This window comes from Canis lupus, chromosome 32 (assembly GCF_011100685.1).
Source record: "Canis lupus familiaris isolate Mischka breed German Shepherd chromosome 32, alternate assembly UU_Cfam_GSD_1.0, whole genome shotgun sequence".
Taxonomy (NCBI): domain Eukaryota; kingdom Metazoa; phylum Chordata; class Mammalia; order Carnivora; family Canidae; genus Canis; species Canis lupus.
The window spans coordinates 1610838-1755016 of record NC_049253.1 but is presented as its reverse complement, the minus strand read 5'-3'; the positions used below and the strand labels follow the sequence as shown (position 1 = coordinate 1755016).

Here is a 144179-nt window from a genome sequence, read left to right as displayed (position 1 = left end):
AGCTGATTAATGAGGTAATTTACATAAAACACCTAGAACAGTATGTGATACACCATAAGGGGTATAGAAATGATAGTTGTTATAAATGGTTATGGTGGTGGTGATGGTGGTGGTAGCAATGCTTCCCTCTATAAATGCATCACCTGGGAACTTCTAGTTATTCCCCCAGTAGTCTCAGAGTCCTAGTATCCTAGCCAATTCAAGTAAGTTTTAATGTTCAATTTGGAAATTATAAGAATGAGTTGAGATTTTTTTTATTAAAAAAAATCCTCATCCAATTAATCCAATGATAATCTCTTAACAGGTAAGATAGAAAAGGGTCTTTCTGGTCCTTGTTTGGACCAGTTCATCAATCAGTTAATAAGTCCTTGCATAAAAACTGATTCAGCTTCTTAGAGGGATATTTGCAACTAAGTCATTTGGGTGCTCTTACAAAGAAAAAATAGCCTTAAACTGAAATATTCTAGAGGAAGGAAAGGAAAATTCCTCTGCTTGACCCATAAATATCTAAAACTTTTCTTTATCCACTTGGTTCCTCCAATTCTTATGGAAGCAGTTCCAAAATCTTTCTTTTTCATTCCTCTCCAGGCACTCTGTTGCTAAAATCTCAGCACATATAAGTATGCTTGATCATATTCCATCCATCTTACTATCACCATCTAATTCTTTCACTTCCAATATGGCCTTTCTTCTGCAGAAGAAAAATTTTCTTGAAATACTCCTCTTCCTTTGTCTTGTAAATCAGTCAAGTTTCAAATTTGCTGCTCCCTGCTGCCTTAGCTCAAAAAATTATTTAGGAAATGCCACCCAAAGGGAAAGTTGTGAATATTTACATTAAAACTTTCTTCTTGGGATCCCTGGGTGGCGCAGCAGTTTGGCGCCTGCCTTTGGCCCAGGGCGCAATCCTGGAGATCCGGGATCGAATCCCACGTCGGGCTCCCTGCATGGAGCCTGCTTCTCCCTCTGCCTGTGTCTCTGCCTCTCTCTCTGTGTGTGACTATCATGAATAAATAAATAAAATCTTAAAAAAAAAAATTTCTTCTTATGCAAGTCACACAGTATACAACTTTCTCCCCAAAGGGACTATGACATCCTCAAAAGACAAAAACCACATATTACTCATTTTTATAAATGCCTGAAATAGGCATAACCTAATGAAGCCACAGTATGATTCTTGAGCCCTAACCACATATACTTTCTACTGTACCATCTATGGGTGTTTCAGCATTTCACTTAGGAGGAGGCTAAGTGAGGGAATTTTGAGGGAAAAGGGTATGGGAAATCAGTTTGAAACAACATTTGCATAGCAAGCAGGCTTTTTGCTTAGATTGTATGCTTATTGCATTCATTCATCCCATCCATCCATTTATTAAAATATATTAAGTGCCAACAATGTGTCAGATACTATTCTGGGTGTTAGAAATACAGCAGAGAACAAACAGATAATAGTTTGTGCCTTTGTGGCATTTACATAAATATGGTAGATAGTGAATAGTATTATGGAGAAAATTAACTCAGGGAGGTTGGGGAATTCTAGAGGGAGGAAGTGTATTCTATAACAGTGTAGACAAAGAATGCTTTACTGAGAAGGTGACTTGGGAGAGCCACACAGAAAGCCAAAAGAAAGTGGTCCTGACAGAAGGAACAGTGTGGAATGTTTGAGCAAAGCAAAGAAGCCTGGAGGTCTAGAACAGTAAGAGCAGAAGAGAACAGAAGATGTGGTCATAGAATTATCAGATGGTAAGAACATGGAGGATATTTTTAGGCTATTCTTAGGACTGGATTTACTCTAGGATACGAAGCCATTAGAGCATGTTTGAGCAGAGGAGTGAAATTTGGTTTTAATTTTAATTTATTTTATTTTATTTTTTAAAAGATTTTATTTATTCATTCATTCATGAAAAACATACAGAGAGAGAGAGAGAGAGAGGCAAAGACACAGGCAGAGGGAGAAGCAGTCTCCATGCAGGGAGCCCGACACGGGACTTGATCCCTGGTCTCCAGGATCATACCCCCGGCTGCAGGCAGTGCTAAACTGCTGAGCCACCCGGGCTGCCCTGGTTTTAATTTTTAGAAGGTTCTAGCTACCTTTTGAGAAGACACGTAAGTAAGATACATGGAGAAATAGAAGACCGATCTACCTCTGATCAATCTCCTGACTTCTTTCTCCCTTACTCTTCACTTTTCTCAAATATGCCAGACATGTTAACACCTTGAGGTACTTGCTCCTTCTTCCTGGAATGTTCTTCTCTTTATATATCTACATAGCTTCTTCTTGTCCTTCCTTTGGGTCTTTATTCGTATGTCACCTTTTTAATGAGGCCTTCTTTGGTCATCCTAAAATCACAATCCCTCCTGCCAACAATGCTGCCTGCTTTCTCTACTTTATTGTTTTTCTTAGTAATTATCATTACCTAGCATATGGTATATTTTACTTGTTTATCTTGCCCTATGCCTTTCCACCCTTTCCACTGGAATGTAAGCTCCATGAAGATGGGAATTTTAAAAATTTTATTTACTACTCAGTGCCTAGAATAGTACCTAATACATGCCAGTTGCTCAATCCATATTTGTTGAATGAATAAACTAAGAAGAAACAGAGGAGGAAAACCAGGAGTATATGGTTTCCTGGAATTGAGACAAAGCTTCTTGTATTATAATAGTATCATACAGTGATAGGTGGTAGTACACTTATGAGCACAGTATAATGTATAGAGTTGTCAAATCACTGTACTGAACACCTGAAACTACTGTAACATTATGTGTCAACTATACTTCAATAAAAAAGAATAAAATCTTTCTAATACTCAAGATGCATTTTTAAAAAAGATTTTATTTATTTATTCATGAGAGATGGGGGGGGAGAGAGAGAGAGAGAGAGAGGCAGAGGGAGAAGCAGGCTCCATGCAAGGAGCCCAATGTGGGAGTCAATCCCGGGACCCTGGGATCATGCCTTGAGCTGAAGGCAGACGCTTAACCACTGAGCCACCCAGGTGTCCTTCAAGATGCATTTTTGACTGATGATATATGCATACATTTGAGATGGATTGAGGTTGTGTTTGCAGGCATGCACACAATTTCAGCTTCATGAGTTTTGATACAAAATAAGGGAGCTAAAGTTCTCCTAACCAGCATCACCACTGCATATCATGGAATCAGGAGATAAGAATGCAGAGTGAACAACAGTGGTGAAAGGAACTAAAATCCATAACATTCCTGCTTTGTGTCATGCATTGTACTATGTTATCCAATCAATATTTGCCACATGACTACCATATGCCATCATGATCTTAAGCACTCGGATTGCAAAGTGACTTAAATCTATTAGGGAATAAAACATTAGAGTCTTGTTAGAACAAAGAAATTGAACACATAATAGATGTATTGGACATTTAAACATAATACAACATAACCGAGCAGATCAAGTGATCCAAGAGCAAGCACAAACTACTTGAGAAGGTCAGAAAATGTTACAAGGAGGTGAAACTATTTTAGATGGAGGCAATCAAAAAATCAGTGGAAACTCACCAAAGGAGCTCATTAAGTAGATGGAAAAACCTATTGTTAGCAGACCTTCAAGTTCCAAAATAAGGAACATGAGTAGAGACCTAAGAGCCTAACAACACAAGCCCAAACATAATATTTATATAATTTTGTCAATCATATGAAATGAAAAATAGGAGAGAAGAGCAAGAAGGCTGGGACTGCAGTTACCTTGCAACTGTTGCTGCATGCTTGGAATAGAGAGCAAGTAATGGAACAATGCCTTGTTGTTTGTCATATCAACACACTGTGACTATAGTCACCACCTAACCAGGCCAGATTTGTGTCTTGGGAGACAATACTCAGGTTATTATCACCTCTCTTCCTTTGGGTGAGAGGGATGGGGTAGAGGTAGACTTTTCCCCAGTCTAAAAGTGATTAAAGTGCTTGACTAGATTGTAGGGGGAAAGGGAAAAAAGAGGATTCTATGATGATTCCTGAGTCATTCTGTGGTGTAGGTAGTGATGTCTACCTTCTCTATATGTCTATTGGAGATTCAGGAAAAGGGACTCATTTGAGAGGAAAGGCAATGAGTTCAGTTTGAGATATGTTAATGTTATGCTATTTGCAGGACACAAAACGGGGGCTATAATTACAGTTTGGAAATACAGGTGAGAAGACTGGGAGATAGGTCAGGGTTGGCCCACTTAGTAAATTATGTAAACATAATTTCATGAACTGATGGGGCACAGCCTTACTAAGACTAATGAAATTCATAAGTTGGCATGTCTAGACCTGCTCAGAACATGGTCCCTTGCAAATTTGTCTTGGTGATGGCATGCTGGAAACCCTCCTGATGGCATCACTCAGCCCTAATACCAAACCTCACAGCACATTTCCTTTTAAACATTGCATGTCATATACTTCTTTCCTCCTACTGGGATTTCTCTCCAATGATCAACCACCATAGACCTACATCTACCATGATGTGTACCACTCCAAATCTCAAATTATTAAAACTCTTATTGCTTCACAAATGAATATTTGTTTCCCTTTTATCTCCAAACATGTTCACGTTTTCTCTTCCAAAACATGCATGCACATACGTACATGTGCAACTTGCTTTCCTTTTAGCGACTGAACGCTCTTTCCCCTTGAGCTATGGCCAGTCCTTTCAAATAAATAGTTTCTATTGGCAGCTTACACTTCCTATCCACTTATTATTGCCTTAAATCCTTTCTATTTGGGTTCTGTGACTACCACATTAAAAAGATGTCTCTATTCTGCCAAAGACTGAATTCTTGCCAAATCCAATGACCTTTTCTCATATGTCCTTCTCTGTGATTTCTCTGTAGAAATTGTCAGTGCCTGGAAATTCTCTTTTCTTTTGAACTTTGCTCTCCTGGTTCTTATCTAATTTCTTTTAACTTTTTCTTATTCGTTTTTTCTTTTTTTTTTTTTTTTTTACTCTCTTGTTCATTCAACATCTATTAGGTACTGAATTTTTTTACTCTTAAAATGTGTCATAGTTTAATGAGAAAAAGTAGTAAATGGGTTGGATTTAGGCAAACTAACATGGGAAACCAGCAAATTAGTGGACGCTTGGATGGTTAGCAGATTCAGAATATGGAGAGTTATTCCCATTCATTCATTAATGCCATTAAGTTGTGATATATTGATAAATTGCTCTCACATAGGATATGTACCTATCAAGTACACCATGACCTTCACTGTTCATTTCTGGATGCTTTATTTCTTATCAACCCCTCTTCTGATCTCCACATGCTTCAATTACTTACATTAATACCACAGCTCAAGTCATATCCATCTTTCCCAGTTGAGGAGTCATTCTGTTTTTTCTATCTGTGTGACCATCAGTATGTGATTTAACCTTTCTGTGTTTCACTGGCAAATGGGAATTAAGCTATTGTTATTTAAGGTGACTTCACATATTTTGCTTGTCATCTTTTTTTTTTTGCTTGTCATCTTTTCACGTGTTTATGCTACAGTTAAATATTTGATGATAATAATAATAATAATGATTAACATTTATTACACAATATGAGCCAGGCGTTGTGTAAGCATCATGCCCTAGAACTGCTTTATGACATCGATTCTATGGTTGTCCTTATCTTATAGTCAATGCTGCTGATACTCTAGCATGTGATACAGAGCTGTGAAATCCAGATTCTGTCACAAAACTTTGTTGACCATACATTCTTTAAAAAACTTCATATTTTCTTTAATGAACTTTAACTAGGTCATGCTAGATTTGTATATAAAAGCAAGGGTACATTTTCTTGAAGGTAAGAAAATTGTCAAAGAAAATGCTTCCATAGACTGTAGGAAAAATACAGGCTGGCTAGAATCATGAAAGGAAATGTGACAAAGTTCTGGATAAATGCTGGGATTATGCAAGCAGAGGAAAAAAAAATGATTTGCGGGTTTGCTTTGGCAACTTGTTTCTTAATATTCCTGTATATGAAACTTTCTTTCTTTCCAAGTTCCCAACCCTATTATGTGAGCCATCTTTGACAAGCTGGTCATTGGGTTTTGTTTAACTCTCCTGTTCACCCCAGTTTACCTTAAGGTTTAATTTAAGAGCCTAAGAGGAAATGCTTAAGCAAGAGAAATAAATTTGCAGAGGAAGACAGGTAAAACCCTGGGTTTGCCTATAAATGGATTATTTTGATAGAGTTGGATTTGATTCTTATTTTTGGCCCTGAAGGTGGTAAGTGTGTTTGTGTGTGTGGTACACTGGCCAGGAAAGGAAGGAGAGGTCTGCACAGCAAATGGCACATGTTTCCATTTGTTTATGTTCAGCATTTTAATAACTTTAGTATTTGCACAGCTGAAGGAAAGGAAAGTACCCTGAGAATAGACACCGTGAGGAACTCTAGAAGCTTGCAAAAGAGAAAAACATGAATTGGAAAAGAGCCACAGATGTATTAAGTAAAAAATGCCTCAGCCAAAATAAACCACGTTTTGGGATGCTCCATTCTAAAGGGAATCGATAAGAAGCACATTGAAATAATTATTCTGACAATTCTCAACTCTGCTTCTTTATTTTTCTTATGAAGATATCAATACAGAGATATTCAGAGATTAGGAAGATACATTTCTGCACAATCTAGTGAAAATACAAAAGCATGTGGATCAGACAAAAAAAATTGTTAATTCTGTCTCTGTAATTTACAAAGATGATGGTGCGTGGGGGATTTTACTTAATCTCTCAGAATGTCAGTTTCCTCCTCTGTAGAACAAGAGCAAGGCTAAAAAACTATGATGAAGTAAATAGTTCTTTTTTTTTTTTAAGAAAAAGCTCTTTGTCCACTTTAGACATCATATTTTTTTTTAGTGTCATACGATTTAACTTCTTCCTCTCTCTTCTACTTACTTTAATTTTGATTTGGACCAAGCATTGAATGTTTGTGTTTACATGACGCTGTTTAATACATCTATACACACAATTTGGGGGACTTGGTTTCTCCTTTCAGATTAAGATAAAACACTTCACCTTTGATTTATAGACAGAGCAGATTACAAATGCATAGAAGATGCATGACTAACTGCCCCAGCTAGGAAACGTTAACTAAATGGTAATAGTTTTTCTTACCACTGTAGGTGCCCTTAGCCTTTGCTATAGTGAGACTGGTTGCAAACTCACCTGTTTGTCTTGTATTGTCTCACTTTGGCCAGTGGGATGATTAGCACAGCACTGCTAGGCCATAACAATTCTGGGCTTGCTATGTCTAGGTAAAGAGATTGATTATAAGCTGGATCTTCCTCAATGTAGAAAAATAGAAACCATGGAAGATACAGCAAGCCAATTAGCCCTAAGGAGAATAAACAGGCCTTTCACACAAACCAAAACTCATGCATCCTTAGACAGCCTCACTGGCTGTAAGTTTCTACATCTTTGTTATCCTTTCTTTCCTCCCAGGGTTAGTGCCAAGTATGATACCCTGAAGGCTGGTAAATAACTGATCATCCTATCAGATTTGTCATGTAACATTAGCCTGGCAGCTGCCCTATTTGGGTTATGTGTGCATCCTTTCAGAGCTGAGCCTAATAATGATGGGTTGTCTACCCAACTAGCAGACAGTCAGTTCCCACATCCGGGCCTCTCCACCCCCAGATCCTGTCCTAATCTCTAACTGCCCACAGTCACCTAATATAAACTGGAAATGGGGCAAGAAGAAACATAGAATTTAAAAACAAGTGCTCAGTCAGAGGAAGATCAATGTAGACCTTGTTTACCACTTGACTAAGGGGGTCATGTTTACCACACTCACTACATAAAGTTGCCTTTCATGGTCTTCATGGTGTGGATTTTTGTGAGGTGGTACATTGGCAATGAAATTCACCTTATTAAGTCTCTTTTTTTCTTTAAGAAAGTGGCGAAGGATTTGGAAACACACTGTGGAAGCCCCAGCACTGGAAATAGTTTGGTTACAAGGATACTGACAAGTTCTGCCAAAACCTTCTTCCTCATTAGCCTCCCAAGGCACCAAATTCTACCATTAGAATCCATTATTTTGCCTACAAGAAAGTATCTCATCTTTCATTGTTAGTGCCATTTAATTTAAAATACTTAGGGCCTTGAGGAAAACCTAAAGTACTTCCCTGCTTATATTAGGCTTAGGAAGAAGTATCAAGGACAAGAATAATTAATAGGGCAAGACAAGTGTAGGTACTGAGATCCTGGGGGTGGGGGTGGGAGAGATCCTCTTCTGGTATAGTGTGTGTGTGGTACGGAGGTGAGAGGGGGGTCCTGGATCTTGGGGATAGGAGGGTGGGGCCTGAGGACAAAGGGAGATTGAAATATGACAAACCTGAGGGATGTTTAATCTAGAGCCAGATCTCTGTGCAGATGAAATAGAAATATGTTAACGGTGACTCAATTTAAAATTTAAATGCATTCGCTTTCAGAATGGACCATCTGAAAATGCTTTATAAAAACCACTAAAGTACTTTTCTAAAATTTAGCCTTGCCATGAAGCACATGGATAGGACACACTGCTTGAAAGTTACAATATCAATGATTCGTTCTTTCTTCTTTTCAGAACAAATAATAACTCAGAAACCAGAAAGCTATCATAGATATGTGCGAATGAGCTTAAAAAATAAGGCAAACAATTTTAAGCATAATTGAAAAAAACAAGTAAGGTATTATAGTCTTTATAACGTTTATGATTGTTTAAAATATTTCCTTTCATTTTAGGTGCCCCTGGGTGGCATAGTTGGTTAAACATCTGCTTCTTGGTTTTGGCTCTGGTCATGCTCTCAGGGTTGTGTGATCGAGCCCTGCATTGAGTCCAGCATCGAGCCCTGCATCAGGCTCCACTCTCAGTGTGGTGTCTGCTTGGGTTTCTCTTTCCCTCTGCTCCTCCCCTCTTCAAATAAATAAATAAATAAATAAATAAATAAATAAATAAATAAATGTTTTAAAATTCCCTTTCATTTTAGAAATCAAAGTTAACATAACAATTGTTATCTGCTGAGGATATCAGTTCAACCTGGGGAACTATAAAACACAAAATTGGAAACCTGTGAGGGTGACCACTTAGGAAAATTGGGGTGTTCTGAATATATTTTCATTTTTTACTGAATAATGCAGTTGATTGTAACTTAATCATTTCATATTGCAGGAATGACGATAGTAAAATAAAAAATTAATATTCATGAACTTTCATTAAGTATCAAAAATTTCTAAAATTATTGCAAGTAAAATGTTCATGACACAATGTGGTAGAAACTATACTTTCCATCTTATAGATAAGAAAACTAAGAGTGTAAGAGACTTAACTACAGCATGCTATAGTAAATGCTAGAGCCAGGAACTTAAGGGCAACTGGAGAGGCTTAGGAGAGAATTTAAATTTATTTGGCTTTGGCATAATGGTTTTTCATTGGTACCTAATTAGTATCTTCAATGCAATTGTAATAGGTTAGCTTAAACTTATTCTCTCCCATCTTGAGCCATGATGGGCACCAAAAAATAACCTGTTTCTCATTCAAAACAACTTGTCTCGTAAGTGGCCACCATCTTCCGATATTCAAGTTACTTTTCATTTATTACAATAAATGAAATAATTCCATTTATTACAATTTTTCCCCAAGTGTTTGACATAACAGGAAGAGAATTCCAAAATTATGCCAGACCCTTAATATGTTCCACATTAATCTCCCACCTACTCATTTATTCATTCATTCAATGAATATTGAGTGCCTACCACATACTAGTCACAATTCTTGATGCCCAAGCCTTTATGGAGTGCCTTTTATTTTGGTAGGAAAAAGAGATACTAGATAGATAAAATAATGTCAACATGTTCCTGTGTCAAAATCTGGGAGTTGTCACACAGCTACCATTTATCTCCCTTGTCTGGAAGTTAACCTATGAATTTTAGCTGGGCCCACAGCCATACAGAATAAAATCTACATTTCCCAACCTCTCTTGAGCTCTGTATGGGTATTTGACTAAGTTCTGGACAGAGGGATGTAAGCAAAAGAGATCTGAGCAATATCAGAACACGTTTTGAATAAGAGATGGTGTGCTTTTCTCATGACTTTTTCCTTTTTCTGCTAACTGAAATATGAATGTGCTGCCTAGAGCTGGAGTAGCTATTTATGCCTAAGGGGACTGCATTTTAGGGATAACAGTGCAAAAAGTTACAAGGTAACTGAACCCCTGATGATTATGTCAATCACACCAATCCTAGATTATTTACCTCTGGAATAAGTTTATATGTGAGAAAAACAAACTTCTATCTTTTTAAGATTTATTTTGGGGATTTTTCTTACACTTCCATTTGACTTTATTTTTTTTTAAAGATTTTATTTATTCACGAGAGACACAGAGAGGCAGAGACACAGGTAGAGGGAAGAGAAGCAGGCTCCATGCAGAGAGCCTGATGTGGGACTTGATCCCGGGACCCCAGGATCACACCCTGGGCCGAAAGCAGGTGCTCAACCTCTAGCCACCCAGGCGTCCCAGGAGATCATTTCATAATGTATAAAAAATACGGAATCACTATGCTCAACCCCTGAGCCACCCAAGTGTCCCATCCATTCGACTTTAATCATAATGAAAACTATAAAGAAAAATGAAGCAAATTTAGGACCAGAGAGTGGCATCATGTGATATTTTAGACAACATGACTGGGGAAGTGCTTTATGAGGAATCAATAGTTGAGTGGAGTCCTGATTGCATGAGAGAGTGAGCCATATGGGTAGAGAAAGAGCATGTTACAGCAAGCAAGAAATAATAAAAGCAAAAGCCCAGAAATGGGAACATCTTTCTTCTGTGTTCAAAGACCAGCAAGGAGGCCAACAAAGCCTGCCTTCCAAACCTGTTATTCTATCATACTTCCAAACAGGAATCCTTGACACCAGATCTTGCAAAGATTAGCCAACCTTATAGGCACTGTTCTTTCTTTACGGGGTCTCTTCAAAAAGTATGACCTAGTTATGCATCTAAGCTTTTACTCAAATAGCTCCATGGTTCAACCTTGAACATCATTTCCAAGTGCTCCCCCACTTCATCATTCAAATATGAGCTACTTTTTTGAACCTAGCATAAGTTCTCACTTCTGCTTAAGGGATGGCTCTACTGATCCACCCCACATCGCTTTCCTCATTCTTGAAACTCCATAGATATTATTTCCCATACTTTCATTTTAATGGTTAATGATCTATCATTCTGTTCTAATTCATGTATATGTCTTGCCACCTTAATTAAGATGCAGCATAAGATCCATCTTAAAAAGTTTTTAAAATCCCTTTTGGCCACTATCTCCTCAAAGAGAAGGTGCTCCATAAAAACTTTCTGTATGTTCATTCAACCACCTCCCGAACTAGAAACACAATGAAGAGAACCTAATCTTTCTCTGTTCTTCCCTTTAGCCAGGAAGATATGAGTAGCTGAAGTATTTGGTGCTATATATAGTCAGTTGATGTCAGCTGGATGCCAGTCTCTTCAGAAAGGCTCAGTCCCCAGTTTGAGTCAGAGCTAGGGACCATGCCGTCTCAGGCTCAGGGATAAAAACCATCGGGCCCAAGTGCCATCCATATTCCATCTCCACTCTTTCCTCCACAAATTGGGATTCATCCCTGCTGAAAAGCACAGTCTAAGAGCAAGGTGAGTATTTTGTTTCCTAAAATGTTTTATTAGTCAGTTTGTCCAAGGAGGTTCAGAGTTATGACTCATAAATGGGCATTCTTTGCTTTAAAGGGCAGCTGTTGATGCTAATATTAAAAGGCCACCACCAATGAGTTCTGGTTTAATCTAGTGTCCTTCTTCATTCTTGGAGTTTGCTGGAATTGATGTACTCTGATGCTGGCACAAATTAAGGCCAATAAGGAAACAATGACAGATTAAAATAAACCATGGAAAAGCAAGAGGGAGGGGAATGGAGGCAGCTCTTTCATTGTTTCTGATTGCCTGGTGACCATTGTACAAGTGTGCAGATAAGACTGGGCCTGAAACCCTGAGTATTATCTTCTGTTCACTGTGACATTGCCTGTCAATGAATAACATGCCCTGTCACCAGATAGAGAATGCATTTTAAATCACTCAGTAGAAAGCAATAATAAATTCCTAGTAAGGAACAAAGATGTTCTCTTTCAAAAGGATGATTATAAGACACTCCAAATGAGTTCTTCATGTTGCCTCAATAACGTTCCTTTATTTTCTACAGGGAACAACAACAAAAAAAAACATGCTTTCACATAATACCATGGTGAAGCAGAGAAAACAGCAAGCATCAGCCATCATGAAGGAAATCCATGGAAATGGTATCAATAAACATCCTTCTTTAGCATTAATATAGCTCAGCATTAATGAAGATCCTTCCTGATGTTATTTAGTATTCTATAGATTACTTCCTTTAAATTCTTGCTATTGTGTCATAACAAACCTGGAGCTCTAGGGGGTGTAGAAAAGCCTATGGTAACTAATCCTTTTGTAGTCATCCTTTCTCATCTGAAAGCTATTTTCAGATGAACAACTGCTCTAAAGGAATGAAGCAATCTGACAGCTGATGTACATTCTGCCTGGCTTGCCTTTCACATTTCACATTATAAGTTAATATCACTCTCAATTCCTTTTTTTGGACAGGTCTCATACTTGTCTCCATGGTCCAACCACATGGCATATCTTGATTTCTTTTACTTACATTACATAAAACATTAAAAATATACTCTATCACCCTTTTTGGACAAAAGCTGTTGAGTTAGAGTTCATATTATGAATATTCTTTAACCCTGAAACCAGTCTTCATATTTAGTAATTGGTTTAGTACAATATTTTCTGTAGAGACGTACTTTTGTTAATAATGTCTAAGGAAATATAAAGTTTATGTAGCCTCAAAGTATGTAACTCAAAAAAATTTAATATAAATTAGAGGCAAGATGATATTCTACTCTCCTTTTCCTTCCTTAAGTTCTAGCAAATAACTCTAGAAAGCAATACTTTCTAAATTGCATTTTGATTGTTATAAAGGAAAGTGAACTCTATAGCATCAATTTTAAAAGTGAACGAGTAGAATATCCAAATGTTTTTAAGGGCTGGTTTGAGCCATTCCAGATATATCTGTGGAGTTTTCAGAGTGCCTCCTTATTTCCCCTCCATTGACAAGGAATGTAAACTTTCACCTGAACACTATTGAGACCTAAAGCCATGAGATCTGGTGGGGGCAGCCAGGAACAGGGGTAAGTATGGTGTTTTCATATTTCACCTTCCATAAAGCACACTGCATAGAACAAATCAAGGATTGTTTTAGGACCTCCCATACAATGTAGTCATATCTAAAGAGTCCTGTTATTAAGTTTTATTTTCTATTTTTTGCAACATAAAATTAGCATGCTGTATTCAACTTAGTTTCCACGTTTTACTATGATGTCAGACTAGCTTGGAATAAAGTGAAAATAGTTCTGAATCAGATTCTAGAACTAAAATTGTACCAGTCCAAAGTTCAAAACTTCACACATCTTTTACATTTTTATGCTTCTTTATATTTCCTGCTTCAGACAGTTTACTTGAAATTGTTTCTTTTAGTTTTCCTGATCATAAGGAAAAACTAGATGGACACTTGAGTTTGAGAATAAATTATTTACCTTAAAATTGGACTTGAGATAAATTATTTTCTAATTGCATTATAATCATTAATCAATTGATCCATTTAATGTATTCCCAGTTTAAATCATGTGTTGGATTCTACTCTATGTTAGTCCTGACATAGACCAACAAGGGTAAGAATATCTTTTTCTTTTTTTTATAACTTATGTGTTTGTGAAATATTAAAAAAATACTATTATCTCTCAAGGGGAAAAAACCCTCCAAATTATTATCTTACCACCAGCAGGTCCTGGCCATGTAAAGTCTGCTGAAGCCTCCTTCCCAAGTCACGGGTAGATTTCCAGCCCCCTAAGTGGAGTCACATGCTCTGCCTTTGTTTGGAGGTCAAGTATCCAGATAATGCAGGATGATCGCAGACTTTCTTAACTCATCTCAGATAAAATAGCTGTAGTACTTTATGAAACAACTTAAATAATTTCCCTTTCTTATTTCTTCTGACATTTTATATGGAATTTTACTATTTGTATATGACATGGTGTCTAGAGATCTGAAGCTTGGGAAGTATCATGGATGCAGAGATGAGACAGACTGCAGAGAAGCCTTTTTGGGAATAATCCTCCAAACTTTCACATACTTCACAGCAGTAAAAAAATCTGGATAACTTAAGATAGAGCATGCAACTATTTTGATCTTAACTATAACACTAAGTGAATCAAACTTGGATTAGATTTTCCTTTATAAAACTGAACAGAGAAGGATGTTTTCAAAGCCCTTCTCCCTTGATGCACAAAATATTGTGTATCACAATTTTTTTTGTATGTTATAACTCCTTTACTTTTTATATCACTTTTCAAAAACATTTAGCCTGGAGAAGAATGAAATGTGACAATAAGCTGCCTAAGTCAGTTGTCTCTTAACATGAACTGGAAGGAAGTTCACTCCAGTTCTTGTGTCTGGGAGAGACACTATACTGGTGAGCATCTGAAATCAATTGGTAGGAAAATATAAGAATCAAAAAAGGAGGGTTTTATATCAGAAAACTCATTCCATCTGAAGGAGAAATAACCTCAAAGAATTAATGAGAAATCCTATCTATATAGGCTAAAATATATAGAATTGGATAGAATGAGTAAAAATGTAGGTAACTTTCAACCTCTACTAACTATGCCCCAAATTGTTACTCATTATGGATACATTATGTTTGCGGTGTCAACTTATGTCCCAGCAGCAAATATACCACACTCCCAACAAATAATTAATAGAAAGTATCCCCTGACACTAAGGCTCAATACTTTTACATCTCTTATATCATTATATCATGATCATCAGCATGATGATCATCATTAGTATTAGAAGGAGTAGAGCTGATGGTAGTCGTTGTCTTGTGTTATTGCTGTGATACAAAACTGTGCTTTATATAGAAGTATGAAAGTCATGTTGGTGCCATCTAACATGTGCTATTCTAAAAGACAGACAAAAATATAGAAATGTTTTGCCATTATCTGTGCATGAGCTAGTTGTGGGGGCATGAAAAGTTGGCTTATAAAAGTTTCATACCCATCAGCCCTGTGCTGTTTACTCCCAATTGGTACATATTCTCTAGTATTAATCCTGTTTCTCTCTCAGTAACTCTTTCAGACTTGAATACCAGAGGAGGAGGGAAGGAGATAGGAAAGCACAAAATGATAGGGAGTCATAAGTTGACAGAGAAAGAGGAGGAGGAGTGAGAATAGAAGGGGATGCTCTCTGGAGCAATTGGCATTTGTCCAGAAATGGTGGAAAAAAGGAATTGGAACTAAAATAACCATAAGAAGAACCGGGCATAAGCTGTCCGTTGGTCTTACACAGATAAAACTGACAGTTTAGAAGAACTTCAGAAACAGGGAAAACCAAGTGCCTCGAAAGGCTGCTTCAGTCTCCCTACAGTTTTTTTTCACTGGGGCTCAGAGAAGGCTTTTTTGGTATGTTTCTTGTTTATGTTTTTTTATTTTTCCACACATGACTGGTGAACAGCTTTTCCCAGCACACAGAAGAGGATTGAGCAGACTGTTTTTGTGACTTCAGGAAAGAGTTTAGCTTTGTGGTCTGAAAACAGGAAGTCCAGGTTCTAAATGGAGCGCTGTTGTTGATATGGTACCAGGAGCCCTGGGTTCCAGACCAGACATCAGATTCTTCATCTGAGCATTAGAAGGTTGGATTTGCTGATACATCTAATCCTAAAATTCCATGATTCTAATTTATTGAGCTATGTGCTGAAGTCAGACATCAGCGTATTTGAGTTTCTCCAATAACAAAGACAATGATAATAAATTGCATGGGCACTTTGAAAAGTACAGAGTATAAAATCTAGGAATTCAGATGAAAGATTATGTGAGGACCCCTTTTGTTTCTCCTGTATCAGCATATCTTAAACTGTAACTAGTCAAGCCATCAGTGTTAAAATTAAGACACCGAGAAGGCCTTAAATACCACAGATCAAACATAAAAAGTTGGGGGAGAAAAAGAACTTAACCAAATGCTTCAGTGTACAAGTTTATTAGTTTTTCTTGGTTTAAATTCATACATTAGCATTCCATAACCCCAAGGAAAAAAGTATGTTTTGTTTTGGAAGTTGGTGTGCAGTAACATCTTGTGAATTCATAGATTTTCTGAGCATGCCAGAGGTTTCTAAGCTTCTAATAAAATCCATCAGAAAAGTAGTAGCAGAGAGCTAGGTTAAATTTTTGTTACCACCCAAGTAGAAATCACAATATTTAAGTCCAACAATATTATTCTATCATGCTAGTTTCTTTGTGGCCTTTTTCACTCTAATATGCTGTACATGTACATTTTATAAACAATAGTAGATGGGTAATTCAAATTGTGTAATTCAATATAATGGTAATCTCATTTCTTAAATGTTTATAAAATTCCAGTTGTTAAATTATAATATTTTTTATAAATTTATTTTTTATTGGTGTTCAATTTGCCAACATATAGAATAACACCCAGTGCTCATCCTGTCAAGTGCCCACCTCAGTGCCCATCACCCAGTCACCCCCACCACCTGCCCACCTCCCTTTCCACCACCCCTAGTTCGTTTCCCAGAGTTAGGAGTCTTTCATGTTCTGTCTCCCTTTCTGATATTTCCCACTCATTTTTTCTCCTTTCCCCTTTATTCCCTGTCACTATTTTTTATATTCCCCAAATGAATGAGACCATATAATGTTTGTCCTTCTCCGATTGACTTATTTCACTCAGCATAATACCCTCCAGTTCCATCCACGTCGAAGCAAATGGTGGGTATTTGTCGTTTCTAATGGCTGAGTAATATTCCATTGTATACATAGACCACATCTTCTTTATCCATCCATCTTTTGAGGGACACGAGGCTCCTTCCACAGTTTGGCTATTGTGGACATTGCTGCTAGAAACATCGAGGTGCAGGTGTCCCGGCATTTCATTGCATCTGTATCTTTGGGGTAAATCCCCAGCAGTGCAATTGCTGGGTCGTAGGGCAGATCTATTTTTAACTCCTTGAGGAACCTCCACACAGTTTTCCAGAGTGGCTGCACCAGTTCACATTCCCACCAACAGTGCAGGAAGGTTCCTCTTTCTCCACATCCTCTCCAACATTTGTGGTTTCCTGCTTTGTTAATTTTCACCATTCTCACTGGTGTGAGGTGGGATCTCATTGTGGTTTTGATTTGTATTTCCCTGATGGCAAGTGATGCGGAGCATTTCCTCATGTGCTTGTTGGCCATGTCTGTCTTCCTCTGTGAGATTTCTGTTAATGTCTTTTGCCCATTTCATGATTCGATTGTTTGTTTTATTGCTGTTGAGTTTAATAAGTTCATTATAGATCTTGGAAACTAGCCCTTTATCTGATGCGTCATTTGCAAATATAAATGATAATATTTTAATAGTAAGTTTTTGAAAACTTTATAAAACAGCCATAGGACTCAAATCAAGGCAAAGAGATATTAAACAGGAAATTAAAGAATCTTAAATGGATTTCAAAATCCACTTTTTACTGTAAAAAAAGTTATTTATGACCCTATTATCAATTGTAGTCTTTTCAGGCATTATTCAGAATCACAGTGTGGACTATTATTCTTTTATGTAATATGTATATATGTATGTTACATTTTGCAATAAAGCATATTTTACGGACCATTATTCAATCCGCAAAGGCCAACAGGCAGAAGGGACTGATACAAATACAGAGAAAATCTCTTGGCCTCAGGCTTCTAAGTAAATCAACAGGACCATGCTAGAACAAGTCTGTTTCAGTTAACTCCCCTGCACTGCTTTTGCCCAGTCCACCAGAATTGCAGCTGCCAAGGTATCAGGGGGAAAGCGTTTTTAAAAAGATCTTTTGTCTTACTACAATTATGTGTAAGTGAATATTTTTACAAACTGAATTAGATTCACTGATCTAACTCTAATTTTGATAGGATCAAAATTTCACATTAAATATGTAGAACTACCTATGCACACATAAGTCATTTGATCAAGTTTCAGAACATTAATGTCTGAAATGAGTGCAAAAAAAAAGAATGTTTCCTTTTGGAGGAACTTAAGTCCAGTGTTTGTTCATAAGACTATGCATCCAAGTAAGCTTTGAAAAAGGAGCTGATTGAATTTTCAAAGATCACATGTCTCAAGGAAATGCAATTTTCCATTTGGTTTCTAATACTCAGAGTAATAGGGCTCCACAATATGAAAGGTAGAAGGAAAGTATACTCAAGAATCAAAATATTTGGACATTTTAATGTGAGATTCTAAATATTAATTTAACTACAAAAGCCACTAGTGGTGGCTAGTAGTAGTGTAATGAGGACACTACAGAGGAAGAATATTGGTTAACAATTATTTATTATTTCTAGTAGATGAAAATTTGTGGGCTTTTTGTGGAAATTAATTTGGTTATGGGCCAGACCCTTAGCTTATATGTCTATGTCAATTTATAATTAAGGTATTTGACTGTTCATAAATAATCACCGATTCTTGAAATAGTAGCAAAATATGATATATCAAATCTATAAAGTCTTTAAAGAATAAAGGAAAAATGCTGGATCACTATAAATGACATCAACAGGAAAGTATGTCTAGCAATATTATTTTCAATAGATGATCTAATGCCACAAAGACAACCTTTAATCCATCAAGGCAAGGATATGTATCCTGAATAAGTTATATCATTTATCAGGCATCCAGATTAAATACAGTGTTAAGACCCTGCAGAGGGGTTTGCAATAAAGGGCAGGGAACAGCTGAACTTGGATTCTATGTGCTCAGTTGACTTTGTTCTTCACTCTGAAAGTTTAAGTAATGAAAGTGTTTATACATTAGATTCCCCTCATGAATGGTTTGCAACTCCTGCTCTCGTTACATCATAAATTTAACTATTAGAAGGGAAGGGAAGAAAATCTTAGAGATTTTAGATATGTCTTTTGTTGTTTGTTTGTTTATGCAAAATATGTTGACTTAACATATTCCCCTGTCTAGTGCTTGGCTAGTAAATACTTAACAACTGGTTCTCTGGGGGAGAAATGCCTTGGTTTCTAGAGTTTGCCAATTTCAATGGTTTAAATACACTCACCATAGCTGATTTCAATCTACTGTCAAGAAGGCACTGAATGCAGAATTAGGAAAATATGTGCAGTAATACATTATATAGTATTTCCACCATACACATACACATGCAAACAGATATAAGTAACATCAGGAACACAGATAATAGCAAAACATAGTAAAAAGACCGAGAAAGTGATATTTTGAGTATTCCTTTGATTTTAAATACTTTATCTAATTATTAAATTTATATAATTTAATTTTAATTAGGGCTGTGTTTACTGAAGTTAACCACTGGCTCACAGAATTCTTGCAAATTTACCAGTCAATTCTTGTGAGTCAGTAGAAGCTTGCCCTAGTGCTGACTTATCATCTAGTACTTCTGGCCCCAGGGGTCTTTAATACTTTCAGATGGCCACTCACTATGTTGTGCTTACATGCAACAAGGTAAAGAAAGCATCTTTGGCACAGCTAGTACTTCTGGCCCCAGGGGTCTTTAATACTTTCAGATGGCTACTCACTATGTTGTGCTTACATGCAACAAGGTAAAGAAAGCATCTTTGGCACAGCATTTGCAGAGAAAAGTCATGATATTCATTCTCATTGGCCTGGATTAGGTCTTGTACTTGTTTCTGAATCAATCACAAAGCCGATCAATTCCAGTCAAACACAACCCAGAAGACTACTGTAAATCACAGGGGCCAGCAGGATGGAATCTACTTAAGTCATATGGCTATTTCAGAAATGTTGGTGGAATCAGCTAATATTGGAGGACCATTAGGAAGAGGGAAATGAAATAAAAACATTTTCTCAAATATCTGTCTAGAGTCACAGAATTAAACTTACACCATAGCTTGGAATTTAGAAGATATTGAAATTAACATAATAATGTGCTATTCCTTTTCTAATATCTCTATTTTCATTTAACCCTTTGTAATGACTCAAATTAGTATCAGAAATGGGGAGGAAGAAAAAGTTGCTTTTCTGTTATGGTTTCTTTATGGAAAAACTTTGTAGCTTTAACTGTAAGGAGAAAGATTCCATAACTATAAAGATTGCTAACTGGGCATTTTCTAGTGGATGCCTGCTTTGGGACATTTTCCATTTCCTGAAAATTTCATACTAGAAAGGTTTTTCAGGAAAAACCTAATTAAAAAAAAAAAAAAACATTTGTAGGTGCACCTGGGTGGCTCAATGGTTGAGCATCTGCCTTCAGCTCAGGTTATTGATCCTGGGATCCTGAGATTGAATTCCACATCGTGCTCCCCACAGGAAGCCAGCTGCTCCCTCTTCCTGTGTCTCTGCCTCTCTCTGTCTCTCATGAATAAATAAATAAAATCTTTAAAAAACTTATTTGTAATATATAATTACATTCTATCAAATATATATTTCTAGAAAAAGTTAAATGGAAAAAATCTGTAGATTTTTTTTTGTGTGTTACTATTTCATTCTCTCTCTCTCATTGCTAACTAAATTGTTTTGAAAAGCATTTAAAAAAGGAGATTCCCCCCTCCTATAACTGCACTAAGTAGAAGGAATACTGTTTCTTCTATCCTTTGTGATCTAAAGGGAACTTGCTATTTTGATTATAGAATAAAAAAGTTGAGAGAGCCCACTCTGTCATTGTCTCTATAATATTGAGGTATATATTCACAGATATGCTGAAAAATAACCTAGCTTCTTCTTCCATGTTCCAAGCACACAGTAACAAAGATTCCAAACACTTGCAAATAACTGAAGGTGAATATTCCCTGTAGAGCTCAGCAGGGCTGGCAAGCAAATCCCAGGGAACTATTATAAAACGAGGGCCCTTTGCTTTGCTCTGTTCCTCCTATTCCTTTTCAGTAGGCAATCTGTGCCATCCCTGGAGATTGTAGAGCATAGCTTCTTCTTCTTTTTTTCATACTAGAGAGCAGACAAAGCTGCTTTGCATTGCATTAGGAGGGGCTATGAATATTTTTAATTAAATTTTTAAAATAATACATTTGATTTTTTAGAGCAGTTTTAGGTTTACAGAAAAACCAAGGAGAAAGTATGGAGTGTTCCCATATACCCCTTCTCCTCCCAACACACAGTTTCCCCTATTATTAACATCTTGCCATAGTGTGATATACTTGTTATGGTTGATGAACAAATATTGATACACTATTCAAGGCTAAAGTCAGGGGTACCTGAGTGGCTCAGTTGGTTAAATGTCCAACTCGGTTTCAGCTGGGGTCATGATCTCAGGGTCCTGGGAATGGAGACCCTCATCGGGTTCTTTGCTCAGTGCAGAGTCCACTGGAGATTGTCTCCCCCTCACTCTGCTCCTCCCCTGCTTGCACATGCTCTCTCTCAAATAAATAAATAAAATCTTAAAAAAACAAAAACAAAAACAAGCACTGTAGTCCATAGTTTACACTAGGGATCACTCTATGTAGTGATCTTTGGACTTTCATGAATGCATAATGTCATGTATCTGCCATTATAGTATCATACAGAACAGGCTCACTGTCCTAAAAATCCCTTGTACTCTATCTGTTTATCCTCATTCCCCACCCCACAACTCCCTGGCACCACTTTTACTGTCTTTTGGACTTTTGCCTTTTCCAGAATGTCATGTAGTTGGAATGACATTAGCATGTAGCCTTTACAGACTGGCTTTTTTCATTTAGCAGTTTACACTTAAGTATTATTCATGTCTTTTTATGGCTTCGTAGCCTTTTTTTTTTTTGAGTTAATTGTAGTTCATATGTAATTGTAAGAAATAATACATAGCTGTCCCATCATGTACATTTTCCTGATTTCCCCCAAGGTAATGTCTTACAAAGCTATACTACACTATCAGAACCAGAATATTGTCACTAATACAGTCAAGAGACTCCTGCCAATCACTATTCTGCTCAGTATATATTTTTTCATTTCAAGAATATGTATATATATATATATATATACATACACACACACATATATATACACATATACACATATAGCCTTTATATATACATATAGCCTTATACATATAGCCATATATATATATACACATATTGTGTGTGTGTGTGTGTGTGTGTGTATATATATATATATATATATATATATATATATATAGTGTGTGTGTGTGTGTGTGTGTAACCTTTGGGAATGGCTTTCTTCACTCAGTGGAATTCTCTGGAGATAGATCCGGATGATGTATGTTTCAATAGTTTTGATACTTTTTATTGCTGAGTACCATGATATGGATGGACCACAGTATTTTTAACCATTTACCCATTGAAGAATGTCTGGATTTTTTTTTTTTAAGATTTAAAAAAAATTTTTTAAATTTATTTATTAATGAAAGAGAGAGAGAGCGTGAGCAAGCGCATGGCAGAGACACAGGCAGAGGGAGAAACAGGCTTCATGCAGGGAGCCTGACGTGGGACTTGATCCTGGGGCTCCAGGATCACGCCCTGGGCTAAAGGTGGCACTAAACCGCTGAGCCACCCAGGCTGCCCTTGTTTTGTTTTCAATTAAGAAAACATGCTATGAACATTTGTACATAGCTTTTTGCGTGAACGTAAGCTTTCATTTTACTAGGATAAATGCCCAGTATTCCTGTTAGTTCTATGGTAGGTTTTTAACGGAAACTACTAAATTACTTTCTAGAGTGGCTTTACCATTCTAATTTCCAACAGCACATATGAGTGATTATGAACTGGGTGCTAATTCTTGACATGTTTGGTAGACTTCTCCAGTGAAATTCTCTAAATTTGAGGATTTCTTTTTTGGGAGATTTTAAAATTGTAAATTTGATTGCTTTATAGTTTAAGATTAGTCAATTATCTATTTGAAATGTGATACTTTGTGCTTTTCAAAAATTGGTCAGTTTTTTTAAGTTTTCAAATTTATGTGAATTTATGTATAAAGTTGTTCATAGTATTCTCTTATTTTTCATTTGCTATCTACAGTATCTGTAGTTCCTGTAGTTCCTTCTTTTGTTCCTAACATTGGTAATTTGTATCTTTTACATTTTTGTCTGTGTCAATCTAGCTAGGGACTTGTCAATTTTATTGATCTTTCAAAATCTAACTCCATGCTTAACTGGTTTTTAATTTCTGCTGCTATTTTTATTATTTCTTTCCTTCTGCTTGCTTTGGGTTGATTGTACTCTTCTTTTTCTAAGTTGTTTTGTTTTTTGGTTTTTTTTTGATAGAAAGAATGCATGTGCACATGTGTGCAAACTGGTGGGGGTGTGGGTGGAGGGTGAGGGGTAGAGGAAGAAGGAGAGAATCTTAAGCAGACTTCCTGCTCAGTGTGGAGCCCTTTGTGGGGCTTGATCTTAGGACCCTGGGATCATGACCTGAGCAGAAATCAAGAATGGGACAATTAACTGACTGAGTACCTAGTTGCCCCCTTTTTCTAGGTTTGTAAGGTGGAAGCTTAGATTATTCATTTGAGACTTTTTCTTTCTTTTTTTTTTAATGTATGCATTTAGTGCTACAAATGTCTTGCTCAGCACTGTATTAACTGTGTCCCATGAATTTTGATATGCTCTATTTTTATTTTCATTTAGATCAATGAATTTTTTATTTATTTATTTATTTATTTATTTATTTATTTATTATTTATTTATTTTCAGATCAATGAATTTTTAAAATTTCCCTTGATACTTCCTCTTTGACCCATGGATTATTTAGAAGTATATTGTTTAGTTTCAAAATGTTTAGAGATTTTCCTATTATCTTTCTGTTCTTGATTTCTAATGTGATTCCATTGTAACCAGAAAGCATATTCTGTACAATTTTAACTCTTAAATTTGTTGAGGTTTATTTTACTCATGACCAGAGCCAAAATAAAAAGTCAGACATTTATCCATCTGAGTCAACCAGGTGGCCATCACCCTGTTACTTTCAACTTGCCTATATTGTTCAACTCACTTATTTGAAGTGAGTATCTTGTAGATACCATATAGATGGGTCACATTTTTAAATATAGTCTGCAGTCTTTGTCCTTTAATTGATATATTTAGAGCATGTATATTTAATGTGATTATTGATGTGTTAGGGCTTAACTATTTTATTTGTTTTCTGTTTGTTGTGTCTGTTTTTCATTTCTGTTTTCTTTTTCCCATTTTTCTATGGATTACTTGAACATTTTTAAGACTTCCATTTCTATTTATCTATAGTAATTTCAAGTCCATCTGTAATAACTTTTTTAGTAGTTGCTGTAAGGATTACATTACATATACATAACTTATCAAGGTCTACTAATATTGTCACTTTATCAATTCAAGTGAAGTATAGAAAACTTACCTACTTTCATGTCCCTTTATTCTCTTCTGTTAATAATATAATTATCTTAACTATTTCTTCTACATTCATTTATAATTATGTCAGAGACTGTTACAATTTTTGCTTCTAACAGCAAACATAGTTTAGAAAACTCAAGAGGAGAAGGGAAGGTTATTGTATTTACCCACACTGTTGCTTACTCTATTCTTTCCTTGCTCCGTATTTTATTGTTTCCCTTCTGTTTAAAGAACTTCCCTTAGTTGTTTGCTATGATCTGAGTGTTTATGTCCCTGCCAAATTCATATACTGCAACCCTAATGCCCCTTGTGGTGGTATTAAGATATAGAATCTTTGGAGGTGATTAGGTCATGACAGTGGGGTCCTCATGAAAGCGCATTAATGCCCTTATAAAAGAAGTCCAAGAGAGCTACCTTGTCCCTTCCACCATGTGACAACACAGTAAGAAATCAGCAATCTGGAATCTGGAAGAGGGCTTTCACCAGAACCCCAATTATGCTGGCACCTAGATCCCAGACTTCCAGTCTCCAGAACTGTGAGAAATTTCTGTTGTTTAGAAGCTACCGATCTTTGGTATTTTTTTATAGCTGCCTGACCATTGTCTTAGGATAGGTTTCCAGGAAACAAATTCTCCTAGTTTCCCTTTATTTGAAAATATTTCAAATTCTCCCATTTCTAAAGGATATTTTGACTGGATATCAGATTCTGGGTTGACAGTTTTTTTTTCCTTTTTCTTTCAGTAACTTTGTGCCACTTTTTCCTGATTTTCATGGTTTCTAGTGAGAAATTCACTATCATTTTCATTTCTTTTTCTCCCTATAGGTAAGCTGTCATTTTTCTCTGGCTGCTTTCAAGGTTTCTCATCTTTAATTTTTAGGAGTTTTTAATATGTCTTGTGACATTCTATCAATTTATCTTGTACAAGACACTTAGCTTCTTGAATCTGTAGATTTCTCTTTCTTGCCTGATTTGAGGAGTTTTTAACCATTATTTCTTTGAGTACTTTTCTAGACTCACTTGCTTCTACTCTCCTGGACCTTCAGTGACATAAATGCTGTGTCTTTTGTTCTAGTCCTACTATTCCCTAAGCCTTTCTTCATTTTTTTTCAGTTTATTTTTTTCTCAGTTGTTCTTATTGGGTGATTTCTATTAGTTTATCTCCCAGTTCACATATTTCTTTTTCCCTTTCTCCCCTCTATTCTGCTAGTGACTCCATCCACAGAACTTTTATTTTGGTTATATATTTTCAGTTCTAAAGTTTCCATTGGGTCTTTATATCTTTTATTTCCCTGCCATAACTTTTTCTTTGCTGAAGATTTCTATGTTTTCATTTGTTTCTAGGAGTTTTGTAATTGCTACTTGAAGCATTTTTATCGTGGCTGCTTTAAAATCTTAATTGTATAATTTTAATATTTCAGTCATCTCATATTGGCATCTTTTTTCATTTGGTTTGAGATCTTCCTGGTTCCTGGTATGAAAAGATTCTTTACTGGAGCTTGGAAATTTTCATATTCTGCTCTAAGACTCTTGCTCTTATTTAAGCCTTCTTTTTCATCTATCCTAGTCTGACACTGCTTCAGCAGGAGGCAGGGAAAGAGTGCCACCTCATCACTGTCAGGTGGAAGTAGAAGTGCAAGTTCTTCACTTGGCTTCCACTAGAACTTGAGGGGAAGAGTTCTTAATTACTGACAGAAGGGGGTGGTAGTTTGAAATCACCACGTGGTCTTCACTAACACTGCAGGGAGGGAAGGTTGTTACTGGCTGACAGGGATGAAAGTCCCAGCTTCCTTGGCTTTTCTGATACCATCCCTGTGGGAATTTGGGGGCACCTTGTTACAGCCTCAGAAGGGTAAAATTCTGGGGTCCTCACTTAGGCTTTGTTGATATGGATAGGACCCATGCTTTTTCTTTGGTATTTTGCTGAAGTAGCATGGCTATTGTCCAAAAGTTTTCTGTTTTTCTAGGCTGCTCTTTTCCTAGTCTTTTGGCTAATGGTCAGTCTTTTGTTAGGGTGGGTTTTTTTTGTTTTTTGTTTTTTGTTTTTGTCTGCCCTTGTTGGCGTGCCTGAGCTGCTAGCATCTTAGCACCAAGTCTGGGATTTATAAAGTTAAAAGAAAACCTAGAGAATTCACTTCCATGTTATTCCTTGAGTCCTGAGGTTCCTAGCTAGTTGCCTTTTTCTCTTTACCTTCCAGAGTCTTCTTATGTTTGTTTTATACATATCATCCAGGACTTATAATTGTGTTTAGTAGAAGTACAGGGAAAAGATATCTACTCTATTTTCCCAGAAGCAGAAGTCTTGATATTAGTGGAGGTCCTCTCCATGTAACATCAAAATATGAAAACAAATAGTTTTTTCCCAAAGAGAAATAAGAAGAAAATTCAAGTAATTCTGTTATTTCATCCCTAATACCTCCAAAAACCTAATTATTAGGGTTAACTTGTCACATCATCAAAGAATATTGCCTCAATCAATCTGAATAATTATTTATTTTACTAAAGGCCCAATTTTTTTTCCTGTGTATTTACTAGCAGTCTACAGTGGCAAGAGATTCTGTGGGTTACACAGAAATATATTCCTGATTAAGGGAGAAAATAGAGAGCTTCATTCTTTTCAATTTAAAATAAGTCCTTTAAAAAAAAAATTAAAAAAATAAATAAATAAAAAATAAAAAAAGTCCTTTAGTACTAGAAACAGAAAATAAGAGTCATTTGCTGGATATCTCCTATATTTAATGCATGGGAGACACAAATGCTAAAACATGAGAAAGAAATGCAAACCATTAAATAAGTAAAATGGAATCAAGTAATTGTGATTCAGTGCTATGGGAATACGAAAAAGGCATGAATAATTATGAATCGAGATTTAGTGAAGGGATTCACAGAAATAGCACTTAAGCTGGATTGAGAAGGACTTGTTCATTCAATATTTACCACCTGCCTACTATATACTGGGCTCCTTGGTGGTAGCTGCAGAATGAATGGTATTTTGACAGAGACAGGGAAATGGACTGGCCTGGACGGAGGGTAGGTACTTGAGTAATAGAGATAGCTCAAACACACATAAAAATGTAGGGTGCCAAACAGAACATATTAAAACAGTTATAGGGATCCCTGGGTGGCGCAGCGGTTTAGCGCATGCCTTTGGCCCAGGGCACGATCCTGGAGACCCGGAATCGAATCCCACATCGGGCTCCCGGTGCATGGAGCCTGCTTCTCCCTCTGCCTATGTCTCTGCCTCTCTCTCTCTCTATCTCTGTGTGACTATCATAAATAAATAAAAATTAAAAAATAAAATAAAATAAAACAGTTATGAGCTGTGCTGTTTGAAAATTCATTAAATTTGGAAACACTAAATTACACTAATAGCCTTATTAGCTAATTTTCATTCGCTCTTTTTACATGCCAGGTATCATAGCTAAGTGATTTATATATGTAACATTTTATTTAATTTTCATATCAAGCATATTCAGTAGGAATTATCCACTTTGTAAATATGAGAAGCCTCAGGCTTAGAAAAATAAGTATCATATCTATAATCATACAGTTAGAAAGTAAGGAAGCTAGGATTCAACCCAGTCTGAGTAAAGAGTCTCTATCTACCTACTACACTAGAATATAGCAGGCAATAAATTATGGAATTTAGCTACGCATTTAAAAATGCTTACCTTGGGGTTTCATGCACATGAATGTTGTTTTACAGATGTAGATGGCATGCACCTGGGCAAAAAAGTCAGCATCCCCAGAGATATCATGTTGGAAGAATTATCCCATCTCAGTAACCGTGGCGCCAGACTATTTAAGATGCGACAAAGAAGATCTGATAAGTACACATTTGAAAATTTCCAGTATGAATCTAAAGCACAAATTAATGTAGGTATAAGTTGACTATGTGGTATCTAAATAAATGGGTAGCATTTCTAAGTGTATATGTGTCACTACATTCCCAAACAAGTATTCTACATATTTATTTAACATATTTTTTCTGTTAATTCTGTTAGACTTTTCTTTCACGATAATAAATAGTTTAGATGAATAAACAAAAGAAGTATTATATATGTTATGAGTATCTTTTTAGTTCAGTAGGGACATTGCAAACCCATAAATTTGGCACTGAAAAGCTGGTCTGCTCTGCTAAGAGGAGGGGGAGGGAATGGAGATTGGTGGAACTAAAAGTTTCCATGGTCTTATCTTTACTAGTTAAATGTTTGGGGTGAAACACTTCCAAAGCACACAGCACTCCACAAAGTAAGCATAAGCATTTTATTGGCTGAGTACATCCTGGCACTGAAATGTGCCTGAGATCTACATAGCTGAGCTTCTCTCACTCAAGGCATTTATTCCACATCGTGTAGGGAAGTCTGATTCCTATTAACAACAAAACCAAGGTGGACAAAACTCTTTAGACAAAAGTTTTTCTCAGCTCCAAATTAATAAACAAATGAACAAATTAATTACATTATAGTTTACAAATTGCATTAATACGATATTCTTTTAAACTGTCATGTAGAGAGATTGTAGAGGAAGAAGTTCATAGTAGGAAAACAACTAGCTTTGGGGAATTGGCTTTAAAAATAAAATACCAGGCATGAAGAATCAAAAAGGAATAAAGCATTGATTCTAAATTTGAAGAGGTGGTGGTGACTACAATAAATTATGGCTTTATTTACTGAGGGTTTCTTTCTATAGCTATGGGAAGTCTGTAAGATTATTTGTGAATTTAAACTCAAACATTTGCCAGCTGCCATCACTACTATGTTGTTTTAAGTGGACATCTCACTTCTTTACAACAAACAGACTAGCTTCTCTGAGATCTCTCATCACAATTACTAAAATACATTACAGAACTAACATCCACACCCACAAACACTGTTAGTCATTCAAAATATCTGTTTTTCTGGTTAACAATAAATACAAGGGGATAACTTAAATAATTTCTTTTTCACACTAATAAGCATCCTTCAACATCCATAGATAAAGTCTAGTTATAAATATGAATTCAGTTAGACATCAAATCTTACTGAAATATAGTATTTATATTTGTGAGGGATGATTTTTCACTTCAAGTCATGGATAAATATGTTATATTACCCTATAATTATGTCTAATATCTACTTATCAAAATGTCTGTAGCTAATATGGTATAAGCCTAAAATAATCCCTATCCCGGCTGATAGAGTCTAATTATATAATCATACTCTTTTAATAATGACAACAGAGGAGCAGCTTTAAGGAGTAGTATAGAATAAGGTGGCTTAAGGAAATTCTTTGAGAAGTCATCTTCAAGTCTAGACTTCTGAATAAATGAATAAATCCAGTTTTCATAACTTATACTTACATCTCTAATCTGCACTTTAACTACAATTCTGGGGGAAGGCACAATGAGTTTTTAAATATCCTTATGAACACAACATATTCCGTCATCACCAGTATCTCATGCTATTGACAATAACCTGTGGCCAAATGTTCTGATTAAACAAAGAATGTGAGAATATGCCTTCGATATTGCTAGAAGGTTGAACACTAAATAGATAAAATAGTCCAAAATAGGCATATTGAAATAAACAATTAAATGCGGATAAGCAACTCAGAGCAATAAACAATAATAATGTATGCAATGAACAAGTATGGCATTAAGTTACATAACATACTCTAAAATCTGATGAAATCTACTCTCTAGAAATGAGGAAAGTAGTGTTCAAGGAAGTATATTGGTTTGTCTTAAGCAACACATAATGAGGAAGACTGAAATCCAGATCTCAGAATTCTAGAATTCTTGGCACTGACACTTACCATGGTGTAATTAAAGGAAACTGGGCTGGAAACCAGGATAGTCATGCAATTTTGAGTCAATTTAAAAGTTTCTTTGGTTTCATGGACCTCTTTTTATATTTAGAAAATAAGGAAATGGACTCAAATGTTCTCTAAAGTGCCTTCTTTAACAATTTTTGTTTAATTCTAAAAATGACCTCAAATGATCATTGAGGAAAATAGTGAGTCACATTATATAATAATATTATTTGCTTTATCAAGGCACTAGATTACAACTTGGAGCAAGTCTTATTAATAGGATAGGATTTTTAAAAACAATGTTAGGTTCAGGTCTATTTCCATTCATTTATTTATACTTTTGACAAATATTTATTGGGTGCCTACTGTGTTCTAGATACAATACTGGTTGCTCAAAGATAAATAAATACAGCTTTTGTGTAGTGAAGGAGAAACAAAATAACATTGAAAGATAGAAAAAAGTATTACTTATAGTCTACTTCTTGAATCATCTTAAAATGATTTATGTCATATTTTCCTAATTTATTGACTACATTTTTTGAAATGAGCTTTTTCTGCTTCCCTCAAAATAATTATTTAACTCTATATACATTTCTTATTTTATTAAAATGTTTAGGACATCATTAGATGAAAATATAGGCAACTCCCTGGTAATTTAATGCCATTTTTTGAAATATTATCATTTTAAAAATTAAAAAAATAAGGGCAGCTTTGGTCTTACTCCACTGCTGAGAAACTGGCAAATTCAAGCCACACAAACCTTATGACATAAATAATAACAGGAAATGTGCTTTCTTAAATTAAGATACATTTCTTCATTTCCACACAAGCTAATTTTGAAGCCCTAGTTCATGAATTGATTACATTCTTTTTTTAAAATCTTTTTTTAAAGTAGGCTCCATGCCCAGCATGGAGCCCAATGCAGGGCTTGAACTCATGACTCTGAGATCACGACCTGGGCTGAGATCTAGAGTTGGATGCTTAACTGACTGAGCCACACAGGTGCCCTTAAGTGATGAAATTCTTACATCAACGGGCAAAAAATAAAATGGATGAAGAAAATGAGCATTAAAAAAATAATAAAATAGAAGATAATTATCATCTTATAGATAAAATAGAAGATATATCATCTTATAGATAAAATAGAAGATAATTATCATGAATCATGATTCATGATAATTAAAATTATCATCTATAAATCATTATAAAATGATATTGAGGAAGTAATCCACATTTTATAATAAAGACTACATATGTATCTATGTAACTATGGGCTTTTTGAAATCCTTTGAAATCTAAATAATACTGGGAAAAGGGAAAGTATACTATAAAAAGTAATTCTAAAATAGTACTAAATTAAATATACTGAGTTCTCAAAATATATTTATTTTGTGCAAAAAATAACTTCTACTATGTATTTGGCACAAATTTTAGAACAGGGTTTTTAGAAAATCCTTTTATTTCTATTGATATTTCAATAGAAATCATGTAATAGACATTATCCATGTGTTTATAACTTCTATGGTTATTACCTATAAGATGCTGCTCTAGTTTTATTTTGTTTAGGGTCAACCTAACTGAAATTAAAAGGAAATACATTCTCATTTATATTTCAACTTTCTCTGAAGGGAATCACACATGATGGAACTCTGTAATTTAAGGCTTATGTCATAACTAAAGTAAGCTGCTCCCCAACTATTATTAGGTTTTGTTTGTATACTTAACGATGACAATAGAGGTACTGGGTGTCTCCTGATAATTAATGACTAGCTAGAAGCAGTTGCTTGTCCTGGTCCCCAATTCCCAGGGAAAAGTCTCCAAAGAAAGTCAGTAATACAAATCTTAAATTACCATAGACAGGATGATTTGTAAGTTTAGGTGCAATGTATTTCATGGACGCATTTCAGGAACTTAGAAAAAGAATTTTTAAAAAATATTTTATTTATTCATTATTCATGAGCAACAGAGAGAGAGAGAGAGAGGCAGAGACACAGGCAGAGGGAGAAGCAGGCTCCATGCCCGACGTGGGACTCGATCCCAGGTCTCCAGGATCATGTCCTGGGCTTCAAGCGGCGCCAAACCGCTGTGCCACTGGGGCTGCCCGAAAAAGAATTTCAAATGCATGATATTCTTATATTTATTTCAACTGGCTTTTTATTTATAACTAATGTTTTAGGCGGTGGTGTCAGTTCAGAGTGAGAAAAGATACAAATCTAGTCAAATAAGTCTAAGACTTAGGATAATGGCTCTTTTCAAAATGCTAAATACTAATGTTTCTGAGTCCAGTAGGAATTGTTCTAAATTTTGAGGAACCTTGGGTGGCTCAGTTCATTAAACATCTGCCTTCTACTCAGGTCATGATCCCAGGGTCCTGTGATCAAGAGCTGAGTCAAGCTCCCTGCTAAGCAAATTATCTGCTTCTCCCTCTCCTCCTGGGCTTGTGCTCTCTGTCACTATCTCTGTCTCTGTCTCTCTGTCTCTGTCTCTCTCTCTCTCAAAGAAACAAATAAAATCTTTAAGAAAAAAAAAAGGAAATTGTACAATATTGCTTGTGGAGTAAAGTGTAAACTCTTCTGCCCAGTAATCAAGACCTTGCGCTCACCTAATAAACATGACCTCTCAGGCTTTTTTGCCCCTTTCTACAAGCCAGCTCACCGTTGCTAACATGTGCCCTAATCATTTCCATAGCAGCTTTCCCCACGGTGCTACAAAGAATAAGCCAAATGTAAAAGGCACCTGGAGAGTGGCTGTGGGTGGGGAAAGCCTGAGAATAAGGATAAACTATCTTTAAGTAATAAAATGTAAAAATTATTTTTCACCATATCATGTTATAAATAAATGCAGAAGTGAAAAAGCATCTGAAAATATTTTGTGTTTATGTCACACAGAGAAAAGTCAAAATTGGTTTTTATTCACTAAATTTTTCTTTCTGAAGTTAAAAAAATTTGATTTTATGTACTTTTTAGATAGATTGGCTTCTTTTTAAAACACACATTTCTCAAAAAAAAAAAAATAAAATAAAACACACATTTCTCAATATAATTAAAACAATGCTTTATTATAGAGATAAGGGTTAGTCATGCTTCTGAGGATAACACCTATTACAATGTCTTTTTTCTCCATTAAAATTCAAATTGTTTTAAAAAGTGCTGTATTATCATCATAGAATAAATCCTAAATTATAATAGTAAAACAAATTCACCTATAGCTTGGAAGACAAACATCTCTTTTAAGCATTTGATTTCCTAGAATTCTCAAGTTTTTCCTTTTATACACCTATGCAGCTTCAAGTATAAATATTTTTTATGGGTAGCCTGGGTGGCTCAGTGGTTTAGCACTGCCTTCAGTCCAGGGTATGATCCTGGAGACCCGGGATCAAGTCCCACGTCGGGTTCCCTGCATGGAGCCTGCTTCTCCCTCTGCCTGTGTCTCTATCTCTCTCTTTCTCTCTGTGTCTCTCATGAATAAATAAATAAATAAAATCTTTAAAAATAAATATTTTTTATACACAACTAGTGTCCACATTTCAGATTAAATTTTAAAACAAGGGCAGCCCCGGTGGCTCAGTGGTTTAGCACCGCCTGCAGCCCGGGGTGTGATCCTGAAGACCTGGGATCGAGTCCCACATCAGGCTCCCTGCATGGAGCCTGCTTCTCCCTCTGCCTGTGTCTCTGCCTCTCTCTCCCTCTCTCTCTGAATAAATAAATCTTTTTAAAAATTTTAAACAAGACAAATTAAAGAATATAATTAAATCCCACTATAAACAAAATAGTAATGTAACAATGGCAAAGCCAAATGTTTGGCCAGTATGCTCTATATTATTAGATTAATAAAGAATTAAAAATTTAATAGATTCACCTTTACAGGGACTTTGTGAACAGTACATTAAATAATTGATACAAAGCCCTAGACATAGTGTCTGGTACATAGTAAGGTTCAATGAATTATTATTAACTGGAGTGTCATCATTAAACATATCTTAGGTTAATATCAGTAAAATTTCTCATTCAATAGCTCAATCAACTATGTATAAATTATTGAGGCCCCAAGAAACAAGGAAGTGGCACTGTACTTAAATTCTAGATACAAATCGAGTTTTGCACATATGGTATCTCCTATTAGTGCATCTAATATTTTTGAGTTTTCAGCAGTGTTTACTCTTGGTCACATACAGCACAGCATTGCCATGCAGAATGGGAAACTGGATGGAAGCAACCTCGAAGGTGGCTCACAACAAGCCCCGTCTACTCCTCCCAACACCCCAGATCCGCGGAGTCCCCCAAACCCAGAAAACATCGCACCAGGTAACTTTCTCCTTACAAACAATAAATAAACAATAAATAGAAAGAAATTGTATGCACTTAACTATATCACTCGTGTCATTTGGATTTTTAGTAAATGGCATCTAAATGACATGGCTTTACCCATTTTATATCTATTTTGTGGTTAAGTTCAAGATAAATATAGATATTTAGATCTAAGGAGTCATATAAAACATTTACCATGTTTTTTCAGATGGTTCACTGTATGTGTTGGCAATCATCTTCTTTTTAAAAGTTGAGTCATTTGTAGTTATATTGAAATTCTATTTGTATAGGACTACCATTTGTGAAGTGCTGTGATGTAGATGGTCTTTAATTTCAAAAATAACTCTAATATATTTATTACAATCCTCATTTTATGAATTAAGAAACTGAGGTCATAAATGGCAATAAACTTATATTGACTGATCAAGAATTAAATCCAGATACCAAATTTACAGATGCCTCACAAAAGTGAACTTGTGGAGATTATTTTCATTATTCTCTGCTTCCTTAAAGGACTTAAATGCAATTCTTCAAGGCTGCATATTTATTAACTTCAAAGAGAAGCAGATCCTTATTCAGTCAGTATGTGTTGTTCAGAAATATTGTTAGATTTTGAAATATTAAATCTGTCACACAAACATGATCTATTTAGACAATACCTTTTCAAAATAACTGACAGCGAGTACTTCAAGTATGTCCTCAAGAGTAATGTACAAAGTAGATTTTTTAAAGGTTCAAATACTTCTATCTTGAAATTAGCAGTATCTATGTCATATTTTTGTAAAATAGTAAATTTAGCAAAAGCAATTCTAGAATTCTTCTTAAACTGCAATAGTTTTTGAAAATATGTATGTAAAGCAACTACATCATATTAAATGTTACTTAAAAATAAATTGTCAGTCATTGATGAGCTTAGGTTTATTAGGACATTCTTATTGAACACGATGAAAAAATGTATTGATAGATATAACAAAATGGCACCGAAGGAGACCAAGTACACACTTAGAATGCATAGAGCTTTGAAGTGAAGCACTGTAGCAAAGTTTGCAAATAGCTTTCAAGTAGCCTTTTTGGTGGTAGAAAAGCAGGTAACAGATTCTACATGTATAGCATTAAGTACACAGAAGAAAAACTAGCTTTAAAATTAGATCTGGGTTCAACCTTCTGGCTTTTTCCACCTCTGCCCATTTTACTACTGTGTTGGGAAGGAAAGTAATTTTCTTTGAGTCTCTGTTTTCCTAATTGGTAAAATAAGGAAAACAAATCTCACTGTACAGGGTTGTGAAAATAAAGTGTGGTAAATATAGGCCCATACATAATAAAATATAGTAGTCCTCCTTATCCACAGAGGATACACCCAAAACCCCAGAGGGTGCCTAAAATTGTGGGTAGTATTGAATTCTATGTACACAACATTTTTTTCCAGCCATACACACTTATGATAAAGTTGAATTTATCAATTAGGCACAGGAAGAGATCAACAATAACAAAAATAAAATAGAAAAATTATAATATGCTGTAATAAAGCTTATGTGGTCTCTCTCTCTCTTTCAAAATATCTTATTGTACTGTATTTACTCTTTCTCCTGTGATGGTGTAAGATGATAAAATGCCTGTGTGGTGAGATGAAATGAGGCGAATGACATAGGCACTGTGACCTAGCATTAGGCAACTATTGACTTTCTGACCATGCATCAAAAGGAGGAGCATCTGCTTTGGGACAGGACTGGACTTGGAAAACTGCCTTTAACTGAAGCCACGGAAAGCAAAACCATAGATAAGAGGGAAACTACTGTACTTAGCTAAAGTTAATTCTTTCCTTATCAACTTTATAACCTTAAAAGACAATACTGTGCATACTCTTTTATCTCCAACTACTATTAGACAACCTCTTGCTTTTCTAATGTTTGGAGTGTTCTTGTTTGTTTCAACAATTAAGAGAAGACATATAGAAAGTTTGTGTTGGTCAGTCTGGTACTCTCAACACTAAGTTAGAACTTTTATTATATAGTCATCATTATAAACTATGTAATTGCAAAAGGAATAAAAAATGATGTCTACCCTCAACAATTTATAGATAAGGAGACAGTACAAAAGTTCATGTTGCATTTGTTATCTCACTTTCTCTCTGCATACATAATTTAATATCATGCATGTATTTTTTTCTCTCAGAAATATATATATACACACATATATAAATATTTATATATATATAAAGAGAAGGTTTAAAAGTATAAACTGACACAGCTCTTTAAATCTAAATACCCAACTATTAAATATTCAGAAATGTCTACGTAACATAGACTAAAAAAAGGGGGAGTTTAGAGGTTATCAAATAGCTTGTCCTGAAACAAGAGTAACGGATCCTTCCTTCTTGGTTGATAAGTTGGAAAGTATAGCAAATTGAGGAAGCAAACTTTAGCTTCTCCTAATTTAGCAAACATTTTTATTGGTTAACATGCTACGTATCCAAAAGCTAACTTTTCTTAAACATGAATCAATAAGAGTATTATGATGCCATAATATTACAGGAATTAAGTTCCTCTGAATTTAAATCAGTTGTGTTAAGGGCATTATTTTGAAATCAAGCAAGAAGTTTTATTATGTAGCATTGCTGAACCATAATATACCTGAAAGCTTGAACATATGCACATTCTTTCCTGTACATAATTCAGCATATCAGAAAAAGAAAAGAGTTAGTTGATTCTATCTATAAAAAGAAATTGGAAAACCTGGAATATTAAAAAAAAGTGAAAAGATTAGACCTCTTATCATCTTTCAATGCAATAGGCAATTATGAAACTCTTAAAGTGATTATAAACATGATGTAGAAACATTCAAAAGCATTCCAAAAGAGAAACAAAAGCAAAAATGAATTATTGGGACTTCATCAAGATAAAAACTTCTGCACAGCAAAAGAAATAGTCAACACAACTAAAAGACAACCTATAGAATGGGAGAAGATATTTGTAAATGACCTATCAGATAAAGGGCTAGTATCCAAGATCTATAAAGAACTTATTAAACTCAACAGCAATAAAACAAACAATCCAATCATGAAATGGGCAAAAGACATTAACAGAAATCTCACAGAGGAAGACAGACATGGCCAACAAGCACATGAGAAAATGCTCCACATCACTGGCCATCAGGGAAATACAAATCAAAATCACAATGAGATACCACCTCACACCAGTGAGAATGGGGAAAATTAACAAAGCAGGAAACCACAAATGTCGGAGAGGATGTGGAGAAAGAGGAACCCTACTGCACTGTTGGTGGGAATGTGAACTGGTGCAGCCACTCTGGAAAACTGTGTGGAGGTTCCTCAAGGAGTTAAAAATAGATCTGCCCTACGACCCAGCAATTGCACTGCTGGGGATTTACCCCAAAGATACAGATGCAATGAAATGCTGGGACACCTGCACCCCGATGTTTCTAGCAGCAATGTCCACAATAGCCAAACTGTGAAAGGAGCCTCGTATCCCTCAAAAGATGAATGGATACAGAAGATGTGGTCTATGTACACAACGGAATATTACTCAGCCATTAGAAACGACAAACAAATACCCACCATTTGCTTCGACGTGGATGGAACTGGAGGGTATTATGCTGAGTGAAATAAGTCAATCGGAGAAGGACAAACATTATATGGTCTCATTCATTTGGGGAATATAAAAATTAGTGAAAGGGAATAAAGGGAAAGGAGAGAAAAATGAGTGAAAATATCAGTGAGGGTGACAAAGCATGAGAGGCACCTAACTCTAGGAAATGAACAAGGGGTAGTGGAAAGGAAGGTGGGCGGGGGGTTGGGGTGACTGGGTGATGGCCACTGAGGGGGGCACTTGGTGGGATGAGCACTGGATGTTATGCTTTATGTTGGCAAATTGAACTCCAATAAAAAAAATTTTTTAAAAGTATTCCAAGCAAAGTTGATTAGAAATAAAATACACTTGAATATATACTAGAATTATAGTTATGCGATCATTATGTTTATGGGTAAAAAATACTGAAAAAAATACACAGAGGTAACATAATTGTATTAGGATGGTGGGATTTCAAGGAATTTTTTAAAATATAAAATTCTAAAATTTCCAGTTTCTAGATGACTGACATCTGATCACTTTTAGGAAAGGAATGGGAAATAAAATGTGCAAGTTATGATAATGGAGTTATGTATACTATACAAATGGAAAAGCAAAACAAAACAAAACAAATGGAACACGCCCCTAGGGGAGACAGGAAAGGCTAAGTAGAAGATGGAACCTCAAGCTAAGGCTTAAAAGTAGGAATTTGCAGGTGGCATGAAGTAGAAAGAGCATTCCGGGCACAGGGAACTAATGGAACAAGGAAGCAGAGAAGCATAACGGGACACAAGTGTCAAGTAGGTCTAAGTTCTGGAGCATAAATATGTGAGAGGAGAATGACAGGAGATGAGGTAGGATGGGGGTATGGCCACGTGTGCCATGTTGAGTAATCTAGGTTTTTGTCACGGGGAGCCATCATGGCACCTTAAGAAAGGGAGGTCAGTGATGTGATCCAGTCTTCCAGTTAAAAAGGTCACTCAAGCAGCAGTGTGGAGGGTACAGGGAAGGGGTTGGGAGCTAAAGGTTTAGTATGAAGGCTATTGTGAAAGCCCAGGCAAGAGCTGGCCAAGGCCTGAGCCAAGGCAGTAGTAACAGAAATGAAGAGGAAAGAAGGAATTTTCTAGAGCAAGTTTTCCCAATGTTCTGTTTACAAATCCCTAGCCCTGAGATTTGGAGACCATATCTGAGACTTACGGAAGCCAAATCTCTGGAGGGAAGAACCCATTATACACATTTTAAATAGAGCCCAAAGTGACTCAGAAACAAAGGTTGATAGCCACTATTTTAGGATCCCTAAGAAGCACAGCTGGTAATACTTAATGATTTGTTGTGGGAATGAGGGGATATTTAGGATAATGTTCTGTCTTGGGCATCTAAGAGTAGACGGATAACATTGACCAAGATAACCAATATAGAAGAAGCAAGAGGTAGTAGACAATGGCTACATATAGGTCTAGACAGATTATTAAGAGGAATATTCATTTGGACAAATACACGGGTGGTTGAACAGAAGGGCCTAGAGATTAAAAAAAAAAAAAAGAGTCATCAATATGTAGGTCACAATTAAAACGATGAATATAAATGGAATTTTCTAGGCAGAATGTATAGTATAAGAAAAGAGGTTTGACTAAGTAAGTGGACAGCAGAAAAAAGAAGTCTGTCAGAAGAGATTACCATGAGATCCTGGAGGTAATCAAAAGAAAATTTAATTACCGCAAGCAAATAACTGCCTAGAGATGGCATTATCAGCAAGATATTTTGGAGGAGATAAACTCTTTAGTATAAAGGAAGGATAGGCATGATTTGACAGGAGAAAATAGAAAACATAGAACATCAGAAGAATGTAAAAGTAAGAATAATCAAATGGTAAAGGGTTTTGACATAGTGGAAAAGAGAATTATGCAAAAGACACGATGAGGCAGTATGGTGGTGTAGATAGAGAGTACACAGCTGCCTTTGAATACTTGAAGAATGTCACTTGATGCATGTGAAAATGGTTTAAAGTTTATGCCAAAATTTGTGTGATTTTTAAATGGCACTTACAAAAAATTTCCAGCTCCCACAAGAAGTTGAGGTGAGACCAGAAGCAGGAAAGTTAGGTAAGAAATCTTTAAGAACAAAGTAAACATAGGATGAGCACATCAGGGAAGATCAGTGTGGAAATAAGGCTCTTCACCATTTTGAAGCTTAAACGGTTTGCAGATCACTCGGCAGCTTAAGATAGATAATACCTAAGTATTATCTCTAATGAATCAGCTCCCAGAAGAGGGAGATTTTGTCTTCATTGCTTCCTCCCCAGCATCCAGACCACAGTAGACACCAAATATATATTTTTAACTTAATTCATTCTCCATGGTATCCAAAGCCTTCTCTAAATTAACGTAAGGGAAACAAATTTTCAAAATTACGTGAGTAGCTTCACGGAACAAATGCATACTAAGATAATCAAGGAAGAAATAACTGTATGATTTGGTATAATTAAACACTGAGAGAAGTGGTTTCTTTTGAAAATTCCGTAAGTTGCAAGGGGTTAAAAATGTCTTACAGTTTCAGACTACTGTTTTCTGAGAGACCGTAAAAAGGATGCATTCTTCATAGATTCCCTCTTGCTTGAAAAATTAAACATGGTAAACTGTTAGGTGGAGTTCAGTGACTCCCAGGCATTCTGTATTTATTCTTGCTCTATTTTTTTAAAGGATATTCTGGACCACTGAAGGAGATTCCTCCTGAAAAGTTCAACACCACGGCTGTTCCTAAGTACTATCAGTCGCCCTGGGAACAGGCCATTAGCGGTGATCCGGAGCTTTTAGAGGCTTTATACCCTAAATTTTTCATGCCTGAAGGAAAAGCAGAACTGCCTGATTACAGGAGCTTTAACAGGTAATCCAATTATCTTGGGTGATACTGTTGGCATGTAATACTGAGGCTTCTATATAGTGGTATGGAGAACTAAATTCTCTGGTAGAAAAAAAATTTTTTTTTAAAGATTTTATTTATTTATTCATGAGAGACTACACACACACACACACAGAGGGAGAATGAGAGAGAGAGAGAGAGGCAGAGACACAGGCAGAGGGAGAAGTAGGCTCCATGCAGGGAGCCCCATGTGAGACTCAATCCTGGGTCTCCAGGATCACGCCATGGGCCAAAGGCAGGAGCTAAACCGCTGAGCCACCCAGGGATCCCCAGAAATTTTCTTTTAAGAATAGATTCAAAATAGCAATATAGGATAACTTACACAAGCCTAGGCAAGGTCTCATTGTTGCAATATTACTAATATGGCAAGCCTCGTATTTTTTAGTACAAAAATGAAGGAAATGATTCAGAAACTATCACTGTCATAGCATCAAGATAATCTCCCATATTATTTAATGTTTAAAAAAATCAGTAATAATTTCTCATTCAAAGGCTGATATTAATTTTTGTGTGTTGATTCAAATGACAGTGCTATTCAAGAATTTCAGAAATAATTTATGTATACAACTATGAGAATTACTCTGTAAGCCTAGGTTCCAACTTACATTTTTTAAACCAGATTAAAGGCAGTTTAAGGATTTGTGGCCCAAGACTCCAGTATATGTACAAAGCAAAATTTATGTTACTAAAAATATTGCCAAATAATATCTCCATGATAGTATTCATAATAGATATTTATTTCTCCTTGTTATCCAATTTTAATTGTTCCCAGGAGTATTTCAGATATATTTTTAATGGTCTCATAAGCCATTCTTTGATCATTTGATTTTCATTTTAGAGTAAAGTATCTCTTGTATGCAAGCACCTGGGTGCTCAAGCGGCTGAGCATTCAACTTTCAATTTCAATTCAGGTCATGATCTCAGGGTTATGAAATCGGGCCCCATGACAGGCTTTTGCTGAGAATGGAGTCTGCTTAAGATTCTCTCTCTCTCTTTGTCTCTGTTCCTCCTCCATGTCCTTGCCCTCCCACCCTCGCTCACACTCCTCTCTCCCTCTCTCTCTCAAATAAATAAATAAATAAATAAATAAATAAATAAATAAAACTACCTCCATAATGCTCTTTTGAACCCACAGAAAAGTAGACCTAATTTTTAGTCTGCCTAATCACTATTCATTTGAAAATTAATAAATGAAAGTCTTTGATTTACAAAAGAATACCACAAAGCCTGCATTTAAATAGTGATCTTCTTTAGTGCTTTTAAAATTATTGTACTATTAGAATGTTAGTTTTCACACACTACCATAATAGTGGTATTAATATTATGCCAATTATTAGTAATAGATCTACTAGGATTACACCTAATACTATTAGAATTAGTAGTAATACTAATTCTAATTAGAATTAGTAGTAATACTAATAGTATTAGTACATCTATTGCATAAATGAGGTATACAATAGAATTAGTAGAATACTAATTAGTAGAATACTAATACTAATTAGAATTAGTAGTAATACTAATAGTATTAGTACTATATCTATTGCATAAATGAGGTATACAATAGAATTTAAGGAGGGATTGAAGAGTGTCAGGGAAAGGAGGTTGGAGGGTCATTTTAGTCAATGTTATAACTTTTTTCCAAAATGAAAGTGTAGAAAATTATAAAAAGTAAAACACTAAGGAAAAATAGAAAATAACAGAATACTTGGGGCTTGTTTTTGAGATTAACGCTTTAGAGATGCTGTGTGACTTCTTGTGTATCTTGTGGCTTTATTACCCCATACCTGCTGAGCAGCTTGCTTCCAGTTTTACAAACACATTGATATATTTGGGTTGGCTATAAAGAGATGCCTATTGATTGTATAAATACCAAGTGAGTGCTATTTCAGTGAGAGAAAGAAAAAGAAAAGTTAACCTGTTAATACCTCCCCTTTACTTGAGAAATTTTTATTTCTTTTTATATATACATCAATATCAGAGCTTAATGTTAATATTACATTTTATTCTTAGGTTCTTTTTTATGAACATAAATTGATATAAGTCAATGTACATTTCATTATTATTTTAATGCATTCGAATGTCATTTCACACAAATATGCCAATGTTTATTTAGTCATAGTCACTGATTTTATGAGACAGTACATAAGTAATGCTCAACTTTTAAAGAAAATTTGAGGGATCCCTGGGTGGCACAGTGGTTTAGCGCCTGTCTTTGGCCCAGGCCGCGATCCTGGAGACCCAGGATCGAATCCCACATCGGGCTCCCAGTGCATGGAGCCTGCTCCTCCCTCTGCCTGTGTCTCTGCCTCTCTCTCTGTCTCTCTCTCTCTCTCTGTGTGACTATCATAAATAAAAATAAAAAAAAAAAAAAGAAAATTTGAGTATGGTTACCGCATGATGTTACATGAGTTTCAGGTGTACAACATAGTACTTCAACCACTCTACATTATGCTATGCTCATCACAAGTATAGCTACCATGTCACCATGTAATGCTATTATAATACCATTGACTATATTCCCTGTGCTGTACCTTTATTCACATAACATTCATTCTATAACTAGAAGCCTGTATCTCCTACTCTTCTTCACCTACTTTGCCCATGCTCCCAATTCCCCTACTCTCTGACAATCATCAGTTTGTCTCAGTATTTGTAGGTCTGATTCTGCTTTTTGTTTGTTCATTGATTTTGTTTTTTTAGATTCCACATATAAGTGAAATCATGGTATTTTTCTCTGACTTATCTTACTTAGCATAAGCAAAATATAAGTGAAATTCACTTTAGGTCCATCTATATTGTCACAAATGACAAGATCTTATCCTTTTTTTCTTATGGCTGACTAATACTCTGTTGTGTATATTCGAATGGAATATATATACCACATCTTCTTTATGCATTCATCTATTGAGGGACACTGGGCTGCTTCCGTATCTTGGCTATTGTAAATAATGCTGCAAGATTCTTAGATTCTTTATCATTGGTAAATAGTAGATGAAACAAAATATGATGATACATAGGCAATCCCAAACAGGTAGCTTTAAGAGTCTTTTTGCCCTTAAAGTATATGTTCCTTGCTACACAAAATTTGAGGCCTTATTTGTTGCTTATACATTGCTCTAAAAGCCTACTCAACAAACAGTACAGTATAACCATATTTTTGCTTTGAATGCTTGCTAAATAAATAGTCTATAAAAAGTTACGTAGCTAGGAAATGGAAATCCATTTCTAGCTATGGAAGACCATTTTATATCAGAACAAATTCAAAAAATAACTAGAAAAGCTAGTTATTATAAGTGTTTGAAAAGCCATCAAGGAAATAAGGACTTAAGGGCCACCTAGACATGAGCGAAATTTAGAGATGTAAACCCAACATTTGGTGTCACCTTTCTCTATTAAGGCATTTGCTGATTTATTGGCAACAACTAATAAGAAGCAGAGAAAGTGAGTGAACTTTTCAACGGTCTTGAATCAGAGAAGGCCAAAGACAGGAATATATGGTCTGCTAGGAGGAAAGACCCAGATATTCTAAGCTTTTAGTTGGGATTCCTACAGGCTATACCATTGGAATAAAGGTGAACAAGTAATAGACCAGCTTTCATGAAAATAAATGCCGGTCCTAATCAACACAATCCTAGGCCGGATAAAAATCACCTCTTTTATGACAAACTGCCTGCCACAGACAAAAGTAAATCCTTTCAGGAAGGAAGAGAACACCATTCAGAGACTCAAATTATTTCTAGAGTATTTTATACATAATGCTCATCAGTCAATTAAAAATTACCAAGCATACTATAAGACAAGACCAAATGACTAAAAACAAAGAGAAAAAAAAATAAACAAAAGAAACAGACATATAAAAGATCAAATTATTGGAATGTTGGCTACTCTAAAATAATTATGATAAATAGGTTCAAGAAAATAGATAACAAGATGAAGAATTTTAGCAGATTGGAAATATGTTTTAAGAAAGAATCAAATGGAGGGGCACTTGGGTGTCTCGGTCAGTTAAGCATCTGCCTTCAGCTCAAGTCATGATCTCAGGGGAGTGGTATTAAGCCCCGTGTGAAGCTCCTTGCTCAGCGGAGATCCTGCTTCTCCCTCTCTCTCTGCTCCTTCCCTCTCATGCTCTCTCTAATAAATAAGTAAAATATTTTTAATTTTAATTTATTTAATAAAAATATTTTTAAGATAATCAAATGGAAATTGTACATAAGTGAAAAATATACAGATATAACTAGGAGATATCATGGGTTCTGTTCTAGACCACTGTAATTAAATGAATATCATAATAAAGTGAGTCAGATGAATTTTTTTGTTTCCTAGTGCATATAAAAGTTATATTTACACTATACCATAGAATATTAAGCATTATGTCTAAAACAACATGCACTACCTTAATTAAAATATACTTTATTGATAAAAAATGCTAACTCTAAGCTTTCAACAAGTCATAATCACTGATCATAGATCACAATACCATGTTTAATAATTATGAAAAGTTTGAAATACTGTGAGAATCATGAAAATGTGACACAGAAACATGAAATGAACAAAAATTTTTTTAAAAGATTTTATTTATTCATGAGAGACACACACAGAGAGAGGCAGAAACACAGGCAGAGGGAGAAGCAGGCTCCATGCAGGGAGCCCAATGCGGGACTCGATCCCAGGACTCTAGGATCACGCTCTGGGCCAAAGACAGGTGCCCAACCACTGAGCCACCCAGGGATCCCCCGAAGTGAACAAATTCTTTTGGAAAAATGGTGCCAATACACTTTCTTGACACAAGGTTGCCACAAAACTTCAATTTGTAAAAAAATGCAACATCTGCCAAACTCAATAAAGTAAAGCACAATAAAATGGAATATTCATGTAACAACTGAAATTAAGAAGTCAAAGGATTATGTGGTTGGATCCATATGAAATTTACAAGAAACATAAAGAACAGAGAAACATGTTAAAAACACCAAGGGAATGCAATCAGTAAAATTCAGTCTGTGGGAAACTCTATAGGACAAATACTCCAGGATTTTCAATAAATAAATGGGAGGAAGAGATTAAAGGAAACTCCATAGTGTAAAAATGTTTTAAAAGACAATTTAAAAAGACAAGCAAAAGTAAACCAAAGTATTTAGAGATATAGAATTATTACCATATAAGGAAAGGTTTTTAAATATTTTACAAATTGGTATTACCATAAAAGTCAAAATATTAACTACTAGGGTCAGGAGAGGGCTGGGATTGAGCACGGACATGTTTAGGGCTTCTGGAGTAACACTTGACATGTGTAGTAGTTACAAGAGTTTTTGTTTTGTTTTGTTTTTAAAATATTTTATTTATTCATGAGAGAGAGACAGAGAGAGGCAGAGACACAGGCAGAGGGAGAAGCAAAGCAGGCTCCATGCTGGGAACCCAACACGGGACTCAATCCCGGGTCTCCAGGATCACACCCTGGGCTGAAACTGCTGAGCCACTCAGGCTGCCCACAAAGTTGTTCACTTTATAATAAGCTGTTGTCCATTTTGATCAGGTTTTCTGTACTTTTGTTATATTTAATGATTAAAATGTCTTTAAAAATTAAATAAATAGATTTCATAGCAGATTAAACATAGCTGAAGAGAGGATTTATAAACTGATACAGAAAATGATCAATTGAAGCAGAAAGAAAAAAAGGATTCAAAATGCAGTAAAATGGAGGAAGATGCATCTGGAACAGGAACTTAAAAATGTAAAAAATGCCAATATACATGTTTGATTAGAGTCTTATGAGGGAATAAGAGAGAAAATTAGCCAGAAGCTATATCTGAGGAGTTAATGACTAAGAATTTTTCAAAAGTGACAAAAGATATCAAACTTTAGGTTCAAGAAGTCCTACACAGCCCAAGAAGGATAACGTAAAGTAGGCCATACAAAGGCACATGACTGGAAATCTGCTGAACCAAAGAGAATGAGAAAATCTTAAAGCCAAGGAATAAAAGACAACCATTTTAAAAGGGTAAAAATAAGACAACTAGAATTTATAGAAGACAATGGAATAACACCTTTAAAAATTAAATAAATAACTGCCAGCCTATAATTCTATATCCAGTGAAAATATTTTTTACAGGTAAAAGTCAAAATTAAATATTCTTACACATTTTCAGACAAAAAAGTTTTCTGACCCATGCTAGATAATGAAACAATAATAAGCAAAAGGTGTAAGTATAGGAAAGGAAAAATAGAACTATCCTCATTCACAAACGGCTGGATTATGTCCATATGAAATTCAAAAGCAGCAAGTTAGTAATTAGAATTAGTAAGTAAATTTAGCACAATCACAGAGCACAAGGCCAACATAAAAATTAATGATATTTTAATATACTAATAACAAATAATTATAAAATAAATAATATTCATCAAGTTTTACCTTATGATTTGTAATACTTTTATTTTTTATTTTTTTATAGAATTTTTTTAAATTTTTATTTATTTATGATAGTCACACAGAGAGAGAGAGAGAGAGAGAGGCAGAGACACAGGCAGAGGGAGAAGCAGGCTCCATGCACCGGGAGCCCGACGTGGGATTCGATCCCGGGTCTCCAGGATCGCGCCCTGGGCCAAAGGCAGGCGCCAAACCGCTGCGCCACCCAGGATCCCTGTAATACTTTTATAATGTATCTTACACTTCAGTTAAATTTAAAAATCACATTGGTAAAATAATCTCAGTAGATATCTGGGTGATTATAAGCTAGATGTGATACAAGCCATTCTTTGAATTAGTCTAGAACACATTCCAGTAATTTAAGAGATTAAAATAATTTCCAGGTACAAACTGGGTTAATATCTTTTTTGTTGTATGTTATTTAACAGGACTTTATTTATCAAACTACTCGAGATTATGGGAAAATGATTTGACCAGAAATTTAGTTTTTCTACACAAGTATTACATGTTTTAAAAATAAAATGGAGGGCAGCCCTAGTGGCGCAGCGGTTTAGCACCACCTGCGGCCTGGGGTGCGATCCTGGAGACCCGGGATCGAGTTCCACGTCAGGCTTCCTGTCTGGAGCCTGCTTCTCTCTCTCCCTGTGTCTCTGCCTGTGTTTCTGCCTCTCTCTCTCTGTGTGTGTCTCTGTGAATAAATAAACAAAATCTTTAAAAATAAAAAAAAAAAAAATAAAATGGAATAGGAAATATAATTACCCTTCTGTTTCAAATATAATTTAGTATTATTATATTGAGACTTACTTCTAATATATCTTTTTTTTTCACTTTTGCAAAAATAAATGACAGTAATAGAGAGAGAGGGAAATTAAGTAGTTTCCAATATTCCCAAATTCCTTTATAAAGAATAAAATAATATTATTTGGTAGCACCATATTATTACACGATTATTGGATATTGTTAATAAGGCATATAAGGGTAAGATATAGTCTAACTGCAGTCAGCAATAATAATGACTGGATAAGAATTGGCCCCCAGATCTAATCACATATTTTTAAATTTTTTTTTTTTTAATTTATTTACGATAGTCACAGAGAGAGAGAGAGAGAGAGAGAGAGAGGCAGAAACATAGACAGAGGGAGAAGCAGGCTCCATGCACCGGGAGCCCGATGTGGGATTCGATCCCGGGTCTCCAGGATCGTGCCCTGAGCCAAAGGCAGGCCTAAACCGCTGCGCTACCCAGGGATCCCTAATCACATATTTTTTAAATGGCCCATGGTTTACTATAACTTTGTGTTCTCGTACTCATTTTGAGTTTATATTAAATATTGTGCTTTGTCAAACAATACTATGTTCAGCCCTTATAACATGTGAAGAAAAGTAAACTAGGAGCAAGTTTTCCAGTTCTGCTTCAAAAAGCTACATGACTTTAAGCATGTCACTGAACCTCTCCTATTAGTTTCCTCATCTGTATATATCTATGATTACATAAATACCTTTAAATGTATTATGTACAATATCTACTTAGTAGAAAAAATTATTTTTATTTATATATAACCATTTTACATAATTCTTTACCTTATAGAATAATCAGAAGTTATTATGGGCATATTATTTTTTAAGATTTTATTTATTTATTCATAGAGGCACATAGAAAGAGAGACAGAGAGAGAGACAGAGAGAGAGGCAGAGACACAGGGAGAAGCGGGCTCCATGCAAGGAGCCAGATGTGGGACTTGATGCAGGGTCTCCAGGATCACGACCCAGGCTGCAGGCCTAAACCACTGTGCCACTGGGGCTGCCCTATTATGGGCATATTATAGGTCTAGCACTATTAGTTTTAACAAATGTAATCCCATTACTGATCAATCAAAATAATCAAGAAGGCATCTATTAACTGTGAATCTGAGTGAAACACACTTCTTACTCACTACATAGATGACAAGTGTAAAAAATCATTTTAAGTCAGATCTTTGTTTAAAGTGTTTATGTTATAGGAATTAGAGAGATGCACAGTTATCTTTCAATAGAACATTCCAAATCTTTTAGTGGAAATTTTTGCTTCACTAAATTTGAGTAAAACTTGACTGGTTTTTAGATATCTTAAGAATCTTTCAAATAATCTCTCACTTTGAATGTTTAATATCTCTGTTAATGGACTTTATTTTGTGTGGTGAGGCCAATAAACATTCAAACAAGTAAGATATAATCTCTATGGTGCCAAAGAAAAGAAAATCTGCTTTTCAAGCAATAATCTTCACTGGATCAGTGGTAGGAGGTAGGAAATAGGTGATGAAATGGAAGGGAATGTTTTCATTTACAAGAAATGAAAATGACCTACAAATTGGGAAAAACAAAACCAAGCTGGATAAAAAGTCATGCATTAAATGTCAAACTCAAATATTACATTTCAGTGGCAGAAGAGCATTTCTTCTTTGAGTTAATTTAGGAAAAATAAATAAATGAGTAAAATTCATGTTTGAAATTACTAAATACAAGGTTAATTGGCCAAATTCAGCCTATCTTCAGAAATGTTGAACTCTAGCCTTTTGTATCCAATGGATAACCATATATTCTTGAACTCCAACGAGTGGGTGTGAGGTGTGTGCAATTGCATGGGGTGCCCATGCTTTGAAGAGCTTTGCTTGGTTTTCAATGCTTTGCGGTCTTTGCCTTGAAATTCTTGACAATTTTTTAACAAGGAGCCCCAACTTTTCATTTGGGGCCTGCAAATTAGGTAGCTCCAAGCTAAGGAAGAGGTTACTGGCCAACCAGGCAGACTAAGGTGCTTTTTACCCTAAGCTTCTCTGCATGCGGGACACTATTTCTTGGAGCAACTATTTTATTCAATGATGTGTTATTTTTTTCCTCACGTTTCACTCTTGTCTGTAAGATTTACTGCAATATTTCCCACTTTGAATTCCTTAAAAGGGTGTTTAGATATAATAAGCCATAAGTAATTTGTTGTGTAAATAAATGACTGAATCAACAAATGAACAGACTTGATACATGATGGCCATCTTCTAAAATGATAAAATATTGTTTTGGACATCTTGGACACCCAAGAATAAGAAGTTTTACTTATGTACTAAATCAACTCTAAGTCATAAAGACTCTTCAATTAACTAAATCAAATGACGAAATGTGGGACATTGCATCAGCTAGTTGCATCATGAATGGGACAACAACCTGTTTAACATCACTTAGACACAGCCAAGTAGGTTGACATTCCTAAATACACTATTCTACTTAGAAAGTGATCTCAGAAGGCCCAATATTCCCCAAGAATTATCTCATGGAGGTGTGGTATAGAGCAGTGACTAGAAAAACAGGCGTCCCATGAATCTGGCTGACCGGGTTTAAATCCTGGTTAAACAACTTAATAGATGCATGACTGGACAAATCATTTAATTTAGTTGTGTCTCCATTTCATCTATAGAATAGGGATATAAATAGAACCGATTTATATGGTTATATGTTTTTAATTAAAAAAATGTGTAAAACCTTTGTATTCAAATATGACCCACAGACCAGTAGCACTGGCATTACCTGGGAACTGGTTAGAAACGTAGAATCTCAGGACACACACTAGACTGACTGAATCAGTGTCTGCTTTTTAGCAAGACCACAGTGTGACTTCTCTACCAATAAAGTTTGAGAAGCACATAAAAAAAGGGTCTGGCATATCAATAAATATTAGATTTAATTATTACTATGCCTTCTGAAATTTAATGATCATAAAGAACTTGAATAATAATTTAAGTTCTTCAAGTTCTTTTCTAAACTGATCTCTTTTACCTCCAGAATAATGGTTTTAGGACCTGGATGTGAAATTCTACATAATACAATTGCTAAGTACTACCTTGGATGGAGGTTACTGCATCAATCAGTGACCTGTTATTATCCATATCTTCCACAGCAGTTTGGGGGAAATATCCTCAGGTCAGTCATCATGAAAACAGATGCAATAGAAAATAAAACATACTGTTCTTCAGAGAGGAGCAAATTAGTAGAAGACAAGAAAATTATGGGAAACAAGACAGAGATTCTAACCATGTGACACCATGTACCATCTGCTCAGTCATAGTTGAAATCCTCTATCCACTCTGTGGACATTCTCCTCACTGAGGATTTTAGTGTCTGGCTGTCTTCCTCCTTTATACTATTCCTGTCATCCTTCTTGGTGGCTTCATTATCCACATATGATTTACTGAACTCTCCGCCCTTTCAAGTCTTTGTCTCATTTTAAGGGTTACTTTCTCAGTCTCCCCTCAGCCATTCTTGGCTTTGTCATTACCAATTCCCATGTTGCCTTCAAAATCTCAATGTCAAGCACCCCGCTCTCTATCACAATGCCTCTTTATCGTTCATTTCTTCTTTTCTTCAATAATACACCTCACATGTCAAAGCCATCCCATTTTTCAAAGTCCATCAACCACTGTCTCCTTACCTAACCAGACTCCATGGTCTCACTATTGTCACATAGAAGTTAAGATATTCAAGAAAGAGAAGAGAGTGACTGAGCTAAAAAGAAAATCAGATCTCTCCCAGGCTTTAAAATAATCTCCACAATACTGGGCAATCCATGTAGTCTCCCCAGTTCCATTGTCCAAATGTGTATGGAGATCTTCTAGGTACAAAGCATGACACAAGTATACCGTAATGAGTTAACAAAGATCAGAAAGAATTCCAGTCCTCCAGAGGGACAGTTTGGCAAAAACAAAAACAAAAACAAAAACAAAAAACAAAACAAAACAAAACAAAAAAAACCCAAAACAAAACGGCAGATACACCGATGTATATAATGGAAGACAGGAAATGGGGTTTCAGGGGAGGTAAAAACAGAATCCATGGAAATTTAGAGGAGAAACAGCTACTTCTGGCTGTGGGAGATCGCGGAAAGCTTCAAGAAGAAAGAAATACATGATTTAAATAACATATGTGGAACTTAAAGAATTTGAAGGTGATTTGGAATTGCAAATTAGAACTGTAAGTTATAACCTAAAGGATACTTAGAAATGTAGTAGTAAGTGTCAGAGTGCTCCACCAGAGAAAAAAAGAGTATATCTAAAGGTAGGAGAGCATACAGGGGAAGAGTAAGCAGTGGATTCAATTTGGCTGGAACAAAGCAGGCATAAAAAGAGAACAGGGTAAACAGACATAAGTGACCTTTCCACCCACGCACCAAACCTGTTCCTCTCTGTCTTCCACCAGCCAGTTGCTAAAACTCTAAAGGTACAACTAATCCTTGATTTCTAGATTTCCTCCGCAATTTTTATCCATTTTATCAGAAAATCCTGTGGACTCTAAAACACATCCTGAAACCACCCACTTCTTTCCGTCTTCATGGAAAACACCTAAAAATTCAGGCCACAATGATTTATCAGTTGAACTGCTACCAGTATCTTCTCTCCTTCCATTCTTGTTCTCTTATCACAGAGCCAACAACAAGGAGAGTAACCCTTACAAAAATTTAATCAGATTACACTACTTTCCTGCTTAACATTTTACAGTGTTTCGCTTCACACTTAGAATGAAATTCATGTTCCTCATTTGGACAGAGTCCTGTACAAGCCATCTCTCTGTCTTCTCTTCCCTCTACCAACCTTCATCTACTTGTCTACCAACACAGGCCTTCTTTCTTTTCCTGAACATATCAACATTATTTCTGCCTCGTATTCTTTGCATTACCTACTCCTCATGCCTGAAATAGTGATGTGCTTCAGCTGTACCGCCCAAGGCTAACTTCTTGCCTTCAAATGACAGTTTAAATGTCACCTCTTGGGGTGCCTGGGTGGCTCAGTCAGTTAAACATCTGTCTTTGGCTCAAGTCATGATCCCAGGGTCCTGGGATCAAGCCACACGTTGGGCTCCCTGCTAAGCTTGTGCTCTCCTTCTCCCTCTGTTGCTCCCCCTGCTTGTTCTTCTGTCAAATAAATAATTTTTTTAAAATGTCACTGCTTCAGAGAAGTTTTCCCTCTCTAGTCATTCCTGGTAACCCCTAGTAAATTATACCACTTTAATTTTCTGCATAGCTCTCATTACTATTGGATGTTTTATTTATATGTTGGGTTTTCTTTTTTTTGTTTTGTTTTGTTTTTTGTCACCTATCTTCTTCATTAGAATATAAGAGCTTGGGGTGCCTGGGTGGCTCAGTTGGCTAGGCATCTGACTCTTGATTTCAGCTCAGGTCATCATCTCAAAGTTGTGAGACTGAGCGTAGAGTCTGCTTAAGATTCTCCCTCTCCTTCTGCCCCCAACCCCCGACCCCATGCATGTATGCTTTCTCTCTCTTAAAAAAAAAAAAAAAAAAAAAAGGAATATAAGAGCTCAAATTTTGACTCTATTGTTCACTGTTACATCCCTAACATTTAGAAATGCCTGGCACTAAATAAATAAACAAATGGCTAACTCAAAGAAAGCTAGAATGCTATGTGGGGCCTTGAATGCCAAGATAAGAAGTTGGACTTTATTCAAAAGAAAAATAGAATTGTGAGTTGTGAGGTTTTTGGTTTTTTTTTTTTTAAGACTATTTTATTTATTTTTTCATGAGAGACACAGAGAGAGGCAGAAACATAGAGAGAGAAGCAGATTCCTTGCAGGGAGCCTGATACAGGACTCAATCCTAGGACTCTGGGATCATGACCTGGTCCAAAGGCAGATGCTCAACTACTGAATCACCCAGGTGTCCTGAACTGTGAGGTTTTTGAGGTGGAGATAGAAAGATGCAAAAGACACACTTCTTGCCTTCAAAGAGTTTATAATTCATACATTATACCAAACCATATCACAAAAAAACAAACTTGAACCAAATCAGCTTATGAAAAATTCAAAAAGCTAATAAGACAAAGTACCATATCATAAGAACCCAAATGACTGATACAAAACAGTGCATGCTACAGGAATTTGGCTAAAAACAGTATGCAGGCTGGGATAATTGAGAGGAAGCTGATATGTAAAGGCCATAACACATACACAGGTGGAGAGAAGGCATGGAGGAAATATCTAAGCAAGGGAAACATTGTTAGCAAAGACACAAAGGCAAGAAATGTTTTCAATGAGCTCAGGATATAGAATAGATTAATTTAGTCCCAAACAAAGAGTACACACAAAGGGATTTTATACCAATATATTAACAATTATCTGTTTTATTTTAAAAGCATGGTCCTTAAATAATACTTGCCTCAGAGATCAAAAACTGAAAATTGTACTAAGAACATAAGATAACAACATGCCCATAAAATCATGAATTAAATTGTTTTCTATTTTCTAGCAAATGAATTTGAAAATTAATTAATATATTCTTTTTCTTTTCACTTCCCACAGAGTTGCCACTCCATTTGGAGGTTTTGAAAAAGCATCAAAAATGGTTAAATTCAAGGTTCCAGATTTTGAGCTACTACTTTTAACAGATCCCCGATTTATGGCTTTTACCAATCCTCTTTCTGGCAGACGGTCCTTTAATAGGACTCCAAAGGGATGGATATCTGAGAATATTCCTATAGTTATAACAACTGAGCCTACAGAGGATACCACTGTACCAGAAACAGAAGACCTATGAAAAGAAAGTTGTATGTGCCACAAAAACCTCTAAACATAAATGTTGCTGTTTTATTATTCTATTTACCGGCACAGTCATTTACACTCTTCATTAGTAGCAATAATTTTGTAGCAATTTAGCAATTCTCCTTTTATGGCATTTAAATTCTATCTCAAAAAATAAATAAATTCTATCTCAGATCATATACTAATAAACAATTTGAAATCTTGTTTTAAAAACTTTCAACTCAACTTGTCTTTATTCATAATTTTGTTTTCACCTAGTCTAAATAATCCAGTCTCTTCACTAAGAAAGTCTAGAAGAGTAACTGACAACAAAAGGTTGCATCTTCTTTTCCTTTAATATGAACAATTCTTGAATAATGGAATCTAGAATTAAAGTGCAGTGCAAGATATTTAGACTCATTTGGAGTTCTCTTTAAGGGGTAAAAGCTATGGAAGACAATGTACAAACATTATTGATGGAGAAAAGAGTTGGAAAGAGTTCCTTTCTGGTGACAAAGATAAAACAGCATGTCTGGATAAAGCCTTTTCATCAGCCATTCTTAGAATTTCTAAACTGCTTTGTATTTTTTGACCAGCATTGAATCACTAGATAGCTATTCCAGATGACATTCTCCAAAGATAGTTGGGTTACTGTATTCATTTGGTATTAAGTCAAGGAGACAGGGAGACAATGACTCAATGAACGTCAAACTAGTCTTAATCTCTCTCCAGGGTGTACCTGGAATTTAAGCTCCATAAATCCCAAAGCTGTGTGTTGATCAGGTTCAACCTTATGTATGCATTTTTTGAGCAGTAATAACAAAATATATGCTAACATACATATACATGTACATATATATGTACATGAGAGAGATGTATAATTTGAATTAGTAGCTTTTTTTATTTTGCTGAATCTTTAAATTCTACTTAAGTCCTTAAATAGTAGGGAGTATATGCTCTAAGATGCAAACAAAAACAAAAAAATGAAAGAGCACAAAAGCATCTGAAAGCTATGTAGCATACAACAATCATGAGATATGTGAACATTTTGATATAAAAGATTCAAATTAATATAAAGTTATAGATATGTCTTGAAATATGATTGAGGGAGTAGATCTCATTAGAGCTAGTAAAAATAAGTATCACTTTTTCCTATTTCAATTCAGTTAAGAGTTCTGTGATAGATGTTAATGCCAGAGAAGGAGTGTTTCATCCATAGAAAACTAGGCACCAGAGTTAAGTTCAGGAAGGAGAGTAGATAGTAAGGAAAATGCCACATAACAACATTACATACTTACAAAAGAATCTGTATATGTAGTGTTGGAATTGGTGGTTGTTTTAATCATCCTCTAGTCTTGTAAGCAGAGAAATTTTTAATTTTTTAATTGCTAATGAAACAATGCAATCACTAGAAAGTAGTAATATCAAAATATTGTATTAATACATACTGAAATTATAGAGAATTTGTATAACTTAAAATATATCTTTAAGATAACTTAGTTTTATTTAAGTTTGATGTTTATCTGTTTTAAAATAATAATATGCCATTGTGGGTCCATTTTTAATGTTTTAAAAAATGAAAATTAGTCATATTGTATTATGCACTATGATGAAATGATTTAGGGTTTTTTTAAAGACTTTATTTATCTATTCATGAGAGACACACAGAGAGGCAGAGACATAGACAGACGGAGAAGCAGGCTTCCTGCAGGGAGCTGATGAGGGACTCCATCCCAGGACCCTGGGATCCCAATCAGAGCCAAAGGCAGACACTCAACCACTTAGCCACCCAGGCACCCCTGATTTAGTTTTAATTAGCAATTTGAAACAAGTTACTATTTCTCATTAAATTAAGTTTTATTGCATGATTTCAACTATCTCCAAATAATTAAACTGTATGCTCAATGTCACCATTCTATCAAACACCGAAAGGGGGCCCAGCAATTAAATATGCTAGCTAAAGAACAATACTCACCACCACCCCCAGCACCATAAAGGAGTATTTATAAAGGGAAAATCTTAAGTGTTTTTTCTTTTTTTTAAGATTGGGTAGAAAATGATGGAATAACTCTCTGTTCACTATTGTATTTCTTCCTTTCCTGGAAGTGTCTATTAATTCTAGCTCAGCTGTCTGACACCTTTAGAAATGCCAAAATTTCACACTCTGGTTGCTACACAATCAAGAATTTGAAAGGAATTCTGAATAGGTTTCCATTGACCTGAAAAACAGCTAAATCTTTCAAAGTCTGAAGAAATGTGATAGTCTATTTAGAACAGCAGACAGACTGCGCGGCATCTTTTCCAGCCACATTTGTGTACATGAAAAATGGAATAAAGGAGAAAGAAAACTAAAAGAAAAAGTAAAAGAATAAAAATAACTTTTGTTGATGGACTTCTAAATGCCAGGCACTGTACTCATGGTTTTAGAAAGGATACTCAACAAACATTTGTAAAAAGTATTCTTATTAATTATCCTTCAAGGAAAGTATTATAAATAACCTCAACTTTATATACGAAAACTGAGCCTTAGAGAACTAAAGTGATTTGCTTAATTCTAGCTCAGAAGGGGAAGAACTCGGTAAGTCTGGATCTAAAATATATGCTCTAGTCATTGTTTATCTTCTCTTTCTGAATAAAATTCAGCCTTAAGCTATTTTATTACATTAGACAAAATAATAATAAATCTCCATTATCTTAATTTGGGGTAAATACAGCTATAAACTAAATAATTTCAGAGTCACCCTTTAAAGTCACTCAGGCACTCATGATCAAAGGAGGCTGTGCTTTTAGGCTGTTGAATATGAACTCAATAAAGCAAGCAACATGCATGTTTAATTTTGAAATTTGAGAAACACAAAAGCAAACTCTGATTAAATTTTCTCATTTCAGCTCAGCATCATGCATTCTTTTGATCTGTGTAATCTTTCTTTTCTTTCTCCTGTAGAGGCAAAGGAAGAACCAACAGGAAAGAAAGGAAAGAAATGCATGACACTAAGAAACCACAAGATTGAAAGAAGTCATCTAGTGTGATAATACACCAAAGCCATTCCTTTAAAGAAAAATATTTTCTACTTTTCAAAACTTTAGAGGATAGTCTCTCAATTTCCATTATACTGTTCAACAGACTTCCGGATCATGAAATTATATCCCCTATTTTATGTAAGCCAATTTCCTGATGATCAGTTGGCCAATTGTTCTCTTGATAATAACTAGAGTTACATTAATAACTAGAGCTATGGTTAAAAACCATGGCTTTTAACTCTGCTCCCTTCAATAATTTCTCAAAGTTAGGATTTTCCATTTCTTAATTCACTATTGAAAAGCACTTGATAATTAAAAATAACTAATTACTGGCCATTACAGAATCAAGACAAATATAAACAATAATTTTGAGCCCAAGTGGCCATTTAATGAATCCATTTAAACTTTTACTTTTTCTAAATAGATCCATTTATAAATGTTTTAGCAGCTTGGAAATGGAGGGAGCCAATTATTCTTGCAAAGGCTAATGTGGAGCAAAATGTCCAGTCGTGAGTATGAAAAGAACATCCTGAACTTTCCAACTCCGGGCACAGCTGTACCAGCAGACTTATTAATTCTGGAATTTCCTCACTCTGCTGCTTATGCAAGATAAAACTTACATGACATCATTGCAGTTTCTCAGCCACAACTGCTTTTTATTAAGCTTAGGAAAGTATTGCTTTGAATGCTTCTTTTCTTACGAAAAATACTTTCGACCTCCTCATGCTCTATTCTGTAGGAAGAAGGGCTGTTTGCTTTCTATGAAAGGTGGAAGAGTGCCAGCTTTTGCCCAAAGAACAAGCAAAGGGAATCTACTGATCAAAGCACTTCACAAATATATCAAAGAATCTTTGGAAATTTATAATACTTAAAAACATTAAACTTCCCAGAACTAAGAAAAAAATATGTAAAGTTGTGTAAAGATTTCCAGAGCTTAAGCTGGGTGTTTTAGATAAAGAACAGGGTGTGTCTATTTGAATTTAGATAGAAGGGCTACATTTTAACCCACGATAGAATTTTTTTCTGCTTTCTCAATATAATGTGATATCAGTAGGAAGATTTGGTATATATGGACAGGAAGGGGGGAAATGCTAATTTTAAGAGGTTATAGTTCAGATCTAAAAAAGAATGTGCTTATTTTTCTGTATTGTGTTATATTTTGAAACACATTTCAGTGACAGCATAGGCACTGTAGGGGATGGAGATGTTTCAGGAAATAGGGCCGGAAAAAGTCAGAAGGAAAAAAGATAAACTCAATGCCATACCCTATTTTAAAAGTGCTGATTAAAGAACAAGTATAGAAGCTGCAGCACTAGCAAAATAAATATAAAAGAATGAGGCAAAAAAAGGAATGCCAGAATGAAGCAGGCTGAGGGGAAATACAGGTTTGCCTGGATAGGAATTAATTGTGTTATTCAACACTTTCTGCAGGCTTTTCGGCATATCTTTTGGAGTAGTTCTGATTCTACATGTACACAATTGTCTAATGTGAATTATCACCCAAACAGTTACTCTCAGAACATTTTCTATATCATTTACTTACAGATAACATAAAAGCGATTGTTTTGAAGGTGCCAGCTGTCTGCTGATCTACCACAAAATGTAATCATGGTTACATGGTAATCATGTAATCTCAAGCAATTTACTTCACTCTGTAAGTCAGTTTTCTCCAATTCTTCATGTGGCTCAAGTGCTACCTCTGCCTGAGACCTTCCCTAACCACCCTTATTTCAGAACATATATTTCTAACACCTTATTGTACTTTTTTAAAAAAGATTTTGTTTATTTGAGAGAGAGTGCACACATGAGTTGAGAGGGAGGGGGATTCCAAGCAGGCTCCATGTCCAGTGTGGAGCCTGATGTGGGACTTGGTCTCAAGACCCTAAGATTTCCAAGCAGAAATCAAGAGTCACACACTTAACCAACTGAGCCACCCATGTGCCCCATTATTGTGCTTTCTTAAGTAGCACTTACTACTCTCTGACTTAATATGTTGGTCTGGATCTTCTGAGAAGCAGATGCCAAGATGGGGTTAAATGTGAAAAAATTGTATTAGGAAAAATGCCCTCCAAAGTGATATGGGGAAAGAGTCTAGAGTGTTGGGAGAGCCAAGAGACTTCAAATGGAAGTGCATTGACTTGTTCCACACTGCCATGCAGTCGAGGAAAGATACAGCAAATCTACTGGAGGATCCTTGAGCCAAAGTCACCTGCAGGAGAGGCCCTGTGTTTCCCTGAAAAGGTTCTGGCTTTGTGTCACTGTCACAGTCAGTCATTGGCTGGGAGCAGACTGGAAGGCAGCCTAGGCATGAATGCAGTGATGGAGGTCTGTGCACCAGAACTGGGGCCCTTGGGCAGTAATGTTGTTGGACATCAGCAAGGTGCACTCTTATTGCCCACCAAACATATGTATTTGTTTCTTTATTGTTTATCTTGCCCACCAGAATAAATGTTCTCCCAGGGCATAAACTTTGCCTTTTTTATTAATTGCTCTCCCTTTTGTGCCTGGTACATAGTAAAGATCAACAAAATTTTGTTAAATGAATAAATGTATCTGAATTATGGGATAATAAATGTATATGAATTATGGGGATAATATTAGTATCTTAAAAATAAAATGCACTATAAAGTATACTACCCCATACATGGTAAGTGCCCAATAAATGTTGCAATTGTTATGAATATAATAAAAATTTATCAACATCACTAAGAAATCAAAGGCATTTAGAACTAAGTTAGATGAAAGGTTATGTTGAAATCCTTTGGGATAAATATACTTGGATCTGATTTGGAACTAATATATGTTGAAGCAAGGAATTTATTAAATATAGACATAGTCAGAAACACTGAAGTGGTCTGACTACTTTTTTAGGATAAGCATTAGTATTAGCTCCATTCTCCAGACTCAAAATTGCAGTTAAGATAGCCTTTTTTGGATCTTGATAGAATAGTCTTACTTCCTGTTAGCCTTCACATATTTTGTATGTCACTTAAGAATTTTTTTTCCTAGTGTGTGGGCTCTATTTTCTATCACTACCAGAAGGAGAGCCAGCTCGGAATCCACAGTCAGGACAGAGCCACATGGCCCATGGCTCACCAGGGCCCACATTCTCCTAGCCTGCCTCTGTGCAGGTATAATACAAGGGGCCTGCATAACAAAGGTGGGGGACCTAGAGGTTTTCACTAATCACTTACAGGTTTTTGAGCCCTCCTTAAATGAGCTCCCAAACCAACCGCTTCCCATAGAAACTCAGACACCCTGGTGGGTGGATCAGGTGGGCTCTGATCTTTTGTTTCAATCTAAGCTTGTTCCAAATCCTCTCCAGGGCCATTCTCCCCATAGAGAAAGTGATGGCAAAATTAGGTTGTGCCAGTCTGTTATAAAACATGTGCTTCTGAAAATTTTTACTTAAAAATGCCTTGTAAAAGTCAGCCATTTCTTCCTCATCCAGTGCCGATTTTGGGCCTCATTCCACTTCAGTTCCCAGGCCTTTAGCTTGTGGTCTGGCATGGACAAATTATTTTGTCTTATGAAAAGTCAAATGCTGTTTTGCACAGAACTGTTAGTTCCATCCTTCTGTTTCTTAATTCTCTTAGCTTTTGTTCCAATGGTGATTCAACTTTCTAAGATGTCAAAGTGAACAAATCAAAGGTTTGCATTTTTATCTGGGATTCCTATCCAGTCATGGCAAGATGTTCTTGGCAGAATCTTGAGACCCTGCTGCGCGCCATCCTACTGCTCCGGGTTGGGGGTAAGCTGAGAGCCGGCATCAGTGAAGTTGCTGAAGTAAGGAGGGAAAAAATTCCTGTTTGGATAGCGAGGCCATTGTGCCCCAGGCAGCCTGTCACTTATGCATTTTTAAAAATCAATATGGTGGATACTTTTCCTTGATCAGTGTACTCTTCAGAAAACACATCACACAATCAGAATGGGGTTCCCATGGAACTGATGGCTATATAAGCCTTTCTTTTTTTTCCAACTAAAATGATTTTCATTTAAATTCTTTTTTTTTTTTTGTTAAAGATTTATTTATTTATTTATTTATGATAGACCTGTTTGGAAAGTTTCAAATCAAGGAGCATATTGCCTCTGGGGCACCTGACTGGTTTAGTCATTGGAGTCTGCATCTCTTGATTCTGGGTTGTGAGTTTGAGCCCCATGTTGGTGTAGAGGTTACTTAAAAATGAAATTTAAAAAAAAGTCATATTGCCCCTAGACTTTTTTAAGATTTTATTTATTTATTTATTTGAAAGAGAGAGAGCACAAGCAAGATGAGGGGCGCAGGGAGAAGCCAATTCCCCACCAAGCAGGGAGCTCCATGTTGGACTCCATCCCAGAACTCTGGGATCATGACCTCAGCCAAAGACAGACGCTTAGCCAACTGAGCCACCCAGGCACCCCTTGCCCCTGGATTCTAATGTTTTGGTGAATTATCTCTAGAGTATGGTGAATAAAAACAATCACTCCCATTCCCTTTGGGGGGTGGGGGGCATGAGGTGGGGGAGTGGGAAAGTGGGGGAAATTCCTGCCTTGCTTAAATAAATCAGGCATCTGGAGTTTATAACCAGAGGAAGGATTTGATTCCTCTATAAGCCGATGCTAAAATAATGAAAAATTCACCTAAATGCAATGTACCTGAAATAATCTTTTTTCTTTTCCATGTTACCTTGTAAAAGCAGGCGGGAATACTTCCCAATTTTCACTCTCAAGCTTAATTTTAAAACTCACTTTCTAATATCCATTTTACCTTAATTCTACCTATATGAAAAATCGGGGCTAATGAAAATTCTACAACATAGCTGGTTTGCCTTAGGTCCCAGGCCTCCTGGGCAAGGCTCTGTTCTGGGCCATACAGCACTCCAGGATCAGCACCTATTTTGGAACATAAAGTCAAATGTGAACAATGGCCATACTTCTTTAAGAAAAATATTCTTCACTTCTGATACATAGAAAGATTGTTATAAACTTCTATTGTTTATAAACTACCCAGTCTATGATATCGTTATAGTAGTCCAGACAGATGAAGACACATAGCAACACAGAAAAATCATCATATTCTCAGATGCATGTATGTATAAATGTATCAGTTATGGTTAATGATTATAATTATCGAATTATTAGACTATGCAATTTGTACAATTCCATACCCTGATGTTTACTTAATCGTTCTCTTGTTAGCATAGCAAAGGACATTAATATTTTAAACATAATAAGCACAGAACAAGTTATTATATTGCCAAATATAATCTACTAGTACTATGTTAATAGGATAATAAAACATTCTCTTTGGTTTAAATAAACAACCATCAAAGAATTAAAGAACTTTAGATACTATCTTCAAGTATTCTAGATCAGTTCCCTCATTTACATAATGGAAACTTAGAGAAGTTAAGAAACTAGCTCAATCTCACATTGCATATCTAAAAGTAGGACCCAAGAATTCTGCTTCTGATCTCATATTCCTCCTCCTATCTTATTCTCTCTCTCCTATCTCAGTTGAGAGCATAGTCATTCACATCTATTCACATACTTCTGATGTTATACTGGAATGATTTCATATTTATCTATAACTATATGGATAGAGACTTACATAAATTTGTACATCTTATCATTAACCATAGAGAATTAAAACTGTGAATAGGGGTAATGTTAGTAAAATGTGGAGCTAAAGAATAAAAGCCTTTTTATAATGTTAGGAAGTTTTTAATCAGTGAAAAATAGTTAATATGATAATGTCAAACCAAAAGAATATTTTTTCTAACTGGAAGGCAGTAAATTTCCACATCATACTGAAGGGTGAACTGCTCCTTCTATTACAAACCTCCTGCTCACATCTTTCAAACTATAATTATGTTCTGTTAGGGGGTCTAGAAATCAATTTCATTGGTTATGATCAGAACATTTTTAAATGAAATAGAAAAGAATAAAATATCAGAGTGTATTACTCACAGTAATATTGTTTTAAGAAACCACTGATTTTGCTTTATACATGTCCATAAGAACAGAATCATAATATAAAATATACTGCTTTCTCTAGGTTGCAGTCTGTGATGTTTGAAAGCTATTGTTCTACCTACTGCTAGCTGCTGTTTGAAATTTAAATGTCAGCACAGTTTTTAGCAACTGAAATGGCTTTTCTTCATTATATTAAAACTATTACAACTAATTCCATAGAGTTACTCAGAATAAAAGAATTTGAAACAGCAACAGAACAAAACTTGTGGAACACAATTTAATCAGAAAACTTTGATTTTAAAATGTACAAAGTGTAGGGCACCTGGGTAGCTCAGTCAGTTGAGTGTCTGCCTTTGGGTCAGGTTATGATCCCAGGACTTTGGGATGGAGTCCTGAGTCTAGCTCCGCACTCAGCGGGGGAGGTCTGCTTTTCCCTCTCCCTCTGCTCCTCCCCCTGCTTGTGCTCTTTGTCAAATAAATAAACAAAACCTTTAAAAAAATAAAATAAAATGTACAAAGTCTTTAACATATTAATATTCCTGGGATATTATTTGCCAAGAGTTTGATTGTTTTCCCCAAAAACAATTTCAGCTTTAGGGCTTGTCTTATAGATAAGAAAATGAATGACTCAAGAACACTAATAGTTGAGAAATAAAAATAAAATTAGTCCTTTAGAATTTCGGCTTTATATGTACCTATAATTCTTTTAAGTATTTCTACCACTGAATATTTTCCAACAATCTTATCACTCTATTTTTTAAAATGTTGTATGTCTTTTGACTGTGAAGTGAATTTCAAGAAGGAAGTTCAACTTGAAAACACTGGTGCCCTGAATATTTTTGTCATCTTTACAAAGAAAAGTGCTCTCCAGGGCAACTTCCTTTGGATTCAGTGCTTCAGCCAATATGCTAGGAGCAAAAGATATGGTGTTATTCTACTATTGTATTTCTTAAAGAACTATTTTAAAAACAAGTCAGTCCAAGACGTAAAGTGTGTATGTGTGCACACGCACGTGTTTATGCGTACACGCATGCGGCTTAGATTTGTTAGCTTCCCAGGGGTGAGAAAATAAGTTTGGTAAATTTCCAAATATCTTAGTATTTTTCATAAAGAAGTCAAAGTACAACCATAGTTATCACAATTTAGAAAAAGAAAATCTTTACTTGTGAAATGCTCTGGACTTCCTTCTTATATTCCCCTTCTCTTGTCTTTCAAAAGGACACAAAGGGGCAGCCTGGGTGGCTCAGCGGTTTAGGGCCACCTTCAGCCCAGGGCGTGATCATGGAAACCGGGGATTGAGTCCCACATCAGGCTCCCTGCATGGAGCCTGCTTCTCGCTCTGCCTGTGTCTCTGCCTCTCTCTCTCTCTGTGTCTCATGAATAAATAAAATCTTTAAAAAATAAAAAAAAAACAAAAGGACACAAAGATGACAAGTATGTTTATCACCAATACTTGAATATAGAAAAACTTTAATTGTTCTTTATTTTTAAAAATTTTATTTATTTGACAGAAGGAGAACACAAGCAGGGAGAGCAGCATGCAGAGGGAGAGGGAGAAGCAAGCTCTTTAGAGAACAGGGAGCTTGTTGTGGGGCTCAATCCCAGGACCCTGGGATCATGACCTGAGCTGAAGGTGGACACTTGACCATCTGAGCCACCCAGGCGCCCCTCATTGCACTTGAAGAAACAAAAGAGTACTGTCTTCTATGAAACCTCAGAATATTTCAAGGAAAATATTTCACACAGGCCAATTCCAAGTGTTTCAGAATTGGGTTTCAATTCTGGTTCTACTAGTGTCCAGCACAAGCTTAGGTAACTTTACTTCCCTGAACTTAAGTTTTCTCATCTGTACAATAAGAGACTAATTTCTTTTTTTTTTTAAGATTTTATTTATTCATGAAAGACACAAGGTGGGCGGGGGGGCAGAGACACAGGCGGAGTGAGAGACAGGCTCCACTCAGGGAGCCCAATATGGGACTGGATCCCAGGACTTCGGGACCATGCCCAGGGGCAAAGGCAGATGCCCAACCGTTGAGCCACCCAGGTGTCCTGAGAGACTTTAATTTCTAAGATCCTTTCTAAGATTCTAAAGAACCTTGTATGTAAAACATTTCATAAAACTTGTTTTATAAAAAATTAAGGAGAAAGGATTTTTTTAAAAAAGATTTTATTTATTTATTTATGAGAGACACAGAAAGAATCAGAGATATAGGCAGAGGGAGAAGCAGGCTCCCTGCTGGGAGCCTGAAGCAGGACTTGATCCTAGGACCCCAGGATCAGACCTGGGGATGTTCAACCACTGAGCCACCCAGGTGCCCCATGGAGAAAGGATATTTATGCATAAACGGAAATTGGGCTAGTTGAAAAAAAATTTTTGGTGTCATATTTTTTCAAAAGTTGACAGGAAAAGTACATCCTGGGTTCAGTTTCATGGATGTATATGAAGCCTGTTACTGCATTTTCCAGGGACATGTTGATGAGTCCACGGCCAGTGGAGCCTCCTTAGATGAGAGGAAGGCCCACATGGGAAAAAAATATTTTAGATGATGACAGAAAAATGTTTTCCTATTACTGGTACCTTAAATATTATATCCATTTTTGATTTTAGATCAGAGTTCAACAAGTTTAAGCTACAGGCTCATGCATATTTTTGTTCTTTGGCTCTCATCATTTACATTCTACTTGTATTTTAATTTTTCATAGCTCTGACTCATTTATATTTCATCACTACTTTACACTATAGGTTTGATTTCATTTTATTATCATTATTCTTTAGAAAATTCACTATAAGGGGTGCCTGGGAGACTCAGTCAGTTAAGCATCTATCTGCCTTTGCCTCAGGTCATGATCGCAGACCTGCAATCGCACGCAGACTTCTTTCTGGGATTGAGCCCCAAATCAGGTTCCCTGATCAGTGGGGAGTCTGCTTCTCCCTCTTCCTCTGACCCTCCTCTTCCCTTGTGTTCTCTCTCTCGGTCATAAATCAATCAATCAATCAATCAATCAATCAATCTTAAAACAAATTCTTTGTAGGACGATGCCTTCAAAAAATTGAGAGATCTGAATAATTTTAGCTTGAAAAAACAAAAGTATTTTCATGGTCAAACAGTGTCTTATGGAAGAGAATATAGATTTCTGTTGCTACAAAGGACAGAAATAAGATCAGCATGTGGAAATTACCGATAGATTTCAATTCATTGTGATGAAAATTTCTTAAGAGTTATTGTTAAAAAGCAATAGGCTATTGTTAAAAAGGAATAGGCTGCCTCACAAAGCATCAAGTTTTCTATCATGTCAGTATATTTGAACAGAACTTAACCACTGATGGAGACGTCCCTTGAGTGAGTGGGAGGATGGGCCAGATGTAATCTAAAACTTCCCACATCTTTGAGATTGTAATAAAATACATAGTACAGCAAGAAAAACAATACATAAGTTCTTACAGCATTACATTATCATTGATGGCAACAGTATTATTGGTAATCATAATAATAGCACTAATGGCCATAATAACACAGTATAGGACTTTACTTGCTTTTATCTGGGGCAGTATCAAAAGACAGCATATGTAAGTATTATTTCTCATCAGAGTTTTACAGATAAGAAAATTAGAATCTTTCAAAGTGAAATAACATATAAGGGTTATAAAAGTGCCTAAGCTGACAATAACTCAGCAAAAATTAAGGAGGCCACTGCCTAACCAACTGTGGTTAACTAACAAATGTTAACACTGGTATAGGTGAGGCTTAGAAGTATTGGGATGTATGGCTAGTCAAGTTTTGGCTAAGGAAGAGCTGGCTAAGATGCTAAGGATATTGAATTTGACCTTCTGATGTTTAACAAAATGTTAAACATTTTGAGGAGTCTACTGAGCACTCAACTCACGAATTTCCTATTTTATAAGAGGATAGAGAACTTTCAGGGACTCTCTTCTCTTTTGCACTTCCTCCCCTATCTATATTATTCTTTCAGACCACCTAGTCCAAATAGCAACATAAACTACCACAAGCAGCTCTGAGCTAGCTCCCATCTTTACTTTTGTAACCAGAGAAAAGATCCAATTTGAAGCTCCTGTGAAAGGATGCTGATTAGCCTAAATCGCCCATACATCAATCACTGGGCTAGTAAAGGGTGAAATATCCCACTTGGAGTTATTCCCACCATGTGGCTAAATTATTATTAAAACTTGTGGTTGTGTTATTATTAAAAGCAGGAAAACACATTCCTACCTACAAAGTTTTCTGGGTGGGTTATGTAGAGCAGTATCAATTTTCCTTTTTCCCATCTGTTTGCTTCAGACTGCCCTCTTGATGCTTAACTTGTGACCTTTACATGCCTATCATGTAAAACTCAGTACTTGGATATATCAAAAAGTGGTAGAGAGTTTTTTTTTTAAGATTTTATTTATTTATTCATGAGAGACCCAGAGAGAGAGGCAGAGACATAGGCAGAGGAGAAGCAGGCTCCATGCAGTATCACACCCTGGGCCGAAGGCGGGGGCTAAACCGCTGAGCCACCCAGGGATCCCCCCAAAATTTGAACTTCGAGTATTAACAAAGTGTTCGGTCGGGGTTTAGTCAAATTCTCATGCAGGGTGAACTAAAGGGCATTCTTCTGTAATCCCTAAATGAGGAAAGGAAATACTATGAGTCTTTATCATCCACAGTTCAAATTATTTTTCAAGAGTGGAGATAGGGGTTGACTAGTCAACTACATTTGTAAATAAATAAAGTGCAATATAATTGTTATAATAGAAATAAGTCCCAAAAAGGGTGAAAGAAAGGCAAGTCTGTCTTAGAAAGTTATGAAAGGTTCTATCAAGGAGGTAGGTATTTAATTCAACTGAGAACCAAAGGATCTGGAAAGAATGTGATAGGATCACAGAAAAGCAAGGAGTTCAGAATGGCTACTGTGGAGTAGACGGGCAAGAATGGCAGATGATGTTAACAGTCTGAGGCCAGATCATGAAAGGCCCTGCTGGTGAAGGAAGTTCCTGAAAAATTCTTGGCAAAGGAATATTGCGATCATATTTTCATGTTAGACGAATTATTAATAGAATGTAGTAGGTTGCACTGCAGTGGGAAATAACAAGAGGCTACTGCAATTGTCCAAGGGAGATGAGTCAGGAGAGGTGTTAATTACTAGATGGACCAAGACAGTGAGAGTGAAGATTGAAGAAGCCTGGATTTGAGGGATACTTAAGGAGATAAGTGTCAATAGAATTTGATATTAGGTTAGAGGAAGTGAAGGAAATGTAATATAAGGGTACTCATGGATTTCTGGATTTGGGTAACTACGCGCCATTATCTGAAATAGGGTACGAAAATGGGCTAGTTTCCAGATGGGTGGAGAGAGTCATGGTATCAGGAATAAAGAATGTTAAAGATAGCAATGTAAATTTGAGACCTATGTAAGGTATCTGTGTGATATCCAAACGAAGATATTGTTGCTTAAAATAGTCTAACCTTAAGATATACATCTGGGTGTCCTTGGTGCACTGCGATACCTAGTAGCTAAGTTCATGATGGAAAAGAGGTTACCGAAGGATACAACAGTAAAGTCAGACAGCAAAAGAAAATGGAGAGTTTGGGAACAGCGAAGGCCTTAAAAACATTTAAAATGTAACAGATGTAACCGCAGAACCAAGAAATAATGGTATCAGGGAAACCAAGAGGAGAGTTAATGGTGTTACTTTTTTTTTTTTTTAAGATTTTATTTATTTATTCATGAGAGACAGAGTGAGGCAGAGACACAGGCAGAGGGAGAAGCAGGCTCCACGCAGGGAGCCCGATGTGGGACTCGATCCCGGGTCTCCAGGATCACGCCCTGGGCTGAAGGCGGCGCTAAACCGCTGAGCCACCGGGGTTGCCTAAGTGTTCCTATTTTTTAATGCAGTTTTTTTAAATGCTCCTCCTCCAGAAGTTTAAAATTTCTTGAAGGCGGAACTGTGCCTTAACTTTCACTGTATTTCCTTTAGCGCTTAATTCAGTGAAGGGAATATAGCAAATGCTCAATAAATACTCATCAGTCTCAAGCGAAATGCACCCATATCAATGTAAGATGTTTCCCCTTTCTAATTCTTCAAATAAACTTTTAGTGACCTATAAGCTTACTTAAATCGTCACAACCTGTACGTTCTACCTGTAGCAGCTTTGAAATGAGTTCCGACATTGTGTTTCCTACTTACGGAGGGATCTTTGCTACTCAAGATGGCAGTGGGGTTTGTTTTGTTTGTTTGTTTTTAATTCTATTCTTAAAAAAACAATGTATCACAAAACAAAGCTCAGCCCAATTCCCCAGCAGTAGCTGGTAACTTAAGACCTGTTCTAAAGCAGAGTAAGGAGGCAGCCCAACGTTCCTTAACCACAATTGACTATTAACCGAGTCAACACGCTTATTCAAGCTTTCATTTTGTTACTAGTCACGGAACCACCGGTTGGGGAACAGATGCACTCAAGCCCATCCCTGGAAGCCATTCAGGGCAAGCAGACCGCGGGGATCCGCAGAGAGCTCCAGGAGCTGCGGGTCCGCACGCCGTTTGGGTGCCGGGCGCCACAGAGGGTTCTGTCTCGGGTAACGACACCTAACCCGGCCCTCGGTGGGTCCGCCTTCCTGAGCTGAGGAAATCCCTTATATACTGACCAAGAAGCCAGGAGCAATCACCTCCGCTTCTGGAGAACCAGCCCCTCCTTCCTTCCACCACGAGACGGCCACCCCGCGCGAGCCCTTCCCACGAGCGCAGCCCCCGCTCTCGCCCGAGGGGAAACGGGCCAGCTCCGGCTCTCGCGGGATCTCGCGCCTTGGAGTAAGTCAAGCGGATCGCGCGCCCCATCGAACCCCCGCGGGAATACAGCTCGCCGGGTCCGGAACGCCGGGAAGTCGAGGGCGGGGCGGGGTCAGCTCGGTCGGTGAGCGGGGAGGCGGGGCCCTCCGCGGGGAGGCGGGGCGGGCGCCGGGCGGAGAGCGGGGCGGGTCTCCCGGGACCTGTTGATCGCAGGTGCCGCTGCCCCGACTGGCCCTGGGTGTTGGGGCGTGTGCGCATGCTCCTTGCGCGGGGTCGAGCTCTGCGCGGCGAGGCCGGACGCCTCCGCTTCAGTTCCCGGTGAGCGGCGGCGGCGGCGGCGGCGGCGGCTGGTAGTGTCCGCCGGGGCTGGCTCGAGGCGGAGGGCGCCAGCGGGAGGTAGCCCCGCGGAAGTGGAAGGCCCCGTATTTCTTTACCTGGATCGCACACGCTACGCTCGTGAGGAGGGCAGAGCTCCAGGTGAGTCTCCAAAACTAGTCCCTGGATCGAGCCCCCACGACCTGCGACCCCCGCTCCGGGCCCGAGTGGAGACCGTCGTTCCAGCCCCAGACCTTGCCTCTCTCCTGGCAGCCCTGCGACATCCTCTGCCCCCAGCTCCGAGGACTTTTTTTTTTTTTTTTTTTTTTTTACCCGGGTTCAGTCACCCGAGGTCACGCCGCATTCCCGTCTCCTCCTCGCCGGGTCCCGGCCCCGGAGGAGATGCCCGCGGCCGGGCTGGAGGCGTGCGGGAGGCGGGAGGCGGGAGGCGGGAGGAGGAGCCGTGTTTACCGGGTCGTGGCGGTTCCTTGCAGGCGTGTCTGACGGCTGCTCCAGCAGAGCCCGGAGTCCGGCTGCCGGGTCGCTTAGCGCGTTGGGGTTGTGCATATTACTTGGGCTTGGCCCCTGCCCGTCACCTGCGGCGCAGCCACTGCCCCGCCCGAGCCGCAGCTTTTGAAAGGGGTCCGGATGGTTCCGGGGCGCTCCTGGGGGGAGAAGAGAGAGGACTGGATTCGTGAGAATCTTTGGGCTGGTGGCTTCTGGGTGGTAGTTGTAATTTACAAAGTTAATGTGTAGCTTCTAAACGGCGACTTATGGGACGTTTATCAGACTACTTTTAAACATCGTTGGTAACAGGAAGTACTTGTACAGGTGTGCTGGGGAGGCTTTCTGAAGCCTGCAATCCGAGCATGTTCGAGGTTTTGTTATCCTGCTACAGGGTTTTCTGTATCAATGCAGAAGTCTGATTAATGCTTGCAAAATGTACTGCAAGGCTTTATTTGTTAGTAGAGTATGCCAAAATGTTTCCTTATCTGGGGGAAAAATATATATATGTGTGTGTGTGTGTGTGTGTGTGTGTGTGTATCTCAAAGGATTTTCAAGGCTGCTTGTGAAGGATGTTTGAACTTGGGAAGTTCTGGGTGATTAGACTCAGATTCGCTTTTAATTCTGTTCTTTAAAGAAAAGCATCGTTAGTTCTCAGTATTTAAAAGGAGTTAGCGAGTGCTAACACAAATTCTGATCGAATGTACTTTTGGCTAAACTGAGATGCTTGCTTGTTAGTTTAGTTTTCTATTTTCAGTTCCCTGCTGATGGCCTAGGCTCCTCCATCCTGTGGAAGAGAAATTAAAGAACAAAACTTATTTTGCAAAAGTAATTTGTGATTTATCCGCCGTTGTCTTAAGAATTCCAAATAGACACACTCACTGTAGGTAAGAGTTAATTATAGTCTGGAAAAAATACAGTTTTTGTTTTTGTTTTACATTTTAGAGACTCTTAAAATGAGCTTCTTAAACAATTTGCCTACCTTCATGATTAGTGATAATAAACCATGAAAATGATTTATTTGAATTTGTTCATAAACCCATTGGTGGTTACTATGTGTATTTTTTCCAACAGTGTAAAAATAAGTGACCAAGAACAGACCTTTTTCTCTATCAATTTAAAACCTTTTTATAAATGTGTAGTGTTCATAGAAATTGACACTAATAGTCACTTCATTAATATTATTTTCTCTAGAAGATACAAAACATGTTTTTTTTTTAAAAAAAAAAAGATAGCTATTTTAATGTGAGGGGGTACCCTATTCCACCTAGTTCTTTTTTTTTTAAATTTTTATTTATTTATGATAGTCACACACAGAGAGAGAGAGAGAGAGAGGCAGAGACATAGGCAGAGGGAGAAGCAGGCTCCATGCACCGGGAGCCCGACGTGGGATTCGATCCCGGGTCTCCAGGATCGCGCCCTGGGCCAAAGGCAGGCGCCAAACCGCTGTGCCACCCAGGGATCCCTCCACCTAGTTCTATTCCTTAAAAAAAAGAAAATCTCTTTTCAAAAACTCTTATGATTTTAGTATGTACATGATTCAAGGTCTTTTGTATTAGTGTCAGTTGTTTCTTTTAAACTGTAGTATCAGGAAATACAGTTTCAGAATTATGATTTATTTATATATATATTTAAAGATTTTATTCATTTATTCATGAGAGAGACACACACAGAGAGGCAGAGACACAGGCAGAGGGAGATGCAGGCCCCACGCGCAAGGAGCCTGATGCAGGACTTGATCCCGGGACTCCAGGATCATGCCCTGGGCCAAAAGCAGGCGCTAAACCACTGAGCCACCCAGGGATTCCCCAGAATTATGATTTAGAAGCTTGTTTTAGTAAGACAAAGAGTTAAAAAATGAAAATTCTGATTTATTTTAGGATGATGTACACATTAAAAAGTCAAAATCAGAGTTATTTTTTCTGTTGAAACGAACTCACTTATGATGCTAGGGAGGATGTTGCTTGCTTTACCCTACAATTTTCCAAAAGTGTGTTTGAAATCCGTAAAGTGGTAGATGAAGCTAACCTACCAAGACGTTTACTTATAACAATACTTAGCAGATCTTGTTATTTGACAGCTTTAACTATAAGGTGTTTCTTAATTATAAACCTCAAAGACAATCTACCACAAGGTCGTTTATGTAGTGCATCTGAAAGTATTTTGAGGGATTCCCGGGTGGCTCAGCGGTTGAGCGTCTGCCTTTGGCTCGGGGCATGATCTCCGGGTCCCGGGATCAAGTCCCACATCAGACTCCCTGTGAGGAGTCTGCTTCTCCCTCTGTCTATGTCTCTGCCTCTCTCTCTCTGTGTCTCTCATGAATAAATAAATAAATCTTAAAAAAAAAAAAAAAAAGTATTTTGAATCCAGAGTGTGCTAGGTCTGCTAGGATCCAAAAGATTGTCAGTCTAGCCTACTGGTTCTCATGAGTTCTTGGATTAAGAGAAGTGTACTAATTTATGTCATCTTTGGAGAACTAGCTAGAGATTAGTGATGATACAAATGAAGCATTAATATGTTGTTACTAATTTTATACAGATGTAAGGATTTTAGAAATGTTTGTGTTACAAAAGATGCACATAGTGGCAACAAGAAATGAATGCAGCGTATTCTACCACAGATAAAATTTCCAAAGGTTATTTAAACTTTAAATAATTTTATATGATATCCTAATCTTGGCAAGTTGTTATGAGTTTCTCTTAAGATAATGGGAATATTATATATATAGAGAGAGACTATTTAGGGAAGAAGTGTCTAGTCTTTGCTTTTCTAAGTTAACCCATATCTTCTATCAGGAGTTCTTAAAGCAGGGTCTATGATTAGAGCTGTGGTCTGTGATTAGAACTGAATTTTAATATAATTGGTTTTCTTTGTGATCTTATGATTTTTTCTTTCTTTCAATCCTATGAATTTTATTTTATGCATTTACAAACATCAGTCTGAGGAGCCCATAGGCCTCATTAGAAGAGCCACCAAAAGTGTCTCTGACATTCAGAAGACTGCTTCACACCATTGCACCTGGTTGAAGAATTTTTGTTTTTGATTAAGTCACTTCAGATAAGTTGCTGCATATATTCATATTTGTAATTCATCAGAAAATAAAATATTATGCAACGTAAACCATATTTCAGTCTCTTAGCTATCATTTCAGTTATCTGAGTTGTAGTTTTGAATCAGTTTGATATTTTTGAATACATTTTGTAAATGTAACTTCTGTTTACTTCTATTTTGTAAATACTGACCTGCAAAAATCAATTTGAAGAAATACCGTTCCTTTGAAATTTGGAAACCTTTTTACTTTTTGTGATTTTCTGATTTAGCAAATTTATTCAATGAACATTTATTGATCTATTGTTATGCTAGACACTAGAGATTCAAAAATTAATAAGACATTAGTAAAAAATTTGAGTTCTTCCTTATCTGAGCCTTATCTCTGGCTGTTCCCAGTTTTCCCCCAACTGAACTGAGTTTCCAAAGATAAAATAGTCTTTTTTTTTTCTTGTACCCTTGCCTTTGCAAGAAGCTGCTTCTCCTCTTCCCATTTCCCTTTCAACTTCCCAGTCACCCATGCTACACCTGTATTTTTCTAATCCATCAAAAGACAGATTATTACTTTGTGTTGCCACTGTTCTTTGATCTGTATCATAGGAAGATCTATATACTGTGTTGCTGTAGCAGGAAGACAGAATAAGGGAATGTGGAGATTATGGTACATGTACCATCATCTAAGTGTAAGGAAAGTACCATATGGACAGCACAAAGGACGGTAGGCAGGCAGAGGAGCTTTCTAGGGGACCCAGAGACTGGATGAGAGCAATATTCAGGTACATTTTGGGTCCTCTAGCTATTTTTTATAGCTCGATGGATTATGTTATTTATGAATTAAAACTGTCGTTAAGGAAGTTTGGAGTTATTTTCTGAAAAGTTGTACATAGGTTGAATTTTTAAAAATTAAATCTCTGTTGTTTACATTGTTATATCAGTTACTTTCCATTTATTTTTTATACATTGCCTTCTAACGTTTTAACTCAGTTTCTCCTTCTCTAGTCCAAAAGTTTATAGATGAATGCTTAAAATAATAGTGTGATGAATCCACTTGTAAAATGAAGCATTCCCAAACATTTTCTTATAAATTAGAATTTTTCATGTTTTCTTAAAGTAGGATAGCTCTGTAGATGAAATCACTTATTTTCTACTAAGAATGACTTAATAACATATTAAAATTTAGAAATTGGTTACTTTATTGTACAATATATCTGACCTAACTAAGACTATAGTCAGGATTGATAAATCAGTTTAAGGAAATGGGGAAAGATAGCAAAATGAGGTATAAAATATCATGATACAGCTTTTACTTTCTATTCAAATGTTTGTTTATATTATTAAAAATAATTTTACCTCAAAGATAGTGTTGTTGCTATCATAATTAGCTTACATTTATGAATGCTACTATGTTTTGGGCATTTATTAGGTGTTACATACAATGTTTATGATACTTATAACTATGAACCTTTTATGTAATTATAGATTATGTAACTGATAGGATTTTAATGATTGAATAGTTGAGTAATGTTCTCTGCTACTGGAAGTTTTATCAGATGGAATAAGTAATTGTGGGGCACATGAGATCAGAATCAGAACATAGATTCCGTTTTTGTCAAGAACCTATCAGGGCATTCTTTGTCCACTAGATGCTTTATGCCTTGGCTTCTTCTAGACTTCTTAGCCTGTGTAATAAACTCCCCCTCTCATGGTGACCTTCCCTGTTTTTAGGCAAGTAGACTCTTTGAACCCTAAGATTTTTTCCTCCTGTATAGTATGCTGTATAGGCCTGAAATAATCTTACCTCTTAATCAGTAGTCTTGACCTTGACCTAGCTGCCAGACAGGGAAATTGTCCTGAACTCTGATTGCCTAGGTCATTTTTGTTAGGAACACTGGTTTGTTGGTTAAGGTTTCACTTTATTGCCTGAGCTTCCTTCACTAAATATATTTTTTAAAGATTTTATTTATTTATTCATGAGAGACACACACAGAGAGAGGCAGAGATCTAGGCAGAGAGAAAAACAGGCTCCATGCAGGGATCCTGATGTAGACTCGATCCTGGGACTCCAGGATCACGCCCTGGGCTGAAGGCAGACGCTCAGCTGCTGAGCCACCCAGGCATCCCCTTCACTAAATATTTAATGAGTACTTACTGTGTATTGTGCACTCGTTTACGTGCCTGGAATTCACTTTACATCCTAAGGTGTTTACATCCTAAGGCAAAATAATAATAATCCTAATAAGTCAATTATATAGTATATAAGATGATGATGAATGCCAAGGAGAAAAGAAAAGGTCAAGCAGGCATGGAGATTGGGAGTGTGGAGTGGAGGTTGTGATGGATTGCAAGTTAGACCTCATTTAGAAAGTGATTTTGAACAAAGCAATCATGAGGGTGGAGCCAGGGAGAAGCCATGTGTGCATCAAGGAGAAGTGTATTCCCGGCAGATGAATAGCCAGAGTAAGGGCTTTAAAGCAGGTGTTTGCATGGCATATTCAGAAATAAGGAGTCTGATTCAACAGCAATAGAAAAAGTAAAGGCAAAGTAGTTAGAGATGGAGGTGAGGGAATGGGCAGGTGTGACATAGTAAGACTTAGACTTATATTTGCTCTCTGGCCATTTCTTTTTTTTTGTTTTTTTTTTTTAAGATTTTATTTATTTATTCATGAGAAACACAGAGAAAGAGAGGCAGAGAGACATAGGCAGAGGGAGAAGCAGGCTCCATGCAGGGAGCCCAATGTGGGACTCAGTCCTGAGACTCTTGGATCATGTCCTGAGCCTAAGGCTGACGCTTAACCACTGAGCCACCCAGGCATCCCTCTGGCCCCATTTCTTGACGTACAGCTCCTAAAACCCTAGGAACATTTCTGGAAGTGATGGTTTTTTGCGTGCTAATGACTGTGGTTAGGAGCTCCTGGATAGCCTGAGGATGGGGGCTGGTTGCTAGGGGAACAAACTGTGTGATTAGAGAAATTGAGCTTTCAGCTTTCCCACCTTCCTTCACCTCTAGGGAGGTGAGTCTGGTGGAGGTTGAGCTAATCACTATGTCTGGAGGGGGCATGGACACTCCATGGCCCTTCCCACATACTTTGCCTATGCATCTCTTCCATCTGGCTGTTTCTGAGTATTTTTTAAAAATAAACCTGAAGTCTAGTCAGTAAGCTGAGTTCTGTGAGCCATGCTAACAAATCAACCAAATTAATCATCCATGGAAAAGGTTGTGGGAACCCCCAAATTATAGGCAATTGACCAGAAGTACAAGTGATAATTGGGACATGTGATCAGTGTCTAAAGTGGGAGGGATGGTTTTGTGGGAATTAGCCCTTGACTTGGGTTCTGACACTACCTTCAATTAGATAGTGTCAAAACTGAGTTATATAGTAGGACAGGGTACCCTGTTGGTATTGACTGAGAATTAGAGAATGGCTTGTTGTGGAAAAACCCGTCTGGTCTCAAGTGCTGTGAGAGTATAGAAGAAAATTATTTTTACTTTAGCAAGCAGTACAGGGCCTTGGAGACCATTATAAAGACTTTTTGGGCTTTAATATGAATGTAATAAAAACCCACTGAAAGGTTATAGGGAGAGGTATGACATTATGATTTAATTTTAGAAGGACTTTTTTGTCTATTCCTAAAGATAGGTTTTGAAGGGTAAGGGTAGAAGCTAGGAGATAATTAGGCTATTCTAGCAATCTAGGTAAGATTTGAAGATAGGTAAGATGAGCATAGAAGTGGAGGTGATGAGAATTGGTCACATTCTAATAGAAATATGTGAGAAAGAAGAGTCAGAGATCATGCCAAGATACTTGTTCTGAGCAACTGGAAAGACAAAGTTACCATCAACTGAGATGGGGAAGGAAGGTATAGATAAAGCTAGAATCCACTTTTGCACTTTGTTAAGGCAAAGAAATGTTAGATTATGCATGCTTTGGCATAATCCTCTTCAGGAGATGTATCTCAGAACAGATTGTTAAAACCCATTGTTTTTAATGTTCATGCTCTATATTCTGGATATACATGAACTCATATCTTTCTCTCATTAGTTACCACTGGAAACTAATGAGTAGGTAAAAACCAGAAGACAAAACATGTTTCTTTTTTTGAACAAAAAGAAATAATGCAAAAAAATGAAGAACATTGGAGATTACTTAAAATTTGCTGGTTTTGTTGGTGGTGGTACAGTGTATTCTTACTACTTTAACCTCATTTCCTGTCTTTGTTTTATAAATTTTCTGGTATACTTTTCTCCAGTACCTCCAATTGCAGACTGACAGTGGTTTTGTACATCAAAGGACATCTATTCTTCAATTATATCTTCTTTAATCCTTCATCTTATAAAAGTGAAGATATTTCTATAATAAATTAGATTTTTAATTGTTTCAACTTGCTATGCATCTTTACCTTACTATCTAGTTATTGAAAATTAAACCTTAAGTACTTTTACTAGCTAGATGAACAGTTGTAGTATATCTGTAAAAAGTCTTCAGTATATCCTTGAGTTGCTGTATTTCTTATTAGTGAAAATATGTTAAAATGAAATTTTACATTACAATTTGATGGCTAGGCCAGAATAGTTTCCATAGCTTTATTAGCAGCAGTTCTATACTTCTGTAGGATTATGGGTATTTCTAATTTTATTTATGCAGTACTTCTATGTTGTTTTAGAAATCTATATAATATTCTGTTTTATAATCAAAACCCAATAAATGTAAAAGAGCAAAAGAGTCTTGTGGCTTTTTCAGCTATTATATTAGTTTTCTAGGGCTGCTATAACAAAGTACAACCAGCTGGATGGCATAAAACAATAGAATTTTATTCTCCCATAGCTCTGGAGGCTTAGAAGTCCAAAATCAAGGTTTGGCAGAGTTGGTTTCTTTTAAGGGCTCTGAGAAGAAGTCTTTTGTCCCCTTTCTAGTTTCTGGTGGTTGCTGTCAATCCTTGCTGTTCCCTGACTTGTAGCTGTATTGCTCCAATCCCTGACTGTCATTAAACAGTATATTCTCTGTGTGTTTCTCTTTTAATAATAACTGCTAGTCTTACTGGATTAGGGCCCACCTTGATGACCTCATCTTAACCCAATTACATCTGCAAAGGCCCCATTTCCAAATGTTCACAAACTCTGGAGGTTAGGACTTTGGTGTACACAATTCAACTTGTTTTTATAGTTTAATATTCACTTTTCAAATGAAGAGAAGGGAATACTTCCAAACTCATTTTATGAGGCCAACTTTACCCTGATAACAAAGATAAATAAGGATACTATTAGAAAATACAGGCCAATATCCCTGATGAATATAGATGGAAAAATTCCCAACAAAATATTAGCAAATCAAATTCAGTAGCACACTGAAAGTATCACATACCATGATCAAGTTGGATTTATACCTGGCATGCAAGGATGGTTGAACATTTGCAAATCAGTAAAAGTCATAAATCACGTTAAAAGCAGGAAAGATAAGATGCAGAAAAAGCATTTAACAAAATTCAATATCTTTTCAGTATGAAAATTCTCAACAAAATTGATACATAGGGAATATGTCTCAGTATAATAAAAGCAATATATGACAAGCCCACAGCTAACATTATTCTCAGCTGTGAAAAGTCAAAAGCCTTTCGTCTAGGATCAGAAAAAAAAAAAAGGTGCCCACTCTCACCATATATTTGACGTAGCACTGGAACAGTGCAACTAGTTAAAAAAAAGAAATAAATGGCATCCAAATAGGAAAGGAAGAAGTAAAACTATGGTTATTCGCAGATGACATATATGTGGAAAACCCAGAGACTCTACCTAAAACTTAGAACTAATACTTGAATTCAGTAAGTTGCAGGATACAAAATCAACATATAGAGATCAGTTACATTTTTGTTCAATTTTATCTGACCCTAAAATTGCTACATCAAGTTTCTTTTGGTGTATATATTTCTGGTATATCATTTTAATTTTATTTTTGTGTGTATATACACATAATGCATAAATATAACTATAATATACATACTACAGGTTTTTTTAGTACGTGCTTTTTTTTTCCACTTTTATTTTCAAGCTTGGCTGTCCATCCCCATTTTAATAAGATGTATACACATTCCTTCTTGCTCAGATGTTCATACGAAGCATATATATTTTTGCATATATTATTTTACCAAAATAGGATTATAGTACATTTCTGTATTTTGCCTTTGTCATTCAAAACACCTGTTATATAATTATGTCCCTATTTATGGACATTCGTTTTGTAAACAATTTTTATTTTATTAAAGATTTTATTTATTTATTCATGAGAGACACACAGAGAGAGAGGCAGAGAGAGACTCAGAGGAGAAGCAGGCTCCATGCAGGGAGCCCGACGCGGGACTCGATCCCGGGACTCCAGGACCGTGCCCTGGGCCAAAGGCAGGTGCCAAACTGCTGAGCCACCCAGGGAATCCCCTGGACATTCATTTTGTTTCTTACTTATTGCACTGACCAACTATATATATCTCAATAAGGTAGTGCTTTTTGGGGAGAAGGCATAGATTCTCAGATTTTATATTAAAATGTTTATTTTTAATTTTAGTTGTTGCTAGGTTGATATAATAGTGCTACAAGGGTATTATAGTATAATTACATTTTTTAATTAGCAATAAGGGAAAGTAGCTCTTTCCATTTATCTCCACCAAGACTGTTTCTTTTAAGTTTTTGCCAGCTGATTGAAAGAAACAAAGTGCCTCTTAATTATTTTGATTTTATCCCTGTGTTGAGGTCTCCAAGGTCTCTGGCATTCCCAGGTTTGCTTATTTTGTAGAATTACGAGGCCTCAACATGTAGTTGTACTTACTGCTATGCTTTTTTTAATTACAGCGAAAGGAAATAAAGCAAAATCAGCAAATGGAAAAGGATCATGGGAGGAAATCTGGTGAAAATCAGGCACAAGTTTTTCATAATTTTCTTCCAGTGGAGTCACATGAGACACATGAGTTCCTCCAGCAACAAATTGTGGTGACATCTGTAAAATGTCATCTACCAGAAAGCTGTTTAGAGACTCAGTGGTAGAGTCTTTATTGCGAAGTGGTTCACATAGTTATCCTCTACCTCATTTGTTATCAGAATTCCAGACTTCCAGAACGAAAGCAGGTGTTCAGGATAAACCACATTGTTTGCACAGTTTGGGCACAGTGACCAACTCTCACTTATTTTTGTAGTGGGAATCCTCCCAAAAATTTAAATTCCAAAAGCCTAAAACCTTGTGAGCAGGCTTTTCTAAGGATAGCAATCTTTGAGCTGCTATATTGTGTTTTTCTTTTTTTTCTTAAGTAGCTCTATTGAAATATAATTCACATGTCACACAATTCACTCATTGAAAGAGTACAGTTTCATTTTCAGTATATTTACAGGAAGGTAAACCTGTCACCACAATTTTAGAACATTTTCAGCACCTCAGAAAGAATCTTTGTACCCTTTAGCTCTCACTCTTCCTTTCTTATCTCTATAGCCCCACTTGTCCAGTGTAAGCAACCACTAATCTACGGGCTGTCTCTGTAGATTTCTCTGTTCTGGACATTTTGAATGCATGGAATTGTGACACATGGTCCTTCCTGATTGGCTTCTTTCACTTAGCAAAATGTTTTCAATGTTCATCCATATTGTAGCATGTGAAAGTACTTCATTTCTTTTTACAGCTGAATAATATTCCATTGTATGAATATGTATGCACACATACACACTTACACCACATATTGTTTATCCATTCATTAGTTGATGAACATTTAGGTTGTTTCCACCTTTTGGCTGTTAGGAACTTTGCTGTGTTAGCTCTTTTCTGCATAACCTCCCAAATATTTATTGAAAGAGTAAATATAGAATTACATTTGCATTCCTGGAATAAAGCCTCCTTGATTATTATTCTTTTGAATAGTGTACATTATTCTTTTGACACTGATAGATTATGTTTGCTAGTGCTTTATTTATAAGTTTTGTATCCAAGTCACATTAGTCTGAGGTTTATATAGTTTTGATATTAAGGTTGTGTTAGCTTCATGAAATGATTTGGGAAATTTTGTATATTCTCTGTGGTCTGCAATAGTATAACATTAGAATTAACAATTCTTTAATGTTTAGATAAAATTGAACTTTGAATCCATCTGATCTAGATGCCTTTTTCAATGGGAGAACTTTTGTTTCCACATTATTCTAGTTTGTAAAAATGTTTTCCATTTTTTCTTGGATTAATTTTGTTAATATGTGTTTTGCTGGGAAATTACCTATTCCTTTAGATTTTAAAAGTCCTTGCCATAAGACTTATGTGATACTCTTTTACAGTTCTTTTGGTTGCTTATGTATCTCTGGTTATTTCTCATTTATCTATCTCTTTAGTGTTTATATACCTGTTTTCATTTCTTTCCTTAATCAGGCTTGTGAAGATTTTATCTGTTATATTAGTTTTTACAAAAGTTTAGTTTATTTTTTTTTCCTGTTGTTTGCCTATAAATGGCTTGAAAATCTCTTTTTTCTCTTTCTCTTTTCGGTTTATTTTATTTTTTTATTTTTTTATTTTTTATTTATTTATTTATTTTTTAATTTATTTATGATAGTCGCAGAGAGAGAGACAGAGGCAGAGACACAGGCAGAGGGAGAAGCAGGCTCCATGCACCGGGAGCCCGACGTGGGATTCGATCCCGGGTCTCCAGGATCGCGCCCTGGGCCAAAGGCAGGCGCCAAACCGCTGCGCCACCCAGGGATCCCTCTTTTCGGTTTAAAACTTCATAATTTTCATCCTGCTTTCTTCCCCGTATCATGTTTGGATTTTTTGAGTTGTCTATTTTCTTTGTTTCTCTGAGTTTTTTTGGTCTTTAATTCTGGAAAAGTCTTAGTCATTTCTGAAGTTATTAACCCAATTTACTTTATCTTTCTGGGAATCCTTTTAGATAGTATGGATTTCATCCATGCCTCTTAGCTTTTTCAGAATGTTTATATATTCTACTTCTTTATTCAATTTTTAGTGCTTTGTAGGAAAATTTCCTGACCTGAACTTACTTCTCATTAATATGGTTTTCACTTCTATTCATTTTGCTAGTTAACTCATTCTTTTTACAAAACTTTGGTAATTTTTTTTAAATTGTCATATTCAATTTGTGGATATTTATTAAGTTTATTTCAAATCTCTATTTCCTTTGGTCTGTTCACTCTGTTTTTCGTGTTATACAGTGTTCAGTTTGTGCCTGCCTTTCACAATGCTGGTCCTCTTCAAGTATCTGGTTCTCTTTTACCTGAAGTACCAAGTTACAAACTAGTAATATTTACATGAGAAGGGTGAAAACACAAGGCTCTTATTTGTGTTTCTTTGGATGATTTCAGTGAGTAGAGTTGGGATGTTAAATAGAAGGGCTATTAGAATGATACAGCTTGAGAATTAGTTCCAAAAAGAACTTTCTGTTGCTGTGCCTAGTGGCATGATCTTCTCCAGATTGTACTGTTCTCTGTTCTATTTGTGAAGTAAGGGTGAGTGCAGAACACACAGGGGCCTTGCAGGTACCCACACTTGTTACCATTTCTCAAACTGACTGTGGGCTGTGCTCTAGTGCTTTTCTACTGTTATAATCTCCCTTATCCTCCAGAAGGCAATAGGTGGTAGCTGGACTTTCCTATTTTGTTGCATTGTGTGGGGTGGGAATTCTCTGCCCAGAGAAATGTGAGGAATGGAAAAGATCTTGAACCAGAAAGACTTTTCCAGTCTGTAACACTTGGCCCTCTCTATTTCTTAGCTACTGTTTCCCTCCCACTTTAGAAACCAGTTATTTTTGGTGTCCTTTTCTCCCTGCTTCTCATTAGGCTACCTGTTGCTTTTGTGTAATCTCCAGACTTGGGCTGGAGATAGGGAAACAGGAGCATATACTAGTTTGACATCTTGCACAAGAAGGCAAGCTGCAGTATTTTTAAATTACCGGTTCGTGTTTTGCTCTTCACCAAACTAAGCTCAGTAAAGGTAGGGATTGTTTTATTTACCTTAGGACAGTTCATGGTATAAACCTGGTGCCTAGTAAATGATGAAAGAATATCATCTCAAAAGGATTCTTTTTTTTAAAAAAATTATTTATTTATTCATAAGAGACACACAGAGGCAGAGACATAGGCAGAGGGAGAGAAGCAGGCTCCTGTGGGGAGCCTGATGTGGGACTTGATTCTAGGAGCCCGGGATCACCACGCAAGCCAAAGGCAGATGCTCAACCACTGAGCCACCCAGGCATCCCAAAAGGATTCTTTCATTAAAAATACAAATTTACGGGATGCCTGGGTGGCACACTGGTTGAGCATCTGCCTTGGCTTAGGTCGTGATCCTGGACTCCTGGGATCAAGTCCCGCATCAGGCTCCCCAGGGAGCCTGCTTTTCCCTCTGCATTATGTCTCTGCCTCTCTCTCTGTGTCTCTCATGGATAAATAAAATCTTAAAAAAAAAAAAAATTACTACCAATATAGAGCTCCCTTAATGTTGTAAAATTATGCATTTGTTAAAAACTTAATTTGTATGTAAGATTTGGAGATCATTCAGATCACTTTAGAGAAGGTTGCAACTTACAGTTAAAAAGAAAACATTTAACATCGTATAGTGTTTTAGAATTTTTGAAACATTTAACCTATTTTAATCCAGGCTATTACTGTTGTCCCCATTTTATAGATAAAGAAGCTATACATCAGAGAGGACAAGGATTTATCTAAGACCAAACAAGTAATAAGTGATGAGCTGATTAATATGTGGGGCTGGAAACAAGCCTTGAGTTTAATTCTTTAGATAAGATGTTTCTTTATTCCTAGTGCTTTCCTGTTTTAGTGGGTATTTGACAAATGGTATTGAACTGATCTATGCCATTCTGTCTTTTCGTGCTGTGAAAATGAAACTCACTGACTTTAAAAGAATTTAAAGCCAAAGTCCTTACACGGGATTTTCAGTACCTGACAGATCTGTTTCCCATCCTTCCTTTTTATCTTCTTTTCTTTGTTTATATTTCTCCTACCATATTGGACTGATTACTATTTTTCCAACATGCCAAGCATGCTATTCCCTCTCTTAGAAATGTCTTCTCCCAGGTGGCATCTTTGCCTCCTTCAAATGTTTATGCAAAGGTAACCTGGTCAATTAGACTTTCCATGACTATCTTATTTAAAAGTGCAAACTCTCTCACATTATATGCATTTCCCATCCTCTTTCCTTGCATTATTTTTCTGTTAGCACTCAGCACATAACTCTTTTAGTACAAGTTACAATTTGTTATTCATTATATTAATGTCTGCCTTTCCTCATTAAATTAGTCCAGGATCTGGCACAGTACCTGGCTCAGTAAATGTTTGTTGAGTGAATGAACATAGGAAAGAAATTTAATTGGTTAAACAAGACTTTGTTAGTAATACTTGCTTTTAATGAAGTTTAAAGTCCTTTTCGTCAGGAGCATGCATTTGTGATTAATGCAGAAATGTACTTTAGCTCACTAGTATTTGTTTACCAATATATGGTTTCTTCTGAATTTTAATGTATACCAATTTATGTAAAATCTACAGTTTTTTTGAAAAATACCATGATTCTGTGTAAGACAGGCAACAACATAGAGTCTTTGTACATGTATTTGTTTTAATAAACAAAGCAATTTAGTGTTGACAACAAAGTTGGTACTTTTAAAAATACTACCTGAGATCTAATTTACAGTTTTCTCTAGAATATTTACCTTATGAAACCAATGGCCACTGAAATTTTGAAGTAGGTAGCGATTGATGTACATTGGTATTTTAAAAAATTTTAATGAAGAATAATGCTTTTATCTTTATATTTTAGAACATTATTAGTTATAATCCTTTTGTGATTACATATTCAATATTTGTGTTCGTATAATAAAGTAGGAATTTTGTTCAGCCCTTCTTGATTAGCCTTTACTTTTATCTAAACATTTATTTTCTTTCTTGTAGATTTGCTTTGAGGTCACATTGATAAGAAATATGGAGTCACCTTTGATAACTTCACCTATGAAAGAGAGAGTCTTCTTTCTTACTAAAAAAACATAAGGAAAACAATGACCAAAGGAATCATGCCGGATGCGAACTCAACATCTTTTTTATCATCTGTTTTTTAAACCATCACGACAAATGGCTTGTGTTTTAAGGAAAATTATTTCTTCATCAACATTATTTTTAGTAATTTAAAAAAAAAATTTTTTTACCGTAAATATACAACTCTCATAAAATTTAATACATATAAAAATCTTTAAATTCCTGTTTATAATAGCTTCCTTTTTTAGAACTAGGATGTTTACCCCATTTTTGCTTGACAAAGTCGTCAGAAATTTATACCATCAGGAAGGATATGGACTTGGAAACTTATGTTACTGTAATTGACTGCAGTGAATTTAAGTGGACACTTCAAGACATCATCCCTTTTATCATCAGAAATATCACATAAATACATAATTCTTAACTTTGATGTAAACAAATTTTCTTGAAAATGGCATGGGTAAAATTCTTACGGAAACCTAGTGGCAATCTTGGAAAAGTTTATCAACCTGGAAGTATGCTATCCCTAGCCCCTACCAAAGGCTTGTTAAATGAACCAGGACAAAACAGCTGCTTTCTTAATAGTGCTGTACAGGTGAGACCATAATTTCTTGTTAAATTTACAAAAATGCTTTTCAGGAAGTCCTTTGTTTAGTGTTTCTTATATTGTAAGAATAAAGTTATTATTGCCTGGAATGACTTTTTAATATCACTTTTAATGGTATCAAAAATATTTTGACTTGGAATTTTGTTTTTTTAAATTATAAATAGGATTAGATATTTATTTAATACAAATGGGAATGATTTTTGCAACAGAATAATGTATCACTCTGATATAAAAATATCTTTTGACTTAAAATGTTTACTTAGTAAATTAAAATTATGTTTCTAAAGTAATTTTTTTGAATGAGCTCATCTTCCTTTCCTCCCCCCACCCTCTTTTTTTTTTTTTTTTTTTTTAATCCCCATAGAGAGCTTGGGTTGAAATAAGAATGCAGTTTTAATTCTCAGGACTCAAACTCCCTTCAGCCTCCATCCACTATGGCCTTAAATTGATTCTCTGGAATCATAATTTGGACACCACTGTTTTAGTGGAATTGAAGATTAATCCATTTTGCTTCAGTCCTTGTTGAAATTCTTTTAATTAACAAGTATGTACTAACCTGCTTTTCTTCTTTAGATAAATATCCTTTCTTATGTAAGATGTAGTCTTTATTCAGTAGTTCCAGATTTTGTGGGATCCTGTATCTTTCTGACCATTGACTTTATAGTACTAAAGAGGAGGAAGATTTAGAATAGTGGAGTGTTATTCTATTGACCATAGATTATACCTTAAAAGAATTTATTTAAAATAAATCACTTATACATTTTCCACTAGTTTCCCCCCCCTTCTGAAAACAGAGTAGAAAAAGAAATATTGGTTAATTAACTCATATGATAAGTGAACATACCTAGAATGCGTCAGGTGCTCAGACAGCTGACTCGGATTTGTTTTCTCAATTGTTCTCTGTCAGATGTCAAATTTGAAAGTTCTATAAGGCACTCAGGGAAAGAGATCTAATTGGTATTAAGGCAGCATTCTAATAATACACATTGAGACCCTTAAATGGTGGTCACTGTTCTACTCTGGCCAAAAGATCCTACTGGCATTAAGTGCTATGAGAATTGCAAACAAATATTTATTGAATAGCATTGGATTTAGGGAAATACTGTATACCAAAAGACTTAGAATTAAGTGTTTTTGTTTAAATCAGGCTGTGGGAAAGGGCTTTATCACTTTAAATCTTTTTCTATTAACCCTTTTCCAGTTCTTTTTTTACGTTTATATATTTCCCTCTATTTCTGTCTCTTTGGCTCCCCAAATGCTGTGTGTAGGTAGTGAGATGGAAAGAATGTTGTAACAGAAAATTCTGAGTAAAGAAGGACACTTACTTGGTAAGGAAAATGAAGAAGTATTCCAATGATTAAATATATATATATATATATTTAAATGAACATTCCATTGATCTTTACCATGAAGGTTATTTATGTTCTTCTACATAGTTATGATCATTTCTGCTGTTTACCACTCCTTTGTGTAGACTCAGCATTCCATCTGGTATCACTTATTCTCCTTCAAGGACCTCTTTTAACATTTCTTGTACATCAAGTCTGTTGGTGAGTTCTTTAGCTTTTGGGTTTCTGGAAAAAAATCTGTTTCACTTTTGTTTTTGAAAGATATTTTTACTCATTAAAGAAGTCTAAGTTGGTAGTTTTACTTGTTCAGTACTTTTAACGAATCTGGTCCTTTTGTCTTAGCTTGCATTATTTCTAATGAAAAACTGTTGTCATTCTTTGTACTTCTGTGTGTAACGTGTCCTTTTTCTTTGGGTCCTTTTAAGAATTCCCCGTTTCATTACTGTAAAGCAATTTGATATTGATGTGCCTTAACATAGTTTTCTTCATCTTTTTCTGTGTTTGGGTTTATTGAGCATCTTAGAACTGTGGGGTTTATAATTTTAATCAAATTTGGAAAGTCTTTGGCCATTCTTTCTTCAAATTTTTCTGTTTCTTGCCTCCTTTGAGGGACTGCAGTTATATAAAGTTGGTTGCCTGAGGTTGTCCTCCAGCTCACTGATGCTCTCTTAATTTTCACTTTCAGTCTTTTTTTCTTTCCCTCCATTTCATTTTGTATGGTTCCTATTACTGTGTTTTCAACTTCATTAATCTTTTCCTTTGCGATGTCTAATCTGCTATTAATCCCATCCAGTGTATTTTAATTTCAGACATTGTAATTTTAACCTCTAGAAGTTTGATCTGGGTCTTTTAAAAATCTCTTTCAAGTCTATACTTAACATGTTTGGACTCTTCTATGAAATTTTGAACATAAAATACAGTTCTAATGATTGCTCTAATTGTCTAAGTCTGTCATTCTGCAAATTCTGAGTTTTAAATGATTTTTTTCCTAATTTGGGATATATTTTCTTGTTTCTTTTAATGCCTGGTGATTTTTTATTGAATGTTAGATGGTTTTGAGTTTTATCTTACTGGACAGTGGATATTTTTATATTCCTAGAAATATTCTTTAACTTTGTTCTGGGGATAGGGTTGCTTTATTTGAAAACAGTTTGATCACTTTACTTTTAAGCTTTGTTAAACAGTCCCAGAGTTGTGTTTCTTCCAAGATTAATTTGTCTACTCCTGAGTAAGACCCTTCTTTAGCCAGTGCTCTGTGAATTATGAAGCATTTTACATTGGCTCTTAGGAGCAGGCACAGTCCCGCAGGTATGAGCTCTTGGCACTATTTCCTCTAATTTTGGGACCAGCCTCAGGTAGTTTCCTCACAGTATTTGCCTGAATACTCGAGAGGGACCTTTTGGAGAGATGTGATGTTCACTCTTTGTGTAGCTCTCTCCTTAGCAGCACTCCTCCCTGCCAATTCTAGCTGCTTTGACATCCCCGAACTTCCACTTCTCTCTTCAACTCAGGAGATCTGCTGGCCCAGATGTTAAAGTGTCTGCCATAAAAACAAATTTGCAAAGCCAGTCTTCACTAACAAACAACTATTCAAATATAGATTTTCTGTTAGAAAAGGCCTGACTAAAAAAAAAAAAAGGCCTGACTTCATTTTATAAAATGCGGACTATAAATATTATTATGCAATTTGATTGAATAGTTTTAAAAACTGCTGAGAAATAAATTATAGAATATATCTAGTAAGAAATTACTAAAAGTGGACATCATTAAAGTGCACTGTTTTGAATAGTAGCTGCACTAATTTACATTCCCAACAACAGTGCATGAAGGTTCCCTTTAATCTACATCCTTACCAACACTTGTTATTTCTTGTCTTCTTTTTTTATAATAGGCAATCTGGTAGGTGTGAAGTGATATCTTATTGTGGTTTTGATTTGCATTTCCCTCTTGAACATATTTTCATGTGTCTGTTGGCTATCTATCTGTATGTCTTCTTTGGAAAAATGTCTATTCAAGTCCTCTGCCCATTTTTTAAATTAGGTTGTTGGTTGTTGATATTGATATTAAATTCTATAAGTCTTTATATATTTTGGATAACAACCCCTTATTGGTGTATATGAGTTGCAAATATCTTCCCCCATCGAATAGGTTGCCTTTTTGTTTTGTTGATGGTTTCCTTTGCTGTGTAAAAGCTTTTACTTTAATGTAATCCCATTTTTTTTTTTTTAAGCTTTTTTGCCCTTACCTGAAGAGACTGGTCCAAAAAAATATTGCTGTTACTAAGACTGATGTCAGAGAGCATACTCTGTTTCTTTTCTTCTAGGAATTTTATGGTTTTAGGTTTTACATTCAAGTCTCTAATCCATTTTGAAGTTATTTTTGTGTGTCACGTAAATGTGGTTCAGTTTCATTCTTTCACACATAGCTGTCCAGTTTTCCCAACACCATTTATTGAAGAGACTGTATTTTCTCCATTGTATAGTCTTGGCTTCCTTTGTCATACATGAATTGACCATATAAGCATGGGTTTATTTCTGGGCTCTCTATTCTGTTCCATTGACTTATGTATCTGTTTTTCTGACAATACCATACCATTTTGATTACTTTAGCTTTGTAGTGTATTTTGAAATCAGGAGGCATGATGCCTCCAGCCATCTTCTTCTTTCTCAAGATTATTTTGGCTATTCAAGATCTTTTGTGGTGCTATACAAATTTTGGGATTATTTGTTCTGTGAAAAGTGTCATTGCTGTTTTGATAGGCATTGCATTGAATCTGTAGATTACTTTGGGTAGTATGGATATTTTAATACTCTTCCAATCCGTGAATATCTATTTGTGTCATTTTTTATTTCTTGAAACAGTGCTTTACAGCTTTTAGAGTACAGACTTCGTTTTATTGTGCTTCACTTTATTACACTTTGCAGATACTGTATTTTTTTTTTTTTACATTTTAATGGTTTGTGGCAACTCTTTGTCAAACATGTCACTGTTTTTCTAATCGCATTTGCTCACTTTGTGTGGTTTTGTCACATTTTTGTAATTCTTGCAATATTTCAAACTTTGTTATTGGTACTATATTTGTGATGGTGGTCTGTGACTGCTGATCTTGATGTTACTATTGTAATTGTTTTGGGGCACCACAAACTACACCTATATATGATGGCAGACTTAATTGATAAATGTTGTATGTGTTCTAACTGCTTCACTTGACCAGTTGTTCCCCCATCTCTCTCCCTCTCCTTAGGCCTCTCTATTCTCTGAGACATAACAACATTGAAAATAGGCCAGTTAGTAACCCTACAGTGCCCTATAAGTGTTCAAGTGAAAGGAAGAGTTCATGTCCTCTTATTAATTTATGTTTTTTAAAAGATTTTATTTTTTTATTACTGAGAGAGTGTGCATGAGCATGAATGGGGGGAGAGAGAGAGGATAAGAATCTGAAGCAGACTCTGTGCTGAGCACAGAGCCTAACTTGGCCTCTGTGTGGCTTGATCTTACAACCCTGAGACCATGAACTGAGGCAAAATCAAGAGTTGGATACCCAACCAACTCAGCTACCCAGGCACTTCATGTCCTCTCACTTTAAAGCAAAAGCTAGAAATGATTAAGCTTAGTAAGTAAGACATATCAAAAGTCAAGATAGGCTGAAAGGAGGCCTCTTGTGCCAAACAGTTAACCAAGTTGTGAATACAAAGAAAAATATCTTGAAGGAAATTAAAAGTGCTACTCCAGTGAAAACACAAATGATAAGAAAGTGAAACAGCCTTTTGCTGATATGGAAAAAGTATTACTCATCTGGATAGAAGATCAAAACAGCCATAACATTCCCTTAAGTCAAAGCCTAATTCAGAGAAAAACCTGAACTCTCTTCAATTCTATGAATGCTGAGAGAGGTAAGGAATCTGCAGAAGAGAAGTTCAAAGTTAGCAGAGATTGGTTCATGAGATTTAAGGAAAGAAGCCATCTCTGTAACAGAAAGTGCAAGGCAAAGCAGCAAGTGCTGATGTAGAAGCTGCAGCAAGCCATCCAGAAGATCTAGCTAGGATAATTCATGAAGGTGACTAACACTAAGCAATAGATTTTCAGTGTAGACAAAACAGCCTTCGATTGAAAGAAGATACCATCTAGAGCTTTCATAGCTAGAGAGAAGTCAATGCCTGGCTTCAAAGCTTCAAAGGACAGGCTGGCTCTCTTGTTATGAGATAATGTAGGTGGTGACTTTAAATTGAAGCCAATACTTATTTGCCATTTTGAAATTTCTAGAGCCCTTAAAAATTAAGCTAAATCTACTCTGCTCATGCTCTGTAAATGGAACAACAAGGCCTGGATGGCAGCACACTGTTTACAACATGGTTTACTGAATCATCCTGCTGATGAAATTTACTGTTCAGAAAAAAAAAATAAAAAATCCTCTCAAAATATTACTGTTGATTGACAATGTACCTGGTCACCCAAGAGCTCTGATAGAAATGGACAATGCAAGTAATGTTGTTTTTATGCCTGCTAACACAATGTCCATTCTGCAGCTCATAGATCAAGGAGTAATTTTACTTTTAAGTCTTACTATTTAAGAAATTTCATAAAGCTATAGTTTTCATAGGGCTATAGGTTCCATAGGTAGTGATTTCTCTGATGGATCTGGGCAAAGTAAATTGAAAATGTTCTTGAAGAATGTGAATCTAGATGTTACTGAAATATTTAGGTTTCATGGAAAAAGGTCAAAATATCAACATTCATAGGAGTTTGGAAGAAGTTACTTCCAAGGTTCATGGATGACTTTGAGGGGTTTAAGACTTCAGTGGAGGAAGTAACTACAGATATGGTGGAAAAAGTAAGAGAACTAGAATTAGAAATAGAGCCTGAAAATGTGATTGAATTGCTGCAATCTCATGATAAAACTGTAATGGGTAAGAATATCTTATGAATGAGCAAAGAAACTGGTTTCTTGAGATGGAATCTACTTTGTGAAGATGCTGTGTACATTGATGAAATGACAACAAAGGATTTAGAATATTTCAATAAATTTAGTTAATAAAGCAGTTGCAGAGTTTGAGGATTGAGTCCAATTTTGAAAGTTCTGTGAGTAAAATTCTACCAAACATTGCATGCTATATAAAAATAGCTGATGAAAAGAAGAGTGAATCAAATTTCATTATTGTCTTATTTTAAGAAATAAAAAGTCTGAAAAAAAAATAATAAGTCTGAAAGCTAAAAAAAAATAAAAATAAAAAAAAACTCTGAAAGCTCAGATAATGGTTAACATTTTAGCAATTAAATATTTTTAAATTAAGGTATGTACGTTGTGTTTTAGTCATACAGCTCTTGCATGTTTAATGAACAACAATATAGTATAAACATAGCTTATGTATATGCACTGGGAAACTAAAAAGTTTGGCTAATTGCAGTATTAGCTTTAGTATGATGGCCTGGAATTGAACTTGCAATATATCAGAAGTATGCCTGTACAGGTCTTAAACCTCCTTTGTTAAATTTATTCCTAGGTATTTTATTCTTTTTGATGTAATTATAAATAGGATTGTTTTCTTAATTTCTCTTTCTGATGGCCTATTATTAGTATGTAGAAACACAACTAATTTCTTTATGTTAATTTTGTATTCTGTGACTTAATAGTTTTTTTGGTGGAGTCTTTAGGGTTTTCTATATATAGTATCATGTCATCTGCAAATAGTGACAGTTTTACTTCTTTTCAATTTGGATGCCTCATTTCTTTTTCTTGCCTAATTGCTGTGGCTAGGACTTCTTGAATAGCTGTGATGAGAGTGGGTGTTTTTGTCTTGTTCCTGATCTTAGAGGAAAAGCTTTCAGCTTTTTGCTGTTGAGTATGATATTCACTATGGGTTTGTCATATATGACCTTTATTATATTGAGGTATGTTTCTTTTATACTCATTTTGTTGGGAGTTTTTATCATAAATGATGTTGAATTTTTATCAAATGCTGTTTCTGTATAAAGATGATTATATGATTATTCTGGTTTTTAATGTGTAATACATTGATTGATTTATAGATGTTGAACCATCTTTGCATCCCTAGAATAAATCTCACTTGATAATGGCATATGATCCTCTTCATGTACTGTTGAATTTCATTTGCTAATATTTTGTTGAGGACTTCTGTATTTATGTTCATTGGTGATACTGGCCTATTATATTCCCTTTCCCTCTTTTCCCTCCCTCCCTCTCCCCTTTCCCTCTTCCTTCCTTCCTTCCTTCCTTCCTTCCTTCCTTCCTTCCTTCCTTCCTTCCTGTATCTTTGTCTAGTTTTAATACCAGGGTAATATTGGCAATGTTGGTAATATATGAGTTTGGAAGTATTTCTTCCTCTTTAGTTTTTTGGAATAATTTGAAAAGGATAATTACCAACTCTTTCTTTTTGTAAGATTTTAAAAATTTGAGAGAGTGAGAAAGAATGAGTACAGGGGGAGGGGCAGAGGAAGAGGTAGAAGCAGGCTCCCCACTGAGCAGGGTGCCTGACACAGGGCTCAATCCCAGGACCCCAGGATCACAACCTGAGCTGAAGGCAGATGCCCAACCAATTGAGTCACCCAGGCACCCCAACCAACTCTTCTAGTGATTAGTAGAATTCACCATGAAATTATCTGATCCTGGACTTTTGTTTGAGGGAATTTTTAAGTTACTGATTCAATTTCATTACTTGTAATCATTCTGTTCAGATTTCCTATTTCTTTGTGGTTTGGTCTTAGAAGGTTGTGTTTTTTTAGGAATTTATCTGTTCCTTCTAGGTTTTTCAGTTTGTTGGCCTATTATCATCTATAGTAGTCTCTTAACGGTCCTTTGTATTTCTGTGGTGTCAGGTGTAACTTCTCCTGCATTTCTGATTTTGTTTATTTGGGTCTTCTCTTTTTTTGTGATGAGTCTGGTGAGAGGTTTATTGATTTTTATATTTTCAAAGAACCAGCTTTTAATTTCATTGGTCTCTTCTAATTTTCCCTTTTAAGTCTCTCATTTATTTCTACACTGATCTTTATTATTTCCTTCCTTCTACTAACTTTGGGCTTTGCTCTTTTTCTAGAGTCTTTGCATGTAAAGTTAATTTATTTGGACTTTTCTTATTTCTTGAGGTAGAACCTGTATTGCCATGAACTTCTTTCTTAGAACTACTTTTGTTGTATCCCATAGATTTCAAAAAGTTGTGTTTCCATTTTCATTTGTCCTAGGGTTGTTTTTTTTTTACCCCCTTCACATTTCTAAGCACTTCTCCTCAACCCTACCCGAGTCTTTTTATTATTCAAGTGTAAATAATATGCAGTGTTATTTTAGTTTCAGACGTACTATGAGTGACTCAACAGTTCTCTACATTTCTCAGTGCTCATCAAAATAAGTGTACTCTTAATCCCTTTTAACTATTTAATCCATCCCCAAACTCTTCAAGAGTCTCTTGTTTAGTTGGATTCCTTTTTTCCTTGTTTGTTCATTTGTTTCCTAAATTCCATACATAAGTGAAATCATAATGGTATTTATCTTTCTTTGACTTATTTCACTTAGCATTATGCCTTCCAGTTCCTTCCATGTTGTTGCAAATAGCAAGATTTCTTTGTTTACCTATTGGTTGTTTATAATCAACATTTTAAAATGAAGTAGGATAAGGGTTAACTACAATTAGAATAACTTTTGATACAGATTTTTTAAAAATAGGGGTTAAATGATTATACTGAATTATGTATAGAGAAGTCACATAAAATATTTTTTCTGTAGTTTGGATCTAGTGTAACTTAAACATTTTGCTAATCCAGAAAACATTCCAGTTATATTTGAAAGAGTTACTTCATTAGTCTTATAAACATTATGGAGGGTATTCTTTTTTGGCTGAATATTTTAGGATTTTATCTGATGACATGACTACAATTAAGTAGTTATGACATATGGTGTGGTTTTAAATTCTCTAAGTTAAAAGCAAAGTCATAATCTTTAATAACTAATATTTATTGTGTTCTTACTTGTGTTGGTATTTCCTGAACACTATATGTTCTCTGTACTCCAATTCTTAAAACAATGCTAAGAGGTAGGTACTGCTTTTATCTTCATTTTACTGATAAGAAAATTGAGTTTCAGAAAATATTTGCTGAAGTCAGCCCAAGAGGTGGTAATTAGTAAATCCAGAATTAATACCCAGGCAGCCTGCCTTCAGATGTTGTATTATTAAGCCTACTTTCCAAGTTTGTGCTGTCCTGGTCTTCATCTTGACAGATGAATGAATTCCAATGTCGTGTATTTTATGTTATGATCAGAGGTGTGCGCTTTACAAGAAAATTATTAAACATTTTCAAGTGCTTTGCAAAAACACTGAATTATTTGTGATCCTTAAGAAAAAAAAAACTGTCAAAGGGAAATTCTGAAATGGCCTTTAGTTATTGAGGCCGTTTTCAATTATTGAGTAATTGAAAATATAGGATATGTATTAAAATTATTTGTTTTTCTTAATCTTTGTTTCTAGTTGGGGGAAATGAGACGACACAAATGGATTTTCTAAGTTATATTATTTAGGAAATGATGGAAAGGGATCTCTGGGTGGCGCAGTGGTTTGGCGCCTGCCTTTGGCCCAGGGCGCGATCCTGGAGACCGAGGATCGAATCCCACGTCGGGCTCCTGGTGCATGGAGCCTGCTTCTCCCTCTGCCTGTGTCTCTGCCTCTCTCTCTCTCTCTCTCTGTGACTATCATAAATAAATAAAGAAAAAAAATATTAAAAAGGAAATGATGGAAAGATATAGGGAAACTTGGCGATCTGTTCCTTATAGTAGTAATTACAGCAACAAATTGCAGCGGGCGTTCATTGCATGCCAGTTATGTACTGGGCACTCCTCTAAGCACTTTATATATTAATACATGTTATTTAATCCTTATAAGAATGCCATGAGCCAGGCAAAATTATCCCCACTGTATAGTTTTCAAATTTTTTTAGAATGATTTTAAATACTGGACTGATTTATTTAAACTATTACGATGTTATTTGTTTTTGTCTTTCAGCAGCGAATGATGAATGGATAATTGCAGCAAATACATTCATATTATTCCTTAACTGATGCTTTTTACCATACTGTCCCTCTGTTACCACACAGCTGGGCACTTTGTCATTCAATATACAGAGACCACAGGCCTCTGCTCACTTTTTCTGGCTGTTACCTACTGACCCTTATTTGATACACCCTGGCTTTCAACTCCAATTATATTTCCTTCCTAAAGTTCAGTCTGTTCCAAGTATTATAATCACTTCCTCTTTCATGTCACTGCCAAGTCCTCTATTCAGTGTCCCATGTTTCCTCTTCATATAAAATCCTTAGCTGAGGAATTAGTTTTTTCTTATTCCATGTCTGTCAGTTTTTACATGTGAATCAATAGGAATATCTTCTAAATCCATCTTTCATATATTCACTAGATGTATATAGCAGTTTAATAATTGCTGTTAGTTTCAGTAGTTACATATGTCTGATTGTGCACAAGAGATTAAAAGAAGTTATTAGCCCTCTGCAATTTAAAAAATACTCAAATCTATCTTTTATTATAGGGAGAAACACTTTACTGTATTTCCTTTTTCATTGTTTTTTTCTTATAATTTCTTAGGTTTTATGGCAATTGGATATATTTCGAAGAAGCTTGCGGGTTCTAACTGGGCATGTTTGTCAGGGAGATGCCTGCATATTTTGTGCATTAAAGGTAACCTTTTAATAGTACTGGAAAATTACTATTAATTGTTTTGCCAAAAATTTCACTTTACTTGATTGTTTGGTTTGACATATTTGGCCACTTTATTTGAAAATAAAGTTCATTGTCAAGTGACTTAGAGCTTTGAATGTGAATTCTTAAAGTATGATTTATTCAGGTTTATGGGTTTTTTTCCCTCACTTTTATGTAAGGGCAGTTAAAAATATTCTAAATAGTATAGAAACATTAGAAATGTTACATTTTTCATTATTTTGGAGCAATTCTTTTTTTCTTTTAAGATTTTATTATTCATGAGAGACACAGAGAGAAGGAGAGAGAGAGAGAGAGAGAGAGGCAGAGACACAGGCAGAGGGAGAAGCAGGCTCCATGCAGGGAGCCTGATGTGGGACTCAATTCTGGGTCTCCAGGATCACGCCGTGGACTGAAGGTGGCACTAAAACACTGAGCCGCCCGGGGTGCCCTGGAGGAATTCTTTATTCATTTTATGAAATGTTTTTTGAACTATTACTGAATTTTGTGCACTGCTGTAGTTACTGAGTTTACAGCAGTGAACAAGGTGATAAAACCTCTGTTCTCATGGAGCTTATATTCTTGTAGGGGAGGAGAAAATAAGTAAGCAAAATATAAAGTGTGTTAGATGCTAATAATTTAAAGGGGAGGGGGGAAATAAAACAGGGAAAGGGAATAGAATGTTGAATAGCCAGAAAAGCCTCACTGGGAAAGTTTAAACCATTATCTGGAAAAGGTGATGGAGTGATGCATTCTGAGCAAGCAGGGAAATGGTAACTGCAAAGGCCCTGAGGTGAACGTGGTGACATATTCAAGGAAATCTCAGTGGCAGAAGCTTTGTGAGCAAGGCAGAGAGTGATAACAGATGAACTTAGAAGTAAGGTAAGTTGTGGTGATTGTAAAACATATCTGCAGGGGCGTGTGGGTGGCTCAGTTGGTTAAGCATCAGACTCTTGATTTTGGCTCAGGTTATGATCTCAGTGTTGTGACATTGAGAAGGCTCACCTTGGGCTCTGCACTCAGTGAGGATCCTGCTTGAGGTTCTCTCTCTTTCTCCCTCTACCCATCCCCACACTCCTGCAGCTCTAAATAGATAGATAGATAGATAGATAGATAGATAGATAGATAGATACTTTAAAAATAAAACATGACCGCAGATTTTTCTGTACTTTTTTTTTTTTTTTTTAAAGAAAGAGCATGAGCGGGGAGAGGCAGAGAAAAAGAGAGAATCCTAGCCAGACTGTCATGCCAGGGCAGAGCCTGACACAGGGCTTGATCCTCACAAGCCTGAGATCATGACCTGAGTGGAAATCAAGAGTTGGACACCAAACCAACTGAGCCACCTAGGCACCCCTCTTCTGCACTCTTCCTATCAAAAGGTAGAGTCTAGTTCTTTGAATATAGGCTGGCCTTAACAATTCGCTCACCAAATAAACTGACAGAAATGATGCTGCAGACATCTGAGGTTAAGTTAGATTGGAAAAGGTGATAAAATTTCCACCTGGCTGTAAATTAGGGTGTCATTCTTGGGAGTGAGCCACCATGTGGTGAGGAAGCCAGGCTGGCCACAGCTAAAGCAGAAGTCTAAGCAGACAGGCAGCACCAACAACCAGCATCAACTGCTTGATGGACGTGAGCAACAGTCAGATGATTCTAGGTCCCAGCATTCATAATGTCCCAGATAACTCCCAGTGGAGCAGAGTAGAGCTATCCTCACAGAACTTGGTGATTTGTGATCAAAATAAATGTTATTTTTAGTAACTGAGTTTTGCGGTGGTTTGTTATGGTTTGTATGTTATCTGGAATGGGAGTCCTTATTGTATAGATCCTTCAAGACCTATGTGAGAACCTTGGCTTTTTCTCTTGAGTGTTTTAGGAAGTCTCTAGATTGTTTTGAGTGGAAGAGTGATATAATCTGTTTGAACTAGATAGAATGTTTGGACTAGATCTCTTTGGCTACTTGGATGAGAATAAATAGAAGAGAGACAAAGGTAGAAGCAGGGAATCATGTATATATTAGTATCTCATTTATGTCATTGTTTGCCCAAGAATTTAAGATTTTATTAACATGTTACAGAGATAAACATTTCATTCTTTTACATTCTTGAATATTCTTAAATGCATACGTACATACAAGAAAATAAAAACCATTTTCCTGCTTTATTTTGATTTATGTTCCTGTATATAACTCACCAAAGAAGACAATTTTATATTCTCTTTTTTAGAACATGGCAAATAGGGTTATTGTTAGGGAATAAAGAATAAACTTAGATCAAATTACAGTATCACATTTTATTTATGCCACAGTTAACTTTGGATATTTTGTCCATTTGTAAAAACTCATATAGTTAAAATTTCTAGCCTAAATCTTTTCATGGCCTTACACAATCACCTGCCTACCTCCCTACCACTTACCCAAAACACACTCTCTGTCTCACATATTGCTCTTTAGATAGCCTGGCTGACTCATATTGTTATTCCTTTTGTCTAGAATGTTTATCTTCTAGATGTTTTTGTGGCTAACACCTTATTTCCTTTATGCTAATCCTCAAATGTGGACATCAATCAGGCCTTTCCTGACTACCCTAAGTAATAGTTAACCTCCCTCCTACTCTCAGCATCTTTATTTCTATTGTAATACTTTGTCTCTCTTGTATTTTATTTATTTATTTTTCTCCATTGTGTTTATCATATTCTGACATTCTATATAATTACTTACTTGCCTTCTCCTTATTACAACTAGAATGTATGCCCCATAAGGGCAGGGTTTTTGTTTTCTAGTGAAGATACCTCACATATACTAAGTCAAAAAACAGATGACAGGGGATCCCTGGGTGGCTCAGCAGTTTAGTGCCTGCCTTTGGCTCAGGGCGTGATCCTGGAGTCCCGGGATTGACGGCATCGGGTTCCCTGCGTGGAGCCTGCTTCTCCCTCTGCCTCTGCCTCTGCCTCTGCCTCTGCCTCTCTCTCTCTCTCTCTCTCTGTCTCTCATGAATAAATAAATAAAAATCTTAAAAAAAAAAAACCAGAAAACAGATGACAAATGAATGATACTCAGGTGTAGGACTAATATCTTAAACATTACCTTGAAAAGTTAATTACATAAATAAGAAATGACATCTGAAAATACTTATTTTTTCATATTTGTAATCATAGCTGAAAAATTATAGTTCTAGATATCTAATATCATTTGTCATCTTTATTCTTAAATTTTTAATTTACAAATTAGATTTTCTTGCAATAGTGGAACAGTTTTTTGAAATATTTTCCTAGCCTGCCATATATTGATCTGGAAAAAAAATGTTTTTGAGATGACATACCCCTTGAGCTAATTAATTAAGAATTTAATATGGCCAGTCCTTATATGGTTGGTTGTCACCGAAAATCTTCTTTTTCCCCTAAGATGAATGTCATAAAACTGGAAATTATTAGAAAGTTTTTCTTGCTTAAAGTCTAAGGAAAGTGGAAAACCAGATTAACATCTATAATCACATGTTCCTGAATGTTTTCACTGTTTCCTAGGCTTAGGTTAGAAATAATGTTCTAAGTGAGGAAAACTGATGATTTGAAAAAAAACTATTTTAAAAATCAAAAGTAATCTTTTTTCTCACTTCATGCAAATTGTAGTGTCAGTTTTTGAAAGCAAACTTGATTAGCAGGAAATTGTCATTCCATTGAAGTTATACAATTTTTGTTTATATAATCAGAGTTTGTAATTTTCTGAGGTTTATTTAGGGAGAAACAAAAAATTCTAAAAGTTCGTTTAAGCTACTTTTTTTTTTAAAGACTAGTGAGTTCCTACTAATTTTTATGCTATTATATATTTATTTTTGGTTAACATAACTTTAATTCCTATACATACTTTTAGATTTACAGCAACTTATCTCAGAATTCATTAAACAACTTGGATCAGGGGCACCTGGATGGCTTAGTGGGTTTGGCATCTGCCTTAGTTTCAGGTCATGACCCCAGGGTTCTGGGCTTGAGACCCGCATCAGGCTCTCTGCTCAGCAAGGCATCTGCTTTCTCTGCCTCTGCCTCTCTCCTCCACTTGTGCTCTCTCTTGTGCATGCTCTCTCTTACATACATACATAAAATCTTTTTAAAAAAACAACTTGAGTCAGAATAGCTGGGAACAGTTTAAAAATTGCCCTCACTTCAGCATACTCAATCAGAATCTCTGAGGATAGGAACTGAAAACTCACTTAATTCTGTGCACACTAACATTTGATTTTGAGGCTGGGGCATGCATTTCTATACATTACTGATATAAATAATATTTATATGGAATTTTAGAGCAAAAGACTATTAGTTTCTGGGTTTAGTGTTACGAGTTTCACTGTGTTATAATGAAATTACTGAACTGTTCTTTTAGTTGTTGGCTTTAAACTTACTGATGTACTTGTTGATCCCCAGACAATATTTGCACAGTTTCAACACAGTCGAGAAAAAGCACTTCCCTCAGATAACATAAGGCACGCTCTAGCGGAAAGCTTCAAAGATGAGCAGCGATTTCAGCTGGGTCTTATGGATGATGCTGCAGAATGCTTTGTAAGTATTTCAGATAATCCTTAAATCAGGATACTAGTTCCTTTTCCTTAGATGATATGAATTATGAGACAAATGGAGCATAAATTTCTAACAGTGGGAAAGAATCATAACTGCTCAATGGATCCATGTCTTACCTGCCCTTCAAAGTTCAGTTTAAGACCATCTGTGTCTCATGACTTTTGATTTTGGTTATTTGTGCTACTGTCATTTTTATTGGGTATTAGACTCCTGGAATATTTTAAAATTTATTTATTGGAACAGACATTTATTAAATATAAATTATGTCACTTAAGTCCGTGTTCTGCCTTCATAGGGTTTATGTGCAATGTATTCTGAGCAGTAGCATTTCTCATGACATGCAATGATTCTCTTTGGAAGAGAAGAGGATCTTGGTGGGCAGCTATCAGGGGCAGCAGTTCTGATATACATCTCATTCTGGGTGGAGAATCACTGACTGGGGTTGATGTTCCAAGACTTTGTGTTACCACCATATTGATAAGGACAGCATTCCTTTGAATAGTAACTAAACCTCATATACCTTCTACAGTATATGTGTTGATTATTAAATGTGTCAGTGTTATCAATGTTACCTATATTTAAAGAGGTAGTCATTTCTTTTCCTTAGTCTTGTATCTGTTTAGCTAATTCCATAAATTCTTTCATCAGAAAACCTCTTGAGTTTTTCCTTGACACATTATTTCCATGAAACCACTTCTTACTAGTTCAGACCCCTACTCTCAGCAGGGAGTACTCGTATCCTTTCAGCCTATCCCCTTAGAGTGTTTTTTTAATGATCAACAGGTTAATAAAATTTTCTTCAGATTAATCTTTGCCCTTCAGATATTCCTGTGATTCAAATCTGGACTCTCGGGGATCCCTGGGTGGCGCAGTGGTTTGGCGCCTGCCTTTGGCCCAGGGCGCGATCCTGGAGACCCGGGATCGAATCCCACATCGGGCTCCCGGTGCATGGAGCCTGCTTCTCCTTCTGCCTCTCTCTCTCTCTCTCTCTCTCTCTCTCTGACTATCATAAATAAATAAAAATTTAAAAACTTAAAAAAAAAAAAAATCTGGACTCTCTTCTGACATTTAAGGCCATTTACAGTTAACTCCAGTTTACCTCTTCGTTTTCTCCTGGAATTTTCCCTCCTAATGACATGGTTATATTCCTCAAACACATTTTAAATTCACTGGATTTGTGTAGAATTTCTTATGTATAGAATTCATTTGGTGTTGCCCCTCATCAGGCTCCCCACTCAATGGGGTGTCTGCTTGTCTCCCTTTCCCCTCTGCCCTTACCCCATTTATTATTTAAAAAAATAAAAAATTCGTTTTTCATTTATATGTTATTATCAATTTTTAAAGATTTATTTATTTGAGAGAGAGAGACAGCACGAGTTGGGGGAGGGATTGAGGTAGAGGGAGAGAGAGAATCCCAAGCATAATCCCCAAAAAGACCCCGATGCAGGGCTTGGTCCCAGGACCCTGAGATTGCTCCCTGAGTCGAAACCAAGAGTTGGCCACTTTACCAACTGAGGCACTCAGGTGCCCCTGTTGTTATCATTTTTCTAATAAGCATCTTTATTGTCTCCTTGGACAGATGGAAAGCTTTTTGACTAGTGTACTGCTTAGCATACTTTCCATGTTGATTAAAATGTGTCAAAAACAGCACACATTGTCATATGCTTTCATATTTCTCATGTTCCTAATTGATTCGTTACTTAAAATATATTTTGTACAATACCAAACTTTGTAGTTTAGTTTCACTTAAATGAAGTGTACTAATACATGATATGATAATTTATAGAATATCTAGAAATTTCAGTTTAAATAATGGAATGGTTTTAAATTTCCTGGGGCAAAGGAGGGGAAAGTTAGCTAATTAAAGAATCCATTAGATAAGCTTTGCTAAAAAGAAGGATTATTTGCTAAAGAAATAACTACTCCTTATTGATCTGTATTACAAATTTGAAATTTCATATGAAATTTGTTTGCAGAGCAGATTCCTTGCATTAGGATATTAGTGTAGATATGTAAACCTTTATTGCTGCTATTTTAATGTGAGTTTTATAGACTATAAAAATGTTCCAAGTAGGATTTTTGAAAGATTAACTGCTTTTCCTCAATGTGAGAATGCTGGTAACATAGGAAACTTATGTTTTCTAATATTAAATTCTAGGTGTTAGCTACCATGAATTGGTTTTTAAAGGATTTTAAAAATATTTATTAAAATCATATGTGACATTATATTTCTTTTATTACATTTTTTTAAAAAGTTAATGCTACAAAAGATGAATAATTGAACAGCATTTGAAGGGTTGATTAAGGAGGAAAGCTGAAAAACTGACAGTATATATAGCACTATTAAATTTAACACTTTGGAAAATTGTAAAAAGATTTTTGTAGAGTTAAAAAGAGTTATATTGTAAAGTGTCATCTGTAAGATTCACAACTCATTTGTCTTAATTTTTTAAATCAGGAAAATATATTGGAGAGGATTCATTTTCATATAGTGCCAAGCAGAGATGCAGACATGTGTACCTCTAAATCTTGTATCACTCACCAGAAGTTTGCTATGACACTGTATGAACAGGTGAGATATCTTAACCACTTTATTAGATATTATATTTATTACTATATTTATTTGTGTACATTTATACATATATAAAGTATATATAACATAAATATATGTAACATATATATTTATGTTTTATGACTGATAAACATATGTTTTTACCTGTAGTGTGTGTGTCGTAGCTGTGGAGCATCATCAGATCCTCTACCTTTTACAGAATTTGTGCGGTACATTTCTACAACAGCCCTATGGTAAGAATCTATTAAAGCATGTTTACCAAAGATGTTAATAACACATTTAAGCATATTGAACATTTATTTTATAAAACCATAATATATGTGAATATCTACTCTCTTAGACATGGAAATATGCTACTATCAGAGGTACTAATGATGTCTGTCTCAGCTGGCTGTTTCTGATTTGGCCAAAAATGTATACTTGATGAAATGTACCATATAGTAGTCAAAGTTTGCATCTCTTTATATTTGCAGCAAGTTTTTGGACTTGTGAAAAAGATCTTGAAATGACAAGCTCATTGGTAAATGGAGCTGTGTATGATGTTGTTTCCAATCAGCTTCATGTCCCTTCATGGTGATGGAAGCTAGGGTAAGCAGAAAAGTAAGAAAAAAGTGCATTTAAGGCCTCAATATTCACCTAAAATAAAAATTTGCCATGCTTGCCTGTCTCCTCCCTCCCTGCCCAAGAAACATTAGCTAGTTGGGGATCTAGAGTTCCCTAGACATTGCATAATAGGGATTATTTAAACAGTTTCTAACAGGTATTTGAAAATATAAATATTTCATATATGATAACATCAAATAAAATTATAAATGTTTACAGATGTTTTGATACATAAAACAAAACATGGATCAATAATTGTCAATCAATACATTAGTACAATAGTTAGTTACTAAATGTGACCAATATTTTTATCATTGTGCAAAATGGGTGTCAGTTGCTTATTTGTTTCATTATATTATTAAACTTCCTGGCTTTTTTGCATCTGACACAGTATTTCTTAAAGATTATTGAATAATAGCAATTTGATTATTTGAATGTGTTTAGTGTCTTAATATATACAGAGATGGGGAACATTGGTTTAGGGAATTATAGGTTCATTTTTTTTTCATTTTATATGAAAATTAGGATGGTGTTTAAACAAGGATAGGCCATACATTAAAAACTGTAAAACTTTAGTCTACTCTGAAATTCTCATATAAAATGACAGCACTCTGAGGCAGTATTTTATGTGACAAGAATTGGAGCCCATCAGTCTCTCCCTATTCCACACCACCAATTGTAAGAAACCAGACTTTTGATTCTAATTGTGATTGACCCTTCGATAACACAGGTTTGAACTGCACACGTCCACTTAGGTGCAGATTTTTCTTTCAATAAATGTATGTACAGTACTGTAAACATACTGTCTTCCTTAGATTTTCTTTTTTTTTTTTAAGATTTATTTATAGATTTTAAAGAGAGAAAGCGCACACACACCCATGTATGAGTAGAGGCAGGGGCGGAGGGAGAGGGAGAGAGAGAATCTCAGGCAGACTCCCTGCTGTTTGTGGAGCCCGATGCAAGGCTCAGTCTCAAAACCCATAAATAAAGACCAGTACTGAGATCAAGAGTTGGATGCTCAACCAACCGAGCTACCCAGGTGCCCCCTTTATGATTATCTTAATAACATTTTCTTTTCTCTAGCTTTTTTGTAAGAATACAGTATATAATACATAAAACATACAAAGTGTTAATTGACTATTATTGATAAGACTTCTGGTTAATATTAGACTATTAGAAGTTAACTTTGAGAGTGGGGTCAAAAGTTATATGGGGATTTGGGACTGTATAAGGTTTGACATCCCTTTTCCCCATGTCCTTTAAAGGTCTACTATAATCACTTTTTCAAATTGGTAATAAGTATTGAATACCAATTACTAAATTCTAGGCTTTACATAAGTTGTCACTTTTAATGTGAACTAAAACACTGTTTTGAATGTACAGTTTGAATGAGCTTGTCAGATTTAGTGCTTTCCAACATACTTGTGAAGTGCTTTAGAAGAATGAGTGTTATTTAGTTGTTATTGAATATTGTATATTAAACCATGGAACTGTAAAATATATCCAGCTCTAGGACAGTTAATATTACTGCTAAGGAGAACCAGAGCATCTAAAATGGAAAGTAGTAAAGATATTTGAGCTTATATAACATTTTTTTTGGAAATATTCAAATAGTTGTTTAAGGATACTTAATACCTTGATATATAAAAACTTGATTCTAAGGTAGACTAAACAAAAAGTGGCACAAATATTCTGCCTAGGTTCTAATGAAATGGTTAGCACTCATAAGGCACAAACCTGACCTAAATAGTTTTGGTTTTGATTTCTACATTAATTAGCAAAGAGCCCTTCTGTTAGCTAAAAATGATAACTTTGTTTCTGAGAACCTTAGATCAGAGAGGAAGCCTTTCCAACACTTTGTTGTTCTTCTTAAGCCAAAGTTTAAATTCAAGTCCCTACTTGTTAAATAATGATGTAAAAGAAACAATTGACTTAAAACTACCTGTGGATGGATCATCTTAATGGCCTCATTCGTGTAGTCCCAAACAATGGTAAAATTTAGTGTTATTTTGTTCTTGACCTAATTTTTTTCATCATACACCTGCCAAATTTCATAATTTTTCACTGTATGGAAATTTACTTTATGGTTAATTTTTCAGACAAAACCTGTTTTAAGATAGAAAAAGCAATCATTCCCATGTTGATAACTTCGTATTTTTCATGCATAATTTGTTAGATCTTTTTAAAGTTCATAGGACACATTTGAGACTGCTTCTTTCTTTTGTAGCAATGAAGTAGAAAGAATGATGGAAAGGCACGAACGTTTTAAACCTGAAATGTTTGCAGAATTGCTGCAAGCAGCAAATACAACTGATGACTATAGGAAATGTCCTGTAAGTAGAGTTTGGAGAATATCAGTGTGCTTCTATGTTTGTAAATTTGAAAATAGACATTCAGAAATTACCTTACCAATATTAATTATACATGAAATTAATTTTAGGAATTTATTTTTTCAGTGTTATTTTTAGCAACTCTTTATACCATGTGAGCTATTTATTTGAGCACTCTTTATTTAAAAACTTTGTGAAGGAGTTAAGTTGGTGTTTGCTGATTAATTTTTTTTGAGAGAGCATGCAAGCAGGGGTTGGGAGAGGGGCAGAGGGAGACCAAGAGAGAAAATCTCAAGCAGGCTCCCTGCTGAATGTGAGGCCATAGGTGAGGCTCCATCTCATGACCCTGAGATCATGACTTGAGCCAAAATCTAAAGTCAGGCACTTTAACTGACTGAGTCACCCAAGTGCCCCTGATTAATTTTTTTAGGTTCTGAAATCTATTTGATTAAAGAGAAAGTTTCTTTTCTTCATTTAAACATTACAAGTGGTACCATTCTTTTCTAATGTAATATTAATGACTTCAGTGTTTTATTTCTCATATTTTTAGATTGAATTCTTGTATTAACAGATTTTAAAAATGCCAAAGAAAAGTACTTTGATTTAAAATAAACTTCCTGTTTAATCAATAATTAGACAAATGATTTGATAAAAGTCAATTTTAATAGGCTGAATAATTTTCTGATACATGTAAATATCGTTACTGTTTAATATGAACTGTGCAAGGTATTATTACCTGTGATATATCTGTTTCAATAATTTCAAAATTTGCCCTTTGTGTTTTTCTTTAGAGTAACTGTGGCCAAAAAATAAAAATTCGCCGTGTTTTAATGAATTGCCCAGAGATTGTTACAATTGGTTTAGTATGGGATTCTGAGCATTCTGACTTGACAGAAGATGTTGTTCGGAATCTGGCAACACATCTTTATCTTCCTGGGGTATCTCAACTGTTTTCATTCTCTTCTTTTTTGTTTTTAAATTCTTTTAAAACATACTCATATATTATAATACACTGTTTTTCAGAACTAAATTTTCTTCCTAAAGGAAATAACATTGGTATGTAATGCTGATAAAGTTCATCAAAACAGGCTAACTGCAATGTATTTCTTGCATAGACTAGTAATGGCTTTCAATTATAAACTATCTCATGTTCTAATTATCATTCTAGAATGACAAGTGATTTGTGTGTGTGTGTATGGTAATGACACGTATGACTATTAACCTAGAAAGATTTAAGATTCAAAAACCATCTATAGCACCAATTTCTTAATATGCTTATTAACATCAATATATTTTGAATTGCTTTATATTACAATTAAACTTTAAGATAATATGTTTAATGTATGTTCAAATATGTGATTTAATCAAAATTTGTTAGGAACTGTTTAATTTATCCCACATTTCCAGTTTATGTATGTATATTACTAATATAATATTAAATCCAATATAATATTGGATTAGGGAAGCTTGTCATGAGAAATATTTTTCGTAGGTAGTCAAATGTGTGACTCATCAAGTTACTGTTCCTTATTTTAAAAAAATACAGAATTCAATGTACATTGTTATTTTTTTAAACAGCTTTTTTATAGAGTTACTGATGAAAATGCCAAAAATAGTGAACTTCACCTAGTTGGTATGATCTGCTACACCAGCCGACATTATTGTGCCTTTGCCTTTCATACCAAGAGTTCCAAATGGGTATTTTTTGATGATGCAAATGTGAAAGAGGTAAGTGACACTTTGACTAACTGGGATAATTTTTGTTTTGTTTTGTTTTGTTTTAAAGATTTTATTTATTTATTCATGAGAGACACACACAGAGAGAGAGAAGCAGAGATACAGGCAGAGTGAGAAGCAAGCTCCATGCAGGGAGCCTGATGTGGGACTTGATCCTGGGACTCCAGGATCATGCCCTGGGCCAAAGGCAGGCGCTAAATCGCTGAGCCACCCAGGGATCCCACTAACTGGGATAATTATTCTGACTTTTACTTTTTAGGAGTAAATTAAATAATAATATATAAAATGTATATTACATAATATGTGAAATAATGATCATATTTTATTATATAAAATAATAAATGACCTTAATGATAATAGCATTGTTAAGTTCATACTTCCTTTTATTGATTTTTGAAATCTGGTTTATTTTATTTTATTTTTTTATTTTATTTTATTTTTATTTTTTATTTATTTATGATAGTCACAGAGAGAGAGAGAGGCGCAGAGACACAGGCAGAGGGAGAAGCAGGCTCCATGCACCGGGAGCCCGATGTGGGATTCGATCCTGGGTCTCCAGGATCGCGCCCTGGGCCAAAGGCAGGCGCTCAACCGCTGCGCCACCCAGGGATCCCAAATCTGGTTTATTTTAAAGCCAACTTTTAAACCAGTCCATTTCCAGAATAATAAAAAGGTGACTAATAAATCTTAGAATGCAAATATGTAACTATCGATGATCTGTATGTCTGAAACATTTTGTGTCTGATACATAGTCGCTCTTTGTATTTCTTTGTGAATGATTCACAATTGTTTTGTATAATTAGTGATGAAAATCTGCTTGTTTTTTAAATTATGACTGCCTTTTCAACCTTTGTGGTATTTAGAATTAGATATACCTATTATACCTTTTGGTAAATAATTTATTCAAGCATTATAATATTTTAGGGTCCCCGGGTGGCTCAGTTAAGTGTCTGCCTTCGACTAAGGTCATCATCCCAGGGTCCTGGGACTGAGGCCTGAGTTGGGCTCCCTGCTCAGCAGTGAGTCTGTTTCTCCCTCTTCCTTATGTGTTCTTTCTCTTACCGTCAAATAAATAAAATCTTTTTAAAAAATTATAATATTAAAAAAAAAATTATAATATTTAGAAAACTCATGAGTAATGGTTTATAATAAGGAGTTTGTATCAGAATTACCTTTGAAACTTTTGAAAAAACTTAGACCTGCCTGGACTCTTAAATTCTCAATTCAGTGGTGTAGAGGCCAATACCCGATTTTTAAAAAAAAGTTCTATAGGAGATTCAGATTTTGTACATTTAAAAACTGTTGATCTTGTCAAGACTATTCCTAGGCTTATTGGCTTTGAGAATCCTATCATTAAGCAGTAAATGGATTTAAACGTACAGGTTATTTCATTGTTATAAGCAAATGATGTACAATTCCATTTGCTTTCATTTTAATATAAAAGGGCCATTTATCAGCATTATGAATTACTAAGTAAGTAGAAGGTCAAATATTCAGTATTTAGTGGATTTCTAATTCTTTCTGTGAAGGATGAATATTACAAAAATTAGAAAACCAAATAGATGAAACAATTTTAGACATTAGATAGATTGCAGGCAGTTGAACAGAAAAAAGGAAACAAATAAGATGAGCCTACTGCTTACTCCCTACAGGTAGTTTGTACAATGCAGGGGGGCAGGATTCAGATAAACCCTAGAAGTCTTAGTGAGTTGAGGAAACCAAACTCGGAATTCAGGAAGGAGGCCAAGATAGCTAAAATCACTGGACAGCTTACCAGAAAGATTGCACAGGGGGAAATTTCTGGAGACTGATAGAGTGGTGAATCTTTGGCTGAAGAGTGATCTGATATATGTGGGGCAGACCTGTACAGGGTGGGGGAAAGAATTACTGGAAAAGAGGTCAAACAATTTTCAAATTCACACAGGGCTAGGAATAGTTTGCATCCTCACCAGCAAAAGTGGAAAGACACTGTAATGCATACAGCTAACAAATAGAATCCTCAGAAAAGTATCATCTTAATAGTGGGGCTAAGTTATACCTAGACTGAATACTGCTCTGGACCTGACATAAAAAGCTTAAAATGAAGCCTTCAAAGGACCAAGATGATCCCACATAACTTAACAAATGGTGGAATGAAGTCCAGTACTTTTTAAAGGAACACAATAAAAGTCACCCCAAAATTTAAATTTCAATATGTCCTTTCAAGATCGTATTCAGTAAAAAATTACCAAATAAGCAGAAAGAAAAATCAAGGAATTAGTCCTATGTACAATTGCATCCAAAACCATGAGATACCTAGGAATAAACCTAAGCAAAGATGTGAAAGACCTGTACTCTGAAAACTATAAAACACTGATGAAAGAAATCGAAGATGACAGAAATGGAAAAACATTCCATGCTCATGGATTGGAAGAACAAATATTGTTACAATGTTCATACTGGCTAAAGCAATTTTCATATTTAATAATAATCCCTAAAAAAATACTAACAGCATTTTTCCAGAGCTAGAACAAATAATTCTAAAATTTGTGTGAAACCACAAAAGACCCCAAATAGCCAAAGCAACTTTGAAAAAGCAAAGCAAAGCTGGATACATCACAATTCTGGACTTTAAGTTATATCACAAAGCGGTAGTGATCAAAACAATATGATAATGGCATAAAAATAGACATAGATCAATGCAACAAGATAGAAAACTTGGAACTCACAACTATATGGTCAGTTAATCTTCAACAGAGTAGGAAAGAATATGCAGTGAGAAAAAGACAGTCACTTAAATGGTGTTGGGAGGCAGCCCGTGTGGCTCAGCAGTTTAGCGCCGCCTTTAGCCCAGGGCATGATCCTGGAGACTCAGGATCGAGTCCCATGTCGGGCTCCCTGCATGGAGCCTGCTTCTCCCTCTGCCTGTCTCTCTACCTCTTTCTCTCTCTCTCTGTCTCTCATGAATAAATAAAATCTTTAAAAAAAAAAATGGTATTGGGAAAACTGGACCACTTTCTTACACGATCTACAAAAATAAATTCAAAATGGATTAAAGACCTAAATATGAGACTTGAAAATATAAAAATCCTAGAGGAAAACACAGGCAGTAACCTGTTTGACAGCCATAGCAACTTCCTTCTACATGGCTCCTGAGGCAAGGGAAACAAAAACAAAAATAAACTATTAGGGCTTCATCAAAATAAAAAACTTCTGCACAGCAAAGGAAGCAGTCAACAAAACTAAAAGGCAGCTTACAGGATGGGAGAAAATATTTGGAGATGACATATCTGATAATGGGTTAGTATCCAAAATATATAAAGAACTTACAGAATTTACCACCCCAAAAAATGAATTTGTATTATTCATTAAAAAATGGGCCAAAAACATGAGCAGACATTTCTCCAAAGAAGACATACAGATGGTCAGTAGACACATGAATAGTTACTCAACATCACTGAACATCAGGGAAATACAAATCAAAATTACAATGAGATATCACCCACACCTGTTAGAATGGCTAAAATCAATAACACAGGAAACAGCAGATGTTAGGATGCAGAGAATGGTTTGCACAGTTGGTGGAAATGCAAACTGGTGCAGCCACTTTGGAAAGCAGTGTGAAGGTTCCTCAAAAAGTTAAAAATAGAACCACCCAATGATCCAGCAATTGCACTATGAGGTATTTACCCAAAGGATTCCAAAAAATACTAATTCAAAAGGTTATATGCACCACAGTGTTTGTATCAGCATTGTCTACAATAGCAAAATTATGGAAACAGCCCAAATGTCCATCAACTGATGAATGGATAAAGAAAAAGTGGTGTATACACACACATACACACACATACACACACACGAATATTACCCAGCCATAAAAAATGAAATCTTGCCATTTGCAGTGACGTGGATGGAGCTAGAGAGTATTACGCTAAATGAAATAAGTCAGAGAAAGACAAATACCACATGATTTCACTCACATGTGGAATTTAAGAAACAAGCAAAAGGAAAAAGGCAAACCAAGAAACAGACTCAACCACATGTAGAGGGCAGCCCCGGTGGCTTAGTGGCTTAGCGCCGCCTTCAGCCCAGGGCGTGATCCTGGAGACCCAGGATCAAGTCCCATGTCAGGCTCCCTGCATGGAGCCTGCTTCTCCCTCTGCCTGTGTCTCTACCTCTTATTCTCTCTCTCTCTCTCTCTCTCTCTCTCTCTCTCTCTCTTTGTGTCTATCACGAATATATAAATAAAATCTTTAAAAAAAAGTAATGAACTATTGATACATGTAACAATGTGGAAAAATCTGAAAAACAGTATGTTAAATGAAAGAAGTGAGACATAAAAACTGATTCTGGGGGTGGCTGGGTGGCTCAGGAGTTTGGTGCCTGCCTTTGGCCCAGAGCATGATCCTGGAGTCTCAGGATCGAGTCCCATATCAAGCTCCCTGCATGGAGCCTGCTTCTTCCTCTGCCTATGTCTCTGCCACTCTGTGTCTCTCATGAATAAATAAATAAAATCTTAAAAAACAACAACAACAACTGATTCTGCTTCTGTAAAATTCATGAAACAGAAAAAACAAAGTGACAAATTTAAATCATCGGTTGCCAGTCACTGCAAAGGGGGTACAAAGAAAGTTTATTAAAGGAGATACATGATTACATGTATATATTTGTCAAAATTCATTGGTATACTGTAACTGGGTAGTTGTATTTCATGTAAATTATATTCAAAGCCAGAGAAAAGGATATTTATATTCTAAAATAAACAATTTGCTCAAGTTATTTAGTACTTTGATAGAGCAGTTTATTAACAAGTTCCATCTTGAGTTAGTATGTAGCAACATTTTGGCACTCCTTACTATCCACATAGTTTAAATGGTCAAAATTTGAAGGAAGAACTGGGTGTATAGTCACTATGAGTTTTACATTTGTTTTGTTTTTGAATTACTTTAGTTCCTCAAGTATCTCAGAATCCAAGATAAGAAGGGTAAACAGCTAAATATGTGTGGTTTGAAAAAGCTCAAGGACTTTTAAAGATCCCTTCTCTGCCAAACCCCCACCCTATCTTGGGCCCTAGGAGATCACTGATCTCACTGTAGATTAGTCTTTCTCATTCTACCGTTTTGTAAGAATAGTGTCTCACAGTCTCTATTCCTTGTATTTGGCTTCCTCTACCAAGCATAATACCTTTTAAGATTCATTCATGTTCAGAAAAAAAATTTTTTTCATTCATGTTATGTCAGTGCTTAATTGTTGTGTTCTATTACATGGCTGTGTAACAATTTATCCGTTTACCTTTGAAGTATGACTACTTTGTGTGAACATAATTTTTTCCCCATTGTTCTTAGCTAGTACTCAGAAGTGGAGATGCCTGGGTGGCTCAGTCAGTTAAGTATCAGATTCTTGATTTTGGCTCAGGTCATAATCTCAGGGCCATGAGATGGAGTCCCACGTTGGGTTCTGAGCAGGATGTGGAACCTGCTCTCTTCTCTCTTTCTCCCTCTGCCATTCCCCCCCCCCTTTTCTCTCTCAATTAAAAAAAAATATATATATATATATTAAATACTCAGAAGTGGAACTTCTGGGTTGTATGATAAGTATATGTTAAACTTTATAAAGAACTGGGAGATTGATCTTCAAAGTGATTATGCCAATTCACATCCCTATTAACAGTTTATGAGAGTTCTAGTTGCTCTGTATTCTCAGCAGTATTTTATGTTTTTAGTCTTTAATTTTAGCCCTTTTAATGAATGTACAATGTTATCTCAATGATGTTTTAATTTGCATTTCCCTTATGATTAATAATGTTTTGAGTACCTCTGTGTGTGCTAATTGGCCATTGTTATATATATATATTTTTTTTGGTGAAGTGACTTCAGATATTTTGTCCATTTTAAGTTGGATCCTCATATTAATGAATTGTAGGAGTTCTTTATTTTGCACACAAATCCTTTATTAGATGTGTGTGGCTTTTTTTTTTCATTTTCTTAATGATAACCTTTATTATTTTTTTTTTAAGATTTTATTTATTTATTCATGAGAGACACAGAGAGAGAGAGGCAGAGACACAGGCAGAGGGAGAAGCAGGCTCCATGCGGGGAGCCTGACGTGGGACTTGATTCTGGGTCTCCAGGATCACACCCTGGACTGAAGGTGGCTCTAGACCGCTGAGCCACCCGGGCTGCCCAATGGTAACCTTTAAAGATAAGCAGAAGTTACTAATTTATTTTGATATGAAGCCCATTTTAAGACTTTTTTCTTACGTGGTTTGTTTCATATCCTGCCTTTTTTTAAATTTTATTTTTTTGAGAGAGCATATGTGCATGTGCAAAGGTTGAGGAGGGACAGAGGGAAAGGAAGAGAGAATTTCAAGCAGGCTCCACACTCAGTGCAGAGCCCTACTCAGGGCTGAACTCCATGACTCTGAGATTATGATGTAAGCTGAAATCAAGAGTCAGATGCCTAACCAACTGAGCCACTGTTTGATGTCCTAAGAAATCTTTACCTTCTCCAAGGTTAAAATGGCCATCCAGTTGTTTTAGAACCATTGCTTAGTAGACTCTTAAATTTCTCCATTAAATTGCCTTTAAATCTTTGTCAAAAGTCAATCTATCATGTATGTAGAAAAGCTTTTTAAAATTTGATAGTCTAAATGTTGATATAGTAAGTGTATAATTTTGCCCATCAGTTTTATAATGACTGTTTAAAAGATGTTTATTAGACTAGTTTAAAATAAAAGTAATCATATAATATGAACAGCTGAAGTGCTGTTACCTGAATTCTTAAAAAAATTTTTAGTATACAAAGTAATTTAGTCTCTGCTATTCAAATGTGTAGCACATTGATTACAGTATTTTGTTTTGTTCTTATTCATCGTGGCTTTTTTTTAAAGGTTGGAACTAGATGGAAGGATGTGGTCTCCAAATGTATCCGATGCCATTTCCAGCCACTGCTTTTGTTTTACGCAAACCCAGATGGCACAGCAGTTTCTACTGAAGATGCGCTTAGGCAGGTCATCAACTGGTCACATTATAAATCCGTTGCAGAAAACATGGGTAATTTTTAAAAGTTCTTTTTAGTGTTCTTTTAGTATCATAGTCATACTAAGTATTAATATACTGAAGATAAAATGAATTTTGAGGATAATTTTAAAATTCAGTTTCAGTGAAGCAGAGTTCAGGAAAATTCTTTTACTTTGAGTTAATCTTTATAAGGAAGCCTTTCCTTACCAGTGGCCTCTAAAGCACACTCAGGAGCTACCCACTTCTGTGATCACACAAGCACAGAAGGGGATACTTGACTGCAAACTTTCTAGTAGTAAATATTGGGAATTAAAGTGAGTTATAATGCTGAAAAAAGTCTAAAGGAGCTAGGCCATTTTTGGATGCATTACAAAGCATGTAGAAATCCTTTAAAAATGTCAATCCTTTGAGTTAATAACTAATTATCCCCAGTATTAAAAATGATTCAGGGGCACTTGGCCAACTCACTCAGTCGGACATGCAACCCTCCATCTCAGGGTTGTGCGCTGGAGCCCCACATTGGGTGTAGAAATTGCCAAAAAAAAAATATTCAAACTTCTTTTCTTCTGGTGGGGAGGAGGATAGGAATAATACATTTTTGTTTGTCCTTTAAGGATGTGAAAAGCCCTCAATTTATAAGTCAGATCATTCAAAAGAAAATGGATTTTGTGATCAGGCGAAACAGAGAGAAAATCAGAAATTTCAAACAGATAATATTTCAGCATTTAGTCGGAGCCATATTCAAACAAGTGGTGGTGGAGGACCAGGTATGTATTTAAATCATCATTTTTACATTGTCCCTGAGTAATTACACTTCCCCCTTCCTTTTTTTACTGCATCTGTAATTTCTGCTAAGTACCATATAAAAAAAGAGTGCTTCACCGTGACCATGAAGAAAAAATAACAGCTAGATAACAAGATTTTGTCTTTTAACTTATGCATTTCTCTCAGACTTGTAGTTTGATCCGAACAGCCAGAACTTGACTACTGTTTGGGTTTCTCCATACACTCAGAGCTACAGCATCCTGGAGGCAATCTGGACAGTTACCAAAGAAAGTCATAATGTGGCCTTTCCTTCTAGGAGTTAATTATTAACTTGTAGAGGAAAAACACAAGCATACGAGCTAAATTTAAATTTGCCATTAGTGAATGCAACAGTAGTTCAAAGTTATTATAATCATACTTGATACTTAACCTCATTTTTATTCAAGTCTCCCTCGTTATCATCATCCCACAACTTTGATTTTCACAAACCAAGTTCTGTGACTTGGGTCCAAAATGAGACATTGCAGCATGATGTGTATAGTTATGGTTTAGAAATACATTGAACTTTGATTTTATGAGCACCTTTAAAATCCATTAATGAAATAATGTCTAACCATAAAAGTGACCCATTTAATCAAGGTGGGTAGGATCTAGAATTAACAATTGTTGTCAACAAAGAATTATAGTAAATGCTTTTAAAAGTTCTTAATGGAAAAAAAATTTAAAAAAAAGTTCTTAATGGAGTATTACTGTTACCGTCAATATCGTTAATACTCTTAGATTAAGCTATTTGTCAAAAGAGGACTACTTTTAAGCTCAGAAACTATGTATGTGATTACAAACACAACATCAGAACCAGGCAACTTGGGTTCATAATCCTGGTTCACATTTACAAGCTATGTGAACTTGGGCAAGTTTTTAACTTCTCCGTGCCTTATTTCCTGATCCACAATGGAGACAGTAATTGTACCACCTCAAAGAAGTAAATGAGTTAAGACTTTAATAATGTCTGATACATAGCGACCACTCAGTTACCTTTACTTTTATTATTTCAATACAAGATCTCTTCTTTTTCCTTTTACTCTAGCTTTAGGAGCTATACAAGAAGTTTTAAAAGTCAACATGCATCTACAGTGTCAGGATAAATCACATTGAGTTTTTTGGTTAAACATAAAAATGAGTTCATTCTATACTTTATATTTTGTTTTTAATATATAACATCTTAAGAATTTTATATAGTTCAGTTTGTACTTTTGTTGAGCAGTTTAAAAAATGATTTATATTATTTAAGAATGATTTCTTTTACAGTTAAGTTAACTCACAGTGATCAAAGGGAAAAAATAAAAGACATTTCCAGAGAATGTGCTTTAAAAGCCATTGAACAGAGGAACTTCCTTTCATCACAAAGGAAAGATTTGGAGAGGGGACAAAGAAAAGATTTGGGCCGACATAGAGGTAGGTTAAGAATTTAAAGTGTTCATTTGAAAAGGAATTGCTAAAATCTTATTTTTAAAATAAATTTTATAACTTTAATACAATTTAATATAATTTCCTTATATTATATATATTTGTTGACATGTTATATATCTTAATAGGATTTCTTTAATACACCTATTAAATCTATAAATATAAAATTTTTCCAATTCTTATTTAATTCTAGCCCGGAATACTTGTGCTTGTTTTGACGTTTTAACTTTCCTTTTAATGATAAATTCAGGTCACCCATATGGTACATTCAAATAAGAGGAAGGTTATAAAATTAAGGGAGAAAAGCTTTTTTTCTTACAGCCCCTCACCTTCCCTCTATTTCACTGTTTTTTTTTTTGTTTTTTGTTTTTTTTTTTTTTTTTTTCACTGTTAATAGTGTGTGGTTCATTATGAGCATGTCTTAGTCTTTATGGTTTTCTCTTTACAGCCATACCATAATTTAAATGATACTTTTTAGACTTTAAAACTTGATTTAAGATTTTTGCTGCAAAAAAAAAAAAAAAAGATTTTTGCTGCAGTGGTATGTATCATTTTATACCTTTGTGTACTTTTTTGTTTATAGCTACAGCATAAAATTCTTTCAGGAGAATTACTGGGGTAAGGTGTGTTTATTCTTTTTTTTTTTTTTTTTTTTTTTTTTTTTTATGATAGTCACACAGAGAGAGAGAGTGAGAGGCAGAGACACAGGCAGAGGGAGAAGCAGGCTCCATGCATCGGGAGCCCCACGTGGGATTCGATCCCGGGTCTCCAGGATCGCGCCCTGGGCCAAAGGCAGGCGCCAAACCGCTGCGCCACCCAGGGATCCCTGTTTATTCTTAATTTTGATGGATGTGGCTCTGTTGCTCTCCTAAAAGACTGAACCAGTCTGCACTCCCAGTAATAGTGATTAAATGTTTTTTTTATACTCTTACCATCATTTGGTTTAACAAATTTTAAATCTTTACTAGTATAAATGATGAAAAATACTTTTATTATTTTTTTTGAAAAGTACTTTTATTATGATGATTTAATTTTCACTAATTTGAGTGAGATAGAATATTGGCTTTTAAAAAGCCTTTAATTATGATCTACGTTAGAGGTCACTTTTCAAAATTATTACAGAACCACTTATAAATGCCTCTCATTAAGCATAGAGAATGAAAAAAACACCTTTCAATGTCATATTACTGTGTGATATAATATAAATCTTATAATTATTATTTACATATTACTGCTTAACATTTCTCAAAGTACTTGGCTTGTAACTAAAAAATGTCTCTGAAGAATATTCATTTGTATCTTTAATTATTTAAAGATTTGGTTGATGAAGACCTTCTGCATTTCAAGTCTGGATCACCTCCTGCCCCAAATGGCTTTAGACAATATGGAAATCCAAATCTATATCATAGTCAAGGAAAAGGACCATGTAAACATGACCGAGTTGCCCATCAGAGCCGAGCTTCTGCACAAGTACTGAGTTCAAGTAAATCCCAAATTCTTGCCCCAGGAGAGAAAGTAACTGGCAAAGTTAAGAGTGACAGTGGCACTGGATATGATACAGATAGCAGCCAAGATTCTAGGGATAAAGGAAGCACCTATAGTGGCAGCAGTAAAAGCCGGACCCGAGGTTGGAAACCTATGAGAGAAACACTAAATGTTGATAGTATTTTTAGTGAAAGTGAAAAAAGGCAGCATAGTCCAAGACATAAATCAAATATCAGTAACAAAGCTAAATGTAGCAAAGATCAGAGTTTTAACAATTGGTCAAAAGAGAACCCAAAGCAAAAATGTTTAATGACTATCTATGAAGATGAAATGAAGCAGGAAATAGGAAGCAGGAGTTCCCTTGAATCTAATGGAAAAGGAGCAGAGAAAAATAAAGGCCTCAAAGAGACTACAGTTCATGGTGACAATTGGCAGATGCAAAGGACTGAGTCTGGATATGAAAGTAGTGATCATGTCAGCAATGGATCTGCTAATTTGGATTCACCTGTTGTCGATGGAAATGGTACAGGAATGGATATCAGTGGTGTTAAAGAAACAGTATCCTGCAGGTAATACACAAATTGAATGATTTCCCCCCATAATTTTCTACTGTTATGTGAAGTAATTTTCAAAATCTGGGGTCAACTAAGGGTCATGGAAAGAGCTTGACTTCAGAGGGAAGAGACCTGGGATATTGCAGGTTATTTGATATTTCAGGTTTTGACTTCAGAGGGAAGAGACCTGGGATATTGTAGGTTATTTGATATTGCAGATTTCTATTTTAAATAGTTATTTCCTGATTCCAGAAATATTTTTAGGAGTGCAGAAATACATTGTCATTGTTGACACTGATAACTATTAATACATACTAGAGGTTTTAAAGCATAGATTTAAATTGGTTGTGTCTTAGTCATTAAGCGAATTATTTAATTTTTCAGTCTATTTAATGTTCATTATCCTATCTCTAATATCTGTAAACTCAGAGATGGGGAGATTGTCTGCTTTCAAAGCCAGCATGGAAGAGAGATTTTTCCTTTAGCAAATATAAAAGAATGCAGCCAAATAACTGAAGTTTGTGTTCGATTAATTTTTAATTCTGAATATATTTGGGGCAGCCTGGGTGGCTCAGCGGTTTAGCGCCACCTTCGGCCCAGGGTGTGATCCTGGAGACCCAGGATCGAGTCCCACATCAGGCTCCCTGCATGGAGTCTGCTTCTCCCTCTACCTGTGTCTCTGCTCCAATCTGTGTGTGTGTGTGTGTGTGTGTGTGTGTGTGTGTGTGTGTGTGTGTCTCGTGAATAAATAAAATCCTTAAAAAATAATAATTCTGAATATATTTGTATGTTACAGTTAGCAGTATATTTGCCCTTTTCTGTGAAACCTTTTGTCCACAGCTTAATTGGCTTTTAATCCAACTAAATGAAACATCTTAATTTGTTATTAGCTGGTGTTTTATCACATTTATTATTAAAAAACCAGATTTGCAAAAATCAGCTGCTTGTATTTTATTAAAATAATCATTGCAATCAATAAAGTCTTCCCAAAACTTTTTTATTTGACAGGGTAATTTCATAACACTTCTTGGGAAGGGGTAGCTTAGGGTAGTAGTAGGAAGGTCAGGACTTTGTAACAAGGTAGACTTTGATTTTAAGTATTGGCAAATTGATTTGACTTTGACAACCTTAATATCCTATTATAAAATGAGGTTAATAACATTTTAAGTGTTGTTATGGAGATGCAAATTAAATAATACACAGTAATCCCTAGAAAAATACATGGCATATAATTGTTTAACAAATGTTATTTCCAAAAAAAAAAAAAACAAAAAAAAAACAAAAAAAACAAATGTTATTTCCTTTCTTTTTCTTAGATTCTAACTACAATAGTAATTACGATAGCTAATGTATTTGGTGTGTGTTTTCTTCTGTTTTCTAGTGACCATGTTAGGACAAGCAACATAAATGTAGAGTATGTCAACTGTTCCTCCCAACAGAGCAAAAACTACTTAGAAGGTAAAATTCTATTTTAAATATATTCTATATTATAGATTATAGTAGCTGTAAAGAATAAATTGTGGTAATAAGAGTTAAGAAGCTAGGAACAGTCCTATTACTGATAAGATTATGAGTAATGAGGATGGAAGTTGGGAGGGTTCATGCTTAAAGGCTTTGAAAGGTTGGGAATAGCTCCTTCAGGGAACGGACAACGAGGGGTGTGTGTCAGTTAGGAGAGCCTAGGTTCTAGGCTACGCAATGGTAACAACTTCAGAATTTCAGTGTGTCAACACATTTGTGTTTTGCTCATGGTACATGACCAGTGGAGATCAGCATGGAGTCTCTTCCTAGAAGTCACTCAGGCTAGTGAGACTCCATCTCCATGGATGCTTCTTTGATCCTTACAGTATTGTGGGGAGATGAGATTGAAGGAGGACATAACAATCACTTAATAACTTCAACCAGAAGTGATACATCTGCTTCCACTCACATCTCATTGGCCAAATCTCAATCTTAATAGCCAAATGTAATTTCAAAGAGAGTGGAAAAGTGCAGTCTTTACCCATGCCTGGAAGGTGAACTGAAATGTCTGTGGACAGTCCTAATGTCTGCCACAGGAGTCAGGGACAGGATAGAAAAATGAATAAGCAGCCTGTTAGAAAAGTTCAGTTTGAAAAAAAAAAAAAAAAGAAACAAAATTAGATGTTTGACTGTATATAGAATTTAGGGTTGCTACTAAGAGGATATACCTGAAGGATTTAGGGGAGAAGGATCGAGGAAAAGTATGAGCAAGGAGGTTATTGAGGTCGCAATTAAAAACACTATTTTCAAATGTTAGAATTCAGAGGATCAAAAGAGATATAATTTTTCACAATAAAAAGTAGCCATGAAAACAAATTTTAAAGTTTGCTTTTAATTTTTATCATTCTTAAGGCTTTTGTGGAGATTATTTTAAGGTTATAGGCATTGAATATGATTAAGTGTTAAATTATTTTGTTTTTATCAAGTGGTATAATATCAGAAGGAAACACTTATATTAAGGAAATAACCTTCCTTTCCTATATAAAATGTCTCGCCTCTTTTAAAAATCTGATAAAAGTCTGGTAACCAAGTATTACAGGAAACAGTAAAGGGCTGGCCAGAAATCAGCAGCAGAAGTTGGTGAGATTGAACAATAACCACAAGTTCATTACTTTTTAAAACACGATGCTTGTTTCCTGATGGTAAAAAAAAAAAACACGTCATAGAGTTTTTGATAGAATGCATTGCTATAAGAGCTTTGCAAGTGGCTTTCCCATTTAATACAAAAGAGTATGTATGTAATCTACTTAGAAATATTTTTTTATCGTGAAAAAAAATTCTTTTATTGAGGTAAAATACACATAACAAAATTTGCGACTCTAACCATTTTTAAGCGACAGTTCAGCGGTATTAAGAACATTTACTGGTATTAAGAACTGGTTGTTGTACAACCATCACTACCATTTCCAGAACTCTTTTCAACTTCTGAGACTGAAATTCTGTTCCCATTAAACAGCTCTTCATTTCCCCCTCCCTCCCAGCTTCCAGCAACCAGCATTCTACTTTCTGTCTCTATGCCTTTGACTACTCTGGGTACCTCAGATAAGTGGAATCATACAATACTTGTTTTTTTGTGACTGGCTTACTTCATTTAACATAATGTCTTCAAAATTGTCCAGTTTGTGGCATGTGTCAGAATTTCATTCCTTTATAATGCTGAATAATGTATGTTGTATGATATAACACATTTTGTTTATCCATTCATCTACTGATGGACATTTGCTTTGCTCCTATCTTTCGGTTACAGTGAGTAATGCTCCTATGAACAGTGGTGTACAAATATCTGAGAATTCCTGCTTTCATTTCTTTGAGTATATGCCCAGAAGCGCAATTGCTAAATTCTGTGGTAATTGCGTGTTTAACATTTTGAGGGACCACTACACTGTTTTCAACAGTTGCTGCACTGTTTTATTTTACATTCCCACCAGCATGCACAAGGGTTCCAACTTTTCCATATTTTCATCAAAACTCGTTATTTTCTGGGGTCCTGTTGTGATCATTGCCATCACTAATCACTAATGGGTATGAAGTGGTTTCTTATTGTGGTTTTATGTAACCCACTTACTTAACTACAAAAATTGCATTATATTAAAATTATTTCTTATTTAATAAACTTCAAAGCCTATCATAGTTTTTTTTTACATTTGTTTTAAGTTCGATTTGCTAACATATAACACCCATAGTTCGTTCTATCATAGTTCTTTAAGCTGGTCTTTGCCTTGAAAATCTTTTTTTTTTTTTTAATTTTTATTTATTTATGATAGTCACACAGAGAGAGAGAGAGAGAGAGGCAGAGACACAGGCAGAGGGAGAAGCAGGCTCCGCATGCACCGGGAGCCCGATGTGGGATTCGATCCTGGGTCTCCAGGATCGCGCCCTGGGCCAAAGGCAGGCGCCAAACTGCTGCGCCACCCAGGGATCCCTGCCTTGAAAATCTTTGTTAATGCTTCTGCCTTATGGTGTCTCTATGTATTTCCTTCCTCTGCTCTTTGAGAACATGTTAAAGTAGTATAGGAATTGTTTCCCTAAGCTAAAACCATGCCATGCATGGATTTTTAAGTAAGGCACAATTTAATTCTTTGTGATTTCATATAATTTTCTTGGCTTTCTCCTATTTATTTATAAACTGGGGGCACACTTATAATATTGACCTGAAGAATCACTTTGTATAAATAGCTAAAGACTTAGAAATTAGAAAGTTAAGGAGCGTTAGAAATTTTTTTATTTTCATATTTTATTTGATATTTAAGTGAGTTTTTAATACAATCCAAACAAGCTTATTTGATGTCAGAGAACTAAAAATCTATAGTAGGGCTATTGTAATAATTGTATTGGTATTTTTTCATTGACAAGAATAATAGATTTCTCTGCCTATGTCATTTTGGGTTCTGCAGCTTCAAGCTATTATTTGGGAATGCTGTTGAAATTTCACAGTGTTATTTAGATTATTATAGCTTTCCTTTTAATATGGGTCACTAATCAGGAGAATTTCAAATGCTTTAAATTACATTCAAGACAGAAGACATTATATATTCAAAAGTACATGGTTGGGAGAAAATATCATATATTGGAAGAATATGGGTAGTTTGGTCTATGCAAGGCTGAGTGCATATGTGGAAATTATGAAATGATAGAGGATGGATAGAAGCCAAATCATGATGAAAATTTAAGCTATTTTAAATCCTACAGTAGGTGGAAAGGCACCAGAGGACAAGGAGAGTAATATATACCAGTTTGCATTTTAGAAAGACTCTGGTGGCAACGTAGAGGATGAATTTGGAGCAATGAGAGAAAAATTAGTTAGATAACTACTTGACCAGCCTGGAGAGAAAAGGTGAGGGCATAAATGAAGGCAGTACCAATATCACAAAAGAAGATTGGAGTATTTATAAGAATGTGTAGACAGCGGAGTCAGTTTTTATGACAGATGTACAAAAGGGAGGAAAAGGAGGAAGCTGGGGATAACTGTATTTGGGACTTACATAAGTAGATACATCATTTACCAAATTAAAGAATATAGGAAGAAGAAACAACTTTGGGGGGATGAGAGGAGATGCCAAATTTATTCTTAGATTTGTTTTATCATCTAGGTAAATAGATTTATTAGGCAGTTAGGGATATATGGCTACAACTCAAGAGAGATGATGTATTTGACACATACGGGAATTGAATGCCATAGACATGGATTGCATCATGCAGGAAAATTTTCAGGGCAAAAAATAAACAAGGAAAAAAAATAATAAAATAAAATAAACAAGGGAAAAACCTTAGGGTTTGTTAAGTAAGAGAGATGGGCTAATGATAGAAGGAGCAGTTTTGGGAAAGTATGACGAATAGCTAAAGGGTATGAGAAAATACAGGAGATAAGATTATCACAGGGAAACCAGGAAAATGGGGAGTTTCAAGACAGGTGGCCACAGATCGAGCAGAATAAGGATTAAAAAGTACAGGTTTGATTTAGTTACTAAGTCATTAGTGATAGAATAAAAGCAGTGTTAGAGGAACAATAGAAATAGAAGGAAGTTGGGGCGCCTGGGTGGCTCAGTGGGTTAAGCGTCTACTTACACTCAGGTCATGATCCCAGAGTCCTGAGATCAAGCCCCACATTGGGCTTTCTGTTTCTCCCTCTCCCTCTGCCTGCTGCTTTGTCTTCTTATGCTCTGTCAGATAAATAACTAAAATCTTAAAAAAAAAAAATTATCTATGGTCTCCCAGTCATTAAAAAAAAAATAATAGAAGCAAGCTTAAGGTAGGACTGAAGTGTTTAGAAGAGCCATGTTTGCAACTTAAAATGGTTCAGAAAAAAATGGAATAAAATTAAAATTATTTAATTTTAATTATAGATTAAAAATTACAATAGGTGAATCTGAGTAAAGGATATACAGGTATTCTTTGTGCTTATTTTAATCTTTCAGTTTTTCTGAACTTTTTGAAATTATTTTCAAATAAAATCTTAAAAAGTCTTAAGAAACTACAGTAGAATAGAAAGCTAATAAAAGAGAAGTAAAAAAAAAAAGTCTGTTCAAAGAAGTAGTACCTAGAGAAGAAAGATGAAACCAAGAGCTTAGTTTTGCAGTTATGTTGTAGAGGTAAGGAACTAATGTTGTACAGGGAAGAGAAAGGTGCTAAAATAAGAATGGAACAGAACAGTAATTGATGGGAGTAAGATCTCTCTGGAGGTGGAATGAAAATGAAAATGAAACAAAGAAGGTAAAGAAGACATTTAAAGTTTTGTGATTTTTCCAAAGTATTCAAATTTTATTAAAAACAATTTTTTATTGTAAATCAGATCATTGATTAGATTATTGCTGTTGAATATTTAGGCTTTGTAATTGTAGTATTATTGTTATAGTTTGAAATCTCATTATATGGGATCCCTGGGTGGCGCAGCGGTTTGGCGCCTGCCTTTGGCCCAGGGCGCGATCCTGGAGACCCGGGACTGAGTCCCATGTCGGGCTCCCTGCATGGAGGCTGCTTCTCCCTCTGCCTGTGTCTCTGCCTCTCTCTCTCTCTCTCTCTCTCTGTGACTATGATGAATAAATAAATAAAATCTAAAAAAAATAAAAAATAAATAAATAAATAAATAAAATCTTAAAAAAAAAAAAAGAAATCTCATTATACAACAAGAGTGAAGATTACATTGTCTAGACCAGCAGTTTGTTTTTATTGCTACCTGAGCCTGTTTTAAACATAGGTCATCTTTTCAGATGAAATATATATTTTGATTTATATTTATATATTTTGACTACTGGGCCTGTTTTTAAATAAAATATCAAAATTAGCATTATTAATTAAAGCTTCTTTAAAGCTTCGTTTAAAGTTTCTTGCCTTGATGTTGAGGTGTCTTATGTGCCAAGTGTAAAAATCGGACTGTTTTAGATTTGCAAAGAACCTGGAGCCAGAATTCCCAGTAAAGACACATGGATGTCTATGTCAGCAGAAGAAAAAAATAACACATCTATTTTTAACTTAGTTGGAATTCTGAAGTCAGACCACTTGGTTGAATGCCTGCCATAGTGATATTAAAATTTCAAACATGTTTATTAGATCTCTGCTGCCTCCTGCTGTCTGTTATATGGATACATTAATAACAGTAAAGAGTTTTTTAAAAATCAAGAATTTTTTCTGGTGTTTGTGAATAATAAACTTGAAATTATGGATAGGTACAGTAAACATTTCTGAAATTAAAATCAAAGTGAGGGCAGCCAGGGTGGCTCAGCGGTTTAGCACCGCCATCGGCCCAGGGCGTGATCCTGGGGTCCTGGGATCGAGTCCCACATCGGCTTCCTGCATGGAGCCTGCTTCTCCTTCTGCCTGTGTTTCTGCCTCTCTCTCTCTGTCTCTCATGAATAAATAAAATCTTTAAAAATAATAATAAAATAAAAGTGAGTGGAGAATTATAATGTAACTTCAACTACAAATTTTATAATGTAACTTCAACTTACAAATTTGTAAGCCTCAAGTGAGGCACTTGATAGTCTTGAGTTAGGTCAGGGAGAAAGGTAGGAAGAATTTGTTTCAGTTTATACTTATCTAGTCCTGGTTTTGAGAGTCCAGAACATTGTGGACAGGGTGGGGGTGATTTAAAAGAAGGAAAACAGTTGTGTTTTTCATGGAATTGTTTATTCATTCTCCAGACTTTCATTGATGTCTTTTATGGCTAGATATTGTGCTAGGGGAAACAATGAAAGGGGGACATACTGTACAACAATAAAGAGCTTACTACAGTCTAGTGGATGTAGGAGTATGAAATCTTAAACAAATGAATGCCAACTTGTAGTTCTCTTCATTCTACTATCTTTTTATTGGAAGGTATTATTTACTGTGTGAGCAATATTGCATATAGGGTATTAAATTCTCATATATATATTATATAACCTTTCTTGGAAATTCAAGGTTTAACTTGCAGAGGCTGATGATAATCAAATATAGATTTTTCTTTCCCCACAGGATAATATTTAGATGTTTTGGTCAACAATAGATTCTAGTTGAATTTTGAGTGAGAGTAGTTTTTAAAAATATACCCAGAAGACTGACTTAGGGATAAAAAGTCATGTAAGATAAAGTTCTTTGTTATTGTTTAAAAAATAAAGTTGCTGCTTTAATAACTGATTTTGTTTTCTTTGTGATCTTCAAGTCATAGATTTGGAGTATAGTTAGAAGCATGAGAATGAAAGGAAATGTAAATGAACATGATGAAAATGCCATCTAAAAATAAGAGAGGGGATCCCTGGGTGGCGCAGCGGTTGAGCGCCTGCCTTTGGCCCAGGGCACGATCCTGGAGACCCGGGATCAAATCCCATGTCGGGCTCCCGGTGCATGGAGCCTGCTTCTCCCTCTGCCTGTGTCTCTGCCTCTCTCTCTCTCTCTCTCTTTCTGTGACTATCATAAATAAATAATAAAAAAATAAAAATAAAAAAACATTAAAAATAAGAGAGGATACTGAAAACTTACTAGAACTGTATAGAAGTATAGGCAATTAATTGAATATTCAAGCTAAAGCCATATATTTTGATATCGTCTGTGGGTATCAGCACAATAAAGTATATCAGGTCATTTGATGTTTTAAAAAATGGCCTAGTTTCATCAGGAGGAGATTCTGTATGATGATCTTGGATTTTAGTGGCATATACAAAAGAGAGCTTGCAGGTAGAAAGAGTTTGGAGTTAGCCGTGGATTGGTTTAAATGCTGTCACCAGTTATATAGCATTAGTTGGGTCACCTAACTTCCTTGGGTTGGGTGGATTGTTTCATAGAACATTTGGGACTGGAATCTTTTTAAAGACTATTTTCAACCAACTGGAGCAGTGGTTTGACCTCAGGATATCTTTTATACTATTAAAAAATACTGAGGACCTCAAGGAGCTTTTGTTTTTATGGGCTATATATGTTAATAATCACTGTTTTAGACTTATAATGGAAAATTTAAAGTATTTATTTAAAGAATGAGTTACTTTACTCATGCATGATTTTGTAACATCCATATATCCTCATTTAGAGAATATTGGTTTGCTAAATTATGCAATCTTCCAAATGTTGATACATTTCTTTATATATAGATATAAATGTAAAATATACATTTGATGTATATTTTATTTTTATTTGATGTATAGTTGATACATTTCTATTTTTATTTATTTATTTATTTATTTATTTATTTATTTATTTATTTATTTATTTATTTAAAAAAAATTTGTTAGGGATGCCTGGGTGGCTCAGCGGTTGAGTGTCTTGCCTTCAGCTCATGTCGTGATCCTGGGGTCCAGGATCGAGTCCCACATCAGGCTCCCTGCATGGAGCCTGCTTCTCCCTCTGCCTATGTGTCTGCCTCTCTCTGTCTCTCGTGAGTAAGTAAATTAAAAATCTTTTTAAAAGATGTTTAAAAAAACATCGCAACAAATATTAGCAGAAAGTCTTTTTTTTTTTTTTTAAGATTTTATTTGTTTATTCATGAGAATACACAGAGAGGAGAGAGAGAGAGGTAGAGACACAGGCAGAGGGAGAAGCAGGCTCCATGCAGGGAGCCTGACATGGGATTCGATTCCGGGTCTCCAGGATCAGGCCCTGGGCTGTAGGCGGCGCTAAACCGCCGAGCCACCAGGGCTGCAGAAAGTCTTTATAATAATTCTTGGGAAGCTAAAAACTCATGGTGGTGGATGCAAGTTTTCCAAAATTCTTACTTTCATCTAAAGCTTGAATTTAAAAAAAATAAAAAATAAAGCTTGAATTTTATCAATGGCAATAAATAATGCTAGTTGTGTTCCTTGAAATGAGATACACTTCTTTAATTTTCAAGAAAATTTCTGCCAGATAACACAAGTCTGAGTAAGCAGAGTTTGTGTGTTGTCTTTCAAGTAAAATTGGTGTTCAGTTGCAAAGATTAAATGAAGTAATTATCAACCTTTTACAACTTGAGTCAGCAGTCAATAAATGGTAGCTAGTGAGTGCTGGTATTAACATTTTACATGTTAATCATAATAACCTCCCATACATTTTAATTCAGTTGATGTTCGTAATATTCCTGTGAGGAAGGTAAAATGGTGTCATTATCTCATATAAATGAGGAAACATAAGGGATTGAGAGGTTTGCTTAAAGTTAGTAGACCATAAGTAGTGAATCCAGACTTCAGCCCAATTTGCCACGTGTCTTCAAATGCAGGATTTCCTTGCCCCTTTGTTAGCAAAAACTGTGGGAAACACACAGCTCCATAAAGTTTAACAGCAATAGTGCTATTTGGGCATAGCTAATATTTTCAGGTGATAATAGAAACAGCCATTTTATATAAAGTATTCAGAAAAGAGGTATTCTTTGAGCGGAGTCTTGAAGAATTAATTTTTGTTGTAAGAGAATTGCCTATTTATAGGAAACTTTACATAAATTATGGAGGAGTATTAAGTGCAGTAAGTTATAAAAAATCATTTAAATAACTTTGTTTTTCTCTCCTAGCCTTAGGCTTTAGAAAAGAACTCAAGAATTTGGAAGTAGGCTATAAATCTCATGAGTTCCATCCAGAGTCACATCTACAAATGAAAAATCCTTTGATAAAAAGGTAATCAAAGATATTTGGAAATACTAAAATCTTTTGCATTAAATGCATTTACTATAGGAACTCTCTGTGTGTCATAAAGGTTATAAGTCCATATTCCTACTCTAAAAACAATGGGTCTACAATATTATGATGCCTGTATTCTTGAGGACCACTAAAAGGATATAGGCCTAAGGGTGGGGGCCTACAGAGTACTGGGTACAATACATGATTACATGATTGTTGTAATCCTCATAGCATTCTTAAGAGGTAGATGATATTTTATAAGAGAAAATTGGGGGCTTTTATTAAGTAATTTGCCCAAAGCCATGGAGTGAAATTTGGATATCTACTTATCTATCAAAGCCTCTCTTTTCATCATTTCACTCTGATTGAATTCTGTGTAATTCATGCGAGAAAAACTATTTTCATGACAAAAAATTATTTTCAATGTGATATCTTCATCTCAAAAGTTAATTATTATCTAAATAAAGGTAATTTTGATTAAACTTTTTAATATACCATCCTTTTATAGCATTATATGTCAAAATTAAAGTTGTCTCTATTGGTATAAACTTTGTAATGTTGGTAGAAGTATTTTTAGGGTATTTAAGTATTTGCTTATAACTTTTTTTTTAGGTCTGTGCTACATTTTATCACAAATAAATGTAATTTCAGTGTTTGTAAGTTGAAATGAAATTTTTTAATTATGCCTTTAATTATTGGAAATCTAATTTTGGTAATGACAGGTGTTTCAGGCATTTGTATATTTTGGCATAAATTTTGGATTCAGAGTGTAGAATGCTAATGGTTACAAATATCTTCCCACTTCTGTTATGTTATAAAAATAAGTGTATATTGAGAAATTAAACTACAGGACAAATGTTTGTTTTTCCTCCATTTTTGCCTATTTGTATAAGGTGTTTTAGCTTTGTTCTTGTTTTTATGTTACAGATCACATATACGTGAAATCAATGGAAAGTTATTCCCTTCATCAGGTCCACAGTTACTCAAGGACAATGCAGCAAGAGAGCATATCCACCAGTCAGGTGAACAGAAACTTGAAACCTCAAGTGAATACAAATTTTCTGAGTGGCTTAATACAGAAAATTCTGAGAGAACAGGTTTACTTTTTCACAATGACAATTCTGCTTCTGGAAAAAGAATGAACAGTAATGAAATAGTCTCACCATCATTGTGGTCTTCACACATGAGACCTGTTGGGTTAAAGCCAGAAACTGCTCCCCTCATCCAGCAGCAAACTACGATGGAACAATGTTGCTCTGAGAACTCTCTATCCAGGGAACATACAGTTCAGTCAACCTGCAGACCTGATGGTTGTCAGATGCCAAAACTTGTTAGCCATAATCCACCGCCTCCTTTGCCACCAAAGAAATATGCGATAACCGGTGTGCCACAGTCAGAGAAAAATGAATCCACACCTAATGTCAAGCTTACAGAGATGTTTAAAGCTAATTCTTCTAGTCTTCCAAAGCACAGTTTAAGTCTGGATTCAGAACCAGGTTCAGAAGAGGGTACATATATGAATGATGAAAGACTTAGGGAAGCATTTCAAGTAAAAGAGCCTGTTGGCAACACACCAAACTACCTGTCCAGCTTTTCAACTGAAGATTTTCAGGCAGACTTGGCTACGGTTGTTGATGCATTTTGCCAACCAGAAATAGACTCTAGTTCTACCTGTCCAAATGAGACCATTTCATTAACTACCTACTTCTCAGTTGATAGCTGCATGACAGATACATACAGACTGAAATACCACCAGAGACCCAAGCTCTGTGTTCCAGAGAGCAGTGGCTTTTGTAATGATGATGTACTATCTAAGAGTGAAAGAAGGATAGCACCTGTGTTACACAACAGTCTTGGTTCAAGCTGTCCTTCTGAGCAGAGATATAAACCTAGTATACATTGTAATAGATGAGTGATGAAAATGGTAAGTTGATACTTTTCAGAGGCCATGAAAATATAATAGGAATTGACTGACCCAACCTGGTGATACATGAAACTAAAACTGTGGCATTTTTAAAGTTTTAATCACTTTAACTTTCTATGTATATTGTTTTGTGATGATCAACTTATTGGAGATTTTAGAAATTCCCTTTGAATAGTCTTGGTTTGCCTGCAAAATAGAAAATCCAGAGGGTATGCAAGAAGTCACTGCTGTAGTTGAATAAAACTGTAATTTGTTCCTTTATGTGTTGCTAGCAGACCCCTAAGTATTAAACTAACCAATACTCACGTATGTAGATTGATAAACTATGCTAATTGAAAAATACCAGTTAATACAAGTTTGTGTAGTCAAAGCAGTATTTGCTTTATGAAGAAGCACTTTCTAATGGGTAACCAACCAAAAGAGGGCTTCACCCATTTGTTTTTGACTTCTGTGATAGTCTACTACATATGATCCCTTTAAGTGTCTTAGAATTATCAACCTATGAAATTGATAGCATTTGGGGAAGAAAACAAAAGCCTTAATGAAAAAGCAGTTTTTAAATTAAATTAGGGTCAGAATAGAAGAAACTCAATTTTGCCCCTAGAACTTTTATCTTCAGAATGCCTGGTTAACATAAATTAGGCCTTTGACTGTCATATGTATGGATAAGCTTACTTCAGACATGTAAGCTAAAAATAAGTGAAATTCTTAACACTAGTATATTTATGTTACATTTTTTCTAATTTTATATGAAATGTGAAAAGTTTTATTTTGGTTCGGTTCACTTTGGGCTGCTAATAACCAGTGTTAGGAATTAACTTAGGGCCTTCAGGGGATCTCACTGTGACTGCCTAAATTTTCCCTGCTATCATCTTACCTCTTTATAGATTGTCAACCCATTTTAGTGATACTCAGATTCTTGAGACTGAAAATATGTTTCCAGATTCAATTTCTTCTTTCACATAGAGGGTTTAATTTTAATGAAATATATTAATTTGAGCATACTTCCCATTTTTCTACTCTAAACAAAAAGTCCTTTCACCCTTTCATGGAGAGGGCTTTTTTTTTTTTTTTTAATGAAATTTCCATTATCATGATGACCTTATAAATGAAATTAAGTTATATTAGTTGCCTTTTTTCATTAGTTGTCATTTTATTTTGTATTAAGTTGGTAAACTAGATATGGCTAAGTTTTGTATTGCACTTAAAAAAATTGAAAATTACAGAATTAAAAATTTGTTTACATTAATAAACATACATATACTCTATAAACTAATTAGTAAATTTAATATTTTTACCAACTTGATACATTGTTAAAATATTCTAAAATGTAAATCATTTAAAATTAGTATTCCTAAGTAAAATAATTTACTTAAATAAGTAAAATAATTGCTTGTAAAAACCTAATCTCACCCAGTTAAGAAATCTTGGTCAATTATTGTCTTCCACCTAGAGAAGCTTTTACTAGCCTTTTCTAACTGTAACAGTAGGTAATTATCACTTTATATTCTCTTAATTTAGAAATACTTGAATATGAACTATATTAAACTATCTTTTAAGAAAGCTCATTTTTAACATAACTTTTAGTATGGAAGGTTTGTAAATACTGTAAAGTTTTAAAAATTGTATTTGAAATATCAGTGTATTTAATGACTGCTTTTATAACATTGTAAAATACTAGAAAATGGGTTCAAGTATTTTTAACAACTTTCTGTGTAACTTTTTAAAAATTTCTATTTGGTCAAGATGTCCAGTTAAAAATGTATTATTTGAAACATATAAACTAATTTCTTATATTTAACAGCAGTCTCAATAGATTTGTATTTTCAACTCATGGGTGAGTTGTAACATCAAATAGATCTAATTTAAGTACTATCCAGTCGTAACCACCCAAATCATGTAATAGTACTAACAGACTAGAAAATGTTTTTGTAGATTCAACACTCCAAATATAGATTTGAATGCATAATTACTAATCATTCACAGGTAAAATTTTTATTCCTAGGATACCTAATTTTTATAGCTGTTTTCTTCTGATTATAAAATTATGGTAACTTCTGAAATAATGCAACCAATAATTGTTGTAATGTTTAAAATACTTATCTTAAGACTTCTATTTTTCTGTGAAATCAGTTTCTTCTGGTTCAGAATTTCTTTTTTAAGATAAACTAATTTTTAAGTTAACATGGTTGGACTTCTCTGTGCATTCATGAACTGTGACTTCTTCTCCCGTCAGTTACGCATTTTATGAGAAATTAAGTCGACTTAAAGTTCAAGGGTGCTTGGGAGTATCACTAATCATAAAATGTTATCACTAAAGGCTCCTAAGTACGTAATTGTCATGAGGTCCAAAGCAGGGCTCCTTTGGGAGTTGGCAAACTTTTATAAAGAGCCAGATAGTAAATAATCTGGTCTTGGTGGACCATAGGGTCTTTGTAACAAACAACTACTCAATTCTGCCACTATAATGAATGAAGCCATAAACGGTATGCAAAAGAATGGCATATTTGCTTTCCAATAAAACTTTACTGACGTTGAAATTTGGATTTCAGGCAGCCCAGGTGGCTCAGCGATTTAGCACTGCCTTCAGCCCAAGGCCTTATCCTGGAGACCCGGGACTGAGTCCCATGTCGGGCTCCCTGCATGGAGCCTCCTTCTCCCTCTGCCTGTGTCTCTGCCTCCCTCTCTCTCATGAATGAATGAATGAATGAATAAATAAATAAATAAATAAATAATCTTAAAAAAAAAAGAAATTTGGATTTCATACAATTTTCATCACATGGCATCAAATAGTCTTTTTTCCAACTACTTTGAAATGTAAAAATCATCCTTAGCCCATGGGCCTGATCAAAAGAGGTAGTGGGCTATATTTGGCCCAATGGCCATAATTTGATGACTCTTATCCTAGAACATAATTTACAATAAATAACCTTTTTTTTAAAAAAAAAAAAGGATTTTATTTATTTATTCATGAGAGACACAAAGAGGCAGAGACACAGGCAGAGGGAAAAGCAGGGTCCATGCAGGGAGCCTGATGTGGGACTTGATTCCAGGTCTCCAGGATCACAACCTGGCCCAAAGACGGCACTAACAACTGAGCTACCCGGGCTGCCCTACAATAAGTAACCTTAATGACCTTAAATAAAATATCCTGTAGTCTCTGAATGTATTCCCATGCCATTTAGGGACTAGATAGATATGTGGAGAGGTTTCTATTCTAAACTTTCAGATTAACAGACTCCTGAAAACTTCATCACAATTACTAGTCAGCCGGTTCATTTCAAATGGTTATTAAAATAATCATTTCGGGATGCCTGGGTGACTCAGCGGTTGAGCATCTGCCTTTGGCTCAGGGCACGACCCAACATCAGGCTCCCCACAGGGAACCTGCTTCTCCCTCTGCCTGTGTCTCTTGTCTCTTTGTGTCTCTCATGAATAAATAAATAAAATCTTTAAAAAAAATCATTTCATTTATATGAAATTAAGTTTTTGAAATTTACAACAGAATTTATCAGATTAAAATCACACTTCTGTTATTCTTTATTTTTGTCATAGCAAGTTTGCCAACTTTTCTTGGTGTCCTTCACCCTTTGACCCAGTGACCTTTTACCCATTTAGCCTTCAAGTGTGGTTTCTATAAGCAGTCACTACTTGAGATGGCACAGGTAAGTGATAGGTATGATTTCTTATTCATCAGCTGTAGAAAAGATTCAACCCTTATATTGGCATCATTTATAGTTATGTCATAACACTAAGATCATTTTCAGAATATTTAATATTTAATGGTGGTAGTGGGCTGATTTTAGGCTCAGAAAGGTAGTACAGACTATAAATCTTTGTGTGTAACCAACATTAAGCTACATGAGAACTGCGGATCCTTTCACAATCCTGCTACCTACCAAGTAGTTTAAACAAGTGCAAAATCCAAATGAGACCAAATTTAGCAAGGCAATAAACATTTATTGGACAAAATTATTAGCACTCAGCAAAAAAAGTTTGCACTGTTTGGTATACTCAATGAAATTTCAGTTTTGTGTTTCTTTGGGTGCTTCAATTTTTGCATAAAAGGTTCACTCCAGACAGATGCAACAATACCCCATAGGCATTACTGTTACCTTGTAGTGGGCAACAGGCAATTAAAATCTACCAAAATCAGTTCCACATTTCACTGTCAATGCCATTCTAAGAGGGAAAGAATATAAAGTTTACCAGATCTATGTCCTGTTTCTAAGTAAGGGGAATATCTTCAAAATATTTAGGCAATTCACATGTATCAAATGTCACCAATTTCAAAAAGAGCCCATTTCTAACATCTGTTACTTAAAGGAGTATCTGTTATGTAATAGGAATAGCTTCTGACGGCTTTTAGTAGCTGCTTTGGGAGTGTGAACTTTCTGATTAAACACTAGTTGATCACTCCTAGAATGTAAATTCTTACTAACATTTAGAGAAAGAATGTAAGCTCCATAAAGGCAAGGATTTTTGTCTTTTTTGCTCAGTACTGTACCTGGCCCAGAGTAAGTGCTCAAATATTTGTTGAAATGACTGCTGAAGTATTTAAGGTATAACCATTATATAAAAAAACACATTTTGGCCACAAGCATTCTTAATGCAATCACAATAAATAGGTTTCAGACATATTCTTATTTTAGGGGAGTTCAAGAACTGAAAAGAAAACAAAGGTAAGAGGACATGCACACTAGATTTCCCATGTTGGATATTATATTTATATACTTTCTCTGAGATTATTAACAATATGGCAGCCATCACAGAGGCCCACTTAATCTAAAAAACTGGTACTTACGGCTAGGACATTGTGGGCCTATATTTTCTGTATAGCTCTTAACTCCTTTTTCTCAAAATCCTTCCCTTTTGAGTAATTTATTTTTAAATATTTCACTTTAATATTTTACATTTTTGTATTATACTAATCTGGCTAATCCTTAAAATGTTAAAGGCAAGACATTACTATATTTCTTAATGAATACACTAAACCTTTACATAGAAATGTTTTAATATTCAGCCCCTGTAAAGCCATCAGATTTTGAAAAGTTTTTAAACATGAATCAGAGAGTCTAGTTTTAAGAATTTAGCTATGAATGGGTGAGATCATTACCCATTTAATATAGTCCCCAAAAGGAATAATAAGAGTAAAATGAAATGAAAGAAAAGTCCCTCAGTTTGAGATTCTGTTGCACAATCCTGTCTTCTTTGTTCAAGAGGTTTGTAGTCATTCTCAGAATCCACTCCAGGAACCAACTTCTTAATCTAGACATCAGGCAAACCATTCTGTAAAAACCAAATATTTGTCAACAATGTCTCCTTCCCATTTTAATACTTTACCCCAATATCTGAAAATCCAGGTTGTCTCAGTCATTTACCTATTCCTAAATGATTTATATGTTGATAAGAGAGAGAGAGAGAAAGCCTGGAGTATACCTCCTAAGGCTTCCATTTTCTACCCAAAACTTAAAACTCGTGTCATTTAAAAAAAGAAAAAGGAAAGAAAACATATTTGAGATATCAGTCTTTAGCAAAAAAAGGCAAAGCAGAGGAGAGTGGAGACTCTAATGGTTGGGCAGAGGATTTTAAAGAAATCCCCATCTCTTCCATTCACCCACTCAACCTTCTGCCTTCTAATCTTGTCACACTATCCAAGAGACCAGCAACAATGGGGCCTTAGATACAATGAGTTTATGCCCAAATCTTTGCCAAAATTTTGGAGGTGGGGAAGGAAGATATAATTGCCTATCAAGGATTACAAATTCTTAAGCATAATGATGGAGAAAAGTTAACTTACGGTTAAGCAAACAACCCTGAAGTCCAAGCGAGCTCCCTAATGTCCAACCAAATGAGCTGCGCCGCTTTTCCACAGGTTCTCTCTTCAGCTCACTGCTTCTCCTGAATTTTCCCTCATCATTTCAGTCCCGTCTCCCTCTTCTTGTTCTGCTCCCCTGCCCTTTCTTTATCCTTCCTTCCCTTACCCTTTCCAAAACTGTCTTTTCAGAGTGCGTTAACATTTACCGAAATGGGGACCCTGAAAAATAACGTCTTAGTAAGACGTTATTAAGCGTTCATATCTGGACCTGTCTGAGATCTCTACCCGGCCTGCGGGACGTCAAGCTGCGCAGTACAGCCAACACCACCTTTCGTCGAGCGCTTACTGCTGCCGGGCAAGCGTGCACATCGCTTTCGGATCAAGTACTATGTCATTTAATCCTCACTACACCCCTATGACCTGGTTACTACTGGTCCCAAGTGGTAAATGGGAAAAATGAAGCTCAGAAAAGCTAAATAGTATCTCTAATTTTGCGGTACTAGAGGAACTCAAATCCAGCTGGTTTCTTTTTCTTTTTCTTTTCTTTTTCTTTTGTAAGATTTTATTTTTTTATGAGAGAGCACAAGTGGAAGGGAGGGGCAGAGGGAGAGGGAGCAGTCGGCTCCGCGCTCCGCAGGGAGTCTGACGCGGATCCCAGGCCCCGGGGATCATGACCTGAGCTACCCAGGTGCCCCCAACCCCAGGTGGTTTCATTCCAAAACATAAGAAGAAGAAATTATGAAGCCAAATTCCTTCCACACCTCTTTGAAGACCCTGAGGTGCCCAGGAAGAACACTTTACTTCGTCTCATCCCGACCCCCAGCACCCCAGTCGACTCTGCCACTTGGCCAGCTGGGTCATTATTTTGGGCGTACCCTACTCCCTGGAATTCAGTTACCTGGCCAACGCCCACACCGTGGTGGTCGGCTCCCTACCCGTTCAACTCCGCGTTCCGAGTACTCACTACGGTAAAAGATACACGAAGACGAACAACACCACGTCGAGGAGGATGAAGAGCCACAGATCCAGCCAGTAGGAATGTTTCGGAAACCGGTCGGCTGCGGATTGAGGCCGCACTTCGTGGTTCTGCGGCTGCCTCCCGGCTTCGCCCAAGCGCAGTCGCTCCCGGGGGCCGTCCCGACCATCTTCTGCTGCTGCGCCCGCCTCCATCACCCACCAGTCGTCGCCCCGCCGCAGCCGGAAATCCCTCAGGTCCCGCACTTCCGGGTTCGCCTTGCCCGCAAACGGCCACAGCGCGGCGCCTACGCATGCGCGCTCCCCTCCCCGGAAACGGCCTGGTCCCCTCGCCTTCCGGCGCTTCGCTGTCTCCGTGACGCTCGGCAGGCAGCTCGGCGGGCAGCTCGGCGGGCAGCTCGGCGCGCAGCTCGGCGGGGCTCGGCCTCCTCCCGGCCGCGGCGTGCGCGGGGCCGCCCCTTCGGCTCTGCTGCGCCCTGAGGGAGAGCTGGTTAGACTGGTTTCCCTGGAAGAAGTCACCCTCAAGTCCCGCGGACGTCAGGTGCTGGATCCCACCCAGGAACTGCCCACGGTCACCTTTCCTTGTCCCTGTATTTCTTTCGGGTCCTCATTGCCAAGGGTTTAGGGCCCCCTCTGATAGGGTCTGTATTGTGTATATGGCACGTCACACCTATTCATTCCTGAAACAGTTATAATGAGGTGGACGTCGTAAGTAAGAGCCGGGGCTTCTAAGGAGGCCGAGAGCAAATCCTGAGACTGCGGCATGTACCCCATGGGAGTGAATTTAAGGGTAACCCCCAAGCTTTTGGGAATGTGACCCCCTAGGAGATTGGAGTGCTAGCAGAAAGAAAATGGCCATTGTAAGTGAGGAAAAATTCCCCTCTACCGACCTTCTTTGGGCCTCCAGCAGGGCCTAGGCATTAAACTGACATAAGATGAGACTTCAGGGGAAAAGCACTCAAGGTCTATTAGTTTTTGGTTTTTATGTGCACATGAGAACCTTCACAAGAGAATGAAGATAAAAGAAGCGACCAGAACAGAAAGCTTTACTCCTTTTAGATAGAGAGTCAAACCAGGCAAAGGGGTTTGGGTCAGGGGTGGTAAATTGTGAAGAATGACAGGGAGATAAACATCAGGGTCCCAAGGTTTGTTTGTACAGATTTCTCAGCCTGATTCCCCATCTCTGGTGATAAGAATGTTTTTCTTCCTCCTCGTAGAGGGTAGGCACCTTTCACATGGGAGTTTTATCTCCTGTCGGGAAGAATTGAGGAAGGCCAGAGTGGCCCTCTTGCACCTGCTGTTTCTCAGGCTCCTTTAACTTAATCAATATGCCAAAGCAGTGTATTTTGGGGTGACACACTCTGAACTCCTTCATTTCCTCTGTCTGAAAGTTCATTAGAAGTTTTACATGAAAGCTGAATTGGTGGCTGTGGAGAAAAAAAAAAAAAGAAGTTAGCAGCCAAGTGGCAAGGGATCTATCTGCAAAGGGAAAGAATAGGTTAGGATAAGAATACATAGGAAATAAGTCGAAGCACATTTCCTCATATCCTGTTAAATCAGCCTCCTATCCCTAGAAATAGGTCAGCCCAACAGAATGGCTGAACCTCATTTATCTGATGGAGAGTGTTTATCTGGTCTTTCAAAAGGTGCAGGTTAAACACTATTTGTTTCAAGCAATTTACACAGAAGTAGCATTCTTCACCAGTGATTGCCTGAACTCCTCCTTTGGGGCTGTCAGTGTGTCTAGGAAGAGGTAACTTTGGAGTATAACAGAAAGCCTAAACTATTAACTGATGATAGAAGGGCTTCCAATGTGTGTGTAATGATACTGAAATCCTGTTATATTTCTGTGGAAAGATTTAGAACTGCCTTTTCCAACTCAAGAGTTTGAAAGCCTGGGAAAAGGGAGCCCAATATTGAAAAAAGAACTTAGAATTGTGATGCACGAGCCAGTTTTCTGTAACATCTTGTTTAGTGTATTCATGTGGCACTACTTTAAGACCAAAGGACCCTAAGTTTGTAATTGGGCTGGCATTTAAGGTGGAGTACCAGGACAGAGAGTATCAGGAATCTGAGTCCGCATCATCCTGACCGTCTAGGTGGAACTCTTTGTATACCTTATCATCACATAAGATAAAAAGACCAGTACCGGAATGCCTGGGTGGCCCAACGGTTTAGCGCCGCCTTCAGCCCAGGGTGTGGTTCTGGGCTCCCAGGATCCAGCCCCACATCCAGCTCCCTGCATGGAACCTGCTTTCTCCCTCTACCTGTGTCTCTGCCTCTCTCTCTCTCTCTCTCTCTCTCTCTCTCTCTCTCTCTGTGTCTCTCATGAGTAAATAAATAAAATCTTAAAAAAAAAAAAAAAAAAAAAAGACCAGTACCATTCATGGATGAGATCAGAATGAAACTTTTGACCTACTAAGTTGGGGTCTGATGTATCTTGTCACCTGCCTTATTGGCATCTGCACATCTCCATCTTCTGTGTATTCCTGTCAGTCTCTAGAAGAACAGGTTGTGAAATATTGGATATAGGAGGCCTGCAATTAGGCCTTAGCAGCAATAAGGCATGGTTTTGTTATATGATTAGGTTAGCGCAAATTTTTTGTTTCCCCATATGTGATCTTTGGCCTTTGGCAACTCAGCTGCTCCCGGGTTACGCTGGGAACCTGCTGTAAAATCTGGTGGTTTGGTAAGTGTCTGTACCATAAGAGTCAGTAATGAAATGATTTCTGACCTTCATGAGAGGCTTGAGGATGCACCTGTGGAATCAGACCAAAAAGTTTGATTGTAGTATTGACTTGATATGTCATGTGGGAAAGGTCCAGTACCATCGGGATTTTCAATAAAAAGGAAAAAAACTCCCTTCTAATGTCTTTGAGCAAAGGACAGTCCTTGAGCTTCCATAGAGGTTTTTCCACGTACAGTTGACTCACCAAAAACTGAAGAATGATATGTATTTTTGGTCATGGATGCCATACCCTGTCATATATCCATTTTCCCAAATTGGTCCACCAGTTGGTCATATTCGCAGGAATAAAAATTAATTTCAGGTTCTTTTGCAAGATCTAGATGTTGACATAACCAACAATCAGATCGATTAGTTAATGTGGCCAGGGTTTGGAAAAGTGATTTAATGGGGTGTCAGTTCTGCATAACCTGCTGAGAAAACAAGAGTTAAGTGAGACACAGTTTGAAAGACAGTCCATAGCAGAGGGTCAGAGGGAGAGTAGGATAGATTGAGACAAGCAATCTCCTCGAAGATTTTATTTTTAAGTAATCTCTGTACAAACTCACAACCTGGAGATCAGGAGTCCCATATACTCCACCAACTGAGCCAGCCAGGCACCCCTCCAATCACCCTTTTAATAAGTGGCTAAAGAAAGGGGAGGCTTTGTTAAAAGGAAGATTTTTTTTTCCTCTTTCTTAGTTCCCACTGGGAGTAGGGAGACCCAGTGGGGGAGAAAATAGGTGGAAGTGAAGGTTCTTGATCTGTGATCTTGGGAAAAGCTATCTATCTCATGATTTTGTCTGCTTCTAGGACTTGGGAATTTGCCTG

General features: G+C 36.0%; 3 protein-coding genes across 5 annotated transcripts; 2 read left to right on the top strand and 1 right to left on the bottom strand.

Moving 5' to 3' along the window:
• Window positions 1-11456: 11456 nt before the first annotated feature.
• MYOZ2 (myozenin 2) lies at window positions 11457-55186 on the top strand. Its single transcript, XM_038581759.1, has 6 exons — window positions 11457-11625; window positions 12185-12281; window positions 28090-28259; window positions 34351-34480; window positions 40767-40950; window positions 54734-55186. The coding sequence occupies exons 2-6, from the start codon at window positions 12206-12208 to the stop codon at window positions 54966-54968; spliced, it is 795 nt and encodes a 264-aa protein (XP_038437687.1). The 5' UTR covers window positions 11457-11625; window positions 12185-12205; the 3' UTR covers window positions 54969-55186.
• A 15751-nt stretch (window positions 55187-70937) lies between these two features.
• USP53 (ubiquitin specific peptidase 53) lies at window positions 70938-136014 on the top strand. 3 transcript variants are annotated; one of them, XM_038581756.1, is made up of 16 exons: window positions 70938-71189; window positions 86506-87181; window positions 98142-98234; window positions 102669-102803; window positions 105280-105393; window positions 105544-105626; window positions 108224-108329; window positions 109118-109264; window positions 109905-110054; window positions 116932-117094; window positions 117676-117828; window positions 119135-119281; window positions 120609-121347; window positions 122714-122790; window positions 131801-131903; window positions 132834-136014. In XM_038581756.1, the coding sequence occupies exons 2-16, from the start codon at window positions 87038-87040 to the stop codon at window positions 133816-133818; spliced, it is 3339 nt and encodes a 1112-aa protein (XP_038437684.1). In that variant the 5' UTR covers window positions 70938-71189; window positions 86506-87037; the 3' UTR covers window positions 133819-136014. The 3 variants fall into 3 exon arrangements, with proteins under 3 accessions (XP_038437684.1, XP_038437685.1, XP_038437686.1); XM_038581757.1 differs by lacking the exon at window positions 70938-71189 and adding an exon at window positions 72155-72418; XM_038581758.1 differs by lacking the exons at window positions 70938-71189; window positions 86506-87181; window positions 98142-98234; ... (1 more) ...; window positions 105280-105393; window positions 105544-105626 and adding an exon at window positions 105885-105981.
• Window positions 136015-137769: 1755 nt separating this feature from the next.
• C32H4orf3 (chromosome 32 C4orf3 homolog) lies at window positions 137770-141388 on the bottom strand. The gene is made up of 3 exons (XM_038582449.1): window positions 141294-141388; window positions 140547-141128; window positions 137770-139119 (listed from the first exon to the last, which is right to left on the bottom strand). The coding sequence occupies exons 1-2, from the start codon at window positions 141386-141388 to the stop codon at window positions 140612-140614; spliced, it is 612 nt and encodes a 203-aa protein (XP_038438377.1). The 3' UTR covers window positions 137770-139119; window positions 140547-140611.
• Between the last annotated feature and the right edge of the window lie 2791 nt (window positions 141389-144179).

Excerpts from the sequence above, each read along its gene's own strand:
- C32H4orf3 (XM_038582449.1), bottom strand. The coding sequence starts at position 141,388 with ATGCCGCAGTCTCAGGATTTGCTCTCGGCCTCCTTAGAAGCCCCGGCT. Across the intron at positions 141,129-141,293 it reads ACTGTTTCAGGAATGAATAG|GGAAACCAGTCTAACCAGCT; the intron begins GTGTGACGTGCC and ends GACTTCTTCCAG.
- USP53 (XM_038581756.1), top strand. The coding sequence starts at position 87,038 with ATGGCATGGGTAAAATTCTTACGGAAACCTAGTGGCAATCTTGGAAAA. Across the intron at positions 105,394-105,543 it reads CTATGACACTGTATGAACAG|TGTGTGTGTCGTAGCTGTGG; the intron begins GTGAGATATCTT and ends TTTTACCTGTAG. Across the intron at positions 108,330-109,117 it reads ATGACTATAGGAAATGTCCT|AGTAACTGTGGCCAAAAAAT; the intron begins GTAAGTAGAGTT and ends GTTTTTCTTTAG.
- MYOZ2 (XM_038581759.1), top strand. The coding sequence starts at position 12,206 with ATGCTTTCACATAATACCATGGTGAAGCAGAGAAAACAGCAAGCATCA. Across the intron at positions 28,260-34,350 it reads AATCTAAAGCACAAATTAAT|CACAGCATTGCCATGCAGAA; the intron begins GTAGGTATAAGT and ends GGTCACATACAG. Across the intron at positions 40,951-54,733 it reads GATTACAGGAGCTTTAACAG|AGTTGCCACTCCATTTGGAG; the intron begins GTAATCCAATTA and ends CACTTCCCACAG.